Source organism: Labeo rohita, chromosome 16 (assembly GCF_022985175.1).
Source record: "Labeo rohita strain BAU-BD-2019 chromosome 16, IGBB_LRoh.1.0, whole genome shotgun sequence".
In the NCBI taxonomy this organism is placed as follows: Eukaryota; Metazoa; Chordata; class Actinopteri; order Cypriniformes; family Cyprinidae; genus Labeo; species Labeo rohita.
The window spans coordinates 27,320,679-27,464,857 of record NC_066884.1 but is presented as its reverse complement, the minus strand read 5'-3'; the positions used below and the strand labels follow the sequence as shown (position 1 = coordinate 27,464,857).

Here is a 144,179-nt window from a genome sequence, read left to right as displayed (position 1 = left end):
TCTGGGAGTTGTAGTTTTCTCACTCACCTGTTGCTGTTGCTGATACTGCAGGAGCTGTTGCTGCTGGTATTGCTGGATCTGATGCAGGTGCTGGATCTGCTGTAACTGGTTCTGATACTGCTGCTGTTGCTGTTGGGACAGGAAGTGAGCTGCTGCATTTGGGTCATATCCTCCCTCGTTCCCGACAGCCATGACATATGAACCGGTGGCAGGAGACGCCACACCTGACTGTTCATTACTAATTGGCTCCCAAGCATCAGAGGAAGAAAGGCAGTAAAGACCCTGGGAGACGTAATTGTGAGGCCACACCTCTGCAGAGGAATGGTGCACTATCTGGTCTGCAAGAGACGGAGGAATAGAAAGAAAATATTACAAATGAAAACTTAAAGGGTAACGTTCGGTATATTGTATCCTAGTTTTAAATCTTAGATCATTTTTCACACAGCCTGAGTTGTCGTCTGGTGATTATTACATTGCTACTTACCAAATAAATATAAAATGGACATGAATTATTGATCTGAGTAGAAATTCTTTTATTACGCCAGAAGAAAGAAAACTCATAGTGACGAGAGAAATGAAAGTAGCACAGCTACAGTATGAATGAAATACATTACCAATACTATCAAAATCAAGTTTTCTAGAGAGCCGTGTAATAATCATTATTGATCAGAGCCTTAAGAACTTCAAAGTAAAAATAAAATATTCATCAGCAATAAAATAAAGGATTCTATAGTACACCATAGCTGTAAACTAAATTCTATTATTTTACATGTTTCATTATTTGAATGCTTTTAGATTCACTTTTATGTTCTAGTCAAAGCTTTTAAAAACACTTTTATGATGCTTTGATTGGACACAATGTGCATATGTTAATATATTTGAGCCCACGTCCATAACAAAGCCTTTTCCATTATTTTCTCTTTGAGCCAAATTCTGTGACTTTTCAGCCTCATCTGCATGCAACAGCAAGATATTTTCTAAATTATATCCGATTATAAAACAATGTTGAATAATAAGAACTGCACACTCTATTTCTGTGGGTGAAATCTCTTGCCTCAGCATACCCCATGGCCATCATTGTGAAATTAAAATGAGTGTTCACTCATTTCAGCCCTCCGGCAGGGCAGAAATGAGATTCTTTATTTACTGAGGAAATGGTTTTGTAATGTGGCATAGCAACACTCCCTCGTACACAGACTGCCCACTGAGTTTATTCTTCTCTTGGCCTTTTTCTCTCTATAGAGCTTCTATGGCGGAATCCTAACTGGAATGAAACCCCATACATGACTGATTTGTGCTCTACAGCAAACAACTTGACTCACAAATGATTATAATACAGGTGACTCAAGAGAAATCATGCAATACTATAAAACTAATAAGTGTAAATACAATTAGCAGAAACACTTAGGGTAACAAAAAGTTTTTTTTTTCTTTGAAACTTCTTTTCTTTGAAACTTATCAGTAATTTTTACTATAATATAATGTACTGTTCAACGGTTTGAGGATTAGTAAGATCTTTAATGTTTTTTAAAGTCTTTTATGCTCATCAAGGTTCCATTTATTTAATTAAACAGACAGAAAAAAGTGATATTATAAAATATTACTGCAATTTAAAAATATTTTAATATATTAATAATTAATAATAAATTAATAATTTAATTTAAAATAAAATTTAAAACTTATTTCTATGATGCAAACTGAATTTCAGCTTCATTACTCCAGTCTTCAGTGTCACATGATCCTTCAGAAATCATTCTATTATGCTGATTTATTATCAATGTTGGAAACATATTTTTTTGGAACCTGTGATAATTTTTTCTGGATTCTTTGATGTACAAAAATAAAGAAAAGAAAGAAAGATAAAAATTTACTGACCCCAAACTTTAAACAATAATGTATATTGTTACAAAAGATTTCTATTTTAAATAAATGATGTTCTTTTTAATGTTTTATTCATCAAATAATCTTGAAAAAAAGTATCACAGGTTTAAAAAAATAAATAAATAAATTAAGCAGCACAACTGTTTCCAACATTGATAATAAATCAGAATGATTTCTGAAAGATCATGTGACACTGAAGATTGGAGTAATTATGCTGAAAATTCAGCTTTGCAAACACAGGAATAAATTACATTTTAAAATATATAATAAAATATACAACAGTTATTTTAAATTGTAACAATATTTCAAAATATCACTTTTTTTTTACTCTATTTTTGACCAAATAAATGCTTTTCTTACCCATTCCATTCCAAATCATCGAACAATTTTGATTTAAAATTTTTAACAATATAATATAATATAATATAATATAATATAATATAATATAATAAACGTTTTATTCAGCAAAGAGGCATTAATTTGATCAAAAGTTACAGAAAAGACCTACATTATTATAAAAAATCTATTTCAAATAAATTGTGTTCTTTTGAACTTTCTATTTATCAAAAATAATAATAATAAATAAATAAATAAATAAATAATGTGTTATGGTTTCCATTGTAACACTGATAATAACCAGTAATCAGCATTACAATGAAGGATGTGACACTGAACACTGAAGTAAAATTTACTTCAAAACTAGAGTAAAAATGATTAAAATAGATTTTATTTTATTTTTTTATTTTAATATATAAAATATAAGAAAATAATGCATATATTAAAAAATACTAAAATAGAAAACATGTTATATTAAATTACAATATGTCACAAAATTCTGTTATTAATGCAAACAAAACCCTTGGTGAACAATATTTACAAAAATACTAAAGACCAAAAACCTTTGAAGTATACTATACTATACTATACTATACTATACTATAGTATAATATAATATAATATAATATAATATAATATAATATAATATATATCTGTTAATTCATTTTTGTACATTAGGTTCTTGAGCAGAGCATATTTTACTCTTTATCTGGTGCTGGAAATCAGGTTACATTCTTACGTTCTTTGATTTGTGGCACACATGTTCCAGATGTTGATGAGAAAGCACCATCTGGATTTACAAATACCTTTTGTTCCAAACTTCCGAGCCTGCGAAACTAGTTGGAGTTTTATTACACCTCTGCCTATAGTATATGACATAATTATCACATTATCTGTCTGTTACATGTTGTCATTCGGCATGCAGATGGCTTTGGTTGTTCTGAGCTCTCATGTGAGTCTGTAAGGCTGTACTGAACTGTTCAGTGGATTAGTTCTCGTTCTCCTGAGAGTCACGGGTCCCTGACCTCTAGTTATTCATTTATTCAAAACCCAATGTGCACTGCATTTCAAATCAGCTGCAATATAGCAATCCCACCCTCTCTCCAGGGGGCCTTCAATAAAAAGCTTACTTCTTAGAAAAACCTCTTCGCGTAGGACTAAATAAAAGGAAAACAAAAGAAAATGTCTAATTTTTCAGTCGTTACGGAATTAGTCATGGGTTTCTTCACATATTCTTTGAGCTGAGATGGAAAGATGAGCTAAGTTGTTGAGAGAAAGTGTTTAATTGTGGTTTATGACAGCACGTTGCCTGAATAATTGCAGCACTCATCAGAGTTCACACTGTGACATGGAAGTTGTGTTGCTAAATTGATTTTATTCCAGAGTTTTCAGCCTAAAGCGCAGTAGGAAGGGACACAGTAATTCTGTGAACCTGCAAGTGCATGCTGGGAAATGTAGTCAGTACCTCGGCTGGTGATGCTTTCCTGGTTGGCCTCGCTCAGGTGGGCTACGCTCCCCTGATTAGATCCAACACTTGTGCTCTCGCCATCCATTGAGCTCCAGGCCAGCAGCGTTGCCTCAGAGATTGCAAACTGCTGAAGCACACCTGACAAAATTCAGAATTAGATTGTTTATTGTTGGGCATAAAAATACATAAGTTTTATAGTAAGAATAAGTAAGTCTTAACACAGGACAGTTGTATTTATGAATACATATTGTGTATTGATACTTGCTTGTATTCTGTAGATATTATTGCTATTCAGCTACTGAAAGGAAACAGCTTGATTGACAGACAATCTGACCAATCATAATGCAGAATCCGGCATTTTGTTCGACGAACAAATCAGACAGGAGAGTAGATTAACTTTGGTGGAAATTGTTTGTACTGACCTCTTTCCGCAGTTGAAATAAAAAACGTTCATTCATGTTTTTTTTTGTGCTTTAAGTTAAGATGGTTCCTGTGTCGACTGATCTAATAATAAGGCAATACAGTGATCTGTCACAACACATTAAAGAGCTACAAAATGGTATTTATTGTTTGAATTTCTTAAAAAAAGACAACATTTTAAAGCTGAGACATAGCAGAATGAACCTGCTTCGTCTTGTCTGTCTGTCAGTGTGTTGTCAGTTTTCTCTTTGCTTTACAATGTATTTTTCACTGCATTAGAACATGATGTGTAATGTGAGAGTGGCACTGTTTGTCAGATATAGCAACAGTAACTAAGCAGGGCGGGTTTTTGCGAAGGGTCAGTTATGGCAGTCGTTCCCAAACTTTTTCTGCTAGGCCCCCCTTTTGCAATAAAAAAAATTCAATCAAAACGATGAAATTCATATTTTGTGTTAAATTCTTTACATATGTGGCAAGTAGCCGTACACAGTAAAAATAGATGGGTTATTTTTTTAACCCAATAGATGGGTTACACATATTGGGTCACTGTGTTGGGTTATTTTCTAAAACGTTGGGTTATTTTTTTAAACATCGTTGGGTTGTTTTTAATAATAACCCAGCGTTGGGTTTAATTGGTTCCCGCCGCGACAGTTCAAATTTTAACGGTCGACGGTGTCTGACGACAGAAGAAGCTGCTGCTGCATCAGTGTGAGGTGAGTAATAGTGTTTTAATAACTCTTATAACATTATACTTATAAGAAGAACGTGAAATGCACTTCAAAATTGAACTTTTGTTGTTGTATGTTTGTTTTTTTTAACAAACTTGTAGTTTCCTTTAGTCAGTGTATTTTAACGTAACTGCGGAGAATGAGCTCGATTGTAAACGAATAACTTTAACGTTAACTTAGCTGTCCCAGTTAGGTCGCTAGCAGTAATAAAGTAAATAAAAATTAGCAGAAAGTTGTAAAACTATTTAGAGATGTATTACAGTAACCTAAAGTTAATAATGTATGGTGAAATGTATATAAGACCACTTATGTTACTGAAATCACCGTCTACTATTACTACAGGTTTAATATTATTTTACAGCTGATGAGGGGATCTAGACATACGGTTTCTTACTACTTGTTTGGTCGCAATAATGGTTATCACATTTAACTTTATATGGGAAATGGCTAATGCTAAATGACACATTGGTGTTGAGAACCGCGCCGCACGGACCTTTCAACTTCGGTCCAGTATGTAACGTTATCTCAGCGGCAGCTCAGAGAGATGCGCTCAAATTCAGTGAATTCTCTGTTAGAAAAGTCTAAAAATAATCAGATTTTCCCAAAAGAAAGACGTGATGGGAGAAACGAAGCTTTTCAAAGTTTCGAATCAATTAAACGAATCGCTTCGCAAAATGATTCACTGCTTCTAATCGTTCGTGACACAACGGCGACGCCTGCTGCTCAAAACAGGGCAAGCGTCAGTTGTTTGGAAAGCGAGCACTAATTGTAATAACACTAAATGTGTATTTATGGTTTATTTACATTGAATATTGTTATGCATATATTAAAATCGCCTCTAATTACAGCCATTTCTCATATAAAGCTATGACAGATGCATGTTTTTAAATGTGTACTAAATGTGTTTTTACTTATTTTTAGACATTGGGTGAAGGGACAACTACAACAGTGGAATCTCATACATTAAACATCCACATGCCAATTAACTGAAATATTTCAAGGTAAGTAAACCATTTATATTAGTGATCCATATACATTACCAGTCAAAAGTTTTTGGACAGCAAGATTTTTAATGTTTTTAAAGAATTCCCTTCTCTCTAAGCCTACATTTATTTGATCCAGCATTTCAGGATCCAAAACAGCATTTAAAATAACTGCTTTCTATTTGAATATATTTTAAAATGTAATTGTCCAGTCTCTTCAAAGCTTTTAAAATAGAAAGCAGTTATTTAAAATAGTAAAAATATTTCACAATATTACTGCTTTTACTGTATTTTGGCTCAAATAAATACAGGCTTAGTGAGTAGAAAAGAATTCTTTAAAAATCTTACTGTTCAAAAACTTCTGATTAGTAGTGTAGGTTTTCCAACAATTATGAAAAATTTTCTAGTTTATCTGTAAAATGTTTCTTCTTCTGCTTCATCTTATCACAGAGGAAGGAGTCAATGAAGGAAGTTTTATGCAACCGGATGACACCAGCATTGCTGCACTAACTCTAAGAACTCCTCCCAAGTTTTGAGCATTTTCAACGGTGAAGCAGTGGAACAGAAGACCTTACTACAAGCAGTGGATCTGTGTTTCAAACATTTCTACATGTATGACATCAACTACCCAAAGCCCCCTGCACTCATTTGCAGCTTTAATATTCCAGGAGTTCCTTCAACACGTTACCTCTTCCTTAGAAACTTTGTATTTATTGATCAGTAAAAACTTTTTATGTTGCTGATTATCAGCAAGTCCAGCAGCCAGCAGATTTACTTAGTTTTATTTTTATTATTGTTATTATTATTATTATTATGATTATTATTACTTGTGTTTATGATTTTTTATTTTTGTTTTATTGATAAAGGTTTGTATGTTATGTTTGTTTTATTTTTGCACATTTGTATGTGTTGATATAAATAAATATGAATTGATACACATTTATGACCCTGGACAACAAAACCAGTCATAAGTATTATGGGTACATTTGCAGAAATAGCCAAAATTGCATTGCATGGGTCAAAATTATCAAATTTTCTTTCATGCCAAAAATCATTAGAACATTAAGTAAAGATCATGTTCCATGAAGATATCTCCTACCATAAGTATATCGAAACTGAATGTATTGCTAATGTATTGCTATGTATTGCTAATAACTTTGCAATTTTCTCAATATTTAGATTTTTTTGCACCCTCAGATTCCAGATTTTCAAATAGTTGTTCTATCCTATCAAACCACATATTAATAGAAAGCTTATTTATTGAGCTTTCAGATGATGTTTACATTTATAAAATACAAAAAAACTTGACCCTTATGACGATTTTGTGGACCAGAGTCACATTTGTTGGTTTTGAATTCAGTGTACATCTTGAAAATATGTCAGTTGTATGTGCATATTTGTGTGTTTTGAATGTATTATATTTTCACATTCTTGTACACTTATTTTGTAAACATTTGCAGTATGACTGTTTTACATTTAAAAATATATTTGTAAAAAAATTATTTGCATATTTAAATAAACAAAATATTTATTTGAAAACAAAGTAGTGTTATAGTGTATTTTTATTAATAAATAAATAAATAAATAAATAAAAACTGATATAAATGAATCTAAATAATTAACTCAACTGTTGGGTTACTTTTAACCCAACTGGATTTTAACCCAATTCATTGGGTTAAAATAACCCATAGATGGGAAGGTGCTATACCAACCCATAGTTGGGTTACTAGTTGGGTTATTTTTAACCCAACATTTTTTAGTGAGTATAATAAGCACGATAATTTCACAGTGGGGTCTTGTATCACCCTGAAAACGTTTACTGAAATGAAAATTCTTGGCCGAAACTGAAACTGCTTTGTAATAATTATTTATTTTATTAAATAATATAGTCATTTTGTAAGACTTTTTAATTTAACTCAATAATTTTAATGATACTGAATAAAAAAAAATCACAAGCTAATAAAATAACCATGTTTATTGAAAGTAACAATAAAACTGGACAGAAAATATATGAATATTAAATCTCAATATATTATTTTTATTAAGTTCTATGAAACAGAATCAGATATAACTTTTTTTCGACTAATTATCAAAATAATGTATATGTTACAGCACAGTATGCGACGCTACTGCAAACAGAAATAAGTATAGACATTTTCTGTCGCCACGTTATTCACTGTATTCACCCAAATAAATTCAATTTGTCTTATATTTTTGTCCATGGGTGTTTTCGGTTAATAATAAATGTTCATCTTTTGATTATTGCTGTTGCCTCTGTAATTCTGAGTGTGAAGTTTCAGCCCATTTTAAGCCAACAATATAATAATTTTTAAACAATAGTTCACTTAAATAAAGCAACCCAGCATGTTGGGTAAAAAAAAAAAAAAAATCCAGCATGTGTTCTGTCCAATATTTACCTAGAACTGGGTTGCCAAATAACCCAAGCTGGGTTGTTTTTAACCCAGCTTTTTTAGAGTGTACATATTTTTTTTTTATTTTAACAGTTTAGATCCTTAACTAATTAATTCCTTGATACTTTTTCCCAGTTTAAATTAGAGTCTGTAACAGATCAATTCAAGGACACATAAAAAAAAAAAACATCATAAATAAATAAATAAATCTTGACGTCCACTGGTTGTTCTCACTCCTGAACTTTAATCACTGTCACCTGACTGTGGAAATATTATAAAGAAGCCTCGTCATCTCAGAGATGGTGTCATGAATAAGAAATGGTGGCAAACAACCCAGACACATTCCCAGCATTCTCGTACTCATAAATAAGGTATGATGATGCATTCAGCCTGATTTACTGCTTTCAGCAGCAGATGGGAGCAGGTGAACTTAATATGGATAGTGCTGTCTCTCACACCTGATGCTCTACCAAATAACAACAGACTGCCTAGCTCAACACAGTTCAGCAAGACTTGTGTCATTCCAAAACCCAGATGTTCTTTCTTTTGTTGAACACACAAGAATGTTGGTAACCAAACAGTTTTGCTTCCCATTGCCTTCCATTGTATAGACAAAATATACAATGAAAGTCAGTGTTTGGAATGACATGAGGTGAGTAAAGGATGACAGAATTTTCATTTTTGTATGAATTATAATTTTACGTTTAATACACAAATTATAAACGCAACACTTTTGTTTTTGCTCCCATTTTACATGAGCTGAACTCAAAGATCTAAGACTTTTTCTATGTACACAAAAGGCCTATTTCTCTCAAATATTGTTCACAAATCTGTCTAAATCTGTGTTAGTGAGCAGTTCTCCTTTGCAGAGATACTTCATCCACCTCACAGGTGTGGCATATCAAGATGCTGATTAGACAGCATGATTATTGCACAGGTGTGCCTTAGGCTGGTCACAATAAAAGGCCACTCTGAAATGTTCAGTTTTATCACACAGCACAATGCCACAGATGTTGCAAGTTTTGAGGGAGCGTGCAGTTGGCATGCTGACTGCAGGAATGTCCACCAGAGCTGTTGCCCATGAATTGAATGTTTATTTCTCTACCATAAGCCGTCTGCAAAGGCGTTTCAGAGAATTTGGCAGTACATCCAACCGGCCTCACAACCACAGACCACGTGTAACCACACCAGCCCAGGACCTCCACATCCAGCATCTTCACCTCCAAGATCGTCTGAGACCGGTTTTCAATTGTTCAAAAATCTGTCTAAATCTGTGTTAGTGAGCACTTCTCCTTTGCTGAGATAATCCATCCACCTCACAGTTTTCACTGCACAGGGCAGATGGCAGACAGCGTGTATGGCGTCGTGTGGGTGAGTGGTTTGCTGATGTCATCGTTGTGGATCGAGTGGCCCATGGTGGCAGTGGGGTTATGGTATGGGCAGGCATATGTTATGGACAACAAACACAGGTGCATTTTATTGATGGCATTTTGAATGCACAGAGATACCGTGACGAGATCCTGAGGCCCATTGTTGTGCCATTCATCCAGGACCATCACCTCATGTTGCAGCATGATAATGCACGGCCCCATGTTGCAAGGATCTGTACACAATTCCTGGATGCTGAAAACATCCCAGTTCTTGCATGGCCAGCATACTCACCGGACATGTCACCCATTGAGCATGTTTGGGATGCTCTGGATCAGCGTATACAACAGCTCACTCCAGTTCCTGCCAATATCCAGCAACTTCGCACAGCCATTGAAGAGGAGTGGACCAACATTCCACAGGCCACAATCAACAACCTGATCAACTCTATGCGAAGGAGATGTGTTGCACTGCGTGAGGCAAATGGTGGTCAGAACAGATACTAACAGGTTTTCGGACCCCCTGACCCCACCGGACCCCACCGGACCCCACCGGACCCCACCGGACCCCACCAATACAGTAAAACTGCACATTTATGAGTGGCCTTTTATTGTGGCCAGCCTAAGGCACACCTGTGCAATAATCATGCTGTCTAATCAACATCTTGATATGCCACACCTGTTGATGTGGATGAATTATCTCGGCAAATGAGCGCTCACTAACACAGATTTAGACAGATTTTTGAACAATTTTTGAGAGAAATAGGCTTTTTGTGTACATAGAAAAAGTCTTAGGTCTTTGAGTTCAGCTCATGAAAAATAGGGGCAAAAACAAAAGTGTTGCGTTTATAATTTTGGTCAGTGTATATTTAACTATAATGCCAGTTTAGATGATACAGTTTTAAAAAAGAACATCCCCATTCAGCCCTGAGTAATTTATCTACAAGTAAAAATGTCTGATAACTGGGACATTGAATCTACAACAATTTATATGTTGTGCATCTTCAGCACTTTCTAAGCACAAGATTTGTAGATGTGTTGGTCTTTCTATCTATCAAACGCTCTGTCTCTCACCTGCAGCGAAGCGAGCCTCCTTCTCTCCGTCACTGAGGTCGCTGTATGCGTCATTCTCCAGCTTGCGCTCTTGTTGGAGGTGCAGACTGGAGGTGCGTCCTGCTCCTCTGCCCCCCACGCCCACCGTCTGCATGCCCCAGCTCTGCCACTCAATCATGTGGGCCACACGCCCCTGGGCCATCGCTGTCGGCTTAGTCACCTTGTCCTTCATAGAACGAGTCACTCCTGGAGTGGACGGACAGACAGAGGGCGGATGATGGGATAAGAGGACGTTTTTTAGATTGTGGAGAGAAAGAGGGGGAAAGAAGAGAGAAGAAAATTAAGTAGCTTTACAGTATGAGGTCACCTGCTCAAAGACTATATGGGGTATATGAGTGGATGTAACATGGAAATTGGGAATAGGAATAGCGTGCTCAGAAGTTGCACTACAGATCCATTATCCATTAGCCTATCTGCTCGACTAAGTTACTAAGTGCCTGTCTTTATCTTTTTTTTATCTGTGGTGATTGTTTTAGTTTCACTGATTATTATTGTTAACTAAAAGTACATATGTGACCCCAGACCACAAAACCAGTCATATTTGTAGCAATAGTCAACAATACATTGTATGTGTCAAAATGATTGTTTTTTCTTTTATGCTAAAAGTCATTAGAATATTAAATAAAAATCATGTTCCGTGAAGACATTTTGTAAATTTCCTACCGTAAATATAGCAAAACCTAATTTTTGATTAGTAATATGCATTGCTAAGAACTTCATGCTAAGACTTTAAAGTCAAATTTCTTAATATTTAGATTTTTTGCACCCTCAGATAGCAGATTTTCAAATAGTTGTATCTCAGCCAAATATTGTCCTATTCTAACAAACATACATCAATGGAAAACTTATTTATTTAACTTTCAGACGATGTATAAATCTCAGTTTTGAAAAACTGACACTTATGACTGGTTTTGTGGTCCAGGTAACATATATTTTGATAGTTATGAATTACTTTATTGTTTTATGTAATGTAGCAAAAAGTAACAAATTACGCTACATCTTTATAGGAAATAATTTGAGAAAGTAGCTCACTTTATTTTAATCTATGAACACTCCTAGTTAAAAGAAGTACTTAAAATTATTACAATTTCTTGAGTTGGATGTGCATCAGGGAACCTATTTAAAAAAAAAAAAAAAAAAACTTTCAGTACTAATAATTATGAAAACCTGTTTTCGCCAATGAATAAAAAATATAAAAATAAAAAAAGTTAACAGCTCTTATCTCACAATTCTGACTTTTTTTCTTGTAATTGCTAAGTTTACACATCGCATTTTTTTCTCAGAAATGCATGATACAAACTGAATTGTTTTTATACATTTCTTTTTATTTTGCAATTCTGACTTTATTTCTTTCAGTTATGAGTTTATATCATGTACTTTCAATAAAAGTCAGAATTGCGAGATATAAATGTACAATTCTGACTTTTCTTGAAAGTGCATGAATTAATATCACATAATTCTGAGAAAAAAAAAGTCTGAATTGTGAGTTTTTATCATGCAATTTTGACTTGATTCCTCTCAATTATGAGTTTATATCATGCAATTTCAAGAAGAGTCAGAATTGTAAGTTTATATCTCGCAATTCTGACTTTATAACTCGCAATTGTAAGTTTATATCATGCAATTCTGAGAAAAAAGTCTGAATTGTGAGTTTTTATCTTGCAATTCTGACTTTAACCTCTTTTTTATGTTTTTTTACATTTTTTTTTTTTATTTTTATGTTTCTTTTTTACATCTTTTTTTCAGTGGTGGAAACGGGCTTCCGCAAATATTTACATTAACGTATGTTTTTTTTTTTTTTTGAGAGAGAGAGAGTGAATGCATAATTTACATGACTTTACTAGTCTTGTGATTTACTGGAAAAAGATTAAGCATAAGAATTTAATAATATTAAAACAAATAATAAAAAAAAAATGTTATCACAGTGTCTACCCAATAAAATATTTCAGAGCTTGGTGTTAGAGTGTAGAATTCCAGGTCTAGAATTCTCACTTTTAAAATGAGGTATGTAAAGATTCTAATAAAATCTTGTCTGTTAAAATGATAAAAGGCATTTTTAATTATCCTTTGATGTTTTTACAGCCAACACAACCTCTCCGTGTGCTGTGTTATAATGTTTCTGTTGGTGATAAAAATGTGTAGAATTTAGTCTGAGGTAAGGAAATGAAAATGACTTCCATAATGAGATGCAGATGGTTATGGTCTGGAAAAATAAATAATCACGTTTTAGTGACAAGGGGTGGGAATTTGTCTTGCTGGAATGACTTCTTTCCACACTAATGAAGATCTACAAACAATAATAGCCTACACTTTCTTCTGCATTTTCTTTTATTAGTTTCAGCTTATTCAATAAAGCTGCATCTGTGATATACTAAAGCCAGGCTGTAACGATCTGTTTGAATACCAGTGAATTCTGTGTGGAGCCTTGAAGATACTGAGAAAAAAAAATCAATTGCTCTTTGCCTTATGAACACAATCTATATATACATATTTTTCACCAGTGCATTAGTGCAAGCATACAGAGATAATTCAAAAGTCTCTTAAGCTCTTAGGTAATGCCTAATGAAATGATGCACATGAATTATTAAAGTTGAAGAAAGCATCTTTCAGAGAAGGAAATACACTGCACTGCACACAACAGTACTACAAAAACACAGATACAGGAGTCTGAGAAACGACAGTACTGTATTACGAGACAACACACTGACTGATCTCCGCACTTCACAAGCACTTTACATACAAAAAACCTGCCTCTCCCATCAACCACCGCTTAGGATAAAATGAAAAGCCGTATGACAATGCATTGTGGGAAGCATATCGCTTTCTTTTCAGGGATCTACTCTTACTTGGATCTTGGAAATCACCAATGGCACGAGCCATTGGAGAGTGTTGTAAATGGAAACGGGTGGTGAAAAGGGAAACCCACAAGGGTCCATGTTGGCTCCATCTCCTCCAGCTCAGTCTGGAGTCAACATGGGGTCAGTTTACCATTTCACAGGACAGACACACACCTGACACACCTGTCAGAGAGGACTTAGCCAGAGCGCCGATTCCATAGGCGTTGGAGTTCCTCTTCTTCAGCCGAGGGAGGATTGAGGTTGTGTCCTCCATGGACAACTGAAATGAAGGAAGGCATTCAAGAGAGAAAAATGGGAAAGATGAAGAAATAGATGGTTGTGATGGAGCAGGAGGCGGCCCAGAGCAGAGATGAAATGCAAAATTTTGGCATGGTATTTTAATGGAAAGAAAAGAGGTGATGAGAGAAGTTAGGTAGAAAGTTAGCAAAAGTGGTTTCTAGAGGTTGTGAAACTACATTTCCCAACAGCCTGCTTTTTCATTTCTGTTCACTTGCATGATGGGAAGTGTAGTTTTTGGTCATTTACATCCGCAACTACTACGTCTAGCTACTACGGCACACCAAAAGAGAGACGGATCAAACGAAGGAATGGTGTGTGAGATAGAAGACAGCTACTGTGATTCAGAGAAAAATAACGAAAGGAAAGGAATGGAGGAATGATATTCACAACACTTACATTGATTCCATCCCATGAAAAGTCTGTTCGGCCATGCTGAGAGAAAGAGGAAGGAGGGATGGGGAAAGAAAGGGATGGGGATAGAAAGAGTTGGAGAAAGAGGAGAAAAGAGCAAGAGAGACAACCACAGAGAAAGGAGGAGAGAGAGGGGGATTGTGACAGAACAAGGCATTTAAAAACACGTGAAGTTGAAGAAGAAATTGAGAGAAATAAAAAAGAACAGAGAGGAAATCAAATTTATTGGCCAGACTTAGAGAGGTGGAATAAAAGAAGTAGTTCAGCCAAAAAAATGAAATTCAGTCATTATTTGCTTATCTTCAGGTTAATCCAAACCTTTCTTGGCACTTTGAAATACAACATGACAAATAGTGGTTGCTGTTTTCCATGCAGTAACAATGAATTTGAACTAAAGCTTTTAAGCCCCAGGAACGTGTCTTAAAAGTGGTCCGTACGAGTTGTCTAAAATGCCTTGACAGCTGTGTATAAGGAGCAAACCGAAATGTGTTCACTGATACACTTCCTCTCCAGTGAGCTGTTAAACCACTGTGATCAGATCAGTGAGTCAGTGAGCTGAATCCAGATAACTGGATCAGTCTAATACTTATGACTCATTTAGAATAGATTTGAGTCTATGATTCAAAGATCAGAATCAAAAAAAGACCCCGATTTGTTCAAAAACAATTCGACAGTTAGATTTCTGCTCATGAGGGCTGCATTTATTTGATTAAAAACACAGAAAAAATAGTAGTATTGTGAAATATTATTGCAGCTTGAAACAGTGTTTTTCTATTTTAATATTCTTTAAAAAAGAATTTACTCCTGTGATGCAAAGCTGAATTTTCAGTATCATTACTCGAGTCTTTAGTGTCACATGATCCTTTCGAAATGTATTATCAATGTTGGAAACAGCTGTGCTGCTTAATTTTTATTTATTTATTTTTTATTTTTTGGAACATGTGATTCCTTTTTTTTTTCAGAATTCTTTGATGAATAAAATGTTAAAAAGAACAGCATTTATTTTAAATATTTTGAATCTTTGGGTCAGTAATTTTTTTCTTTCTTTCTTTAAAAGAAAATATTATTTTCATATTTTAAGATGTGTTAAACTGATCAAAAGTGATAGTAAACTGATCAAAAGTGAAAGTATTGTTAGAAAAAAAATCTATTTTGAATAAATGCTGTTCTTATAAACGTTTTATTCATCGAAGAATCCTGAAAAAAGTATCACAGGTTGAGCAAAAATATTAAGCAGCACAACTCTTTCCAATAGTGATAATAAATCAGCATATTAGACTGATTTCTGAAGTATCATATGACACTGAAGACTGGAAAATGGTTAATAAAAATTAAGCTTTTCATCACAGACAAAAATTCTATTTTAAAGTATATTAAAATAGAAAATCTTAAAATTTTAAATTGCAACAGTATTTCATGATGTTACTTTTTCAGTATTTTTAATCAAATAAATGGAAATTTGATGAGCATAAAGAGACTTAACATTAAAATCTTTCTGATCTCAAACTTTGGAATGGCATCGTATATATAGTGCACAAGTCAAGTGGGTGACTTTCATGATAAAAATGATAAATAAACATTTTATGATAAAGATGATACAACTTCCTTTACATCCTTGAAAGCTTCACTGAATGTTCATTGTCAAAGAATGGAAAAGAGCGAACAGACTATTATTAAAAAGTCTTACTTTGTGTTACACCAAATAAAAAAAAGTTATTGTGGTTATTGGAATATGAGAGTAAAAACGTGATTAGTCAATGCCAGGGTGTTTCTATCCAGTTGCTAAAGTATTCTTGTTTTAGCACATTGCTGTAGCATTAGTAACATGTCCTAGGTGGTTACTTAGTTACTTAGATTTATCATCTGCCAGGTGAAAATCACACGTCTGATTGCTTAGAAAATAATAAAGAAAGTAATAACATCTCTCCTCAACAAGCCGCAGGATTTGATACAGTACTCTTTATCATTCATGCCTGTAGCAGAAACGTGCGAGATGAGTTACATGCCAAGGTTTAGGTGTTTATTCAAATCCCCAACGGTGAGTATGAGCAATAGTACAAGTGAAGTTTGCTTTGGCAGGCAGACAGGAGCATTCTAGAAAAAATAAAAAAGATTCTACATGAAAAACTATAGCCTCATACCCACTGAATAGACCAACGGACACATAAAAGCCAAAGCAAAGCTTATGCTAAAAGCAAGACTATTTCTACACAGCCATCAAAAAGAAACTGTGTGTACTGTGTTTTATAATACAGTAAAACAACACAGACACTGTGACAAAGAAAGCAAATACTTTGAGTCTAAAGCAGTCCATGTTGAAGACACAATAGGTGAAGGGAATGAATGCTGTAATAGACTCTCGACTACAGTCATCTTACTATTTTTTACCAGTGAAGGTAAAGAGATACAGTACACTAGCTAGGAAGGTTCATAGACAGAGATCAGTCCCAGAGAGCTGTGTTTACTTGCTATTTGATGTTTTGTATATAGGCCTAGCAGAAAAGCCTGTGGATGTCACAACATTTGTAGCATCTGGGGGTGTAATGTGCTCAGTTCTGTCATAGTATTTGTATATTAAACCAAACACTAAGTAATATTAAGTCTAAACAATGTTAAGATAATTTGGAAACCTCCTGTAAAGCACAAACCTCAAACACAAAATCTGAATGAGCACTGTTTACTTTCTTGATACGTTCATGTTCCTGCACGAGTAATCAGTACATGTTGCTCGAAAGGAAATTACTGTCCTCATAATCTTTCTTAAAAACGAAATAGCTTTCAGTGTGCCAGACTTTCTTAAAGGAGAACTCCACTTCCAGAACAAAAATTTACAAATAATTTACTCACCCCCCTTGTCATCCAAGATGTTCATGTCTTTCTGTCTTCAGTCGTAAAGAAATTATGGTTTTTGAGGAAAACATTTCATTTCATTTTTCTCCATATAATGGACTTCAATTGTGCCCCCGATTTTGAACTTCCAAAATGTAGTTTAAATGCAGCTTCAAAAGGCTCTAAACGATCCCAGCCGAGGAAGAAGGGTCTTATCTAGCGAAACAATCTGTCATTTTTTAAAAAAAAATAATAATAATTTGTATACTTTTTAAGCACAAAAGCTTGTGTAGCACAGGTATGGGGATGCGCGTTCTTGAATGATTTGTTCATTTTGAACGGATCTTTAATGTGACTCGGGAAGAACGAGTCGTCTCGGGGAGTGATTCGTTCGGTCACACATGCACAACATCCTATTAGGTTCTGCACTGGAATTAGTTCACCTGTTTCGAGTCTTTGGGTTTTTCGAGTTTTTCAATCTGTGTGCTCTTGCTCAAAAAGGTGGAGAATGGCGAAAAACTCCATCTTATTTTCTCCTACAACTTCAGAATCGTCCGACATCATTGTAGCTTTTTGTTTGTAAACAGCGTTTGACTTACTTGCACTTTGTTAGTCTTTGCGAATTCACTTTGTGGGTCTGTAGTTCCGCGTGACCTTTCGTGACCTTTCAAACGCGTATCTCAGAGCCTGTGCTACACAAGCTTTTGTGCTTAAAAAGTATACAAATTTTTATTTTTCGAAAAAAATGACTGATTGTTTCACTAGATAAGACCCTTCTTCCTCGACTGGGATCGTTTAGAGCCCTCTGAAGCTGCATTTAAATTACATTTTGGAAATTCAAAATCGGGGGCACAATTTAAGTCCGTTATATGAAGAAAAATCCTGAAATGTTTTGCTCAAAAACCGTAATTTCTTTAGGACTAAAGACAAAAAGACATGACCATCTTGGATGACAAGGGGGTGAGTAAATTATTTGTAAATTGTTGTTCTGGAAGTGGACTTCTCCTTTAAGGTTATTTTTGTAGGTTACATTGATGTGCCAGCAGGTGGCGACCTTGATCATCTTTACAAATGAATCATTTGAATCATTCACTCCGACTCCTTTAAGAACATTGATTCATTCAGGAACGAACCACCAACTGTGTCTTAATTAGAGACGCTCGACGATTCGGGTCGACGGAGCGAAAGTAGACAAGGTAACCGCCAATATCCTGTATAAAATATATTTATGTAACTATAATCGTATGAAAATCTTGTTTAATTCAGAAATACGTCACATATGGATCTAAACTCGTTTTCGAATCACGTTGTTTAGCCTGCCTCACATTGTGTCACACTGAAAATCACTTGTTTTTCATCATTTTTTATATTCAGTTAGGTACAGAGTCAGAAAAGGGTGACAGATGAAAGAACAGTGTGTATTTACTTATTGAAAAGAATGTAAGTATCTCATGAAAAGACCTTTTGAATTTCATATATTTTGATAATGGAATCAGCTTTAAAAGCTTAAAACAGAGAGAGAGATGGAACAAATCTCATACACATGCTTGGATGTGCTTACACATTCATATTTACCAACAATATATATGAAGACATAAGAAGAAATAAAAGCAAGCAAAGTGATGTGTCAGTGGTGATACTGAGCATCCATTGAGCAAAATCATCATCTCTTCCTTAAGCACAGACCCAGAATCAGTCTCCAGTATCACAGTACAGCTGAAAGCAAATAATATAAATTGCTTTCTGGGTCAGTTCTTAAGAGTGTGAGGTGCTGGAACACAAACTTAACCAAAAGTAAATGCTAACGACTATAACAGCAAACTACAAGCACTAAACTACATGCTGTTAACTAGGCTAATATGCTAGCAATGTCTTTCTGCGGTCAAGGAGGAGAGCTGGCTCACTTCCCTAACTGAGATAATCTCTTCCTGTATTGGACACCTTGGCCTCCATCTTGGAGCAGGATGCTTTTATCCCCCTAAACAGGAATTTGTGGTGTGTAGTGTCATAGCGTGTCAGCACAGTTGAGAGATTTGGCTAATTTAGTATATTTATGGTGGTGTATTAGGCAGCTTCCTTACCTGTTCCCCATCCTTCTGCACGGGAACTCCATCTGCTGCTGTAGAGAGGAGATAAAAAGAGTAAATTATAGCAGGGTGCTTTGAGACTCAAATAGAAATGTATTATTAGGGCATGTGTTTTGTGATTTGAAGAGTAGGTCGCTATGAAATAAAAATATACAGGGAAAAAGATCAGGGAGCAATTTCTTACAAGGAAAAACTATTTTTGATGTTTTACTATTACATTAATGCAGTCTACAGTACATCTACTGCCTAAACGTTTAGTTGTCACCATTATGGTAATCAGTGTTGGCAGAAAACTTGGACCTTGTTCACTTGCAATTATTTTTCTCTTAGCCAGTATAATACTGTTACTGAACATAATTTGTTGCACTGTGTCACAGGGAGAAACTAAACTGTAGTAGAATAGTACATATAGTGATAGTACAGAAATGACATAATCTTTTATAAACAGTTACCACAGGAGGGCTGTTTGAAGTTTAATTGTGGAGATATCGCTGGTGAGCTTTTAGTATGAGTTGTCGTTGACATAATTCAATATGTGCTTGTCTCAAAAACAAAACCATTCAAGTGTACATACAAACAGGCGGTACAGTGAAACCCATTAAATTGAAGACAGATAAAAAGCACAAAAACTGATCTTCCAAACGGAAAAGTGACTGTTTAACCATTAATGTTACTACATATTTAGCTTAGAAAATAACGCATAAAATAAGCTTATGTAAGAAAAACAAAATCAAAAACAGAGAGCTCTCATTAAGACAGAAAGCAAACAGAGTAACAACAAAAACAGACACAACTTCAGAAATTATTTCACATTAGACAAAGGCAAAGCTAAATTTTAAAGCTAACTTTTATTATAATGGGCAGTAGGGCCCTATGAAATCAGTTTTATTTTTTTTTTTACAAATTCTGTTTTTTCCGTTTTAGTTTTTCTGGATTCCGTTTTTTCCCATTTTAGTTTTTCTCAACTCCTTTTTAATGGTTAAATAAAATTTTATCAATCAAAGACCATGTCTAATTAATTAAAATCATGAAACAATTTCACATCACTTTAATAAAGGTTTAACAAAAATGACATGTTTAGGGCCCTATGAAATGTTTTAGTTTTTCTCTCCATATGTTTTATTGTTATAGTGTTTTAGCATGTCTAATTATTTGAATGCATGCTTGATTTATTCAAATTCATTCTTAAAATAGCCTTATGAAAGGTTTTTATACCCTCAGAAATTCTGTGCTGTGTATTTAAAATGTTCTGGTTATCAAATGAAGGCATAAAACATTAATTTCATTTATCTTTTAATTACTGAAGATTAAGCAAACTTTTTCAGCAAACAAAGGGGAATTTACTATTAAAATTGGGAATTTACGATTTATTTTGACAGGTTGCCGTGTCTACCTTGACATTTCTGTGTGTATATGATGTAACGTTAGTTTTCCTACAATGGAACGGTCAAAGGCTCATGAAGTGACTCTCAGCAGATATTGTTCATGTATTTATGTCCTCATTTAGTGAGACGACAGATGCTGAAATCACAGCGAGCGTCACGCGCACTTCAGTGTGTGTAGTAAACAAAACCGCTCGTCTGCTCCATTCATTAAAACAGAGACACGCAGAACATGCAGGATTCACATTTAAATAGTATTTTTGTGGCCTAATATTTACAGATACTAGTCCATATTGCAGTTTGATTTAAGTGTAATTACCTACTTTTGATAATTGATTAAAACATTGACAAATTCCATGACATTCCATGTTAATCAGTAAATTCAGTTTTTATGACTAGATTCCGTGATTCTGTCCGTGTTTTCCGCATCGCGGATATCATAGGGCCCTAGGGCAGTTCTAAGATTTTTTTTTAAAACATAAGTTTTTTAATGATTGATCACGTTCTGTGATATATGTTAATAAATAATACATTACATTGTCAAGTATAATATTAAATGGTTACAATTATCCACAGGCTTTGATATTACTTTGTAAAAAGACTAAACAAATATTCTTTTTGTATATTGATTCTACATTAATTTTTGATTGATTGATTGATTGATTGATTAATTCAACAGTTCTTACTGGTTCTCGAATCTGACTGGCTTGGAGAGGAGTGTGATATTCTAGTGATAACAGAGCTCTAACCGTTTCACCGTCTGTATCACTCCGCTTGCGGTATTTCTCATGGAGTGAATCTCATGGTGGACGCCCAAATTTACTATGTTTTTATAAATAATACTGTTTTTATGTCACAGACATAAGAATTTAGTTGTAAGATTTTTTTATGTGAGAATGCACGTTTAGACTTCAAATATGCGGTTTGTTAACAAAATTTGCTTCAGTGTTTTCGGAGGTGTGAGCTCCAGGGCGTCAGCGACAACAAGAGACTGTTATTATGAGCGAGTCAGCAGTGAAGACTTTTATACTGAAAGAGACTGAAACAGGGTTGTAAACAAGGAAGTTATTTTTACTTTCAACAACACCTTGTAAGACAGAGGAACAGATGAAAGGATAGTACGGCAAAGATATCGCTTTCCTCAGCAGACGTTCAAACTAGTGTTTTATTGTGAATGTGAGATTGAGCTGAAGAATGAATGCTGGATCAGATGCAGGTAATCACACTCGCTTAGTCCATCTCTCTCTCATAATACTCTACATAACACAGAGAGCTTTTAATACAGTAATACAGTAGTGCGATATGGCTGTATATCAGCACGCTGTGATTACCTATATACAGCCATATCATACTGCTACTTGTGTGATATTGGTCATATATAGATCAACATATTAAACTTATTATAAATAATTTGTATATATAATAATTTCCTGCTACTGTTCACTGTGAAGTTGCATTATGTTATTAACTAGAGAGAAACAATGAGAGCAAATGGTTAGGGCAGTCAACAACAGAAAATGACTGTGCATTGAAAGGCGTAATTGAATCAGATCCCAACACCTTTCACCTGCCTACATACATGCTGTTCTCTCATTATAATCACAGCTTGACCTACTGATAAAACACTTCAACAATAGAGAAAGAGAGAGAGTCAGAGTACATGTGGAGGTGGCAATGCAGAGTTAACCAGGAATCCAAGTAAACAATGCAGAGAGTAAGAAACTCATTTTTCTTTCCCCAACCACTGCAGCGTAACATTGTTATAGAGTTCATTAGTTCTCATGCGCTGACCCACTTCATAAGTGCCCTAATAACATAATTAAATAATTACGCAGTCCATCACCTAAAAAATGATGAGCCAAAACAGATACAGTGGAAAACAGGTCACCTGTATTTGGGCCTCTCATAGAATGATTAACGAATTCTATTCTTTTATTTATTTATTTTGCTCCTTCCTTACACAGACTAATCCTGATTCCACGAAAACTTAATTACAGAAGGCCCTGTGCTAATTAAGCCTAAACACAGCTCTGGTCTCAGGGTGATTTCTTACATTATTAAATGAGGAATATTCTTTCATAATCAGCCATGACATGGCTGGGGTCTGTAACCTTACACTCTGCTAATTATGTTGGGATATTTAGAAAGGTTTTTGGTGTTGGTGACCTTTCCTTTGCTTTTCAAAGATGGTGTAATGCTTGTAAATTCACTTGTTGCACTATATTGTAATGAATTAAATAATGTGGATAAGTAGGTGAGATTGAAAATAGCTGTTAAACTCAAATCAGTGCATATTAAATCATTAAAAAAATTGAGATCCATGTCTTTTAGGCCTTGTAAGACTACTGGCTTTAAAAAAGTGATGAGCCATTCAATATTTGTCAATATGGGTGCCGTCAGAATGAGGGTTCAAACAAATAATAAACACGACTCCACACGGGGCTAGTCCATCCATTAAAGTCTGATGACATGAAAAGGTGTTTGTAAGAAACAAATTCATCAATATGACATTTTTAACTTTTGAACCACTGAAATCATCTTGTCTGAATCCGGAGAGAAATATGCACAGATCAAGCACCGTTTAAAACAGAAAACAGTCCAAAAACATTCTTAACAAATATCTCAGTGGATTTTGATGTGAGAAGACAACAGGGGATGAACTTTTTTACTGGATGAAGTGTTATTATGAATCATGGACTGGTATCTAGACCAGAATTGGTGGCTTAAAGTTAAACCATTTCTTACAAACATGCAACTTTTCACAAGACATTCATTGATTGAATGGAATTGTGACATTTACTTTTGATGCTTTTATCAGAACTTTCATTCTCACAAGCAAGTGATGTAATGCTAAATTTCTTCAAATCTGTTCCGATGAAGAAACAAACTCATCTACATCTTGGATGGCCTGAGGGTGAATACGTTTTCAGCAGTTCTATGTTTTTGTTTAATTTGTGTGTGAAGGTCTCATGCGTTCATGGAATAATTATTGCAACCTAGAATATGCCTGATGTGTGTGTTATACAATGAGGATGCAGAAATAGAAAGCAGTGTAGTTAGATATTTGAGAGGGAAACTCTAGTTGATCTCTCTGTCTGGATGACAGAGTGGCTCTGTGGTCTCTGGAGTGATGGCTAACGTTGTGACACACTGACCTACTGATACACTAACACCAGCCATTTTATTCTGTCCCTTTGGAGATTACTCACTGTCTTTGTCAAGATCAGGAGCCAGACATTATGCAGATACAGCTGTGTCTGTCTGACCTGATTAAAGCCATGTTTTAAATGAAAAATTGGTGGATATTAAGCATATACACGTTTGTATTTACTATGTGGATATGCAGACTTTACAGTGGGATTTTGGAGGTGTGGGTCTAAAACCTGGTAGTGATTCTGGTGACCTAGGCAAGATATGATGTGACATGACATTTATTTTTTTAACTGGAATAAAACTGAGCTGCAAAATGTGGTGGCACACACATCTAAAAGAGGAGTATGGAGGATCTGTGCACACACAATGCTGAAAGTAATGTACTTTGAATGTTTTCCTTTTTTTTTTTTTTTTTTTTGTGAGAAGCACAATCACTAAATTATGGAAGTTTCCACCACTGAATAAAAAATAACAAAAGGTAATTGTGATTTTTTATTTAAAAAAAAGTCAGAATTGTGAAATATAATTCTTTGTGAGATATAAACTCACAATTCTGACATTTATTCTCAGAATTGCGAGACATAAACTCAGAATTGAGAAAAATAAAGTCAGAATTGCGAGATATTAAGTCTTTGTGAGATATAAACTCACAATTGCAAGAATTAAAGCCAGAATTGTTAAAACTGAAAAAATTTTCTCACAGACTTTTTTCTTGCAAGTGCAAGTTTGTATCTAGCAAACTTTTTTTTTCTTGCAATTCTGTCTTTTTTTCCTCAGAATTGTGGGATATAAACGCAATTGTGAGTTATAAAGTCCAATTTTGAGGAGGGAAAAGACTAATTGCTAATATCTCACAATTCTGACTTAAATCGCAATTGTGTGTTAAGTCAGAATTGCGAGTTTATATCTCGCAGTTTTAACTTTATAACTCCCATTTTGCATGTTTATATTATGTAATTCTAACCTTGTTTCTCAAAATTGTGAGTTTATGTCATGCAATTCTGATATACATATATTTAAATAAGCCACAATTGTGAGAGATAAAGTCACGTTGTGAGAAATAGTTACTAGAGCAAAAGTTCCAATAATGAGATACAAATTCACGATTGAGAGATATAAAATCATGCCAAGTTTGTTGCATTTCCTAGACACAAAGCCATAATTATGATCGATAAAGTCACAATTATTAAAAATACTAATAAAATTGTATGATGTAATTAGGGCTGTAGCTATCGATTATTTAAGTAATCGAGTATTCTACAGATTATTTCATCGATTAATCGAGTAAACGGATAAGACGTTTTTCTTTATTAAAAGAATAGCAATGCTAAATATACAAGAGAAAATAAGATAGGTCTCTTAAAATAAATAACTAATTTGTTTTCTTTTTAGGAAAATTATCATTTTTATTGCTGAAAATGCATACATTAACCATGAAAACTAAACCCATTTAATGCATTTATTTGCCAAATTACATTCAAAGTGTGAATGTAAAATATCACATATATATATATATATATAGAATACAATTTCACATTACTTTAGAAAAAGGTAAACATTACAACCTAAAACGAAGGCATAAATCAAGAAATGGAGGCATTTAGAGGAAGGCCTATTTACACACTATTTAATTCAGCTCAGAGGGACATGAATGCATTTAACTTGCAGTTACAAATGCATAAATAATATTTAGTTATTTTAAACAAAACATTGAATACTGATATATGTATGTATTTTTTTAAATGAAGATACTTTAACTGTGAAATCAAAACCGCGAGTAGCTGTCAGCACGTCACTGTTAGGTAAGTGAGTCATTGCGATTGAACTGAATCATTTAATAGGTGATTCATTCAAGAACGAAACACCGTCATGTTGCTGAAAGACGCAAAACAGTGCTGTGTCTGTGTTTGGAATGGTTTTCTGTTAGCGAAATAGAGCAAAAACAGGCAATATGTTGTCTAAAACTTAATAGTATTAAGAGACTTAAAACTTAAGTCTCTTAATACTAACTTCTTGTTTATTGATGAACTGTTGGATAAAATCAGTATCACATTTGTGATCATGCTGAGGCACTCTTCGTTTGATACTGACTAACTGTCTAACTTTATGTGTGTCACAGAGAGACAATGAGACAATCAACATAAATAGCACTTAGTCTTTCACAAATCATAGCTAACTTAGATACATCATAACTAACCACCATTAATTTACGGTCTATGTCCAGCCTTTATCGGTTTATGCGTTAGTAATATTGGTCCGTGGGGAAACACAGTGTTCCATATGTAGTTACAGTAAATGGACTTAACAAAGTCATATAATTTGCCTCGATGATTTTTTGTATCGGAGTTACTCGAGGAATCGTTTCAGCCCTAAATGTAATGTAACATTGCAAGATAAACAGTCGCAATAATGAATGGCAAATTCACAGTTGAGAGATATTAAGTCACATATTTTGCAATTCCTAGAATCAAAGTTGATATCAAAATATACTCACATTTGGATATACAAAGTCACAGTTACGATAAATAAAATATCAATTACAAAAAATAATGACAAAATTGTGAGATATAAAATCTAAACGCTATAAAAAGATATAAAAATATGAAGTTGATATAAAGATTAAAAAGATATAAAGTCGCAATAATGAAGAACAAATTCACAGTTGTGAAAAAGTAAGGTTGTGACACATAAAAGTGCAATTTCTAATAACAAAGTTGCAAAAATGTAACAAAATATTAAGTCATCTTGTCAAATAAATAACACACTGAGAGATATGACGTCACAATTACGATAAATAAAGTCCCCATTTAATTTAAAATGTAACTTATGTGCAAAATTGGAATATCGCATAAAACATTCGCAAATTATGTTTGGGAATGCAGTCGTTTAAGACAGTTGTGGGAGGAAATTATACAGAACCACTTTGATGACAGACTTTGCTTGGGCATTTCAGAATGACCATAACAACATTTCAGATGCTGTGCAACAAGATCGATCTGCTGGTTAGTCAGGTTATGCCATCCTATAGCTCAAAATAACATGACTTTCTTGATTTGCATGGTACAGTTTATTCGGCAACTGCGTTTCCATCTTCCATTATTCACATTAACGCTTTTTCACACAAGTCAAAAACTACCTCAAGCGGGTGTAAATTTTGTGTGTGTGTGTAATTTGGCATTTCCATCAGTCGTTTCTGATGCGATACTTCAAAATGCACATAAAAACAGGTTGATGGAAACACAGCTGTTGTGAGATATATAGTCTCTGACATAGAGTGGGGAGGTGGAATGTGTGTGCTGGATGAAAGAGAAAGACTAGCATATGAGAAATTCAATGAATTGACAATGAAATTGATTTTTTTCTTTTTAGAATCTTTTTAGAATTTAACCCCTGATGATATGCCATTAATTGATCTAACTCTAATGCTATTTGGGAGCAAACATACTAAACAAACTCCTGCTGACCGTATATGACTAATTCGATAATGATTGGCAATTATTATTAAATGTCTTTAATGTTGAAGAAATGATAATAAGGTACTGCAGCATCTAATGGTCTCCATTCACTAAGCATTCTCGAAAACAGCAGCCAATTCAATTAAAGCTGTGAATGTTGCACTCATCAGCCCATCCAGCTGGCAAATGCTCTTAATGACCTTGAAAGGAACTCAGCTAACCTACACTGAACCAGGCTCATGATCATCAGTTTTTGTTCCATTGTTTTGGAACCTGGATTTATGACAAAAAATAACTAAATTCCCATGGTACATACAGTCTGGATGACTGTTTATTATTCACCAAATCCACAGAAATAAGCATTAATATTAAATACGAGCTTGTTTGCTCTGCAGGGCTGTCTGTAGTAGCTCTTTCTTCTCCTCTTCAGCACTTAATCCCCATTCATCTCTTCCTCATTACACAGCGACTGTGATTTTCTGGTTCCTCCTTCACTTTTGACCTTTGACCTTTCACCTGTCCACAGAATTAATCACCTCTTCCAGATAAAACATATTTCCTTGACGTAAATCTTAAGGTGCCTAAGGCAGCGTGTGCCCTAGATAACAATACAAGCATACGTATACACACATAGTAACACACCTTTGGGATTCATTTAGCCAGGATTAACACTTCATATACTTTATATACACATCTCTCTCACACACACTGTCTGTTTAATGGCTTCAAAGCTCAGCTAACTGGATAAAGACTAAACAAAAGTAAATGCAAACCGCAGTGAGCATTGCGAACTGGGATTTGAGTTGCTCACAATAATATCAGCCATATTCCAAGAATTTGTAGTGGATTTATATTGCCTTTGCGATCACGCAAGAAACGTTGTTTTGTTTTTGTGGCGTTCAGGTTGAGGTTTTGTAAATCTGCTTCCGTGTTAGATTTTTTTAATCATGCCAAACAGAGTTGGAACTTCCAGCTTACTGAGCAATTTTCAGGTTTCCTGGCACAAAATGTATTTGAGTAAGCCGCTTTACTGAATGTCGGCTCTGGATGTAGAATCCTGAAATAGGATAACAAAGGTACAAATTATACAATCACATGTACTGTAGAGAAACATGTCTTCACTCTCTTTTGTGTGTATGGCCAATATAAACAGCTGAAATCATTCAATCTCTTCGGTCAAATGTCATCTTATTCCATTAAATCATGGAAATGAGCCCTCCAAAGCTAGACACTTATTCAGCTAGCCATAATCATTTTTCATTTTCTAATCAAAACTGAATGGTGTTTGCTGAGGCATTCTGAAGGGATGTGGTGTGTGGTTGCTTGGCCATTCTGAGTATAGGATATAGGATATTTTTTCTACATTTCATAATTAACTAGGGAAAAAGTTTTCTTGATTATGAAAGTAAAAGTAAGCTACCCTTCTGCTATATTGCACTTAAAACTGGAAAGCAAATTAATTTGCTCAGCACAAACAATCCAGGATGAGTTAGTTGTTGAATGAGTTAAAGGGAACCCCGGGTATTAAGACTTGTATGGCTTAAAATAACATAAACAAGATTTATGTTATTTTAAAAATGCATATTGTTTTATACATATTTTATACTGTGGGGCGCCATTATTTTTACCACAACACAAGTCGCGGATATAAAAGACGATGGATGTAAATGTAGGCTAAAACCAAATGCCATCCCACTGATTTTTCACGTTTAAACGCCCCTGGATATGGAGTGAAATCCACACTGAGAAACTCCTTCAGTGGCTGCGGCGTCATAACACGTGTCGGCATGTTTACATCCTGCCAAGATGGCATCTAGCGTTTCTTGTCTCTGCCATTTGTAAGCTCTTTTAGTAGCTGTGTATGGTCTACTAAAAGCCTCAAAGGCATCAGGGCTAAATTGGAGAGAGCAAAGAGGTTTAGGAAGTTTTATTTATCCACACACTCTTCAAAATAAAGGTGCTTTAAAAGGTTCTTCATAACACTGACATAGAAGAACCATTTTTGGTTCCACAAAGAACCATTCAGTCAAAGGTTTTTTACAGAACCATCTCTTTCTTACCTCTTTATAATCTTAAGAACCTTCTTTCGCCACAAAGAACCTCTTGTGAATCAGAAAGGTTCCTCAGATGTTAAAGGTTCTTTATGGAACCATTTAAACAAAAAAGATTCTTCTGTGGCATCGTGAAGCACCTTTATTTTTAAGAGTTCCCATTATTTTCTCCTCTTCTTATCGGAAAGGAAAGCAGTGAAGACTTACATCACTTCTCTTGTTGCCCTTCGACTGAAAATTCCAACCAAAAGCCACACAAGGTGGCACTGTATCCGTATTTAGTTTTCCAAGTTGTGTTGCAGTAAAAATAGCAACAGTGCCAGTAGCTCACTGAGTGCAACCGTTTTACGTCATCAAAATAATGGTGTCCCCCATAGTCCAAAATATGCATAAAATGATTTGGATTTCTTAAATAACATAAATCTTTCATGGATTTTCCACTACATATTTCAATAAGAGACATCATTTATGTTATATTAAGCTATACAAGTCTTAATACCAGTGGTTCCCTTTAATACTTTTACACCATTTATAACTAAAAACAAACTTTTTGTGCATTTTCGCTGTTCATTTGCATGATAACAGCCTGAGAATAGGTTTTGAAAATTATACGATTATTGTCTCTGTGTAAATTACAAAAACACCAGTTTGTGGAAACTGTGATGTTACGTGTATGTGTATTAGTTGTTCAGACTATAGAGTTTCTCTACAAAGTGACATCACCATTTTTAGTTGTTTCTCCAGGATCTGTGTGAACGAAGATTGCTTTGACAACTTTATCATTTACACTCGCATTTCATTCCTGTTTTAGTATGTTGTCATGTAAATGACTACCCTTGGAGACTGGCACCCTTGGCAACTTCTGTCTAAAGATATGCTTTCAATAAAGCTGCTGTGTGTGGTCAGCTCAAATGGACAAATGGTCTTGTCAGCAAACATTTCACTTGCAATTAAAAGGATTTGATAGAAACATAAGCGGATTGAATCCCTCACACAATATGCCTTCTCCAGGCATTGTTCTTATTACAGAATAACTTAAGAATTACATCAGCCTCCCTACAGGTTCTTAAAGCTAATAGGAGAAAAAACTAATGAATGTCGTTTCATTTCAGCCATTGCAAGACCGAGGCAAGGGCCGTGAGGCTTAGCTGATCTAAACTACCCAGAGGAATTGTTTTTTTTCTGGCATGGACGTACAATCTTTGAAGATTAGGTATTATAAGCGTTACATGGCTGTCTTTTGACAATCAGCTGATATCAGTAGATTCTGGTTTCATAAGCATGAACAGACAAATGTGTTTTAAAAAAAACTTAAAGTAAACCTATTATGCCCCTTTATACAAGATGTAATATAAGTCTCAGGTGTCCCCGGAATGTGTCTATGAAGTTTCAGCTCAAAATACTCCACAGATCATTTATTATACTATTTTGCAAATGCCCATTTTGATTGAAATCAGAAACACGCTGTTTTTTCACACGGCATGTGAGTACTAAACTAAGTTCTCTTTCATGTCTAATTGTGCTTAAGCTGTCAAATACACACAAGTTTATGCTAAAAACACACAGGAGTTACAAAAACAGTCAGTTATGTCTGTGAAGGTAAACAGCTGGGAAAGAAATCGCATGTTTATATTAAATCTGTGTGGCAGCAGCGTAATATACAGAAAATAAATCAATAAATCCACTGTTCGTTTGTCTCCTCTGACGCTGGGACTCTAAATAGTGCTCTGTGCTTGTCTGTGCAGCCAACGACACAACAGTTAGCATTCTTTGCTTGAACTTTTGGCATAGCGTTAGAACTGGTACACCGTTGTCGCTTGCGAAAACAAAATGGCAGTGACGTGAGTGAAAATGTGCAGATTAAGGGGCGGTAATATTATAATAAGATCCAAAAATATAATAAGATAATCACTCTCTTTAGCTTCTTTTTAAAATAAATGGCCCCGAGTTATAAAAAATTAAAATAAATGAAAAATAGTAAAGATGCTTTACTTTCCCACAACAGTTTAAAATACTATACTACAGCTTTAAAATGTGTATTCTTTTGTATTAAGCTGAAAGGTTAGTCTGTGATGTTTACTTTTACAAGTAAGGACAATAAAAGCATTCAAACCAACAATATGCAAATACTTTGACAAGTCCTGTTAGATAATGCAGTACACATAGTAAGGTTAATGAATAATAGATAAAATAGAAAAAGAATACAGAATACATGATAGTGTTAGGGTGTAATTTTTTATGATATATAAAAAGGAAACACGCAGATAGAACAGAAATAGAATAGAGAGTGCAAGTGTTAAAGGGTCAAGTTTTTTTATATATAATAAAAGAAAACAAGTAGATGAATAGAAATAGAATAGAGCATGCTAGTGCTAAATGGTCAAGTTTTTTATATATAATAAAAGAAAACAAGTAGTTGCAGAATAGAAACAGAATAAGGGGTGCAAGTAGGGCTGGGAGTCGATTCCAAAAAGAATCTATTCCAAGGCGTTGGGAATCGAGAGTCGATTCCAAAGTTTGGAATCAATCCCATCAAGGGGAATCGACTCTCTATAGCCGTTTTCAGTTCAACAAAGCTTATCTATAGGCGCCTCTCAAATGAAAGCCTGCATCATACAAAAGCTGCATATCTCGGCTGTTGTCATCAAACATTGCTGAACATTGATTCACGAAAATAAACTGAATGAAAAGAGTCGGAACTGAGCACGTCTGAGTTTGAGGATGCAGCATTGCTCGCTAATAGTGATTCACGAGTTCGCCTGCCCATCCAGTCACAATGGGCAATGGTAAACAAACTTGGCTTGTTGTCCCTAATGGAGGCTCGAATCCGAGGCTCGGCTTGAGCACAGAGTTCGGACCCCCCCAATGCGATATTACCTAGAGGAAGAATAACAGAAACAATGGAGGAGGAGAAGGGGAGGTGGAGAGATGCCGGAAGAACGGAGGCTGGGACGGTGCAATGAGAGCTGCTTATATAGGCTTGTAATGATGATTGACAGGACTGAATGATTAGGCTCCTCCCGAACCTAAGTTTAGAACTTCATTTAGAAGACTGATTGGGGGTTCTTTCGGATAGATTCTAATGAACCAGTTCAAAAGTTTTTTTACGGTGAAACGGCGTTGTATTGTCCACAGTTTTGAGTGCGGCACGACAGAATAGATCATGACGTGATCTAGGGTCTTGATTCTATTTCCATCTTAAATAAAATGCTATTTTTAACCTTTCGATTACTCAATGATAATTCTGAAAGAAAACGCCGAGAGCACAGATCAGTAGCCGAGAGCACATCTGATTTGACAGAAAAACCACCAGCTCTTATATCAGTGTTGTTGTTCTGGTTATTTTGTTTCAGTGTACAGTTTGTTAATTTTGCGCAAAGCATACCACAAAAGTACACATCATTCAGCCAAAATTTTCGGAATCGAACAGCCCTAGGTGCAAGTGTTAGTGGGTCACTTTTCTAATAAAAAGAAATCAAGTATGAATAGACAAAGAATACAGAGTGCTAGTGTTGGGTCAAGTGTAGATGGAAGAGATGCATCTTTAGCTGTTTCTTGAAGATGTGTTTGGATCAAGTTGGCCAGGTCATTCCACCAGCAACAAGGTAAAAGTCTGTGAAAGCGATTTTGTGCCTCTTTGGGATGGCACTATAATGCGCTGTTCACTTGCAGAGCTCAAACTGGAGGGCACACAAGTCTGAAGTAGTGAATTTAGCTAAAGCCAATAATTGTTTTGTAGGCAAATATCAATTCCTTGAATTTTATGCAAGCGCCTATTGGTAGCCAGTGTAAATTGATGAACAGAAGTGTGACATGGGCTCTTTTCGGTTTGTTAAAGACTACTTTTGCAGGATGTTTACATCCTCTGATGCTCTTCACACAGTGAAAGATGAAGCTTCATGCACACTTGCATTTTCCACTCTTCTGCATTAGAAAGGAAGTGAATGAAGCACGAAGTCTAATGTGACTGCATTTTTCGACTACATACTGGATCATTTTCTTTCACAGTAGCCAGACCATAAACGTATCAATTAAAATGGTAATATGCTTTCTATATTCTCCTTTTACAAACCTCCACTGGGGTTCCCAGTATTATCAACAACAGCACTGCTTGAGGACTCACTGCTAATGATATCCAATCTAAAACAATCCCCCGCTGTATCATTACCGCAACAAATTCCCACTCATGCATTAACTGACTTCCAAAACACATTCTTTTCCCATTTCTTTCTTTCTTTTGGTGCAGTTTAATCCTCGCCTATAAGTTCAATTTATCAAACACGTCAACCCAAACACAATGAGCGGCGTTCTGCTTCTCTGTGCAGCCTGTGAAGCTGTTGCAGTTGCTGCATATGGAGCAATAACAGGCGAGCACATGATCTTGTACGATGAGGCGACTCGTTTTCCCCAGCGCTTCTCTTTTCTCTGATACCTCCCCTGCGGCCAAGCAACGGCGCAGCTCTGCTAGTAACGACGCAAAGCTGATGAGGAGAGGAAGGATGGGAGAGAAAGAAGCGCGGCCGCGCGGAACGAAGAACCCGCATCAGCCACATCGCGTCTGCCGCAGCTGTAGTTATTATGACAGCCACCGCTAAGAAAGCCTCTGTCCGTCTCTGTCTATCTGTTAAAGAAAGATTGAGAGGAATTCTTCAACTCGGTGACTGTCAGCTCGTTTCAACACTGAAGTGTGTGTTTCACACGCGGCGGTTCCAGCTGCTCGTGGCCGCTGTATGCGGTGCTCGTAAACGGGCATGCCAGTGGTGATGTTGATTATCAGCTTCCGTGTAATTAATGCCCGTCCGTATGTCTGCAGCAGACTGTATTTCTGCAGCATACTAGCCCAACGATTAATCTACTTCTATAAACAACATATTGCGGTCATTCACGCGATGTATGTGACTGCAGAAGAGCACTGCAGCTCTGAATGACGTGCAGCTTCTTTCTTTGAGGAGCTTAGGCTTTGTATCGCCTCAGTACTGAAGATCACGGTTTGAGTCAAACTTCGTTTGCAAGGGCGTTGTTATTCAACGCTGACAACAATAGAAAAGATAGGAGAGGTTTGTGTGTCTATGAGAGAGAGAGAGCTTAGTAATCATCTATCATTAAGTGGGTGTCCCTCAGTAACATAATATCACAGATGCCATACAGTTGTACCAAATGGAGGCGAGAAATGCGTTGCTGCTTACTGCTGCCTATTATTGTGCTCAAAGTGCTTGAGTTTGTTCAAACAAGCATTAAATATTTTTATGCTATTGTTTAGGTAAACATTTAAAAATAAATCTTAAATCTCAATTCTAAAACCATATAAATGATACTAAATATGTTCATGTTAAACAATAGCATACTAGCTAAATAACATATAAAAATACTGAACAATTAAATAAACCTACAGCAGAGAGGATATTCAATAAGCAATTTAAAGGGGTCATAAACAGTGCTTACAAAAACCTGTCCACTCAAAAAAAAAAAAAAAAAAAAAAAAAAAAACACCCAAAAATTCTTAGAATAATGTGATAGAATGTTATTACCATGTCAGTCAAGGTTGATAAAAGACATTTTAACTCCTTAAAACAAAATGATGGTGACAAAATAATATAAATATAGACAAATTTCCCAGGTAAATCAGAGCAAATACATTAAACAGGATTACCAAATTTGATTAAAATAGCCTATGCAAGTAGATGCTGTCAAAACGGCAACAAAAAATTAACCAAAATCCTAGAAAAAACATGCATCAAATGTCACCAGTCAGAATAAGCCAATTTAAATGCAAAAATTGCTCAGAAAAAGCAACATAATTAGCAGGTATATATTTAGGTATACATTCAAAATTTGTTTTGTTATCACGCCAAAATCCCGTCACTCATAAATCATCATGTCTGTCTGCTGATCAGTGATTGGCTACTAGTCAACTTTGCAGTGTGAATGTGTTTGGGAACACTGTGATGACTGATGACTGTAAAACTCTCGGACATATTTTTAAGGTTATATGCTGCGAGTCCAGCGTTAGTTGCTCATCGTCACAGTTGTAAACACGACAGCTTTCTTCTTTTGTGAGGGGTTCTGGCACCACGCCATTTTTTTTCCATGCAGAACGTCTCCCGGAAACCCTGTTTAATTAACCAATCAGTGACAACTTTAAAACTCCTGAGGTGTTTTCACTTTTTTGTGCTGTATGGATCAGACGTTCAGCCAGCAGTCTGAGGTGTGATGCCTGAGGCTGAGACAACCAAAACGACAGCTTTTGGGTTAAAAACAGGACAGAAAATAGCCCATTACTTCTAAATTACTTCTAAACCTTGATAACATTATACATGGACCTCAGAGAACAGTACAAAAATGCAAAGACAGTTCATGACCCCCTTAAGTTAAACCCCAATTCCAGCTCTGCATAATATAGTATATATTAGGGGTGTAACGACACACAGATGTCACGGTTCGATACGGTTTCGGTACAACAGAAAAAAAAACAAACAAATTTACTATGCTAGGTTTATTTTAATTCATTTTAAACAGACAGTAGTACAAATTACATTTTTTTCCACCTACATGTGAAAATACTAAATATTATCAAATTATATTATTAAATTAATGTCATATATAAGCTATAAAATCTGCAGTACATATATACATACAAGGAATAAATACTTGAAATATATTTCATTTAGTTAACTGATAGACAAGGGGAAAAAACTGTGACACGTAACGTAGCCTATATTTGCTGAGTTTCAGTTGAGTTTTGTGACAGAAAGGAAACTCAAATGGCAGAAAGCGACATTCTATTTGTTTTTTGTTTAAGAGAATTTTGCTGGTATGAGGAAAGTTGAAGTAATGGGAGTATTATGTCCCAATACAGAGTATTCAGTTTGCCAACAACACCTGGTTGACATGCTGCATCTGCTGAGAAGTAGTGCAGTGCCGGTGGATATTTTGCTTCCCCATGAGGCCACTGGAGCTATGGAGCCGTCATATATCAAAAAGCTGAAAAATAAAATGAGAACTGTGAGCCAAGTGGCTGGCTTCAAAAGTAGGTGCTGTAGGTATTAAGAAAGTTGTTTTTTGAAGTTACACTGTTGTTTGTTTACAGATGACATGAAATGAAAATCACCCTATTACTGTCTCTGTAGATCTAAACTGTGAATGTCATTGCGTGAGCTTCATTGCATCTTTAGCAATACCAAAGCAAATGTTTAAAAGCATACTTAATTACGATGTAATTTCTTGTCTTGTCAATTTCTAAAGTCAGTGCATACTCTGAAAGTCTGGAAATTCAGACACTGTTATTCAGTGATGTGTCTGTGTTTATTCTTGCAAGCTGGTGAGACGACCAGAAATAAATAACCATTTTTAACCGTAGGTCCAGAACCCAGTAGGGGGCCACTTTCAAGGATTATGATATTATGTATTTATTATGCAGGATTACGTTAAATTATTAAAAGGAATATACTATTATTAGGGTACAATGGGGCTAAAGGCGCCTTTGATATTATTTTTCTCTAAACTACTAGATGGCACAAAAATGTGGTGTAGCACTTTCCAAAACATTCGCTTTTCATGATGCATGTGCACATTTGTTTGATCTTTGACGCGAACGTGGGCAGCAGAGCAAAGTTGATTCTGTGCTTATTGATCTAATATTTGATGTTTTTTTTAAATGTTGTAGATTTAAGCAGCAAATGAGAATCGTTAAAAATGAATGCATATATTTTGAGATAAATGTTTTCTTAATGATTTTCAGTTTTGTTTAAAATAATTAAAGCAACCATTTTTAAATAACGAAAGAATATGTAAAAGTATGGTATTTTGGGTAAAAAGCACCCATGCTTTTGAGGCTAAAAGGCACAGTAATTAACATGATAATTAATAGATGGCTGACTTTTCCATTTGTTGACATGACATTGTTAGCTTCAGATGGTAAATATCATATATTATGTTGTGTGTCCATCTTAGAGATCATCACCATGTTTAGAATGAAATCATCATATTTAAAAACATGATATTAATCATATCAAATAATAAAATATAATTTGTTGTTACTGCTGTAAATCTACATTCAGTTACTATTTGATCTCCTTCAGTGCTTTCAGAATATTTATTTTTTAAAATGATTTTGTTTCTTTAATATATATATATATATATATATATATATATATATATATATTATATTATATTATATGAACAGATTTTAATAATATATTTAATAAACACAATTTAATTATTTTATTTTTCAAAATAAGCAGAAAGCAGTGCAAACTTTGCTAAAGTTGTTGTTTTGAACAAGTATTAACTTAGACATTATTTAAAAAAAACATTATTTTAGCTAAAGTATTTATATCAATTGTGTTTTCCTTTTGCCCCATGCTGATGAGCCTTTTACCCTGTGTGTGGGTTAAAAAGCCACCTTTGCCACCTTATAAGGTTTTAAAATAAAATAAACAACTTGTATCATTTATTGTCACACAAAATTTGTTGCTCCATAAATGTTCAATACAAATACAAATATGAAAAAAAAAAAATCTTCCCAGTTTATGTTTACAATAAATAAATAAAAACAAGCAGCTTTGGCATAATTATAGCTGAAATATTGATGGATGAAACACAAACCATATGCAAAAATTCATTTGAGTTAAAAATAGATTTATAATGTTATAGTTCATTTAGATATGTTATTTCATGTATACAATAATAATTTTATTACTACATTTAAAACATGTTATAATTATATAAATTATATAATTATATAAAACATAATTATAGTCCAAAATAAAATACATAAAATAAAATTTCCCCTATTGTTTCCCAGACTATGTTTATTTAAAAAAAAAAAAAAAAATGAAGTCATATTATAGCAGAAATACTGGTGGAAATATCTGTTAAATTCTTGTTTGGCTTACACTGACAGAACTGAAGTAAATTTAGATATGATGTTATTTCAGGTAGCATTTGTAGAAGTCTAAATCTATAAATTGTTATACATAAAATGAATAGAACTTAAATATGTGTTCTCTCATAGAGATCAGTGGCCTAGAAAAAGCAATTTCATTCTACATAAGGACGGTTGGTTGCTTCTCATAGTGATAGGAATGTTGAAATCATATGACTAGTGTAATACTAGCCTGCTCACTTTATTTCAGCAACCATCTGTCAGACACTTCCAACTGTGAATTTCCCGACCGTGATTTTCCCCCCAAACCAGTTAAGCGCATAACCTACCCAACAGCTGGTTTTATTGGTCAACTAAATCAAGCAGTCACCTGTCAAGAAAAGGTCAGATTTCATGGATTCAGTTCAGAATAAATTACGAATGGATCCGAAGCCTGACAAACAGTAATGCTATTTATCTGGATGTGCAACCAAGGTTGAGGTTAGCGTGTATTTGTTTCAGCATTGTGAATGACATAACCAATGAAATATTTAAAACTGGCAAAAATGTAGAAAAAACAAATCGTGCATTTACTGAAAATGAACCCTATTTTTTCAAAGTGTGCTCCTGATCTTACTCAGATCGATTCATCAGTACATATTGTTTCCAAACAAATATTCCACCCAATATATATTTTAGTTGAAAATTAGCAGAAGCTAACTGAGATTACAAGCTTTCAGAATTTCATGGTACTTTCTGGCCATGTAAATATCAACAAAGCATTTTTTTTCTCATTTTGAGCCTCAGAATTAAATTGAGGTGGCTTTGTTCAGCCATAAAAGCCTGATGCATATGATAACTGAACAAAAACACATATACAAAATTTGTATGTATAGATTTTTGTCTAAAGGTTCAATAAACTGTACTTACAAATAGAGTTCATATGTCAGGCTTTACAGGGTTAATACAAAACCTGCTTTACACACACAAACGCAAACCCTGTCAGGAGTCAACACACTCCCTGAGGAACAATACCACTCTTGCTGGGAGTTTAGTCCTGGGAATAATCACACTCTGCATGTTAAGTATGACATTACTACATGACCAGTAATTTAACGCCATGCCTGAGTCACACTTGTTCACTCACTTACTATAGTGGACATTTTCATACAAAGCATATTCCCCATCGGGGTTTTGAATGTGTGCGTGTTATTTGCTTTATTATTTGCTGAGTCAGGCAGCTGGAGACACGGCAGCAAGGGGATCATTATGAAGCTCTCGCTGCGGACTCATGCCAAAGCCCACGGCATGCTGCACTGAGTTCAGAAACTGCTGAGCGTTCCTGCCAGATGCACAACAGTCCTCGCTCATCCATACATTAAAGTCTCAGGTATCTAATGTGGTAAAAACCTATTAGTGCAGTTGTCTGTTGTTAAACTGGTATTATATAAAGGTATACATTGATTTAATACAGCTAATTGTTTCCATGCTTTCTTTATAGTGTAATGCAAGTCAACATGACACCAAAATTGTCTTTATTATTTTTTTTTTTTTATTATGATGTTGAAACATGTTCTACTGAAACAACATCCTTTTCCACTTCTTTAACCCCAAAAATAAAATTCTGTCATTGTTTACTAACTCTAATGTTGTTCTGAACCTTTATGTCTAACATACTTCTGCTGACATACTTTTTACTGTTTGCCCATAGAATAAAGATCAATGGGCCACAGTTTGTTTATAATATCTTATTTGGTGTTCCACAGAAGAAAGAAACTCATACCGGTGTGGAATGACAAGAAGGTGATGACAGAATTTTTATTTTTGCCTGAATTATCCATTTAACCTATAGGTAAAGTGCTTTATCAAAACCTCATTTTGACTCTGAATTGATTCTGAATCAATTCCCAATAATTAAAACCAAGTCCCACCCATTACTTCTGGCTATATCTTGTTGAACTCCACATTACTGAATTAAAATAGGTTGCAAATGAGATTTCATGTTCATATGTGCAGTAGTGATGGGTTGTTTTTGAACGATTCATTTTGAATGAATCTTTAATGTGACTCGGGATGAACGAGTCGTCTCGGGGAGTGATTCGTTCAGTCGTGCATGCGTAACATCCTATTAGGTTCTGTACTGGAATTAGTTCACCTGTTTCGAGTCTTTTTTGGGTTTTTGGAGTCGTTCGTTCATCTTATGGGGCTGTCACGTGATGAACGAACGACTCAAACACTTGTCAGATAAGATGTGAGGTGAGCTAATCATAGACTAAAGACCCAGGTAAACAATAAATTAATCTTTTCTGTTTCTTATAGCATTATAGTTTTGTCTTGTTTGTAGTGTGATCAACGTTTGTGTAAGCAGTAGATGTATTAGGGAGGTAACATGTAACATTTTAATTATATTTTGCTAAAATTAACGAAATGACTCGAAAAAAGATTTGTTCATTTTGCTGAACTCATAGATCCGAGTCGGTAAAATGATTTGAACTTCACTAATGTACTACTACTAAATGTTAGCCTCACTATCACTGTGATATCATCTGTGGTTGAAACATAAAATTGCAAGTTACATCCAAAGTTGTGTATTTATGTATGTCACTGTTTTTGCATGGATGAGTTTGATGATGATAATAGACGGATCCGTCAAACTACAGAGAATAGGCTAAGAAGAAACTCCAAAAATTGTCAAGTCACAATTACCTTTTTTGTATTGTTTATGCAGTGGCGAAAATGGGCTTCCAAACGATTCTCCACAATTCTGAACTAAGTAAAATACCAAATACCAATACCTGGCAAAATATTAATTGCTGCTCATTTAAAAACGAAATAATTTCTTTTGTCTAGAACTGCCAATTAATCGTTAAAAGATCGCGATCGATTCAAAAACGATGTTTTGATAAAGTCATAGCGGAACATTCAAATCTGTGTTCATACTGCTGCTGACACAGACAAAGCATATCATGTTTAGGTATGAAACAGCTTCACAAACAGTCTTTTCATCCATTTATAGCTCTGATAGAAACACTGATGTCTACGGTAGCGATAAAAAATACAGCAAATCATTTCTGAAAGTAAGTGGCTCTTCAAATTGGCGCTTCATATAAAGTTTGTTGATTAAAACATTGCATGTATTTGTTAGTTTGTTCAAAAATGCTGATTCATTCAGTAATTAAACAAGTGAAGTATTCCTGAGTGAGTCATTGAATCATTCAAACAAATTTTCTGAATCGACTGCAGCAATTAATATTTTGTCAGGTATTGTTATTTGGTATTTTGCTTAGTTCAGAATTGTGGAGAATCGTTTGGAATCCCGTTTTTGCCACTGCATAAACAATAAAAAAAGGTAATTGTGATTTTTTTTATCTTACATTTTTGACTTTTTCCCTCAGAATTGTGGGATATAAAGTCACAATCTGATTTTCTGTTCTCAGAATTGCGTGATATAAAGTCAGAATTGCAAGTTTGTGTCTCGCAACTCTGACTTTTTTTGAGGTGGGAAGAAGACAGTTGTCAGAATTGGGAGTTTATATCTATCTATATCTATAATAACTCGCAATAAAGTGAGAATTGCGAGAAATAAACTCACAATCCTGAAAAAAAAAGTCTTTGATTTGTGACTGACGGTGAGTTTCATTTCTCAGAATTGTGAGGTTATATCACAATTGCAAGTTTATATGTCACAATTGCGAGAAAAAGTCAGAATTATGAGATAAAATATCGCAATTACCTTTTTATGTTTTATTCAGTGGTTTCTCTGTGATTCTCACTTTATCCAGAATTGTGAAAATTGTCCTTATAGTTAAAGGGAAAATTCTGTCACCATTTACTTTTGACCATAATTGACTTTTTTCCTGTATAATGGAATATTATGGAAGTCAGTGGCTACCATCAACTGTTTGGTTACCCACATTTTTCAAAATATTTTCTTTTGTGTTCAACAGAAGAAAGAAGCTCCTGTAGTTTGGAACAAGTGAGGGGTGAGTAAATTATGACAATTTTTCAGTTTTTGGGTGAGCTATCATATACTTAACAATGGAATTTTTAACACTTTGCAGTAAGGTGTCATTTGTTAACATTAGTTAATGTATTAACTAACATGAATGAACAATGAACAATTCATTTATTATGCTAGTTTTTAATCTTTGTTAATGTTAGTTAATAAAAATACAGTCATTCATTGCTTGTTCATGTCAGTTCACAGTGCATTAACTAATGTTAACAAACACAACTTTTGATTTTAATAATGCATTAAATGCTGAAATTGCTATTAACTAAGATTAATCAATGCTATAGAAGTATTGTTCATTCTTAGTTGATTAACTAACTGATTCAGTTAGCTAATGTTGACTAATGAACCTTATTGTAAAGTGTTACCGAATTTGTATTAATTTTCCCCTTTAAATCCTGCAAAACGAGAAGAATTCCCATGCCTTTGATTAAGGGGGGAAAAAATTAAATATCTTTGATTCACGTGTAGTATGCAATGCGGTTTCACTATGTAATGCGATCTCACTTTTTGGCACTAACCTAAATGGCTTTTGACTAAAAGATTTTGGGTATCAGAGCGAGTTATTTCACAGAGGGATGAATGTGTTTTTCAGCCTGATTCGGTTGTTTTATAAAGCGTCTCTCCAGTGTGATTCCAGCCTCACGGGCTGACATCTGGGTCACAACTGAGGATGTGCAGAATTATTTAGCAGATATTTGGAGAAAGTATAAGCAAACATACTTATTTGATGCCAAAACACTTTAAAGGAGAACAAACCAGACATACCTTTAGACATAACAATAAACTAGAGCCAGAGATGATGCAGAAAATAATGCAAAAAACCCATCAAACAAGCTTTCAAAGTAATGAAAAGTTATTGCTCTCTATTATAAGGATAATTACATGTTTGAAAGGCTGCTGTGCTATTAAATGAATCAGATGAAATCAATAAGCTCCGAGGACAATGTTTTTTTTTAGCACATGACTCATAAATGCATGAAAACCTAATTTATTGGTACTATGATGAATAGTGGATGTTGTTTTTAAACCTTTGTGGTGAGATTGTGATAATGGATGCAAAAAAAAGAAAAAAAAGAATTGCATTTCTTTTCAAGGCAGTTCATAAGCCCACACATTTCTGCACCAAATCTGTTATTGCAACAACACAGCGAAGCGTTATTTGCATTATCGCAGTGCTAAGCTGTATTTGCTTGTTTGTTTTGAAACATCTACTACAGTGATCTCAGCAGGATGGCTGTGTGTCCAGGCTTTGTGACGTCCACTGGCTTCATATCACATGGCTTCGCTTTCACTGATCGATATTGGGCTACAGAGCTGGACAGAGAAAGTGGTAAACATCCAGAATCTTACACACACTCAGATGCAGATGAGGATGTCTCATATAATATTTTACTCAATAATAGTATATGAAGAACCACACATTCTGTTGACTTTGTTGTCCGATTTTACTGTGTTGTCACTAAAGTCAATCTATCTATCTATCTGTCTATCTATCTATCTATCTATCTATATCTAGTACCAGATTTGCATGCAGTTTTACAGTGTTGCCAATTCTGTGGTTTTCCCATGGAATTGGGCTCCTTTAAACCTATTCCCATGAGTTGTTTTTCTTGTCCATGTTTTTTTGCCTCTGGAATGCGAATTGTACCAGGGAAACCCCCGTTAAAAAACACTCTTTACTTACTTTGTCTTTGTCTATTGTTTTTAATTTACTTCTTTGTTTTTATTTTTGATATCTGAAATAAAAACATAAAAATAACTAACTTGTTTAAAAGTTATGTTTCAGAATTTGGTAATTAAAAAACAAATAAGCTTTCTTTTTTTCATGTATCATGTATGACTTCTAACATGTATGACTCTACATCCAGTTTAATAAATTTTAATATGTGACCCTGGACCACAAAACCAGTCATAAAGGTAATTGTTTTAAAATAGATATTTCTACATCATCTGATGTATGGTTTGTTAGGATAGGATAGGAATATTTGGCCGAGATCTGAAGAATCTGAGGGTGCAGAAAAATCAAAATTTTGAGAAAATCGCAACCAAGTTGCCCAAATGAAATTCTTAGCAATGCATATTTCTAATCCAAAATAAAGTTTTGATATATTTACGGTAGCAAATGTATTAAATTTCTTCATGGAACATGATCTTGACTTAATATCCTAAACTAAACTAAACTAAACTAAACTAAAATAAAATAAAATAAAATAAAATAAAAAATAAGTTTAATTATTTTTTCTCAAAAATCCTATTGAGACTATCTTTTATTAAGAAATACAGGGTTTTATTTTGATTAAACAATTTTTGAAACCTTGTGGTTTTGAAGTACACTGTAGTATTAAATCATAAAAAAAAAAAAAAAAAACCTTTTTTTTTTCAACTAAATATTTTATTTCTTGACCTGTATGTCATGTGTCTGTAAGCCACCATCAGAGAACCCTGAATCATATAAACGTGTCGTTAAATTATTGAAATATAAACATAAAATCTCAGGATTGTTGTACTGGTGCTCTATTGGTTAGGGCCCTGTTTACACCAGTGCGTTTTCATTTGAAAACAGTGTTTTAAAATGAAAGAGATCCTCGTCTACACTGACATTTTCACTGCATTTCAGAAACGATCTCTGTCTACAATAGACAACCGAAAACACATGTCACATGACCATTCAGGCTGCATATGTCATCAAGGATGTTTTAATTTTATGAGACGTAACCATAATAAAATTGACTGTTATGATGTTATTGTTTACGTGTTCGTCAAGGATACGCAGAGTGAATGTGGGTCCATTTACACTGAAACGAACCCCAGAATTTCAAACTAAAACAAGGTCTGCAGCGTTTTCAAAACGTAGCCTAAGACAGAACGCATGGGTCTAATATACCGGTGCACATCCATTTTTGTCCCTACTGTTTTCATTCAAGACATAACCGACTGTTTAAGTGAGCACTTGCCAGGAGAGACATTGACTTTGTGTGCAATTTCTAAAAGGTTTTTATAATTTGTTGTTTGATTCTGTACGATACAGAGTGAAATGAAATTGCAAAGTCTCCCCTACAGCATATATTCAAACAAACACACAAATAAAACAGATGACATATCAGATGACCCACCAGAAGTATACACACACAGTTATGTTTGTGGAACTGGCATTTTAATCTCGTAGTACCGAACCACATATTGAAATGAGGTTCACAGTATGTCATAAGTAGTTCGGCTGAATTGATTCCGGCGCTTGATTATGTACCTCAAAACAGAATGTGTACCGATCCCGCACAGCGTGTTGACCTCCATTTTAGTGCTGCGCTGTGTTATAAACACTATTTATCAAAACCCTCCTCCCTTTTCCTCCCTCCTCTCTTCCGTTCCTCCCCCTGCCTCTCTCTCTCTCTCTCTCTCTCGCTCTCTTTCCTCCTCTCCGTGTGGATGTGAGGCAGGTGGCCCAGCAAGAGAAGTTTGACACAGTTTCTACGTCTGATGTTTAGTGTACTGTAGTGCTGACGTTGAACGTGTGCGTGACTGTTCTGGGCCAAAGTCAGCTTGTTCTGCACCACTTCTCATGATACAATGCATCTGAAACTTAAACTACAGCATGTCCAAATACAGGAAAGTGGGTAGAATAGTGTTTCCCAACCATAACTTCATCAATAAGACTCAGGTAGCTATTCATCATCACCTAATAAGAAACATGTTACTTTTGATTTTACTGAATATTATTCATCACTATCATTAATAATTAATATGTAACCCTGGACCACAAAACCAGTAATAAGGGTCTGCTTTTTGAAACTGAATAAATAAGCTTTCCATTGATGTATGGTTTGTTAGAATAAGACAGTATTTGGACAAAATACAACTATTTGAAAATCTGGAATCTGAGGGTGCATAAAAATCTAAATATTGAGAAAACTGCCTTTAAAGTTGTCCAAATAAAGCTCTTAGCGATGCATATTACTAATCAGAAATTAAGTTTTGATATATTTACGGTAAGAAACTAACAAAATATCTTAATGGAACATGATTGTTACTTACTATCCTACTGATTTTTGGCATAAAAGAAAAAACAATAATTTTGACCCAAACTATTTATTTTTGGCTATTGCTACAAATATACCCGTGCTACGTAAGACTGGTTTTGTGGTCCATATAATAAAATATTATTCATATGATATAATATTCTTAAGTATTACAAATTAAATATTATACAATATTATTAATATTCAGTTCATTACTTAAAAAACAGTAATAAGTATCCTCCAAAACTGTACATATTACATTATTTTGTAATTTTTTCTCGAAATATAACCTGTAATAGATAGATAGATAGATAGATAGATAGATAGATAGATAGATAGATAGATAGATTAGTGCTATAAAATTGATTAATCACGATTAATCGCATCCAAAATAAATTTTGTGTTTACATAATATATGTGTGTGTGCTGTGTATATTATATGTATGTATAAATAGACAAACGTACATGTATGTTTTTAATAAATATTTACATCTACAGTATATATGTATTAATAGTAGTGCTGGGCAGTGATTAATCGTGATTAATCGCATCCAAAATAAACGTTTTTGTGTACATAATATATATGTGTGTACTGTGTATGTTTATTGTATATATATAAATACACACACATGCATGTATACATTTGTTATATTTATATATTATATATAAAATATACATGTAAATTTATGTAAATATTTTCAAAATATGTACTGTATGTGTGTGTCTTTATATATACATAATAAATATACACAATACACACATATTATGTAAACAGAATTTTTATTTTGGAAACGATTAATCGCGATTAATCACTAATTCATATTTATGTATGATTTATATTGTATATATGTAAATATAAATAAATATTACATTTAGTTGTTAAATATGTACATGTGTGTGTATATATATATACGCACATATGTTATGTAAACACAAAGTTTTATTTTTTGGATGCGATTAATCACGATTAATCGATTTGACAGCACTAAGACAGACAGACAGATAGATAGATAGATAGATAGATAGATAGATAGATAGATAGATAGATAGACAGACACTAAAATGATGTATATTTCCAAATGGATTTCTTGGACAACAAAATACGATGGCTAATGTTGAACCATTTTCCAATGGAATATAGAATAGACCAATAGAATATAGAATCTGATACCACAAACCTTTTAGGAAAAGACACCAAATCAATGCTGTTAAAGATCTGGTTTTAAAGTATATTTATTGCAGACTGTAGTAAAAGTGGAAAGTAAATGATTCTGTTGATATCAAATCTACATTTACCAAACAATCTCCTCAGAAATGGCCTATAGCATTTTTAAGTATTTTATTTTTGTGTAAATCAGACTACATTTGACTTGAAGGTGCATTTAAAAGGAAAACTCATCCCAAAATGAAATCTGTCATTATTTACTCACTCCCATGCCACTCTAAAGCTGACTTTCTTTCTTTTACAGAACACAAAAGAAGATAATTCGACGAATGCTGGCAACCAAACACTTTCACTGGATGGACGAAACAAAACACTGAGGCATTTCTCAAAATCCTTCCTTGATGGTAAGTAAGTGCTAACAGAATTTTAATTTCTGAGTAAACTCTTTCATTAACGTACCACTGATCCAGCTAGGACTGATAATTTGTACTTATTCGTCAAGTGTTGGATTCAGGATGGTCCCAACCTGATTCCCTCCTCTCCCTCACACACATTTCCCTCAGTTCTCCTGCATGTATCACCCCTCCCTCCATCCATCCCTCTCTCCATCTCCCTCTCACTGCAATGAAATTCAGCATGTTTGCTATCTCTCCCTCTCACTTTCCAGCCCATTTCAACGTGCAACACGATACCACAAGAGCATCCGACAACAGAAATTTTCGCCCTTCGTAATCGCCGTAAACAAGCTCTATCACTGCATTTCATCGCTCCATCATCTCTGCCTCCCACACACAGACACCATGCAGTAGCATAAATCAAGAGATGTGGGTTGGAATCCACACACACACACACACACTCAAACGCACACACACGCGTGCCCGCACACGCCAGCGAACGCACAATGTGACAGCTCAGACGTTTAACTCAGCGTTTCCCTCCACCAGCCAAATTCGTTTCACACATCCCAAACGTGCAGCGAAAATCGCCAGCCACACACCAGCAACCCCCTTCCCGGCGCTGTAATTACCCCTCGCACTTAATACACCTGCTCACGTGCACCCTGCCGGAAAGTAGAAGAAAAGAAGAGGGTCTTACTGAGGGTTCGAGAGCCGATACATCCCATGGTTTATTCACAAAGGCCCTGGATACAAGCAAGGAAGCGCTAGCCTTTCACCATACATTCTCTCCTCCTCTCTCTCCTTTCTCTTTTCTGGCTGCTGATTCTCTCCACTCATGCTGCTCCCTCCCTCCCTCTCTTTCTCTCTCTCTCCCTCTCTCATTCTCTCTCTCTCTCTCTCTCTGTGCAGTCAGGGTGTCTTACCTCTTAGCCTACGAGTCAATGTGTCAGAAATGAGCACTTATTATGACACTGATGTAGCTATAATCACAAATTATAGGTGTAATAATCATCTTATCCACTTATAATAGGGTTGAAAATGCGTAAGCACTTTATTTAGGTGCGTCTGTAGTAGAAAACAGTTCAAAGTCATAATCTGCATTGAACTGTAAATGCAAAAAGTAGATTTTTCTTTCTGTTTTTGAGTGTATTTGTGTGTGTGTATGTGCCATACAGGTTTTCATTGTTATTGCCGCAACTGTGCGCTGCTGCGCGGATGGGATTCTCTCGCCCCGTATCACTAGAGGGCTCAAACAGCTCCCACAATGCAGTACAGATGTCTCTCTCTCTCTCTCTTTTTGCCCTGACCACTGAACCCAACTCGCACAAACACTCATTACCGCAGTACTGGAAAATCATGCGATATCGCCACAGGATATTCCTGCGAGGCTCTCAAAACTTGAAAGCGCTCTCTCTCTCTCTCCTGTCATTCTGTTCATTCTGGTCCCTCCCTCTGTCTTGGTGGCAAAAACACACACAGGAGGAGTGGCTTTGTTATCTGGAGATCACTGCCGCCCACTCTATCTCCATCAGTCTGCTTTTTTCTTTCCTTCTTTCCATCCTGACCTGCATATTCGTTTAATTACCATGAGGTGATGTCTTTATCTTTGCTTTTCCCTCTTTCTCATGTATTATACATGCACGGGGCTGTTTCTCTGTGTATTTGTCATAAGCTCAGTGATGCAGAATGAGTATAAAAGAGGGAGGGTCAATCCGTTTTTTCTTGAGTTCAGCCAGAGAGAGATGGAGGGGCTTGGGAATTTCAGAATTGTTCAGTGATGAGTATGTTAGTCTTCAAAAAGAAAGAGAATGAGAGTGAAAGTAGAAGAGAGTAAGAGAAAGGGGGCAAAGGAGAAAGAAAGGTGGGGGAGGGAGGCACAAGAGGAAATTTGGGCAGAGAGAGAGATGGAGAAAGGGGGATGGTTAATTCTGTATGTACACAAAAAGACGGCTAGACGCAGCAGTCCAGCTGTAATCTACCCAATCCTGGAGAGCCGTACTGTGCCCTGGCTATTTATAGATTATCATCTCTTCTACTATGCCTGTGTGTGTGTGTGCTCTAATGTGATGTGGTGTTGCTTTGTAAATTGGTCGCTCTATTGTATGAGCCAATGAATTTGTCCTGATCAAATTAATTAGAATTTTCTATTTGATCTTCGGACAATAATATATGTTAATTGCTAGACTGTGAAAGCAGGATCTATTCAACCTCTGTGTTTGTGTGTGCGTATGTGTGTATATGTGTGTGTGTGAGTCAGATGTCCCTGCAAGCACATAAAAACAGGTTAAAAATATTAAATTAAATCTTGATGAAAATCTTAAAACAAAACAAATCCTAATGAAAATATAGTAACATTTTACAGTAAGATATAAGTCTTTAACAATATTTATCATGAGCTAACGTTAAACATATTTACAGCATGTGTTAATTTAGGTTAGTGTTAATTAATAAAACAATATATACAAACAATAAAACAATAATTATATGATAAATATAATTAACAAATATTAAAAAAATATATTAGTACAAAAAGTATGTCCATGTCCAAAATATGGACTAACCCAACAGTTGGATTAAATTTTTCAATACAATTTTTAATTCCATATTTCCATATTTGACCCAACATTGGGTTAAAACAATCCAGTTTATTGCACTTTTTTTTTTTATCACAATACAATAATATTAAGGTAACAGTTTACAATAAGGTTCATTAGTTAACATTAGTTAACATGAACTAAGGATGAACAATACTTCTACAGCATTTATTAAACTTAGTTAAAGTTAATTTCAGCATTTACTAATGCATTATAAAATCACAAGTTGTGTTTGTTAACATTAGTTAATGCAGTGTAATTTAACATGAACAAGCAATGAACGACTATTTTATTAACTAACAAACAAAGATTAATAAATATTGTAATAAATGTATTGTTTATTGTTTGTACATGTTAGTTAATTAGTTAAAATGTAGTATATTTGGAAATTAAGAATAATAAATGCTGTAAATGTATTGTTAATTGGTAGCTAACTAATGTTAACAAACAGAATCTTATTGTAAAGTGTTAAAAATGTAAGCAGCTAAGTAGACAACATCGACATCTTAGTATAAAAACAAGCCAATTTGTTTCACATAGTGAACTCAACTTGAAGATTACATTTGTTTTCTTTTACAAGTTATTTAACTAATGGTCTTTTTTATTTTAACTCGACAGTCTGACTTAAAACAATAGCACATGTTACATTATTAATTCAAGAAAACAAGGATAGTAAAAAAAACCATCCCCATATTTTAAAATGTATATGAGTTTCTGCAAGTATTATATTATATTATAACTATAGTTTCAGGGTAGAAGACAGTATATACACTCTAAAAAATGCTGGGCTATTTTTTTCACCCAAATGCTGGGTTCAGCCTGTTGGGTCATTTTATTGGGTTGTTTATTGTTTATTAGATTGTTTTTAATATTTTTACCCGGGTGCTGGGTTATTTTTTTAAACCCAAATGCTGGGTTCAGCTTGCTGGGTAATTTCATTGGGTCATTTTTAATGTTTTTACCCAGGTGATGGGTAGTTTTTCTGTAACTAAGTTGCTGGGTTATTTTTTAATACCCAACTGCTGGGTTAAGCCTGTCTCTGACAAAACTTCCTAGCTGCTGAGTTACAGTCAGAGCGTGGACTCTTTGAGTCCTCTACAGGAAAGAGTGGTTCTCAGCACCACCGATTTGGTGTTTCAGCGAAACAAAGGTTTGTATACATCTTATTTCATTTATAACATCTTTACTGTGCTGTAAATTGTATATTTTACACAATGCAACATAAGGTCGAGATGTCAGTCAGCAGCAGTCACTTTGTATGATGGAAACACCTTTTGCCTTGCATAAAATAAATACATTTTATTTGTTATAGTACTGAGTTTAATTTAATTGTGTACAACAATTTACACCACAGAAAATACTTTATAAGTGAAATAAAATGTATACAAACATTTGTTTTGCTGAAGAAGTGCAACAAATCGGCAGTGCTGAGAACCGCTCTCTTCTGTAGAGGACTCAAAAAGCCCACGCTCTGACTCAGCAGCTGGGATGTTTTGTCAGAGACAGGCTTATCCCACGAGTTGGGTATTAAAAAATAACCCAGCAATTTAGTTACAGAAAAACTACCCATCATCTGCATCACCAGCAGCTGGGTTGTTTCGTCTGAGACAGGCTCAACCCAACGGTTGGTTGGAAAAAAAAAAAAAAAAACAGCGTTAAAAATGACCCAGCAGCTTAGTTACAGAAAAACTACCGATCACCTGCATCACCAGCAGCTGGGTTGTTTCGGCGGAGACAGGCTCAACCCAACAGCTGGGTGGTAAAAAATAACCCAGCATTAAAAATGACCCAGCAGCTTAGTTACAGAAAAAAAATAAAATAAAAATAACCCAAAAATAACCCAATAAAATAACCCAACGGGCTGAACCCAGCATTTGGGTTAAAAAATAACCCAACGTTTTTTAGAGTGTACATTATGGGGACCAAATGTCCTCACAAGGATAGTAATACCAGTAAATTTTGACCTTGTGGGGACATTTTTTCCCCTTGAGGAAACAAGGGGAATGAATTATACAGAATGAAGAGTTTTAAAAATCTAGAATTGCAGAAAGTTTTGTGTGAGTTGTAGGTTTATGGGTAAGGGGGTAGAAAATAGAGTTTGTACACTAAAAAAACATTATGTCTACTGAATGTCCCCACACAAAATAAAAACCAGTACGTGTGTGATTTGCACATATGCTCACAAATATCTAATGTCATGTTTGTATCTGTATTAAAGGATCATTGTGATAAAGAGACAGCTGGAGAAATGGATTTCATGTCCGATATGCTGTCTTTCGCTTTCTCTCTCTCTTTTCTCTCTCTCTCTGTTTCACACACAGACACACACACACAGAGACATTCTCGCTTTAATTTTTCCCTCCCATTTTGTTATCTCCTAGTGTTTCTTCCTTCCAAATTTCCTAGTGCCCCTCATACAGAACAAACATATGTCAACACTCACACACACACACACACACAGTCTCTCAGTGTGCTATGATTAATGTCTGTTCTCTGTCAGAGCATTGAAAAGGAAGGAGCAGGGCAAAGAGAGGGAGACCCATTCTGTGTATAATCTCACATTAACATGGCAACCCAACGGATGCCAGGATCAAGATCACCTCCACATGGGGCCATCCCACCCAAGGATGAGCTTACCCAACCCTGGGCCATTTCTAACGCTGAGCATAAGCAGTTTTAATTCAAATGTATGTAGGACCATAAGTCAACATGGTTGTACTTGCATTTTTTGTCTTGCTAAAAATGCTTGTGTTGATATCCTTAAAACCAGTCCTAGTCAGTGATGGGACCCAGCAGGTACATGTGCTATTACATGCTGCTACATGGCGAAATATATTAATCGAAGTTACAAGGACAAATCTTTGTACCGTGTTATTGCTATGAAAGTATGTGCTTTCAACTTACTTGCAACAGGGCTCTTTGTAATTTCCTGTGCACAAAGTGTGGTCTGTATAAAAATAGTTTTCTGTGGATGAACATGACTGGCTTGCACAAAGTCTAGACCTGACACCCACTGAACACCTTTGGAATGAATTTTAACGCCGACTGTGAGGCAAGCCACATAGCTCAACAACAGAGTCTGACCTCTCAGATGCTCTTATGTCTAAATGGGAACAAGTCTCCACATCCCCATGTTCCAACATCTTGTAGAAAACCTTCCCAGAGGAGTGTAAAGCTGTTTTAGCAGCGAAAGGGATGGATTAATGCTTTTCGCCACACTTTTGAAATTAAATGTTCAACAAGACAAAAGAGCATCAATGAGGTCAGACATTAAAGTTGGCTGTTTCAAATTCATTCCGTCGTTTTTCAGTAAAGGTCCAGGTCTGGGGTTACTTACAGGCCAGTCACGTTTATCCACATCAGACATAGTAAACCATTTGTTTTATCATCCCAGTTGCACAGTGGGATTGCCATTTTGGAGCAGAAAAGGCCCACCTCAAACTGTTGGAATAAAGTACACAGTTCTATAAAATGTAAATGTTTTCACTAAAGTTATTAGAATTGCCTAACCCATTAATTAGAAAAGGGTGTCCATATTAAATTTGACCATATTGTGTTGATTTGGGGTATCTTGGAGACAAGTAGTATCTAAGTCACATAAATCTGTGCACGGAGTACCCCAGGGTTCAGTCTAAGGACCTCTTCTCTTCTCAATATACACAGTATTACTGGGACTTATTTTTCAGGTACATATTTTTTCCTTCAACTGGTATAACAATGACACACAGCTCTGCTTCTCCTTTCAGGCTGACAACTCCACAGTTGCAGCATCTCAGACTGCCTGGTAGATGATTTGGCCTAAATTATCGAAAAATATGTCTAACTCAATTTGGCAAAGACAGAGTTCTCTACTCTTATCAGTCAATTCAGCAATGTAATGCAGTTTCACCATTCAACTAGACTCATGTACAATAATGCCACCCAGGACAACTGAACTTTACAGAGCGCACTACAAAGATGACCAGGTTATGCAGATATTGCCATTCCTATTCAGAGCATGCTATAGAGCACCTTGTCCAGGGTCTTGTTATCTCTAGATGGGGTTACTGCAGTGCTCTTCTTACTAGCCTTCCTTCATGCACAATCAAACTTCTGCAAATGATGCAGAACGCAGTGGCACATTTGGTCTTCGATGAGCCAAAGAGATTGCATGGTACACCCCTCTTTGTCTTGCTCCGCTGGCTGCTGGTTGCCTCTCATATCAGGTTCAAGACACTGATGCTCGGATATCTTTCACTAAGTATTACTTTAATCTCTACTCTAGTCTGTACATCTCTGACTAATCTTGAAATTTGTATAGAAGCACTTCTCATATTACTGGCTCTTTAGAATGAATCACTTATGTTCTCTTCCAAGTCACTCTGGATAAAAGCTTCTGCCAATGACTAAATCGAAATAGAAATGGAAGAGTTGGTGTACGTGCAAAGTTTGTGCCCCAAGCTTCCACTGACAAAGTTACAAACTCCTCAAAAAACAATCACAAAATTCAGTTATGCATTTCTCAAGTCTTGCATCATGCATCATAGTCCTCACTTATTTGTTTTTAGGGGTTCAAGCATGTAGCGCTGAAACCCTATTGTAATTATATTTACCCTATTGTAAACCCTATTGTTGATCAGCATTCTCCACATAAAAATGATTGTGCAGACCAAACCATAAATCGTAGAGACTTGAAACTTGAAGGGATAGTAGTACTCAGACTGTGTACAATGTTACCAAACCTCACCCCAATTGGCCTGACAGTGGCGCTACAGTGATCAAAAGCACGGAATCACTCATAACTCCTAAACCGTTAGTCGCAAGCCTTATATCATTGAAATCCTTGCCTCATGACATACAAAAGACATGACTTGGATTAGATCATCATCCTGTTGTATTTTGGATTTTTTGAAAAGCCTACTTTTGTGAACTAGTACTAGGTTTTTCCCTGATAGGAACCAAACTAGTGCAGAAAGATTCCCTGGAGAGTTAACATCAATAATAAGGGCTGCCGGTAATAGTCAACGAGAAGAGGCTTGGTCGACCAAAATTATGTTAGTCCCAGAAAAAAAACCATTTAAATCCGACGGAAAAATTATTAACGGCTAGTCTGTGTTGAGCGCTTATTAGGCTATGTGGGCTTTTTATTATGATATATATGGTTTATTAATAAATGTGTGGTTAATAGTCGACTTGTGCTTAAAATGAAAAATCTTTAGTCAAAGGCAGCCGTAATAATTATCAAAAAATAATTTTACCAACAATTTTACCAAAATGCCTTAAACTCTACAAGAGCTCAATCTGAGGTCACGGTAAAAAAAACTGTAGAATTTGGCAACTTGGTGGCGCTTTAACAGGGAAAAACATAAAAAAGAACTATAACTATGACTTGAAAATTGGTATGTTTTGTCTTTGTCCAAAGTCCCACAAGTGTCTTTGAGGACATTCGTGTATCTCAAAATGGACACCATCGGCAGGTTAACTGAGACTGATCGAAAGAAACTTGGTGGGCACGTTTGACTGATGGGCATAGATGTCTGTAACTCTTTAGAAAGAAATTTCCCACTAGTTGATGCTAGCAAGTTATATGCCTCTATAATCATATTGTGTTTCATACATCCACACAATATTCATATAATTTGAGAGATCTTCTCATACTGAGCAACTTTGCCTCAATACCACTGCTGTCAATCAAATCGTTCATGAATTATTTTCTAAATTATGTAAAAAAAAAACTACTAGGTTTTTTGCTCAACCTCAATATAAGCACTGCAGCACAATTCTCTGGACTCTCTAGTTCAATAATTATCAAAAAAATGTTGAACTTTACCCTCTGGTATATATAGCGATCCAGATCCATAATGGGGTCATTTAGAAAAGGAACATGTCCAAATATGCCTATAAATTCCAAATGAAAACTCAAAACTTCACAAAACTAAGTGAGCACATGCGACAGATTGATTGAGATCGGACCATAGGTGGTGCTAAAATTGTTGAAAAGCTTTAAAAGTCATTGCAGATAGCCTTATGGGCAGCACGCTGACATATCACGTTGTTTGCACTATGGCCGTCCCGAGTTCTCGCTTAAGGACCTTCCCCGATCCCACCCCCTCTCTCTTTCCTACTTCACCTCCTGTCACTATATTTTGGTTGTTTGTTTGTTTTAGGACTTCTTGTGTATATTGGTTCAATTCATTGACTGTTGATTGGACGGAAGCAAGCTTGCAGTTGATTAGTACATGCATGAATAGTTCACAATAAGATCTATAACATGCATTTGCAAAGTGTGAATTTTTTTAGTTCATGCTGATGTTAAAGTAGAAGTCCACTTCCAGAACAAGAATTGACAGATAATGTACTCACCCCCTTGTCATCCAAGATGTTCATGTCTTTCTTTCTTCAGCTGTAAAGTAATTTTTTCTCCATATAGTGGACTTCTATGGTGCCCTGATTTTGAATTTCCAAAACGCAGTTTAAATGCAGCTTTAAACGATCCCAAATGTGATTGCAAATGATCCCAACCGAGGAAGAAGGGTCTTATCTAGCGAAATGATCGGTTATTTTAATAAAAATAATACAATTTAAATATTTTTTAATCTCAAACGCTCGTCTTGTCTTGCTCTCTGTGTATTGTGGTTCAAGACAGTTAGGGTATGTCAAAAAAACTCCAATCGTATTTTCTCCCTCAACTTCAAAAATCATTTCAAAATCATCCTACATCGCTGTAGAAGTTCCGACCCAGTCTTTGCAAAGTGAACATGCAAAGAAGATCAAACATCCTTAACAAAAAAGTTAAAACAGCGATATAAGACGATTTTGAAGTTGAGGGAGAACATGAGATGGAAGTTTTTCGACATACCCTAACTGTCATGAACCGGAAAAAAACAGTTCAGGCATAGCGAGACAAAACGAGCGTTTGACATTAAAAAGTATATAAATTGTATTACTATGAAAATAACCGATCGTTTTGCTAGATAAGACCCTTCTTCCTCAGTTGGGATCGTTTACAACCGCATTTGGGATCGTTTGAAGCCGCATTTAAACTGCATTTTGGAAGTTCAAAATTGGGGCACCATAGAAGTCCACTATATGGAGAAAAAATTACGGCTGAAGAAAGAAAGACATGAACATCTTGGATGACAAGGGGGTGAGTACGTTATCTGTCGATTTTTTGTTCTGGAAGTGGACTTCTCCTTTAATGATCCCACTGACATTCATTATTGAGTCATAAATGAAAAATAGAGCCAGGACGATACTTTCAAATGTGGCGTTCACCTTGTTCAGTTGACAACATTCAAAAGCCTGAGATCGAGAACAAACAGCATGTTTGAGTATTCCCAGCTCTTGCATATGACAAGCATTTGTATAACAAACTGAATGTCCCTTAATTAGGCCAGGATGTCGAATACACACCGGGGTGGTCATTACCTCAGTGCGGAGTGTTGCTGCCCTGTGAATGATCTTCCTGTGAACTCTGTTGTGCTTGAGCCTTCAAATAAATGTGGTTGGATAATGAGACTGAGATAATTAGGACGGCCGTCGTCCCTCTCACATGTACACACACCTTAGCGGTAATAACACAGGACTCTGAACCGTATAACCTCAGTTTTTTTCCTCGCACACGTGCACACAAAGGCTATTGGAAAGGAGCTTCTGGATCGATATGCGTTTGTTATTTTGTTGTCTTTTTGAAGTCTCTCTCTGACAGAGCTCATTCAATTCTACTTTGAGCAAAGGCTGGTTTGATACGCACTCTAGGGCACTGATTTATATCTTCAGAGGTGGGCTCACTGATCCTCACACACAAGCACACAGCTGTGGATTACATACCCTCTTGAAGCACGAGCTGCGTGCCTGATTTAGACAGCTGTGATTAGTATGATGTATATGTCATTTATCAAACTCATGCACATGTAAACATACATGCGCACAAGCACGCAAAGCAAATCCACACATGCTGATAGATTTGAAACAGGGTCTTGGAGATCCTATGTATGAAGTTCAACTCATTATTAAACCCGATGGTGAGGACGTATTCGAAGGTAGTTTTTTTGAAACCTCTTTTAAATTGGTGTCTCTGTGTCACTAACTTGGAATGCTCAAGGAGCTCCCACCCCTCCTTTATAATTTAGATGTTCCCTCTCTTGAAGTTAACCTACATTCCCTTCCTTCTTGTCTAGACTCCTGTCTATCTGTTCATCATCATCTCTTCCATGTATCTGTCCGAACTGCTCCGTGTATAAGGCTTGTCAACTGTCCAAACTCTAAACGTTGTTTTCCATCAAGCGCTATCTGCGGCGTATCTGTTTTATCTAAACACCAACCAACCCCATGGCAAAATCACTTTGCATCTTTCTTTTCTGTTTCTTATGTCCTGGTGAAAAAAACTGAACTTTAAGCAGAGACTGTGTGCTGGCATCTGGTGGACAGTGATGGTAATGCAACCATGTTTAACCATGATTTAAAGCAGCAGTGGTTTAGCTCAAGGCTGTCTATTATACTGTAGAGAGCTCTCAGTACCTGTTATCCATCAGCTGGATCTTAAAGGCCATTTGACTGATGACACTGGAAGTGAAGGCAAATGATGTCCTGATGCTTACTGGCTGGTTACAACACAAGAACACACAGTCTCAAGCTAAAAAAAAAAAAAAAAGAAAAATAAATAAAGAAAAAAGATTTTTAAAAATATTATTTTATTGTCATTTCAAATGTACAAATTACATGTGACAGGCAAAATAAATAAATTAAATAATAAAAAAAGGTATTCTGCTGACATACACAGCTACGTTTGATTGGCCATAAATGGAAAAACAAGCTCTCTGCCAGAATGTTGTAGTTATTACCAGCAGGCTAAAATGAGTCTTCTGAATTTAATCTTTTCTTTTCTTTTCTCTGAGGAAATTTGAGTGCTGCCACAATGGTAGATGTTAAGGTGTTTTATAGTTCTATATATATATATATATATATATATGAAGAGTTCAGGAGTTCAGGCCTCTAAATCCATCTGACATATTTCTTTAAAATTAACATTTCTTTTTGGCTACTTTGAAAAGGTTTCTATGTAAGTACTGGTACTTCTGATTGGGCTGAGGCTGGAATTTAGCCTTAGAGTTTTAAGTAAAAGTATTTGATGGACGTATACTATGTGTCAGGAGCATTCACTCAGTATCATTATCTCATTTTTGACCGAGATGGCTTTTAGCTGGTTTTGCATCTGAACTCTTCATATATATATATATATATATATATATATATATATATATATAGATAGATAGATATATACTGTATATATGTGTGTGTGTGTGTGTGTGTGTGTGATGCGATCTGGGAAACGTCGCCCTGGGACGTTTTCAGCAAATTCGAAAAATAGGTCGAATGTAATTTTTTTTGGTCAGAATTAGGTTTTCATTAAATTATTAATCTATAACATCTTGTCTGTCATCTCTGAAAATATCTCGGTGAAATTCACTTGTGTAGTGCAGAAAAATAGCGATTTATTGCTGCAAGCAGAAATGACCGTGACCTTTCGCTTAAATGTTAAAGGGGTCGTCGGATGCCCGTTTTACATTTACATTTTAAGTTTTATGGTCTTAATGAAAAGTCTATAATATACTTTGGTTAAAAATTCTCAATGGTTGTATAAAACAACACCCTTTTTACCTTGCCAAAATCATCTCTGGCAAAATCATCTCATTCTTGTCAAGGCTACTTTAAATGCAAATAAGCTCTGCTCGCCCCGCCCCTCTCTTCTCTCTGTGGAAAGACAAGCTTGTTTACTTTAGCCGCATTTAGCTGCTAAACTTGCTAATTAGCACTTTATTAGGAAAGGTGATCGCAAAGATTCATAAAAAAAGGCTTATACTCACTTTTGCTGTAAGTGAAGCTGGATCACGAATGAGTCGCGCGAACATAGACGTATTTATGTAGAGGCGCATTCCCTTCACAAACAAACATAATCCACTGCATCTCCAGCAGCTTAGATGTCGGGAGTAAATGACGACCACTATGTTCATTATTACATCCAGCAACACAACACCTCAATCGCTCAATCGGAGATATTCTTGTCTAACTTACATCCCTGCTCTGGCATCAAAACAAAGAGGACGGACTGTTACAGCTGATCTGAGGTAAGACGCTCATGTCAATCAACTATCATGGGAGCGGCCTCTGTGGGTGTGACACCACAACAACAGGCATCTGAGAATGGCTCGATTTGAAAAAGGGGATATTATTTTTACAGATTTGTTATGAGCCTAAGTCATTTTGTTTGTTGTTTGCATTCTGCTCCCTTGTGTTCTCTCTGTGTATGTGCATGTTTGTGTTTCAGGTGGGCGGTTCCCTGAGATCATTCGCTGGAGGCTGCGATTGGTTCTCCTCCTCACATTACCCAGATATAAGGACTGCCCCAAACACTCAACTTCTGCCATGCTTGTGCCATCATGTGTGACCTTGTAGTGCCTTACTTTGCGTTTTGCCATCGTTGTTTGTTTAAGTCTTTTGAGTGTCTTGCCAGAGAGATCATGTATTTTCTTGAGATTGTGAGTGCTTGGGTTTTGTGTTAGTAATTGTTTTTCGAATCTGTGATATCCTGTTATCTTGGTCCTTGTCTGCTAACTACGAATTTGGATTCTGATTTTTGAATTGTCACCTATAGACTTGTATATACATCTTTTGTAAATACCTTGTAAATAAGTCCTGAGTAATTACAGGGAGTAGGGGGTTTGACGCCATTTTATTTTGAAACACCTTTTTTCATTGTTTTTTGTTTAGGGAGTCAGGTAAGCTGAAACAGTATTTTTCTTCTTTTTTTTTTTTTTTTTTTTTTTTTTTTGATGTAGGAAGTGTACAGTGCTCAGAAACAGAATTTCTTTGTTAGTTATTTTGGCCTTGTCTGCCCCTGAATCTAAACCCTTATTTATAAATAAAATTCTTGTTATTCATTATCTCTCTGGTATTGAGACTCTTCCTTTTCCTGTTACGGCTGACCCCTAGACGGTCGTAACAAGATTGATTAAAAACCACTGCATGGATTTTTATCATTATAGGGTAGATTTGTACATACACTGCCAACACACATTAATGTTCAAACAACATGTAAAAGTGAACTTAGCATCCGATGACCCCTTTAAGAACGTGCTGCTGAGGTGCTTTCCCTTAACACCACAAAAAACAGTTAACCTATCAAAATAAACCATGTATTTTATGCACAGTGCTCGAACAACTGCATTATTTGTGCTACCTAAACATAAAATGGGTGATCAAAAGTTTGGAGAATATGCCCATGATAAACAACGTTAGTCTGTTTGTGTAATGATGCAGAATAGCGCTCCTAACATGACAGACAGCTCTCGTTAAACCCGTAAAGTGAAAATGAAAGCCGTCTCACTTTAAAGCCATTTTCCTATCTAATATCATATATATATATATTTAACGGTCAAAAGTTTTTTAACAGTAGGATTTTTAATGTTTTTAAAGAAGTCTCTTCTGCTCACCAAGCCTGCATTTATTTGATCAAAATTACAGCAAAAACAGTGATTTTTTTGGAAATATTTTTACTATTTTAAACAACTCTTTTCTATCTGAATATAGTTTAAAATGTAATTTATTCCTGTGATTTCAAAGCTGAATTTTTAGCATCATGCCATCTCATATAATTATAATTTATATAAATAATTTTGTTTCTTTGAATGTTTTTTTATTAGTAATGTACATTAGGGTGTTTTGTGTTCCATTTCCTTTTATTTATTCCATCTACATCTACATGAGTATTGACCATGCTTTATGAACAGGTAACTTACCATGAATGTCACATTTTATTACCACTTGTATTATTGTGATGGTTTTAAGATAAATAACAGATTTTAAGCAGACGGTACGTCACTTAATGGCATATATGTCTGTAAGTCATAAAATATACAGACGTCAACTTGCCATCCTGTAATACCTGAAACATTTCCACTGTAAATTTTACAATGAATTGCTGGCAACCACAGCTGCCTTTCACCATCATTTTAACAGTGTATTTTTTACACCATACATTAGAAAAGTAACTGCATGCTTCTTCTCAACAAGCTGCAGAATTTGAGATCTCTTTCATAATGCAAAAATATGGGTTGCAGCAAAGTTAATACTGATGATTAGGGGATTGGAAAACCCCTAAATGTGAACAATAGCAACAGTGAAGCTTGCCATGGCATGCACAACTAAAGTGTACATTTTGGTTGGTTGCAAATTTAAATTTTGTATGAGAAGTCAGTATGTTTGTTATGTACATGATTATGTGATTATGCACATTTCTGTGAAAGAACACAAAAAGCATTGTTCTTCTAAATGCAGAGTCTCTCTTTCTAAGAGAAAAGCCAGTTCAAGGAGGAGAAAGAGTAATATGACTCTTCTGTTTCCAGTAAATTAGGCTGACTATGTCACCGAATGTGCATGCTAAAGTTTTGCTGTGGACTACAGTACATGCACACTATGACTCATAGCGAGGGAGGGAAGAGGGATTGTTCCATGCTAAGTCTTGGCTGAGCTCCAGGCTCCGCTTTGATGCCAGAGGGTCTCCTTCTGTGCAAACTCACCTTCACACTGAGGGATCCAAGGGCTTGTAGAAAGCGCTCAGCACGTTTACCTCTCCCAACCTTATAACTGACAGACATTACGCATGTTGTCTTTGTGTTTCTTAAGACTCTGTCTTTTTTCAAAGGACTTAAACTGTTATTTTACTGTCGTCAACTAAAGCGGATGTTTACTGGGATGTGTATTCGTGTTGCAGCATTAAAACAAGTACTGGGTTTAATGATGGCTTTTTCCATAGTAACAAAATCCTGTTGTTGTTTTGGAGCGCTGATATTGAATGACGGCCATAATGTTCCCCCGATAGTTCCTTCAGCGTCTATGCTAAAGGGAGTCTGCGATGGAGAGTCGCGCAGTCTAAATGAACGGCAGATATTTTCCAGGACACTGTGTGAAAAAAAAGAAAAAACATAATGCACCTGAATCATTAATAGGCCTCAAGAGAATAAAGAGTGTTAGAGAGAAAGAGACTAAAAGAGAGAGAGAAAGAGGGAGTTTAAAATGAACAGATGTGCAGGATGGGTGGAACTACCTTCCTGCAGGATGGTCAAAGAACAGCCACATCCTTATATGAGCATTATTCTCTAATACACCTTGAACATACTAAGCAAATTCCCTGGTAAAAGGGTCTATATTACTGGTCACCAGCATATGTTGTGTTTTGAACAAGATGCTACAGTGTTCTGGGCCCGTATTTACAAAACATTTTATGAGAGACAACCTTTTACTAAGGAATAGAGAGAAGTCTTAAAGGGGTCATCGGATGCCCATTTTCCACAAGTTGATGTGATTCTTTAGGGTCTTAATGAAAAGTCTATAACATGCTTTGGTTAAAATTTCTCAACGATATTGTAAATAACACCTTTTTTACCTTGCCAAAATCAGCTCTGCAAAAATCATCCTGTTCTGGTCGAGGTTGCTTTAAATGTTAATGAGCTTTGCTCGCCCCGCCCCTCTCTTCTCTTTGTGGAGTTACGAGCCTGTTTACTTTAGCGGCGTTTAGCACAAAGAATCGCTCGATCAGAGATATTCTTGTCTAACTTACATTCCTGCTCCGGCATTGAAACAATGGAGGTCGGACTGTTACAGCTGATGTAAGGCGGGTCTGAAGTAAGACGTTCATGTCAATCACACTTTAAAAAATAAAAAACACAATTTGTTGAATCACCTTAAAATAATTTGTTACCCTGCTGCCTTAAAATTTTAAGTTCAGTCAACTAAAATACGTTTAGTCAACTTGAAATGTTAAGTTGTACTAAGTAACAACTTAGATATTTGTGTTTGCTAAACTTAACAGATGGGTAAGTAACCCAGCTGCCTTAAAATTTTGTTGATTCAACTCAAATATCTAAGTTGTCACTCAGCATAATTTAACATTTCAAGTTGAATAAACTTTTTTGAGTTGACTGAACTTAAGATTTTAAGGCAGCCAGGTTACAAATTATTTTAAGTTGACTCAACAAATAGTTTTTCAGGTGAGCAGCCTCTGACGGTGTGATGCCATCTGAAAATGGCTCGATTTGAAAAAGGGGATATTATTTTTACAGATTAATTAAAAACCACTGCATGGATTTTTATCATTATAGGGTAGATTTGTACATACACTGCCAACACACATTAATGTTCAAACAACATGTAAAAGTGAACTTTGTATCCGATGACCCCTTTAATACAAACAAATTAGTTTAAACTTATATTAAATGCAATTAGTTTAAGTATGTCTTTATATGTAATCCCGTAATTACCAAAATATTTGTAATTACACCTTTGCAATGATTAAGTTTCAAATTAGTGTATGTAAAACCTAATAACTTTAAATGTACTATTGAATAACACACTACAGTTAAAATTATAATGAAGGTCTTTACATGCACTTTAGTACGTTAGTCAACACGTCAAAATAAGTGTACTTGTCAAAAGATTATTAAAACATAATTTGAAATGTACTTTTAAAATTAAAAGTTAATTTTAATCACTCATGAAAATAGGCTTTTATTTCTTAATGTTATTTAATGTTAATTATCTGCATATACAGTTGTACTTTGTAAGTACAGCATGTACTTCTAAGACATTGCAAGTGCACATTCAGTACAATTAAGTATGCACGACTTAGACAGCTTCTTTATGGTGGTTTTTGTGTCTTTAGGACCTCGACGACCTCTGTTCCCCTTTTACTTTCACTGAATGGAATAGAGCAGCTCATACATTGTGCTTAACGTCTTCTTTTGTGTTGTGTAAAAGAAAGTCAGTCATAGGGGTTGGGACTGTCATTAGGTTATATAAATAAAGATTAAACATTCATGATTTTAATTCAACTATTTCTTTAATGCCTTTCGAGTGACCCTGTTTGCTTCGAATTAAACTGGAACCGGCTGTGGAAAATAGTATGTGCAGCAAAATAGAGGTTGACCGCGACTATTAAAACGAACTCGACTTTAGAAGTGTTGTTTTTGAGCGAGACTCCAGATTTTGTGTCAGTTTGATCGTCTCGCTGAGCACGGCGTGTTCTCGTCTCTCTCCTTCTGCGCCTTGCCAACCATTCCATGTGTCTGTATCTAATAAACCCCCAACCTCCTTTATCTCTCCTTCTTTCCCTCTGTCTCTCTGGCTCTCTTTCTCAATCACTTACTCACCCACTCTGCCCTTACAAGGAAAGGCAGGCAGAGTTGATGTCATAGAATGAAGAATGTTTAAAGAATCCAAAGGGGGTGAGACTAAAGGAGAGAGAGAGAGGGAGAGAGAGAGAGAGAGAGAGAGAGAGAGAGAGGTGTTTGGCTTGTAATATGCATGACCTGTGTGAACGACAAACGAGAGAGAACTTGTTTGGACGGAGGGATGGTGTCATTCCTTTAAGAGACATGTAGGGGGAGGGACCAACAGCTGTGCTTCTAAAAGAAACAGGAGTCGAGACTGCAGAAAAAAGTTATCTTCGAAAACACACAGTTTTAGGCCTGCAGAAAGAGATACAAAAAGAGAAGGAGACAAGCAAACAGGTAAGTCCATGCTGTTTTCAGTACAACAAGACTGCTGTAGCTTGTTTGGCCTTTTGATTTAATCACTGTCTAATGACTGACAGGTGAGGTAACCAATGAGCTGAATAAAAAATAGATGAATAAAAAAGCAAGTTATATATTCAATTAAACTTAAGGGGGTTTAATCGATATGTGACCCTGGACCACAAAACCAGTCTTAAGTCGCTGGGGTGTATTTGTAGCAATAGCCAAAAATATATTGTATGGGTCAAAATGATTGATTTTTATTTTATGCCAAAAATCATTAGGAAATTAGGTAAAGATCATGTTCCATTAAGATATTTAGTAAAATACCTATTGTAAATATATCAAAACTTAATTGTTGATTAGTAATATGCATGGCTAAGTGCTTTATTTGGAAAACTTTAAAGGTGATTTTCTCAATATTTAGATTTTTTTGCACTCTCAGATTCCATATATTGACATAGTTGTATCTCGGTCAGATATTGTTCTATTCTAACAAACCATACATCAATGGAAAGCTTATTTATTCAGCCTTCAGATGATGTCTAAATCTCAATTTCGAAAAATTGACCCTTATGACTGGTTTTGTGGTCCAGGGTCATATGTGACCCTGGACCACAAAACCAGTCATAAGGGTCAAATTTTTAAATTAAGATTAATAAATAACATGAATAAATAAGCTTTCCATTGACATATGGTATGTTAGGATAGGACAGTACTTGGCCAAGATACAACTATTTGAAAAACTGGAACCTGAGGGTGCAAAAAATCAAAATTTTGAGAAAACTGCCTTTATGGTTGTTCAAATGAAGTTCTTAGCAATGCATATCACTAATCAAAAATTAGGAGGAAATTTACAAAATATATTCATGAAATACGATAATTTTGACCCACACAGTGTGTTTTTTGCTATTGCTGCGAATATACCCATGCTTAAAACTGGTTTTGTGGTCCAGGGTCACATATTTTCCAAGTAATTCAGAAGTTCAAGGCATTTTTTTTCAGATACTTTAAGGATTATCTAATTTTATCTAATTTTCAAATCAATTTTAAATGCCACAAAATCTAGATCTACTTGTGCAAAAAAAAACTTTTATTTTTAAATTTTATATGTAACCAATGAACCATGCAGCTGGTCCTAAAATAATTTTTGTGGATGTATAAAGTTGTAAACACATTTTAAAAACTTATTTATAATTGTACACATTTTAACAGTAAAAATACGTTTTGATCTTAGTGTTAAACAGTATATCTAATATTTTATTAAACAAACTTTTTAAATGAAATACTTCACCTGTAAAATGTGCTTTTGCTATTTTTTTCTATTAGGTATGCTATTTTATGACCCATTATAACTGAGAAGGTACAGTACATGTAATATATCGGTCATTTAAAGAAGGTTTAAAAAGTGTTTAAAACGCCTAAAACTTTAAAAGCTGAAGAAAAAAAAAAATATTGTGCATATTTCTTAACAACGGTTTAATCATCACTGGCCACCGATTTTGTCCCACCTCCACCGGTCAGGAGAATGCGGAAGCGTGAACCGGAAGTGTGTCAAGAGTCGGTACATTAGGAAAAAAGTTCATGTGGGCAGATCAGATTCGCTGATGATCATCCCCACGAGAGCTGCTTAGAAATAACAGAATAATGACTAACGCCAACACCGCGCCATAAAGAGATAAAAATAAGGCAAGATACGCGTAAAGGCCGGATATTTATTCTTAAAAACGGTAGGGATTAGACGCGGTGTCTGCATTAGATAGACCAGTACTGTTTTTGGCATAACTGCACCTTTCCAGAGGAAAACGAACAGTAAGTGCCTTTATTTCACGCTTTATACAATATGTAGCCTAATTTGCAATGACAGCGATTTGTCACAGATGACTGCGATCTGTATTTGCATCAAAACCACAAACCTTGTGTTCATTCATAGTGGTTTGTAGTAAAATATAGGTGTGAAATATGATTGTATGATATGGTACGTGTTGTTCGTATGGTTTTTGACTCGAAACATGTCATAGTCGCTTTGTGAACTCTTCTGTCATCAGTGAAGAATGTTTTTTTTTTAATGATATAACCATGGATGTATGTAAGTGAGGGGTGGGGCGCGTGCATATGTTAACTAAATATAATCTTACTCATAAATGCGTCCACCTAAAGAGTCCTGGTTGGAGTTTGTCTTTGAGTTGTATTATATTCAGTAGGAGCTTTATCTCTCTTGTTCCTGGGTTTCCAGTCAGATATCCATATAAGGTGAAAGCGGCTTGTTTTAGCTCGTACTGTTCTTGTCTGATAAGCGAACATCAGGAACAAGCTACACAAAGTTTTCCGCGTCTGAAGAGCGAGGTCGCAATTACATGTTATGTTAATTCAGTATTTAAGGCCAGAATGGTAATGAATGAACGGGGACTTCTCTGGGTGGAGTCCCTAAAGATGACAATGGGGTTTACTGGCCTTTGAGCGACAGTGTGATTTAGGATTTTCCAGTTCAATAAGAATATGTGCTGAATGCGGCCATCAGACTGGAATGCGAGATAATAATCAGCGCAGGTTATAATGACATGGTGCTTCCAAAAATTGCTGGTCGTATTCTTAAAAATAGTTTCTCGCTCTCATTAGTTGTCCATTAAAAAATACCAGTATTCAGTGTAACAGTTTGTATGTTATGATGATAAGGGCTGCAACGCTTGTATTAAGAATTTAGCTTTAAAGGGAACCCTGAATATCAAGACTTAAATGTATAGTAGAAACCCACTGAAAGATTTACACTATTTAAAAAAAATTGTTTTATACATACTTTGGACTATGGGGCACCATTATGATGTTAAATGGTTGCACTCCCTGAGCTACTGGACTTCCTGTTATTATTTTTACCACAATACAACTATACTGATACAAAAGACTACACACAACTATACTGATACGAAAGACTATACACAACTATACTGATACTGAAAGAGCTTACAGGTGGCGATGAACATGTGTAGGCTTAAACCAAATGCCAAAATTGACTGAGTGATTTTCCCTACAAACACCCCCGGATATCGAGTAATATCTGCTCTGAGAAGCTCCTTCAGTGGCCGTGGTGTCATGACAAGCATTGGCATGTTTACATCCTGCCAGGATGCCATCTAGCATTTCTTGTCTCCGCTGTTTGTAAACTCTTTCAGTAACAGTGGTCTACTAAAAGCCTCAAAGACAACAGGGCCGATGTGGACAGAACAAAGACGCAGGTCTTAAGGAAGTTTTATTCATCCGCAGGCATCTTTTTCGCTTCTCTTGTTGCCCTTTGACTGAAAATTACAGCTAAATCCCACACAATGTGGTGTTGAATCAGTATTTTATTTCCTGAGATGCGTCATGAAAAAATAGCAACAGCTAGCGCCATGTAGCTCACGGAGTGCAGCCATTTCGCGACATCGAAATAATAGCCAATAGTCAAAAATATGTGTAATATAAAACAATGTGGATTCTTTAAATAATGGATTTTCTGTAATATTAAGCCATGCAAGTCTTAACACCCAGGGTTCCCTTTAAAACAGATAGTTCTCTCTGATTGGATGAGCAGCAGCCAATACAGGCACACCATGATAAAGTTGATAGAAAAGGAACTGAATACAAAAATGAAAATTTGATTAAAATTTACTTACGTTTAGGTCCAGCTATAGTCGAGCATGTTTATTCACCAGAACAGATTTGGAGAAATTTAACATTACATTGCATGCTCACAAGTGGATCCTCTGCAGTGAATGGGTGCCGTCAGAATAAGAGTTCAAACAGTTGATAAAAACATCACAGTAATCCACACAACTTCACTTGATCAGTTTTCCCTTGTGAGCTTGCAACAAACTGATCATTAACACTGATTTTAACTTCAAACCATTGCTTCTGAAAATATGTGTTCTCTGTTCATAATTTTTCTCCAGTAAAAACATCATCTTGTCTGAATCAGGAGAGAAATATGCATAAGATCAAGTACTATTTACAAGCGAAAAACATTCAAAACAATTATGTCTGTGGATTTGGATGAAACACAGCTAACAGAGATATCGGTTTCAAAACAAGCGTCTTTGTGTTGATCGATGTGGTGAATGTGCAAAACCAACTTGGGCCCATTGCGAATTGTGCACTGGGAAATCTTTCGCCCTCACATCATGTGAATTCTTATTAAAATGACCTTTAAATTTGAAAAAAGTTACATGTGACTGGACCTTGAATATTAATTGTTAATATATTTGCTTATTGTACTACTAATTAGTCTTTGTTTATATTGGTTTCACTGAAGTTTTCTTTTACATACCAGTCCTTGGAGTACCTAGAAAGTTATGTCTTGTGTCTTGTTTAACAACACTGAATAAAACATTTTCATATCAAGAATACGTTTTATGTGCCACGGAAAACAAGAGTGTGATTGACTCTCTTTATGATATAATGACCCCGTTACATGGCCCCATGACGTCATTATGCGATCCTTGTATGCGAGCCAAGCATAATCCAGACTGATTGTGGGTGTGCCGTATGCTTTTCGCCACAGTCTCCCACAACAATAGAATCCCGCTGCTTCTGGAGTTGTCACTGTACCAAATTCCAACCAAGTGTCTTTGTACATGTCTGATCTGGATTCCAGAAAGGAAATTAGTCTAATATTAGTCATTGTAGACGGGCATTCTCATATGAGTCATTATTCATGTTCAGTATGTCATAGCTGACATATCTTTCGAAACAGACCGTAAGTTGCAGTGTCATACAGTGTGGTAAATTAACAACTCACTGTTTGTCACTGCATAAGGTAAAAAGAGCTGTTTCTCTTCTCAAAACCTATAACTGATCAGGATCAGTGTGGTATTCAAAACGCACGTCTTTAATATAGTTGTGAAAAACTCTTATCTATGTTCCGTGTTAGTCGCAGCTACTCTGCAACTCGTTGGAGCTGAGATGAAATCATCTGTAGGGGAAGCCAGAAAACTGCAATGCAGAAAAGCACTGTCAGTTCCCAGCCACAGGAAGCTAGAGAGGAACGATGACACGTTTGTTTTGGTCTACGGTTGATGTGTTAGGCTACTTATTTACATTTATGCATACAGCTGACAGTTTTATCCAAAGCGACTTATGAAGACTAGCATTCACAGCAAAACATTACTCACTGCAATTTCAACATGTCCCGTTATTTATTTCTCATGTCTCCAGTGTGGCGAACAGAACGTTGAAGAATTTGCATGCCTCATGCAGTGATCCTCTAACTCCCAAGTTTCCCTCTGATGGTAATATTTGCAGGCCACAGTATCCATCAAGGCTGCATAAGGAGGCCTCATGGAGCCAGATCAGCTGCGTCGTCTCTTTTCCTCAAAAAAAGCCAGTCTCCCTATATCACATAGTCATTCTGATCAAGTGATGAAATGCAGACACATACGTAAGGCCATTGGAATCTTTATATTGCAGCTGTTTCTCTTTCCGTGGCACACACACACTGTGAGAAGGTGCTAGTTCAATCAGATCTAATCCTTTACTGGAACTCCATACTGGTGGGTAATGGAAGTCTAAGCGTGTTTTTCATGGATAGTGTTTTGAATGGTTTAAACTGCATTGCGGTACAGTTAGACTGTTGTTTTGCACAAGATGAATCTCCTCTCACTAATGTATTGTCGTCTTCTCATTATCAGGGAGTCTATTGGTGTAGCCAAACCATTACTGTACCCATGGAGACAAAACACAGCAGTCAAAACTGGCAGCTGGTGACCTCAACAAGTTGAGAACATCCTGTGTTACTCTTAGTTAGAACTAAGGCTGGATGATGTATTGAATTGCAATATAGTCAGCAGTTTTGCTGGTGAGATAGAATAAGGCATCCCCATAAACATTGGAATGTTTTTTAGAGGATTAGTTCACTTCCAAAATAAAAATTTCCTGATAATTTACTCACCCCCATGTCATCCAAGATGTTCATGTCTTTCTTTCTTCAGTCAAAAAGAAATTAAGGTTTTTGAGGAGAACATTCCAGGATTTTTCTCCATATAGTGGACTTCAGTGGGGATCAGTGGGTTGAATGTCCAAACTGCAGTTTCAATGCAGCTTCAAAGGGATCTACACGATCCCAGCCAAGGAAACGATTGGTCATTTTCTAAAAAAAAGTACAAATTTATTTACTTTTTAACCACAAATGCTCATCTTGCACTAGCTTGACTTCACGCATTGCGTAGTCATTTTGGAAAGGTCACGTGTGACGTAGGTGGAAGTACAGACGCGTGTTTACAAAGCAAACGTGCAAAGAAAGTCAAACGCCCTTTACAGAAAAAGGTAAATTAATGATGTTGGACAATTTTGAAGTTGGAGAAAATGAGATTGAGTTTTTTGCCCTACCCTACCTTTTTGAACCGGAGTACAAAAAGGTAGGTAGGTGACCTTTCCAACAAGATTACGTAATGCGTGAAATCGTAGACATGCATCACAGAGCTAGTGCAAGATGAACATTTGTGGTTAAAAAGTATTGTTTAAAAAATGACTGACTGTTTCGCTCAATAAGACCCTTATTCCTTGGTTAGGATTGTGTAGAGCCCTTTGAAGCTGTGTTTAGGACCTTCAACCCATTGGTTCCCATTGAAGTTCACTACCTGGGAATGTTTTTCTCAAAAATCTTAATTTCTTTTCGACTGAAGAAAGAAAGACGTGAACATCTTGGATGATATGGGGGTGAGTAAATTATCAGGACATTTTTATTCTAGAAGTGACCTAATCCTTTAATGTGCTTTTTATTTGATCATCAGATTTCTTTAAAATATGTCATCAAGTCCCATTTACCAAGAACGGTAAGTATATAGATAACTATAATGATAATTTTATTAGCATCCATACCAGCGTACTGACATTGTTTATTATAAGCAAGTGCTTCAGTTATTGCCTGCCACTTTAAATGCTCAAGCTCTTTAAATTTGGATTGGCTGACAGTGTTTTTTATCATATCTCATTATTGTTATATTTCTATCATGACAATTCTCTGAAAATTTTAGCATGGTAATGTATATGACAGTGTTAATGTATTTGGTCTTGGCGGACTAGATGTGGTACGTTGCTGAATTGCTGTTGTCGTAGATTATTGCTGCTTCTGCTAAGCAAGTACAGGAACTTGTTACTGCCAATACATACGCTGATACGGTGCTGTGAGTATTTAAGACATACTGCTGCCGCACAAGTATCATATGTAATAACCCTTAGCAGATCTATATAGGTGGAGCTGGGGAAGTGGAGGGTTCAAAGGAAATCTGAAAGCACACTGCGAAATGCTCTAATGATTGCTAACCAGCCACTTAAATGTAAAGCTGCAAACTCATTGGCTGCATATGTAACATGAACCAATCAGCATGTGCCACGTATCTAGAGTTTCATGACATGTTAACATTGTATTTTTATATGGAATGAAAATTAAATTAAATATTGTTCTTTGTTAATTTAATGAACAACAGTGTGGAAATGCATTTTTCGGTTTAAGTCTGATATGTTTTATGTTTCGACCATCCCTAATTTAAATTTAAGGAAACCGCTGGCCAGAATTAATTATTCCCCTCACACATATTGATTGTCATGAATGATGGATAGGTGGTTGTACCGGCGCCAAAACAAACAGGAGGTCTGGCCAACTAGTGGGTCTCCTGTTCTCTATGGTGCGCTTAGCTGAAGGGAACTAAGAATTTAGGATGTGGTCATCCTTTCCATTTTGCGGCAGAGGACACTCTTAAAAGCAAGTCATTGCTGTTTGTTTTGAGCACCACTGTCATGTTTGCTCTGCTGAAGATCGCTTACTGGAAACAGCTCACTGGAACATTTTATTTGAGTTCTTTGTAAGTACCCACAAGCTTGTATTGATCTGAAGATGGAGGCCATGATGAGAATAAATAATCTTTTGGACCTCAGGGTTTACGGGTTGTTTTCTGTCCTCTGTGAATACTTCATCAGAGCATGCACCTCTGCATTATTAAACTCCACATCTGAACCGGAGGAGAAAAAGGTGAAGAATTTGCACTTTGCATGTGAGTGCCTCTCACTGCACACTCAGCCCGGAGACTAAAAATAGTGGTAAACCCCTCTCTTAGCCTCTTTTTTTTTTTTTTTTTGGCTTTAAAAGTGTGCTTCCACTTATGGTTATGCAGAATCTGTTAAGAGCTTCTCATATTTGGAGATGGTTTGGTGAACCACATCAAGAGATTTTTAACTGTTACAAGAGTGTTTTAAATCAGACTTGAAGGTAGAGCAGAAGGGAAGACATTTTGGGAATATTTGTGTAAACTGGAGCTCTTCTTCTCAGGCCAGAACATGAAATCGGCTGGAGTTAGTGGTTGTGGTTTTGTGTGGGATTGCTAAATGATTCATAATTACTCCCCTTGATGAAAATCATTTGCCAATGTAGATTTGTATGGCTGTCGATGGAACTGCTTTGCGATTATTTACACATATGTGAAAGAAATTGAGTTGGACATGGCCCGAACAAGTCAGGGTAAGGAGTAACTTGCAGTTAATTGGTGTTTGTTTGGCACAACATGAAGTGTGAAGAGTTGTTAATGGTTGCTATAGTGCAGCTTGGCTTAGTAATATACCACTCAGTTGGTGTGTGATCTCAGTTGTATATACATCAGCTATTTTACAGTGATTTTGATTGGGGCTCATCCAATCCGAATTTACATCCAATCCAAACAAAGTCTGCCTGACTAATCGAAATAAAACCAAAATCATTAAATATGTCACTGTTACAGTAAATGCTGCTCCACAAACACAAAGTTTGGAACCTTTGACATGCATTTTGGAACGCAACACTTGTAATGAGAAGCACCTATCAACAAAAGAGAAGATTTAAAGGAATAGTCCACCCAATGATGAAAATTCTGTCATTAATTACTGGTCCTCATTTTGTTCCAAACTTGTAAGACCTTTGTTCATCTTCAGAACACAAATTCAGATATTTTTGATGAAATCCAAGAGCTTTCTGACCCTGCATAGACAGCAATGCAACTAGCATGTTCAACGCCCAGAAAGGTAGTAAGGACATCATTAAAATAGTCCATGTGACATCAGTGGTTCAACCTTAATTTTATGAAGCTAAAAGAATGCTTTTTGTGTGAAATATTATGTTTTTTAACATTTATGACTGTTATAGCACCAGCCGTTAAAACTTTGCATGCTTGTTAAGAATCACCTGTCGCATGTGCTGACCAGGTTTTGTGAAGTTTTGAGTTTTCCTTTAGGCTTTGTAGGGTTTTTGGGTAAATTTGGACACACCCCTTTTCTAAACGACCATGTTATGGCTTCCCAAAGGGTAAATTTCGACATTTTTTTGATAATTATTTACCAAGAGAGTCCAAAGAATTGTACTCCAGTAGTTTTTTTCAGATTGGGCAAAAAACCTGGGACTCGTTCGCAAAAGTCATTTTTTTTTTTCATTTAACAAACAATTTGATTGATAGCAGTGGTTCTAAAGACAAAGTTGTTCAGAATGAGTTTTATCATGATACGGATATCGCATACTTGTGCAAAAAAACACACAATGTATAATAGTTCATGCCCTTGAAAAATGCGATATCGCCCCACCAGTGGCCGATTTCTTTCAAATTTCTCAGACCTTTGGGGCTGTGAGTCAAACAGGCCCAACAAGTTTCATTCCAATTGTCCATTAATCTTGTCTAATAGGTGCTCAAACTTCATTGGCCAATGGCAGCCATGTTTCTTTGAGATTCGCAAATGTCCTTACACTTGTGGCACTTCGGACCAAGACCGTGCACAGCGATTTTCATGTTGATAGGACAAATAGTTGTGCAAGTATAGCCATTTTATGTTGTTCTTTTTCTCTTATAGCTCCACCAAGTGGCCAAGCTCTGCATTTTTTCCCCTGTGACCTCAGATTGAGCTCTTACATAAGTGTTCCGGGTTTGGTGGCTTTATCTCATTCTGTTCAGGAGTTAAAAGGATTTTACTAACTGTGGTCCCGCCACTTTCAAACGTTATTCACTCTCCCGAGAATCTTTCTGCACTGGTTTGGTTCCGATCGGGCGAAAAACCTAGGACTGGTTCGCAAAAGTAGGTTTTTCAAAAAATCCAAAATACCCAAAAATTTCACTGACGAAAAATGAGTTTTGTCTGGTGTGAGCCAAGGATTCCAACAACATAAGACACTTGAGCCTGCGACTGGCGGTTTAGGAGTTATGAGCGATTTCGTACTTTCGATCGCTGTAGCGCCCTCGTCAGGCCAATTGAGGTGAGCCTTGGCCACGTAGGCGGTGTGAGTACTACCTTTCCTCCAAGTTTCAAGTCTTTACAACTTATGGTTTGGTCTGCACTATCCAGTCAGTTTTACGTGGCGATTGCTGAGCCATTCTAACAATTGCAATAGGGTAATTGACAATAGACTCCAATAAACGATTTCTTCTCTTCCGTGTCAGTCTTTGCAGCGTGTTCACGAAAGTACCACGACCGATGCGTGTGGTGCTGCTGATGCAGAAGCTGGCGTTTCTCTTGCACATGTACTAGAGAGCACATTTGAGGTGAGGAGGAGTCAGTTCTTTTTGAAATGCCGAACTGAAACAGTGAGAATGAGGGTGTGCTGCCGTGCATGTTTCTTTTCTGCCTAACCTAGAATAACATGATTTGGCAGATCATAACATGGCAATCAGGATAGAATAACAGAAAATGTGGCTCCAGTTAGTAAAAGCTAGAAACACAAGTCATGAAATGCTTGTACACATCATCTGCCTCGGAAGGCAACAGTGGGTTGAAGTAGAGAGATAATTGACTAGGACAGGACAGGCTGCATCTGATGTCTTTAAAGTGTTTGCCATCATCCGTAATTCATACTTTCAAAGCAGGAGTCTTTGATATGGTTCACTGGCTGTATTACGAGAACTATAGAGGGAAAAAAGTAATGACTTAGTCATGGGGTCAAATGAAACTTGGCTCAGCGGCAGGAGGAGGAGGAGGAGGAGGAGGAGAATGAGGTAATGCCGTCGTTTTTAATGGCAAACATGCTTGAGGTAAATATTTGCACATAGCTCATGCCATGAGAGCACTTCTGCAGTATATCACATCCACATGTCTCAAGCACTTTAACTGTTTCTAGTTGAGGCTCAGTTGACCGTACCCTGAGGCCTCATAATGGGAAAGTCATGGTATGACTTCAGCCCCGATAACCTCGGTTTGGAGAGCTTGCTTGTGTGCGCACAATCAAAACAGAAATTATATCCACCAACAAGAGAACATTGTATCTTTGTACTGTGACCATCTGTGTTATTCTGTATCCTGTAAGTACATCATTGTAAGGGGTACAATTATGACCACTATTTTCCTTGATCTTTTGACATAAAAAAACATCTTGTACTATGAAAATGTATTGTAGCTCTCAGAAACTTAATGCATTTAATTCCTATACGAACATCTTTTGAAACTAAAGGCTGGAATACACTACACGAAGAATCTCTTTTTATATCATGTTTACTCTTGCATCTAGTTCGTCATTTGATGACTTTTGATGATGTTTAAGTGCTGTAATCGGGTCCCTGGTGCATCTAGCAACCCAGAAAACTTAAAAAAGGACAACCCAAATCTTTGTTTTCTTTGCAAGCATGTGAAAAAATGAGCCACTCAGATTTTGCTCCCCTAGTGATGTAGGAAAGGGTTCTTATTATAATATTGCCGCCCCTTAATCTGCATGTTTCCACCCATGGCGTTGCCATTTTGTTTTACCTTCACAGACATAACTGACCATGTTTTAATAACTTATGTGTTTTTTTTTTTAATCATAAACTTGTGTGTATTTGCGCAATAAGACATGAAAGAGAAATTCGTTTAGTACTTACATGCCATGTGACAGCCGCTTTCTGTGCGTGTGCTTCAGATGTGTGTGCTCAGAAAACCGTATTTCAGAAGTTTAAAGGAGAAGTCCACTTCCAGAACAACAATTTACTCACCCCCTTGTCATCCAAGATGTTCATGTCTTTCTGTCTTCAGTCGTAAAGAAATTATGGTTTTTAAGGAAAACATTTCAGGATTTTTCTTCGTATAATGGACTTCAATTGTGCCTGTTTCTGAACTTCCAAAATGTAGTTTAAATGCAGCTTCAAAAGGCTCTAAACGATCCCGGCCGAGGAAGAAGGGTCGTATCTAGCAAAATGATCTGTCATTTCTTTCGAAAAATAAAAATTTGCATACTTTTTAAGCACAAAAGCTGGTGTAGCACAGGCTCTGGGATGCGCGTTCTTGAATGATTTGTTCATTTTGAACGGATCTTTAACGTGACTCGGGAAGAACGAGTCGTCTTAGGGAGTGATTTGTTCAGTTGTGCATGCGCAACATCCTATTAGGTTCTGTACTGGAATTAGTTCACCTGTTTGAAGTCTTTGGGTTTTTCGAGTCGTTTGTTCATCTTATGGGGCTGTCACGTGATGAATGAGTGACTCAAACCCGAAAACTTGTCAGATAAGAGGTGAGGTGAGCTAATCACAGACTAAAGACCCAGGTAAACAATGAATTAATCTTTTCTGTTTCTTATAGCATTACAATTTTGTCTTGTTTGTAGTGTGATCAACGTTTGTGTAAGCGGTAGATGTGTTAGGGAAGTAACACGTAACATTTTAATTATATTTTGTTAAAATGAATGAAATGACTCAAAAAAAGATTTGTTCATTTTGCTGAACGAGACTCAAAGGCCCGAGTCGGTAAAATGATCTAAACATCCCATCGCTACTATGAATCACATCTAAGTTCATCGTCTGTGTACTCCGGCTCAAAAAGGTAGAGAACGGCGGAAAACTTCATCTTTTTTTTCTCCTACATCTTCAGAATCATCCGACATCGTTGTAGTTTTTAGTTTGTAAACAGCGTTTGACTTACTTGCACTTTGTTAGTCTTTGCACGTTTGCTTTGTAAACACTGGGTCTGTAGTTCCACGTGACCTTTCAACGTGATTCAATAGTACGTAGTGTCATTAACGCGCATCCCAGAGCCTGTGCTACACATGCTTTTGTGCTTAAAAAAAAAATGGCAGATCGTTTCGCTAGATAAGACCCTTCTTCATTGGCTCTCAGCCTTTTGAAGCCGCATTTAAAATAAATTTTGGAAGTTTAGAATCGGGGGCACAATTGAAGACTATTATACGAAGAAAAATCCTGAAATGCTTTCCTCAAAAACCATAATTTCTTTACGACTGAAGACAGAAAAACATGAACATCTTGGATGACAAGGGGGTGAGTAAATTATCTGTAACTTTTTGTTCTGGAAGTGCAGTTCTACTTTAAACTTGTATGGTTTTAAAACGCATGATTTCAGTGCAATAGATGTGAAAATCAAAACCAAACAGATGTTTTTTGGCAGAGTATCTGAGTTACGAGCTGTAAAGGCACAGCCCTATTCTGTAAAAGGGGGCGGGGAGCAGCAGCTCATTTGCATTTAAAGAGACATGCATGAAAATTGGAATGAATTTCTGCTTCCACTGAAAATAGGCATTTTCAAAATGATATACTAAATGATCTGTGGGGGGTATTTTGAGCTGAACTTTTATAGACATATTCTGGGGATACCTGAGAGGTCTTGTAAAAAAGGGGTATAATAGGTTCCCTTTTAAAAACTGAATTGTTAAAAGTGGAATTCTGAGAGTGAGACGTTTCTCTGGTTATGAAACCAAGCTAAACAAAGTGCGGATATGAAACAAGTCAACATAAAAATAGATAACATAAAAGTATCTGAGACTTACATAACGAGAAGTGAAATGCCTGGCATCTAATACATGAAAATCACTTATCCAGAATTTTAGTAAAGGATTTCCTTGTTAAACCTCACCCATGTTATGCAAAATGATTAAGTACACAACTTTTTTATAACTTCCTTCTGGTTGGACTTTGAGCTGTTTGTAACTTGTTCATGTTGGTTTAAGTTTAGAAAAAAACTCTAGTTATGACAAAACAGGGAACAGCATTGTTCACCATGATGTATTTACTTCTCTGCAATTAGTGTGAATTCAGATGCTCACCACACCTTCAGCATCACTTGATACACATTTACCAGACACATTAATGTATAATGTTAAGAATATTAAAGAGGAATTGCCCACATGTTCAGGGTGTTTTAAAGGAACATGTTCAAATTTAACCCAGATGGTTGACTAACCTACATCCAGGTGGGCGGCTCTCTTGAGAACCGATTCTGCATGAAAACTGTTTCAGGCACCAAAGCTACAGACCACTTACGAAAAGATTTTCCATATGCTGTACTGCCAAACTATGTGACCAAGATCCTTCCCGGTAGTCTTGAATTACTTTTTTTTGTTTGCCTTGCAAAATTTTGGATGTTAACTGTGCAGAAGAAGTAGTCTGAACTGTAACACCTCATTGACTACATATTGTTGTCATTTTCAGATCAAGATGGCTGACTCTAGCACCGGGAAGCCTATTGTGGTGACGTCCTCCGTCTCCCTCAAAGTTACCGCTCCTTCTTTCTACAACCAACCTAAGAAGTTTGCATCTGTCGCTCCTCCACGCCCAAAAGCACAGATGGCCCCATCACAGCCCATGCCATTTGTAAGCACCGGCGTAATTGGACGAGTTGGAGAGATGCCCCCACCCCCTTCATCTCTTTGTGAGGGTAAGGCAATGAAAGGTGTCATTAAAGATCTAAAAAAAAAAAAAATCTCACACATGTGCCAAGTTCTTAAAAATGTACTCTACATGTTTTATGTGAATTTGGAATACTTTTAAACCGTTTTCAAAAATAGTCAACTGATATGTGTTTTTCAGGGCTGAAACCAATTATTACAGCTTAAGTAGATCAACAACCGATATTTTGAACCGATGCATATGGTGTAAAAATGAAAATTAGTGTCAAAATTAATAATAACAAGAGATCTGATTAAAACTTTTTTCAAATGCTTTTAAATTATTTTATCACCAAATCGGTTTTGAAAATGACCGTTACCGATAACCATAGAAATACTTAATATCATATCGGCACTGATAATCGGTCATCCCCTAATTTTAGCAACCTTAAAGTGTTATGTAGGGTAACCTTCGAATAAAAAGTAATATTTTATATATTAACATATTATATTAACATTTTTAATAATCCTTGAATACATGAGTGTACACATCTTATTCTTTTTTTTAATTATATATATATATATTTTTTTACACAAATATCATGTATGAATTCAAGTTTTCAGGGAGTTGCACCACATTTGATTCTACTAACTAAACTAACCTTGCCTAAAGGTTAAATTATTTGACATTTTAAGAAAAAATATTGATCTTGACTCACAGTCATGCATGTCTGCAGAAGTCCTCTCTCTGATATCATTTCCTGTTTAGTGTTTTTCATGCATGATTGTTGCACCACATGACAGCGATTACAAATGTTAATAGGCTTTGAAGCAACTGTGTTAAAACGTTTAAAACGTTTTTAATTTAATAAAAAATTAAATGTACCTAAAGAAATAATGGTAACACTTTACAATAAAGTTCACTAGTTAACATTAGTTAATTACATTAGCTAAGAATGAACAACACCTTTACAGCATTTATTAATTTTAATGTTAATTGAAGCATTTACTAACGCGTTATTAAAATCACAAGTTGTGTTTGTTAACATTAGTTAATGCACTGTGAACTAACACAAACAAATAATGAACGACTGTATTTATTTTTATTAACAAATGAATACATGGAATAATAAATGTTCATTGTTTGTTCATGTTCGTTAATACAATAACTAATGTTAACAAATGACACCTTATTGTTTTACTGAAATAAAACAATTTTCTTCATTTTGGTATCAATTATAAGTTGTTGATCATTTATTATATATTCAATGTGAGGTGCTTTTAAGAAACCTCACCCTACGTGTTTTTCAGACTTAGGCTTTGTTTATTTTTGCAGTTACTATAACAGATTGCACAATTGTTGTAATTCTCTCCTCACCAGAATTACAACATGAGCGCTTGGCAACAGAATGCATTTTCAGACATGACTGTTAAAGTGTTCACGTTTGAGCCAAGTGTTGAAAGCTTATAAAAAGCTAAGTATGACTTGAAGGATTAAAATAGCATTTTTCCATCTTTACTTATGTCTGGCATGTTCATTATCTGTATTGTCCCTCAAATACCAGTCATAATGATCTGTGTGAGAGAAGCAACGATGTATGCTAATGTACGTGCAGTATGTAAAAAAGCTATGCTATCATGCTTTGTGTAGAGCTGAATGAACAATGCAGATAGGGATTGTTTTGTTATTGTGAATTGGTGCGAGTGTAATGAAATTCACTGCCTCCGTTTATTAGACTTCCCGCCCCCACCTCCTCCTCCACTGGACGATGCAGAGCTTCCAGCCCCTCCTCCAGAATGCCATATCACACCCCCTGCATCCGATGCCCCTCCTCCTGCATTCCCAGCCCCGCCCCCAGTCGCAGAAGACCTGAACCTCCCTGCACCTCCTGAGGAATTAACCTCTGTACCTTCTGCCTCCTTCCCCCCACCCCCACCACCACCTCCTCCTCCCCCTGAGACCGGTGCAGGTGTCAACTCTCAGGTATGTTTCCCAATATTTGATTTGATTTCAATTTGATTTTAATCTTTTTTTCTTGCCCGTATGTCATTCTCAATATTTATGACTTTCTTATTTCTTTTCCTTGCACTGTACTGACCACAGTTTCATCCCTTTTCGTAACTCCATTTTTTGATGAATCAAAATTATTTTTTTACTGGAATATTGAAATTATTTTTGGTAATTGAGTAATCTGTCAATTATTCTGATGATTAATCGAGTAATTGGATAATTGTAATTCTTTGGTAGTAATAAAAATAGACATAAGTGAACAATAGCCTTTAAAATGACTTAAAATGTATATATATTAGCAATGAGGCAATAATTAGTTCAAATAAAGTATCTAAAGCAAGTAATCGTATGGTTTTATTGAACAAAACTGTTAAAATACAGAATTTATTCTAAAAAAATCTAAGAATCCATTATAACAAATGACTGCAGAGTGCGCCAACGGCCAGACGATTGTTTTACACTTTACTACGCAATCTAATTTGTGTTTCATATTCTACAATCTTTAATATTTGGCCATTTCTTTATGATGGAAAAGCTACAGCCACTGTAATTTCTTAAATATATGAACATCAAAATGTATTAACTCAGAGTGAGGGTTTAAACTTTTATTTTGAAATTGTGACGAACAGTTAGCATATTGAGAAAAATATTGATGTATTCTCCTGTGTTTGTGTAGGTTTATAAATGATTTACCTTACAAATCTGATGAAATAACACACATTGCGTTCCCAGATGAACATTATAATAAACCCAAACTCACAACAACATGCAGAGAGGGAGTTTGAGATGCTCCACACATGTAAAAATTGTTAGCAGCATTTACTGTGAACAGAGCCGCTCTTAGATGTACGTAATCTACACGCATGTAAATAATTAAAGTGCATAAATTAAACCTGCATTGCATATATTTATTTAATTGAATCATATGCTTTATGATTTTTAAATAGGTTAAAATGTGGAATGTGCCACTTCCGGTTTGCTGATTATTCGACATGGGCAAAATGCAATTGAGGATTAGTTAAACATCACTGTATCAGTCAATAATTTCAGCCAACTAAAATAATTTTGTTTACTGAAATTTTGGTGCGTCACTAATTCTCATTATGGCCTAATATGTCAAAGCGTAGTGCTTTTTAGTCTTATGTAATTCTAATGACTCTCTTTGTGTATATAAAGAAGAATTGCGCAGTTTGTTGCAGTAAACTCTGCTATCCTGTGAGACGTAGTTATGCATGCTGCCTGCTGACATGTCCATATAAGCCCTGGCTCTATTTATGGATGTGTTATTGTGGTGAGTGCGATGTAATTGGGCTACATCATCACTCTCACAGGGCCTTGTTCAATCAAACAGAGCTGCTGTTGCTACTGAAAGCAGTGAAGCTATAGCTCAAATCCACTGCGTAAAAAAAAAATTGTGAAACATTTTCTTTATATAGGTTTTTAGGGATGCACTAAACTTACTGACTGGTTGCCTAAATGAGTGATTGACTTGTAGTTTACCCAGAAATAAAAATGTGCAGAAAATGTACTTGCCTTCAAACCATCTTAAAGGAACACTCCTCTTTTTTTGAAAATAGGCTCATTGTCCAACTCCCCTAGAGTTAAACATTTGAGTTTTACCGTTTTCGAATCCATTTAGCCGATCTCCGGGTCTGGCGGTAGCACTTTTAGCATAGCTTAGCATAGATCATTCTGATTAGACAGATAGCATCTCGCTCAAAAATGACCATATATATATATATATATTTCCTATTTAAAACTTGACTTTTCTGTAGTTGCATCGTGTACTAAGACGGACTGAAAATGAAAAGTTGCGATTTTCCAGGCTGATATGGCTAGGAACTATACTCTCATTTCAGCATAATAATCAAGGAACTTTGCTGCCGTACCATGGGTGCAGCAGGCGCAATGATATTACACAGCGCCTGAAAGTGACCGGAACTAAATTTGTGTAGATGCAGAGTTGACGGCTGCATAATATCATTGCGCATGCTGCACCCATGGTACGGCAGCAAAGTTCCTTGATTACTACGCCGAAATGAGAGTATACAGTAGTCAACATTTGAAGTGGATCAAAACCTTTCATCGAAGTTGTCCTAAAACCAAAACAATACACTGTTCATGTCTTAGGACAACTTTGATGGGCTTTTTTGATCCACTTCAAATGTTGACTACTGTAGTTCCTAGCCATATCAGCCTAGAAAATCGCCACTTTTCCTTTTTCTGTCCGTTTTTGTACACTATATAAATACAGAAGAGTCAAGTTTTAAATGGGGAAAAATATCAAAACTCTTTGGTCATTTTTAAGCGAGATACTAATGGTCCAGTTGGATTCAATGATCTATGCTAAGCTATGCTTAAAGTGCCACCACCCTACCTGGAGATCGGCTGAATGGATTCAAAAATGGTAAAACTGTTTAACTCTGGGGGAGTTGGAAAATGAGCCTATTTTCAAAAAAAGTGGAGTGTTTCATTAAATGTAGATGAGTTTGTTTTTTCATCAGAACAGATTTTGACCGATTCAGTATCACATGCTCATCAGTGGATCCTCTGCAGTGGATGGGTGCCGTCAGAATTCAAACACTGATTAAAAAAAAAAAAAAAAATCACAATAATCCACAAGACAGCAGTTGATCAGTTAATGTCTTATTAAATAAAAAGCTGCATGTTTATAAGGGGGAAAAAATCCAACAAGGCGTTTTAATTTTAAACCATTGCTTCTGGCCAAAATTCCAGTCCATAATAAAATGATGAAGTCCATCCCCTTTTGTCCTCTCACATAAAAATCCACCAACATACTTTTTTTTTTTTAACTGTTTTTGACTGCTTTAGCTTATAAACAGTGCTTGTGCATATTTCACTGCTGATTCAGACAAGACAACTTCTATATTATGGATAGGGGACTCGTATTTCTAATGGGAAACGACAGTTTAAAGTTGATATCTTGATGAATTTACTACAAACATGCAGCTTTGCACTTGAGAACTTGATCATATATGCAGTAATTCATGAAATGGATGCAATAAACAAACTAGTCTAACTAGTTGGTTGTTGGTCAAGTAGCTGACCATAGTGCCTGATCCCAAACGTTTTCTAAATTTTAAGGCTTATAATCAATCTTTCATTTCCGCTGTCGAGCAGTGCAGTCATTTGTCATAGAAAGTGCATGTTTCTTCTTCGAACGTTGTGGTGATTGTATAGTGCTGTGGTTTTCTGAGAGCAAGACTGTAATTTGTTTGCGTCTTTCTCAGCTCTTTCAAATTTCTTAAGGCGTCATCCCTCTCATTTTGGATTCACATGCATATTCTGCCCTTTTATTTTCACATATAATTTGATCGAATGACTTTAACTATGCATTAATTATAATCTAGGATCTCATCCTTATTTATATCTGTTCCTCACACTTTTAATGCTCTCTGGATTGTTTTTTAGCTCTGACCCTGTCATTTTCTGTTTCACATATTCCTTGTTTATTGCCTTGTACTCTATCCCACCCTTTTATTGCCTCACATTTTATATACTCTTGTTCTCCCTTTGACACTGTGTCTGGTTTCATGGCTGATTCACCTTTTCTTGTCAGTCTCCTCTCCTAAACCACGTCTTCTTTGACCTCTCCTGCACCCCACACTCATCTCGTTTTTTTTTTTTTTTTTTTTCGAAATTCTTTCCTACAATGTCTCTTGTTTTGTTCTCCATAGAGGCTGGTTGAGAAACAGACCAGTTTTGACAGGCAGTTGGGCTCTTTGACTGATATGTTATCAGAAATGGAGACAAGTGGACCTTTTAACCCAAAGGTAAACGTAGAACCTTTAACCTCTGACCTTCTGCTATCTCTCTTTCATTTTTAAACCCTAATGGGATGGTTTACCCCAAAAAATACAGTTAAAATAAACAGATTCATACTTCGATTCTACAATCCAATTATAGTATTTTGATAAATTGAGAAATGAAACTTAAACTTAACCATAACTAGATAATAGAGGAACAATTATTTCTCAAAATGGTAAACTTGTGAAACTGATGCCACAATTTCAAGATTTTGTAAGCCTTTTAAGTTCCTTTTTCCTGTCAGCTGTGTGACGTATTTCTGTTTGTGTTTGTTTGCTCAGTTGCCTAGCCAGTTTTCATCAGCACCAGCGCCAAAGCCGGTGGCAGCACCACCACCGACCGCTCCTAAGCCTGCCCTTTCCTTTCTGCCCCCTCCTGAGCTGCAGGATCGTCCTCCCCCTGCCCCTTGGGCTGAGGAGCTACGTGCCCGAACACGACCGGCCAATCAGAACGCAACATCTGCCCCCGTACCTGTACAGTCATTTTCTAAAGGCCCAGCTATTGCTCCAAAAACCAACTTCCCACCCAGTCAACTGAATTCAAATTTTGGTTCCAAAACAGTTAGTCCCGCACCTTCCGGAGGCGCAAGAGCGTTTAACCACGCTGTTAAAACCCCTGTCCAAAGCTCTTTCCCACCACCTCCACCTGCTGCCCCTCCTGCCCCTGTTCCTCCACCAGTGAATATTCCTGCCCCTGCACCTACATTCAATCACTCCGAAACATCTCCCATTGGTAGTCAGCAACGCTTTGCTCCGCCTTCTCCTGCAGCACCTAAGACGTCACCCGTCTCATCGCTCAAAAGACCAGCAGGAAACACTGCTTCACCAAAGGTGGGTCTGGTTTAAATTGTAATGCAATGCAGTTATACAGTAAATAAAGATAATGTAAGGTAAGATAACAAAGAAACAAAAATTCAAAGAACTGTGGAAAAATAAAGATATTTCCTGAAGAAAGTACCTGTATTCTCAAAGTGGTAAAAAAGTAGGTTTATGGTTTTGGTAAGGTTAACTTTTAGGCTTTAGTTTGGTGAACTAAATGCTGTTTTAGAGTGGTCCTAAATTTTGGTGTTATATGTCAGAAACAAGATGTGATGCAGACCATCTTTGCAGTGTAAAAGCAGCAATAAATGATTGAAGAGATGCATGAAGTAAAAGGCAATAAATTTAACATGTAAATATGCATTAAATTGATTTAAAAGTTACAAATGTTACAAAAGAAAAAAACATACCAGTAGTAATAAGAAATGCTTCTTGAGTACCAAATCAACATGTTAGAATGATTTCCTAATGATCATGTGACACTGAAGACTTTGGAAGCCGTTTCTGCCACTAAATAAAAAAAACAAAAGACAATTTTTCGGAGAATTGCATGATACAAACTCACAGTTCTGACTTTTTTTCTCAAACTGCGAGTTATAAATTCAGAATTGTGAATTTTTCTCAGAATTGCATGTTTATATCTTGCAATGCTGAAAATTCTGAAAAGTCAGAATTGTGAGATATAAACTTGGAATTATGAGAACATCAGGTTTTTTCACCTTAAAGTTAGACTTTATAGTTCGCAGTTGTGAGTTTATATCTCATTAAATCTCATTAAATCTTTTTTTCATTGAGTTATTTAAAAACGAGTTTTTATCTTGCAATTCTGACTATTTTTCGATTTTTATATCACACAATTCAGAAAAAAAAATGTCAAAATTGTCGAATCGTGAAATTGTGACTTTTATGAGAATTGTGATAGGGTTTTTTTTTCTCAGAATTGTGAGATATAATCTGAGAATTGTGATTTTTGTCTCACCATTGTTTTTCTTTTTTTTTTTTTTTTTTTTTTTTTTTTTTTTTTTTTTTTTTTAGTTTATATCACAAATTCTGACTTTATATCACACAGTTGCGAGTTTGTCACAATTCTGAGAAAAAAACCTCAGAGTTACATATTGTGAGATATGTAAAAAGTGCAATTCTGTCTAGCAATTGTAAATTTCTATCTGACTTTATATCTCACAATTTCGATTTTCTTCTGACTTTAAGTCCCGCAACTGCAAATTTATATCTCACTATTCTGTGAAAAAGTCAAAATTGTGAGGAAAAAAATCAGTGTTGCGTGATATAAACTCACAAATTTTTTTCTGGTCAACTAGTAGTCGTTCATTTTAAGCATTAGTCGACTATTAGTCGCATGTTTATTAATAAACCATATAAATCATAATAATGAGCCTTTAATTCCCTACATAGCCTAATAAATGTTTCATACAGATTACATAATCTGAGAATATTTGTTTTTTGAATATTTGAATTGGTTAATTTAAAAGTAGACAGTTCACTTAATATAGATATATTTTCATGCCTGTAAGGCAGGTATACACAGAGTTTCGCATTCAAGTTCGCAGACAGTGAGACGGCAGATTGGAAAAATGTATTACTTTTATCTATATGAGCAAAAATGATGGCGTGACCGCAAGTGACTGCACCGGCGCCTCCATCTGTCATGCAGTAAGCGTGCTACTGTTCAGCCTCCACACTCTGCACAGACACTTCAATAGCGCACATTTTTTTTGGTTAACACTAGATTGAGCGGTCATATAAAGTTGCTACTACTCACATATTTCAGATGATAAACCATATCTGAGGTCGATGAATCATAGGCGACCGTTTGGACGTCTTGTATTACCACATAAACCAGCTGCTAATGATCTGTCACGGACTGTGTGACCTCGGCACTTCCTGTGGATTTTTTTTTTTGTGACTAATAAAATTTTGGTCGACAAAGCCTCTTCTCATCGACTAACGGTTAATCAACTATTAGGGGGCAACCCTAGTTTTCATAGAAGTTTTTACTGTGTTTTCTGAACAAATGCAGACTTGGTGAGCATGAAAGACTAATGGATTTAAAAATCCATTAGTTTTACTCTACTTAAAAGATCTAAAGTTTGCAGATGTAAAACTGAAATTATGTATTAAAAACAATGTTTGAATTGAAACATATGCTGTTGTATTTTAGGTGTCAGGTTCAGGTTCAGGTCCTGGTGGAGCTCCTCTCACTATGAGGGAAGTAGAAGAGCTGGAGAAGATGACTAAAGACTTTATTAAAGACATGGACAAGCATCCTCCTGTCATCACCTCTCCGCCTACAGGTACACAAACACACCATCAACTCTCCTCCTACACACAGTCTCACATCCACCTTATGCACACATCCACACCCCTAAAGGAGAAGTCCACTTCCAGATCAGCAATTCACAAATGATTTACTCACCCCCTTGTCATCCAGTGTTCATGTCTTTCTGTATTCGAAGAAATTATGGTTTTTGAGGAAAGCGTTTAAGGATTTTTCTCCATATAATGGACTTCATTGGTGCCCCGATTTTGAACTTCCAAAATGTAGTTTGAATGCAGCTTCAAAGGGCTCTAAACGATCGCAGCCGAGGAAGAAGGGTCTTATCTAGTGAAACGATTGGTCTTTTTTTTTTTTTTTTGGAAAATAATTTTTTTTTTTAATACTTTTTAAGCACAAAAGCTTGTGTAGCACAGGCTCTGGGATGCACGTTTATGACGCTACGTACTATTGAATCAGGTCGAAAGGTCACACCAAACGTAGGCAGAACTACTGACCCAGTGTTTACAAAGCGAACACGCAAAGGCTTAGAAAGTGCAAGTACGAAAAGGTACAACGATGTCCTCCTCTCAAGTTGTAGGAGAAAATAAGATGGAGTTTTTCCCCATACTCAGTACACAGACGATGAACTTACACGTGATTAGTAGTAGTGATGGGAAGTTCGGATCATTTTACCGACTCAGACCTTTGAGTCTCATTCAGCAACAAATCTTTTTCCGAGTTATTCCGTTTATTTTAGCAAAATATAATTAAACATGTTACATGTTACTTCCCTAACACATCTACTGCTTACACAAACACTGATCACACTACAAACAAGACAAAACTATAATGCTGTAAGAAACAGAAAATGTATTGTTTACCTGGGTCTTTAGTCTATGATTAGCTCACTTCACCTCTTATCTGACAAGTTTTCGGGTTTGAGTCATTCGTTCATCCCGTGACAGCCCCATAAGATGAATGAACGACTCGAAAAACCGAAGACTCGAAACCAGTGAATTCCAGTATAGAACCTAATAGGAGATCTCCCTGAGATGACTCGTTCTTCCAGAGTCAGATTAAAGATTCGTTCAAAATGAAAGAATCATTCAAGAATGACCCATCAGTAATTTGTAGCATTGTGAACGCGCATCCCAGAGCCTGTGCTACACGAGCTTTTGTGTTTAAAAAGTATTAAAAAAAAAAAGTGACCGATCGTTTCGCTAGATAAGACCCTTTTTCTTTGGCTGGGATTGTTTAGAGCCTTTTGAAGCTTCATTTAAACTACATTTTGGAAGTTTAAAATCGGGGCACCATTTAAGTCTATTATATGGAGAAAAATCCTGAAATGCTTTCCTCAAAAACCATAATTTCTTTACGACTGAAGACATGAAACCACATCTTGGATGACAAGGGGGTGAGTAAATCATTTGTAAATTGTTGTTCTGGAAGTGGACATCTCCTTTAAGATTACATTTATTCTAATTTCAGTGATTTCCTAGTTTTGACGTTAATTTAAGCCTCATTCATAGACGCCCATATGGCTGTTGTTTAACGCACAGCAGACAAGCTGTGATAAACATTGACTGTGCGATGCTGCCAGACTTCTCTTGCTCTTTCTCTGTCTTCCTTTCTCTTTATCAGTCTGTGTAGGTGTTTAGCTTGATGTAGCTTCTCTATCTCAGTTTATTGCTCTATTATCAGTGTCTAAACAGCACACCGCTTCACCTCTCCCATGTCTGGATTTCTCTGGAAGAGTGTTGTAATGATCTCACTCTGTCTTTGTCAGTATTGATGTTTTTTTTCTTAGTAGCTTAGGTGTGCATGCACGTAAAAGCTAAAAATACTTTATGATCAGTTTTTGATTTTATCAACCTACTTCCACATACAACTGGAATAAACAGTTTATTGGTGTTTTTATAGAGTTCGTAGGGTTTTTTTTAAGTCTGATATATTGTTGTTCATAGATTGAGTTCTTTTTTTGCCAGGGTTTGTTGTTATAACCCTTTGCTAAGCCCCACCCCTACCCCAACTCTAGGTAGGTAGGATTAGTCAGGAATGTTTTAAGGCGGAGCTTAGGGTCAATTAGCGAGGCTGTGCTGTTGAACTGAGACCTCTGAAGCACAAGTGACCTCTCCAGTCATCCAATTATCACCCTAGAGACTAATCTGTTTACTGCTCCATAATTAACCATTCTTTACTTCCTAACTCACTCCTTGTCCACAATCTCTAATTTTCGTTCTTAATACAAACATATTTTTGCAGGTGTGCGGTAAATGTGGAGAGGCTCTGTCTAGATCTCAGCCAGCAGTAAGAGCGATGGATAAGCTCTTCCACTCCCATTGTTTCTGCTGCATGTCCTGTCGGCGCCCCCTACAGGGCATGCAGTTCTACGACCGTGACGGAACGCCTCAGTGTGAGGACTGCTACATGGTGAGACCAACCCGTTTAGACATGTCAAATTACATATTTGTGGTTTACATTTTTTTTGGAGTCAGAAATTATAGATATGCACTGTTATCCATATGACATACTTTGATAACATGTGGGAACTTGTTCAGAACACTATATTTTCAGACCAGTTTACCAGTTTTGTTCCTTAAAGCATAGCATTGTTTTTCTTACTGTGTGACTTGTGTGTTTCCAGAATTCTCTGTCTGTGTGTTCCCGCTGCGGGGAGAAGATCACGGATCGTGTCCTGAAGGCGGTGGGCCAGTGTTTCCATGCCGGCTGTTTCCTCTGCACTACCTGCGGCTGCACCCTGGAGGGCGCTCCATTCATCACCGATGACAACAACAACCCCTACTGTGTGAAAGATTACCATCGGTGAGCCATCACCAAATCACAGACCAGTCACAGCTCTGTTATACTGGAGCAGTTTGACCAACTATGCTGTTCAAACAGTCATTAATGCTAATAACAATTCAGTGAGATTTTATATGGGTTATTCTTCAACTATTGAACCTATAAAATGAAACTTACTTAAAACACAAGTTTCAAAATTAGTTGATTTAATTTGGGGTTAATATTGTGCTGGAAATGACTGTTTTTGGAATAGACATTTCTTAGTTTTATGTATCCTAAAAACACACAATTAAATAGACTTTATTCTTTTTGTGTGATTGGCTTGCATATTGATTGTAAATGATGCACAGCATTTTTCTGTTCACAAGTGATATCACATCACATTTACACATCTTGTATTTTATCTCAGACATTCTTTTTTTTTTTAAGCTAGTACGCTGCTTTTGGGTGCACTTAATTAGCGGAAAAGTGTTTATTGTGGTGGAAAGTTCTTAATTTCATGCTTTTTGTGTAATGGGGTTAACATGGAAGCCTGTTTCCACCAATGATTAAAAAATAAAAAGGTACTTGTGACTTCGGTCATAATTCTAATACAAACTCTCAATTCTGCCCTTTTTTTTTCTCAGAATTCGCAATTTTCACTTTTTTGCCCCTCAGAATTGTGATATATAAACCTGAAGTTCTGACTTTTTTTTTCCAGAATTGTGAGTTTATATCTTACAGTTCTGACTTCTGACTTTTTTGTGAGGAAAGTCAGAATTGTCAGATATAAATTTGCAGTTCTGCGAAAATCTTTTTTTTCTTTATTTAGTTTATATCCGACAATTCTGACTTTGTCAGAATTGTGAGATAAAAAGTCACAATTACCTGTTTTTATTTTCTATTCAGTGGCACAAACGGTTTTCCATAAGTTACAGCTTAGATCTGAAATGATGCACAAAATTTTTTTCAAAAGTAATATTCTGTCTTCATATATCGCAACTTTATTTCAATAGACAAGTGCACTACTTGGTATTCTTACTTTTAGGATTTTATTTAGGATCTAAGTAAAATCACCAAGCATGCATTTATTTGAGCCAAAGTACAGCAAAAACAGTACGACTTTGAAATATTTTTTACTATTTAAAAGAACTCTTTTCTATTTGAATATTTTAAATGTTATTTATTCCTGTGATTTCAAAGCTGATTTTTTTTAACATCATTACTCCAGTTACATGATCCTTCAGTAATCATTCTAATATTCTGATTTGCTGCTCAAAAAACATTTGTTATTATGTTGACAACAGCTGAGTAGAAATTTTTCAGGTTGCTTTGATGAATAGAAATCTTTTGTAACATATATAAATGTTTTTATCATCACTTTTGATCAATTTAAAGCATCCTTGCTAAACAAAAATATTAATTCCTATCATTTCGTTTCCTATGTATATGTATATGTGTGTGTATGTATGTGTGTGTATATATATATATATATATATATATATATATACACATACATAACACTTAAAATATTAAAATAGAAAACAGTTATTTTAAATAGTACAAATATTTCAGAATCATACTGTTTTTGCTGTACTTTGGCTCAAATAAATGCATGCTTGATGATTTTACTGTTTTGATCAAATAAATACAGGCTTGGTGAGCAGAAGTGACTTCTTTTTAAAAAAAAAAAAAAAAAAACCATTACAAATCTTACTGTTCAGAAACTTTTGACTGGTAGTGTATAAAAAGTTAATATAAGTCATTTTTACACAGTTGAAAGTCTGACTATGATAAGAGTAATACAATAAAATCTATAAATAATTCATTTTAAAATGGAAAAGAAAATGGAAAAATAAAACTAAGTGAGCACAAAAATATTTTTAAATAGAATTTACAATAGAATAGAAATAAATGGGAAAAGGTGGGATATAAAAATGCCTGAAAATGAATAAACACCCATAAAAAAAGTTATACAATATTAAAAATGTTTTATTTATCTTAGCTTTTCTCCTTCTTGTGCTTCTTTCAGCCGTTTCTCTCCACTTTGCGTAAGCTGCAATGAGCCGATTGTTCCCGACCCTGGAAGTGAAGAGACAGTCAGGGTTGTTGCCTTAGAGAAGAACTTTCACCTGAAGTGCTACCGCTGTGAGGTACGAAGACGCTTCTGTTAGTGACGTTACCTATTTGTTCCAGCCACGTTAAACATTTTTAAATAAAAAAAAAAAATGTTTACTTTCTTTCATTGCAGGATTGTGGCCGTCCCCTTTCCATAGAGGCAGACGCTGATGGCTGCTATCCACTGGATGGCAAAATTCTGTGCATGAAGTGCCATACCCAACGTGCCAAGCAGGCCAAACATTGATCGGTGGAACTTAAACCAAACCTAAACCAAATGTAAAACACACAGTTGGCTCAGCGTTGAAAATGTATTTGCCGTATGTGTTCATGAGTGTTGTACTTCTCCGTTTCATTTTCTCATTTTCCTCATGTTTCACCTTTTCTCGACAAAGCTCTGCTGCTTTTTCAGAATGGCCTTATTCAAAGCTCGGCCAATAGCTTGCCCTCTTCGCCCTGGCTTTTTTTCTGATAGGGCTTGATGTGTGTGAGCATGTTAGTGCCTCCATGTTGAATGTTACATACGACACAGTTTTTACCCCTAGATTGATACGAGACGTGATTTTTAGGACTGTTTCTTTGGCTTGAATTTTTACTGTAGTGGCTGACTTGGTGCAGAGGTAATGTACTGCACTGCCGTCTCTGTTCAGCGAGCTGTACGACTCCCAGCATGCCTTTAAAAAACTCCGAACATCCATAAATTGTAACATAGCTGACTGAGGCGAGACTTATAAAGTCTGTATATCCACAGCCGTCCATGCACTTTCAATAAGGCTTTCCGAAACATACCTTGTAGTTGATGAGAAGGGCTCTGAGTGAAATAGTCAATAAGCAAAAACAAAGACGGGGAAAGGCACAACGTGATTTGTGTATTTGTATGACATGCATGCTTCATTTATAGAATACTCTGTTTACCTGTACAAGAACAAATATTTTAAAAAGCACATTTGTTTTGTCCTAAAACGTACTGAACAAAATATGTGATGATACAGTTGAGTATGTTTGCATTGATTATCGTAGCAAGTATCAGTTCAGTCAGTTTTCATTCCACATATTGTCATTAAGGTATTTAGCGATTGCACAACTGTAGGTCGATATGACAATTTAAAAAGTATTTCCAAAGAAATCAGTCACTGAGCCTAGTTGTTATAAGTCTATGATAACATAGCTAAAGCTTTTTAGTAACATCTGGATTATGGGTCATATTATCTACACAGAAACTTCAGAATATTTAACTAGAGGCTTTTGGTTATATAAAGCAGAGTTCATTCAACATCACAAAACTGTACAGTTCATTTTTATCATTTAAAAACAACAGTGTTACTGTAGACAAACTAACATGATTTAGAACAAATTGAACTGAAGTATTTAATTTTTAACAGTCAACCATTCCCTGTGAGAGTTTTCCAACATTGCCATTTTAGCTTTTTTTTTTTTTTTGTTTCGTGTTTTGTTTTTGATAGCAACTACTGTCTCACTAACACCACTTATTTTGGCTGTAAAGTAGCGCTGATATTATTTTGAGAATTACATCTGCTTTTACATACAGTAGCTCTGAAACTTGTTTTATTTGTCTATGCACCTCAATGTATGTTTCCCTTCCTGGCATTGTGAATTGGCCAAGAAATTGATGTAATCGCATAAAAAGATGGCTTCCATCATAAAAGTGTTACATGACCAAAACCAACACATTATGCATGATTTGCTGTTATTACAGTGTTTTTATACATCATGTTTCACGGTTGCCTCATTTTCATGCTGGTTTCACAATACTGCTGAATTCAGTAAGCCGTTATTCACCATTTGAACAGTTTAGCCTCCATGTATTTACCATTTAGCTGTACTTTGTCTTTTTTTTGTAAACTGAACATCTAAATTTCTCTCTTAATATGTGAATGTGTGTATGTTTACGGTCGAAAGCCAATGCCAACGTGTTATTTTTGCTATCATTGTTTTCCTTCCACATTTGTACTGTATTCTGAACTAATAAAAGCATAAAATTGACAAGCTGAGGCTTTTTTTTTAATCTGTTAGACTTGACTTGAGTGTTTCAGTCTTTTCCCCAGTCTTTTTTCAGTTTCGTTTTCTTCTTAAAGTAATGTGTATTTTTGAAGGTCAGCAGATGTTTACGTTTTTGTCATGTGACGGCTTCCAAACATGTTCGTTCCCACGCAATGTGTGACGTGCTCTTTTGTGGTTTTGCTCCTCTCACACCCCCTCAATTCTTATCAGCCCGCACCAGCCTCACATACACCACTGATAGTCAAGAGTGCCAACGTCTCTGTATGTAAAAATGTCACATTAAAGGGGTTTAGAAATTAATATTAACTATGCCACTTCCTACATTGAGGAACTTAATTAGGACACTTGCAGGTTTTTCCCCATTTAGTGTTTGTTTTCTGAAGTTTAACTTGGATGACTTGATCCAGTTTATTGATTTTGAAGCTAAATCAATTTCTGGCTCTTGTAAGTTTAAGAAATGGTGAGATTCAGGAAATACATCCAGAAATGCCCCATTTGTGTATGTGTAAAAGAGAGGGGTCTTGTGGGAAGCCAAGTCATTACGTGTTTATCAGTCAGTGTAAGAGTGAACAGAGAGTGTGACGAGGGAAGATAGTAGTTGGATGACTTGTGGTTGACGGAGGAGAGATAGAAAGAGGAACAGTGTGACGAAATAGAAAGCTTTGCTAGAACACCACTATGTAGGAAGAATCCCACAGCAAACAGCTACAAAAGAAGCCAGAAGAGGAACAGGATGGATGAAAACCCAGCTGTTCATCAGGTGAGGCTTTCAAGATAAACCCAGTTCATCATTTTTGGTCTTGTGCCAGTTTTATTAATAGGACAGTGGTAGTAACAGGAAATGACAGAAGAAGGTGGGATGGGATCAGGAAACACCACCGGCCAGATTCGAACTCAGGTTACCTATATAAGCACCACCAAGAACATTTAACAATGCTGTTTTTGCCTAAATAGTAAATTTCTTAAAAGTTTTCTAGCATGTAATGTATGAGTTGAATGTCCACTAGTCATCAGCACTGTGCCCTTAACCAAGGCACTTTTTAGGTTACTGTAAAAAAGGGAAGTTCACAATGCTGTTCAATTTGTTTCAGTTGTACAGTTTGTTAATTTTGTGCAAAGCTTAGAGTAGCTAAACATTGTTCAGCTGAACTGTGCACATTTATTTTATAGACTTTATGTTTTGTTCCATTCATGCAATAAATGCATGTCCACTGCTGAGCTGAACTAATTTCATGCACAATGCAGACAAAATTTAACAATTTAACAATAATTTATACAATTTAAAATCAATCCGAGCTACAGAAATGTATTGTAATTTTTACAAATAAAGCTTCATATTATGAGAAGGCTACTTTCTACGACCTTTATGTTCTGCAGTCTTGGCAAAAATTAGATTCCTCCAATCTAAAAAACAAGAATCGAAAAAGAACCGAAAACAACAATTCTTGGAATCGAATGCCATCGATTCCAGAACCAGGAATCGGAATCGGACTCGATTCCAAAAATTTCAGAACCGACCAGCCTTAGTGCCATCATCAACTGTACTAAACAAGCTGAGAGAACTTACATTTTAATATTGCTGTAATATTGTTGTCAAGCTCATCTTGTTGCTTGGCCTATTGTTTTGTACATTTTAAGTTTTTCTTTTCTTTAGAAATGTTTAAGGCAATAGCCGATGCCCTCGTGAACATCGATTGCTGTCCTTTCCTTTCGCACTAAATGTCCTGTCAGGTTTCCATCAACCGTGTAAGTGATACCCTTACGGAAATTAACCATGGTTTTATTGTAGTAAAAGTGTAGTAACCATGGTTTGTTGGCATATTGACTACCATTTGTATAACCACAATTTTGCTTCAAATACCACAGTTAAACAATTAGCAAAACCAAGGTTTTTTTTTTTGTTTTGTTTTGGTTTTTTTTGGCTTAATTTGAAGTAAAACCATGGTTCATTTTCATAAGGGTAAAAAAAAGAAGGAAGAAAGACTATACAGAAAAGATGATATCAAATCAAAATGCCATGTGCCTGTGTTTATTGATGAAAAGTTGTATAAATAGGGAAACATATATTTTCTCTCAAAACATGAAAGACATCGAAGCAAATTTCAATATTGTTGTTTATTGAAACATTTGTGTTTCATCATTTTTATTGTACTTTAGTGAACATTCCTTGAACTCGCTGTCATTGTGGTTGGATGTTTGACTGCCAATGTAATTTCAATCCGTCGTAAAGTCTATGAGTTATGCATTTCTGCTTTTCCCACTTGTGCTTTTCAATTGACTTTTCTGTACAAAACGTCCATCTCAATAAAACATAAAGAGTGAGTGAGTCATTTGCTAACCTTATATCCCCACAGGAAATGGTCACAACGCCAGAGGAACAGCCTCGACCAAATCCAGTGGGCTGCAACAAGTACCGCAGGCTCCTATTGGTTGTTATTTCTATCGCTCTCTTCGCAGCTGTGTTAGGTTTGGGGGTCTATTCCCACCTGCAAAAGACTGCAGACCCCTGGACATCAAAATGGAAATCAGGTACACACTTAGGAACTTGGTTTTACTCTGGTACAGTTTTTATATTGGTAATAGTAATCCTAATTTCTCCCTCTTGTTCCAGCTGCTCCTCCTTGCCTTTCTCCCGCCTGTCTTAGAGCATCAGAGCATTTTTCTGTCTCCATGGATCCCTTTTCTCGGCCCTGTGACTACTTCCTGTTTGCATGTGGGACCGAGGGATCTTCCACCAACAAGGGGAGACACAGAGTAAAGGGGCTCTCCAATGAAGACAGTGGAGAACTGGACAAAAAAAGAGAAGTGAGGACAGGAGGACTTGTGAGGATGAGAAAAGAGAGAGATGTTCAAGAAAACAGCGATGGACGGCTAGTCAAATTTCCAGACAGAAAGACTGCTTTACTGAAAACTATCAAGGAAATATTAGGTTAGTGAAATTCCACTGTGTATATTTTGTACATGAAAAAGAACAAATGACATGGTTTCATAGTGTCTTCAGTTTCCATATCTGCTTCTGTCTGTCTATCAATCTATCTTCCTGAGGCTAAACTGGTTTGCTGGTCTTCTAGTCAGTCAGACTGGTCTGTTGGTTGGTTTTAAAGGGGTTTAGGGCACTTTTTTCCTGTCAGGCTGGGACAAAAAAGTTGCATTGTAATGTAAGTAGCGACAGAACTTTTCTTCCAGACTTTGACAAAAATCTGAGTGAAAGAGATTATAGAAAAAGAAAAAAGGGTGGATGGATTTGGTTTTATTTGTTGGATGTTGATTGGATGGAGGAAGATCTGAATGCGAGCTAGCAGCTGATTGCCAGAAAGGGGTAGAGTTTAAGCGGACTAAATGATTGGAGAATTTCGGTATGTCGCCAGAGGGAAATCTGTTATTTCCCTGGAAGATCAATTGATGACATTTTGATTAAAAATTACAATAATGCAATTACAATAATGAAATATAGCTGCAAGCAGTGATTATTGGGGTTCAAGCACTTTAAGGCTTTTAAGCAAATATGAAAAAAGACATCAGGTATTATTTAGCAAGCCTGTAATCACCTAAATCAATGATTTTCAAAATAATGGCCACTCCAGGTAATTTACTATAGAAATAAGGTGATTTTAAATGTTTATGACTTTTATAGCCCCATGTATGGGTATTGGAGGTCACAAAAGTTTTTTAAATAATGTCAAACACCAATGGTCCTAGAGGCAAAGTTGTTGAGAATGTAGAGATCTATCATATGATGTGCAGATATAGTGTTTGTGTGAATAGCCCTTAGTGTTAGCTTACCAAAGGGTAAATTTAAACATTTTTTTTTTTGATAATTATTGACCTAGAGAGTCCAGAGAATTTTACTGCAGTGTTTTTTTCCAGATTGAGCGAAAAACTTGGTTCAGCAGTGGTTCTTAGAGGCAGAGTTGTTCAGAATGAGGACATCGATCGTACGATGGGAAGATCTAGTGTATGCATAAATCTACAAACATTTTCTGCAATTTGAGGTCATTTACCATATGTTTTTGAAGTCTTTTTATTTAGAATCACCTGTCACATGTGCTCACTTAGATTCGTGAAGTTTTGAGTTTTCATTTAGGCTTCATAGGCTATTGGATATATTTGAACAGGCCCTTTTTCTAAACTACCCCATTATAGCTTCCCAAAGGGTAAATTTCAATATCTGTTAGATAATTATTGACCTAGAGAGTCTACAGAATTGTATTGGGAATGTTTTTTTTTTTTTCCAGCAAAAACCGAGGACAAAGGTAGTTTTTTTTTTATATGTATATATTTTTTATCCTCGATCATTTAACAGCAGTGGTTCTTAGAGGCAAAGTTGTTTAGAATGAGGAGGTCTATCATATGTTCTTTTTAAATACGCAGATGTCCTTACAGAAACTTGTGGCACTTTGGACCAAGACTGTGCATACCAATTTTCATGTTGGTTGGACAAATGGTTGCATAGTTATAGCCATTATTATGTTTTTTTCCTATAGCACCACCAACTTGAGCTCTTAGATAAAGTTCTGAGTTTGCCGAAGATATCTCATTCCGTTCAAAAGTTATAGCCATTTTAGTAAAAGCAGCCCTGCACCTTTCGAACGTTTTGGAGTCCTTTTGCAATGGCGAGTTGAAGAATTGTCCTAGAGGTAAAGTTGTTCAGAAAGTGGAGATCTATCACATGATATGAAGATCTAGTGTTTGTGTGAATATATGAACAATTTAAGGTCATTCACCATTGAAATCTTGTGTTTTTGAAGCCTTTTTAACTGTTATAGCGCCTCCATGAAACTTTGCATGCTTGTTAAGAATGATCTGACACATAGTCTCACCGAGTTTTGTAAAGTTTTGAGTTTTCGTTCAAGATTTATAGGCTTTTGGGTATATTATATTAACTAAATAACCCCATTATAGCTACCCAAAGGTCAATTCATTTTCATCAATTTTTTTGATAATAAATGATCTAGAGAGTCCAGAGAATTGTGCAGCAGAGGTTTGACTGAGACTGAGTGGAAAACCTAGGACTGGTTTGCCAAAGTAGACTTTTCAAAAAATCCAAAATACCCGAAAAATTTGCCACACTTACAATGAATCTGTCGCTCCCGATGCGTTTTGTCCAGTGTAAGCCAAGGATTCCAACGATATAAGACATGAGTCTGCGATCTGTGAGCAATTTTGTACTTTTGATCGCTGTAGCAACCCCATCAGGCCAATTGGTGCGAGCCTTGGTAATGTTGTTGGCGTTGTGAGTACTACCATCCCTCCAAGTTTCAAGTCTTTACAACTTCTGGTTTGGTCTGCCTGATCAGTTTTACGTGAAGATTGCAGATCCTTGGCCATTCTAACAATTACAATAGGGTTTCAGCGCTACATGCTTGAACCCCTAAAAATAAAAAAGAAACATGCTTGGATGGCTAATTCACAATAAGATTAATAAGAAGCATTTAAAAAATGCATATAGGATGAATGTCTGGTGCACCAACTTAAGCCAACTACAGACCAGATAAAACCACCAAACCAGCTGTGGTGTGTTTGAGTTATCTTGATCTAGTTTTTTTTGTTGATCTATATATCACTCAATTTATGTATCGGTCTATGTCTTTTGGTCTTTCTCTCTGTCCAAGACGTGACGTTTTTAGACATTTTTAATTATCAGGTGTGACTTTGTCGACAAATTTGTCTTAACAAACTTACTTTTTTAGTTAATACTTGGTTTTGCCTCTGATGAACCACAAACCTATTCAGTAGTCATTATTCAGTAGTCATTTATGGTGATTAATTGTATAAAACAATCTTGAATTGCCTTTGACATTCAATCTGTGTGATCCCTATGTAACCAGAGGCTCCCGAGGAGGGTGTTTCTACCAGTGCAGCAGAACAGAAAGCAAAGAAATACTTCAAGACCTGCATGGATGCAGAATCCCCAAAGAAAGAGGGTTCAAAACCCTTCCTCACATTACTCCGGCAGGTACATACACTCTTTAGGATATAAGAAACTGTAAAAGCACCTGCATTGCATCATGTATTTTGCTCCAGTGTTTCTGATCTTTTGATTCACTCTCTCTCTCTCTGCCTTGGTGTGTGTAGTTAGGTGGCTGGGCAGTATCAAATGGATGGAATCAGACAGATTTTAACACAACCCTCGGCCTGCTGATGGGCCAGTACTCTACATTTCCTTTCTTCAGTGTGTATGTAGGATCAGACCCTGGTGAAGAGGAAATGGGTTCCAGTCAACACTACATACAGGTGATTACTGATGAAGGTAGAATATAAGCAATTAGTAGCTTGATTTACAGTTTTCTCAATACTTATATCAATTTTTCAGAACTGCGTTTTGAAAAAAAGGTGACTTGTATTGAGAAATGGGTCCTAACAATTATAAAATGCTTTGAATACCCAATAAAATAGTTAATGGTTGCAGTTTTCTGTTTTTATGTATTTCATTGATTTGATTACAATTTGATTATGTTTATTTTAAATGGAAGTTTATTTCTGCTACAGAACAAAAAATACAATTTTACAACTGATTTTTTTTTAAGTCAATATCTCACATAAAAAACATGGCCAAAAATATCAGCACCCTTGCAATTCTGTCAGAAAATGCAACACTTCTCTAATGTTTTGGTATTCACATGCTTATTGTTTTGTTTGTCACAAAAAACAGAGAGGAAAAGTCAAACTTGATAAAATTTCACACAGAACTCAAAAATGGATTGGACAAAATTATTGGCACCTTGTCAAAATTGTAAGAAATAATTGCTTTTTAAGCATGTGATGCTCCTGTAATTTGTGTTTAGACAAACCTGTGGCAAGTAACAGGTGTGGGCAAATATAGTAATCACACTTGCAACCAGTTAAAATGGAGAAAAGTTGACTCAACCTTTGTGTTGTGTGTCACACTGAGCATGGAGAAAAGAAGTATAAAGAATTGTCTGTGGATTTGAGAGAAAAAATTGTGGAAAATCATGGACAATCTCAAGGCTACAAGTCCATCTCCAGAGATCTTAATGTTCCTGTGTCAACTGTGTGCAATAAAACACAATCAAGAGGTTTATAGCCCATGGCACTGTAGCTAACCTCCCTGGACATGGACGGAAGAGCAACATTAATGGAAAATTACAACAAAGGATTGTTCGAATGGTGGATAAAAAACCCCGATTAACTTTCAAACAAATTCAAGCTGCTCTGCAGACACAGGGTACAACAGTGTCAGCTCGCACTATCTGTCGCCATCTGAGTGAAATGGGACGCTATGGTAGGAGACCCAGGAGGACACCACTGCATAAAACAGCAAGACTGGATTTTGCCAAAACTTATGTGACAAAACCACAGTGCTTCTGTGAGAACTCACTGTGGACAGATGAGACAAAAGCAGAGCTTTCTGGTAAAGGACATCATGGCACTGTTTAGAGAAAAAGAAAAGATAAAGAACACAGTCCCTACAGTCAAACATGGTGGAGGTTCAAAGATGTTTTGAGGTCGCTTTGCTGCTTCTGGCACTGGATGCCTTGACTGTGTGAACGGTATCATGAAATCTGATGATCACCAAAGAATTTTGGGGCGCAACGTAGTGGCCAGTGTTAGAAAGCTGCGTTTCCACCAGAGGTCATGGGTCTTCAGGCAGGACAATGACCCGAAACACACTTCAAAAAAGGTTACAAACAAAGCGCTGGAGAGTGCTGAAATGGCCAGCAATGAGTCCACATCTGAATCCCATAGAACACCTGTGGAGAGATCTCAAAACAGCAGTTGGGAGAAGACATCCTTCAAATCTGAATGATCTGGAGCAGTTTGCAAAAGAAGAGAGGTCCAAAATTCCAGTAGAGAGGTGTAAGAAACGCATTCATGGTTACAGGAAGTGATTGATTTCAGTTATTTTTTCCAAAGGGGGTGCTACCAAAAATTAAGTTAAGGGTGCCAGTAATTTTGTCCACTGCATTTTTGGGGTTCTGTGTGAAATTGTATCAGATTTGACATTTCTTCTCTGTTTTTTTGTGTTTATTAAAAAAAAATAAACATGTGAGTACCAAAACATTTGCAACTGCAACAATTTTTTGAGAGAAGGGTTGCATTTTCTGACAGAATTGCAATGGCGCCGATATTTTTTGGCCATAATTGTATGTCATTCTGAGTTTATACCTCGCTATTCTGAAGTCTTTTTACTCAGGATTGTGAGAGAAAAAGTCTGAAACGTTAGATAAAAAGTTATTTTTTTCCATGGAGGAGCTAGTTTTGATACCTTTGCATCCTTCAGACATTTTATTGAGCTGTGATTTGTATTACGGCCCTGTATACATGAATCTTCAATATTTTGAGCCTTTTTTTTATTGTTTTTTATACTCTATATGCTGGTTAAAATGTCCATGTACATTTCCTTAGATTGATGAGCCTCATTTCCAATTCCCTATTGACTGGAATAGCAAGACACAGAAATCCAAAGCTAGTACTCAGGTAGGTATTTTCTGTTTGCTTATCATCAGATTTCATACTTGCTCATAATGGGTTCTATGATATTTTGGTAACTTCTCTTTTATTGTCTCTGTTCCTCATTCTCAGTATTTGCGTCCATTCTACATGTCATGTGGTCAGTACTTGGATCTCTTGGGTGTTCCCTCCAGTGAAACCACTCAGCACTGCGGTCTTTACATGTCTCTGTCCACAACTCTGGCTCTGGCCACGGCCCCTCTCCGCTACCGCCTCAGTCAGAATTTACTCTACTACAGAATTACCATCCAAGATCTACAGGTCTGTGTGTAAATCTGATTCCCTCTATGACATATACAAATGGGTCAATTACAAATACAATTGTCCACGATAAAAAAAGACAATCTTTAGTTGAAAACATTTAGAATGCGCCACATCCTTAGAAATTTGACAGAAACCTTTATCCTTTTTCAAAAAAAAAGTTTCAGTTTAATTATATAATATATTACTATTATAGTATGTATTAATATTCTGAATTATGTTTTATCTAATATTTTCAGTTTCCATTGTAATTTGAATTTATGGTTTAATATTTTTTTAATGTGCTGTTGTTATTTTAAGGCTTGTATGGCTTGAATTATTTTTTATGGCTTTTAATTTTTATTTTAGTTTATTAACAATAACAACATTAGAACACACGATTTTGTGGGTCGCACCACTTGAATTTAGTGGACTATTTCAAATATTTATAAATAGTGAAGTTTTGATATAATATTTTTTCAAAGAAATAAATGTTTAAGTTTTTATTTAAGAATTCCATTCTTTTAATTGATTGACTGATTGATTTATTGATTAACTGATTGATTGATTGATTGATTATTTTTAACATATATTTTAATACAGTTATAGATCTGGACAAAAAAAAAAGATAATTTACACAAATAATGTACAGTATCTGAAATGTAGGGCCCTATGAAATCAGATTTTTTTTCCCCCAAATTCTTTTTTATTTTTTTACAAATTCCATTTTTTCTGTTTTAATTTTCTTCTATTTATTATTTTTTTTTTCTACACACTGATGGTTAAATAAAACATATATATATGAATTAAGTTAAGTTTAACCATTTTTATTTTTCCCAAATGTTTTATTTTTTTCTCAAATTCAGTTTTATTTTTACCTAATTTCTGTGTTTTCCAATAATTTTCTGGATTCCATTTTAATGGTTTCATTACATTTTAATAATCAAATGCATCTCTAATGAATTGATTTTATTTAACAATTAATTAATTATTATTATTATTATTATTATTATTAATATATTTTTTCAGAAATACTGTGTTGTGCATATATATATATATATATATATATATATATATATGGTAAATATTTCTTAAAAATAATGTTTTAATAATTTTGTTAGTAGTAGTCGTAGTACTATCATTACATTAAATAATATATTTCTGTCATAGTTTCTTTAAGTTAAACTTGATATGATACTATCATCATATATGATATGATGGTAGTTTTCTCAAAAAAAAAAAAAAAACTATAAAATGCTCATGGAGGGACTCTCAGAGCATGTCTAGAGATCATGTTTATGTGTTCATGTACTCTCATATATTGATGCAGAAAAGGCTAAAATCACTTCGAGCATCACAAGCGCTTCAGTGTGTGTGTAGTAAACAAAACCACAAGTTTGCACCAGGCAGAACATGCTGGATTCATATTTAAATAGTATTTTTGTGGCTTAATATTCACAGATACTAGTCTATAACGTGTTTTGATTTAAATATACTGACCTACTTTTGATTTATTCATAAAAATTTGGCAAATTCCATGACATTCATGACATACAGTAAATTCCATTTTTATGACTGGATTCCGTGATTCTGCTGCATTTACCGTATCGCGGAAATCATAGGGCCCTAGAAATGTATGCTAATGGAATTATTTTTATTGTTTCTCACAGACTCTGGCTCCAGCCATTGATTGGCTTGCCTGCCTACAAGCCACATTTCAGCCTCTTCCTATCAGCCAATCAGATCTTGTTTTAGTCCACAATCTCCCGTACATTACCCACATGTCCGAGACAATCAGTAAATGGCAAGTCCAGCATGAGGTGATGGGCACGTAAGTCACTTTTTGTCATATTATCTAAAGAAAATGTGATAGATCTTGATTATTAACACCTATGTTTGTTTCTCCCTAAATATCTGCAGCGGTCCACTTCATACATACATGATCTTTAGTCTTTTGCACACACTCATTCCTGCACTGGACTCGAGGTTCTATCAAACATTGAGAAACTTTTCCATTGCGACTGGAGATACACAGGAGGTGGGTCTGCATTGAGTAAATTATCCATAATGCCTATTTGTGTAAATTGAAGCAGTGCATATTGAATTATACAGTATATTTTACTCATGTCTTTTGACTTTAGGAGATACCACGTTGGTTGCGATGTGTACAGCAGACGGAGAGAGGGTTTGACACCTTACTCAGTCATGCAATTAGAGAAAGGCATGCACAGAAAGAGGTACATTTTGGTTGGACCTCATGAAGAATTAAAAGGTGCATGAACATGAATTTCATACAGTAATAACACAAGACATGTGACTGATTTGATTGATTTTGTCTCTCTGCCAGGCTGAGGAGTTGATTGATGATGTTTATTCATCCCTCAAGAAGAAACTAACAGAATTGAACTGGAGAGATAACAGATCGTCAGGTTTTATTTTGAATAAGGTATGTTTTGAATCATACACACAACTATTTCCACTTGAAACTGTGTATGGATTTTGTTCTGATAATCTTGTATATTTTTCAGACAAAATCTCTTAATCCAAGACTCTCCACTAAAACAAATAACCTCAGTCATACAGAACTCAACCATCTTTATGCAGAGGTAAATAAAAAAAAAAATGAAATTCATTTAATGAATGATGTCAGTGTCGTGAATGAAACATTTTCATTAATTAATTTGTTTCTTTATTGGCTGTGTTTTTCTCTGTCTCTGCACTAGGTGGTTTTGAGTGAGGAGGATTTTTTCTCCAACTACCTGCAGATGCTGCTGCTGGAACAGAAGAGCAGGAGCCGACTGCTCTCACACGGCACACAGACTGATGGGTCAGTGCTTTCACATGTGCAATGGCTTATAGGGTTTTTGCGAGTTTATATCTCGCAATTACAACTTTATATCTCACAATTCAAACTTTATAACTTGCAATTGTGCGTTAATTCCATAGTAAGCGTTTATATACTTTATAGCTCACAATTGTGAGTTTTTATCTTGCAATTCCGACTTTATAACTTGCAATTGTGCATATATTCCATAGCGAGTGTTTATATACTTGATAACTCACAATTGTGCAATTTTATCTTGCAATTCTGATTTTATAACTCACAATTGTGTTTATATCTCACAATTCCTACTTTAAAACTTGCAATTGTGAGTTTTTATCTCGCAATTGTGACTTTATAACTTGCAGTTGTGAGTTTATATCTCGCAATTCGGACTTTATAACTCGCAATTGTGTTTTTATCTCGCAATTCCGACTTTATAACTTGCAATTGTGCGTTTATTCCATAGTGAGCATTTATGTACTTTGTAACTTGTAATTGTGAGTCTTTCTCGCAATTCCGACTTTATAACTCACAATTTTGAGTTTTTTATCTTGCAATTTCAATTTCATAACTCGCAATTGTGTTTATATCTCACAATTCCTACTTTAGAACTCACAATTGTGAGTTTTTATCTCGCAGTTTTGACTTTATAACTTGCAGTTGTGAGTTTATATCTCGCAATTCCGACTATATAACTATATATATAACTGTTTATATCTTGCAATTTTGACTTTATAACTCACAACTGTTTATATCTCGCGATTCTGACTTTATAACTCACAATTGTTTATATCTTACAATTTCGACTTTATAACTTGCAACTGTGCGTTTATTCCATAGTGAGCATTTATATACTTGATAACTCACAATTGTGAGTTTTTATCTTGAAATTCTGACTTTGTAACTCGAAATTGTGTTTATAGCTCGCAATTGTACGTTTTTATCTCGCAACTGTGAGTTTTTATCTTGCAATTCTGACCTTATATCTTGCAATTGTGTTTTTATTCCATAGTGAGCATTTATATATGCTAAATTTAATTTTTTGGTAAGCCTTTTTTCTTTTGGGTTATCACTTTTCTGATAATAAAGTTGCATACATGGATGACTAGTTCACAATAAGATCAATAACATGAATTTGGAAAATAAATAGGGTGAAATTACATTTAATGCCAACTTGAAGTCATCATCCATTTTACATTTCTGTCTTCCCTCACCTCTAGTTTGTCCATCACTCCATCCATCTCTGGTAACGACATCATCATCCCTGTTGGAATGTTTGTGTCGCCCTTCTTCCATTCCTCATATCCCAGGTATCTAGTGACAACATAAAGCAGAATATTGTCAGTGGAAACACTATTACATTCCAGCATATATTTTGCACCACGTTTAGTAAAATAGTGGTGTTTTGTAATGATACTGCGATTGAATTCTAATGAACAACATCTGATATTTTGACAGTTTTTATGCCTCATTTTTTGAATACACTCTTCTACTATGTGCTGAAGATGTAAGATGCTTAAATAGGCATGTATGAAAAAATGTTTACATCAATATTCTATAGGGCACTGAATTATGGCACATTGGGATCTCTAATTGCGAAAGATCTTCTCCACCTTCTGCTGCCTGAGAGTAAGTCAGAATCAACCTCAATCTGAATCTGCATGTCTGAGTGTTTGAGTTGTTTTTTTAATCACCTTCTATGTTTCTTATCACCAGTCTACACACAGGCCAACAATCCAGAGTCAGAGAGCATGTGCATTTGGTCTCATTATCTGAGTGTGACCAAGGGTCCAGGACGGGTCAGCACACCCTCTCTTTCCCCTTCTAAACAGCAGGAGGTTTGGGTGCAGTACTCTGCTCTACAAGTCGCACTGGATGTAAGTTACTTACTCTTGTCTATGGTAGGGGTCGACCGATATATGTTTGTCAGGGCCGATACTGATTATTACAGATCAAGTAGACCGATAACTGATATTCTGAACCAATATATATGTCTGTTGTAAAATTAATGTTAAAATTAAGAATAACAAGGGCTCTGGCAACTTTCCTTAAATGCTTTTAAATTACTTTATTGGCAAAACGGTTTTGAAAATGACTGATACCGATAAAAATGCTTAATATCATTGCCGATAATCGGCCAAGGTTGCGTTTCCCAAAAGCATCGTTAGCCAACTATGGTCGCAAGTTCCGTCGTTACCAACATAGTTCAACAATTCGGTGTTTCCCGAAACCATAGTTCAAACGAACAGTCGCAAACAGCGCCACAAACTTACACGGTTGGAACTACAGCTCTTGACCTGTGGGTAGAAGCATAGTTTCTTGTTAGTAAGCATATGGGCTCAGTAAATTATGCTCTTGGGCACAATAAGCAAGCTAACATGCAGTACAGTCTATATCTTTCACTCACATATAAATGCATTTTAATCTATGTATTTTTAAGCTTGCTCTGCAAGCGACGTTTTTGAATAGTGCATGCGCATAAATGCCTACAGGAACCCCGGAGTATGACATAAGAGGGAGCCCGCGATGAATCAAACATCAAATAAAGCGAAATGACAATGAAACAGTCATGACTAGCTAGTTCGTTTCCAAAACAGTGCATCGTACTATAGAGGTTAATCAGCGAGTTACGTCGTTGTATGGGAAACGCACCCCTGGTTGACCCCTAGTCCAGGGGCTTTCAGTCTTTCGATTTACACTTTTCTTTCCATCTAAACTTTTTAACAACCCCCAAAAACATTTTCTTAACACAGTTTGAAATCCCCTGCTTAATCTACAACAGTACTCTTCATTGTTATTTACACTCTTAAAAATTAAGGTGCTTCATGATGCCATAGAAGAACCTTTTCTGTCTAAATGGTTCCATGAAGAACCTTTAACATCTGAAGAACCTTTCTGTCTCACAAAAGGTTCTTTGTTCAGATTATAAAAAGGTAAGAAATAGATGGTTCTTTAAGAACCTTTGACTAAATGGTTCTTTGTGGAACCAAAAATGGTTCTTCTATGGCATCGCTGTGAAGAACCTTTTAAAGCACCTTTATTTTTAAGAGTGTACCCAACATTTATCTATTTCAACATTTTATGTTCTATACTTGTTTCTTTACAGGCTTATAAGATGAGTTTCATGAGGTATCCAGCAGACTCATCTTTATCAGGCCTCTCTTATATTCACCTGTTCCTCTCCTCCTTTACTAAGGTAAAGAAAACATGCAAAAGAGAAATACATAAGGACTCAAGCATGTATGCTAATCAAAATGCTCAAATGTTACAGGTAACGTGTGACGCTGACTCCTACCATGAGTTCATGCCCTTTGAACCTTCCTTCCTGGTGACAGTCCTGTGTTCGAACTCAGGCTTCTGCCCCAAACCGCTGACCTGTGTGAATAAATCTCAGAGTTATCCTCGTGAGATGTGCCAGAGCCGAATGCTGCATTGAATCTGGGAGGAACTATTTTCCGCTGAGACCTTTTGGAGTTGGTTTGGGACTGTTGAACCATTGGAGCTGCTCACTGTTTAGTAAAAAAGGAGGAGGTCATTCCAGAGATCATAAAGCTTATTATATTCACTTGTTAAGTAATGGGTTTAGAAATGTCACATATACGTATTTTAAGTAATACTATCACATTTGAGAAATCATGTACAGTATGATGAACAGTTAAATCCTGCTTGGTGGATATGTTCTCTCTTACAGCACTTTGAAAATTTACCATGCTTTTACTATAGTATTGAATTTGGAAGGAGGAGATCTCAAGGGAGGAAATACCACACATTTATTTACAATAGCCATAGCAGTATTTTTTTTTCCTACTTTTTTTTACAAAGTTACACTGGTTTACATGTGGTTCCTATAAATACCACAGTTAAACTGGTTACTATACAAGATTTATGGTAAATTTTACCAAGGAAGGAGAGCATTTCACAGAGTAAAACTGATTCCAGTTGTAATTCATTAATGATGGATAATTGTGATTTTAATTTCTCTATTGTAAATACAGTTTGAGGTCTGAAGTCTGAATGTATCATAAATGTCACTCTTATTTTTGAAATGTATTATATTTGGATGAAACATAAAAAAGTATTTTTTGCATGTGTGCTTTCTGGTCTGTAGTCGTGAAACTTCACACACACACACACACACGCATATACAGGGGTTGGACAATGAAACTGAAACACTGGCCAATATAGTGTTGGAGGTTTCATGGCTATATTTATGCAGCCTGGTGGCCAGTCTTTACTGATCGCACATTCCACCAATAAGAGCAGAGTGTGAAGGTTGACTATGTGCACCCAATAGCTCAAACATTGTACCCTGAAGGTGGTGCCGTGTATTAGGATGATAATGCACCAATACACACAGCAAGACTGGTGACAAGAGTGATTTGATGAACATGAAAGTAAAGTTAAACATCTCCCATGGCCTGCACAGTCACCAGATCTGAATATTATTGAGCCACTTTGGGGTGTTTTGGAGGAGCGAGTCAGGAAATGTTTTCATACACCAACATCACATAGTGACCTGGCCACTGTTCTGCGAAAGGAATGGCTCAAAATCCTTCTGGCTACTGTGCAGGACTTGTATTTGTCATTCCCAAGATGAAATAATGCTGTATTGGCTGCAAAAGGAGGCCAAACGGCATACTAATTGTGGTCTAAACCCAGGTGTTTCAGTTTCACTGTCCAACCCCTGTATATATATATATATATATATATATATATATATATATAAAACATATTATTTAATGTTTTATTGCAAAACATTAATCAGGCCGAAATTCAGTAATTAACTACATGAAATTAAATAATATATAAATAATAAATAATAAAATATATTATCATAATCTCAAAAGCAAAAAAAAAAAAAATAAATAAATAAATAAATAAAAAATAAAAAGATTACATAAACAGCAAAATACATATATTGAATAAATAATTAATTTTGACTCAGAAATATTCTAATAATTTAGAAATGTCTTTCTCATGATAATTATTTCAGTTTCTAAGAGAAAACTGTGACCCTGGACCACAAACCAGTCATAAGTCACATGGGTGTATTGCAGTGGCGGCTACTGGTCTGTCAAATAGGGGAAGCTCATTTTCGGCCTACATCATAAAATTGTCTATTTATTTATTCACAAGAATGTGCCTTATTGTCATAAGTAAGTCACAATGCAAACAATCGTAAAAAAAAAGCTTTAGTTTTATTATGCAAAATATGATGTATTTTTTCTTTTAGTCAGATGCTACTATAGAGTATAAATATTTTGCAATTTAAATAGAGTTATTATGGAGATTTATTTATTTATTTATTTATAAAGTATTTTAATAGAAATATAAGGTTTCATTATGTTATGTTAAAATTTTTCAAGATTACTATATATATATATATATATATATATATATATTAATTTATAGTCATCCTCCATGTTAATATTTAATGTAGTAATCTATATATATATATTGATTACTACATTAAATATTAACATGAATGAATGAATGAACGATCTAAAAAAAATATTAAACTCTGTAAAAGTGAAACAAGGAATGTGGTGTATAATTGTGTGAAATGTATGATGAAAATCAAGCAATTTCGCCAAGCAAATATAAAGAAATAGGTTGCAGCAGTTTTTATTTCGACTGAACTTGAGAAATCCGCGATGGGACTGAGCGCGAATAGCTTCAGCGATTCCTTATAGTACAAAATCGCTGTCAGTCAAAAGGAGATGCAATCTTTCGACAGACCCTCCAATCATCACGCAGAAGCTCGGAGTCCAGGCCAGCCCACTCCTCATTTGCTCCTCATTCACCCCCAGAGACGCTGAGCGTCCGTGGGCGGGACATAATCGCAGCGTTTATCCAATGACCGTCTAGTTTCAAAGCACTGAAAAAAAACGTTCAAAGCAGCCGCATTGAAGTCAATGGACGCTGGGCTTCAACGGGGAAATGCACTGTGACGCTACGGGAATGTATGAGAAGAAAATCAAGTCAGCCGACCTGCTATATCTAACTGATTCTGAACGAACTCGTCTTTGAGATGAACGTTTTCTAACGCATTTTTAGTCAATAAAATGTTAATACAATAGTACATAATTTGACCATTAATTTTGTGACATTATAGGGGAAGCTGAGCTTCCCTTGCAGTCTTAAAGAAATCGCCACTGGTGTATTGGTAGCAATAGCCTAAAATACATTATCAATACAAAATTATCGATTTTTCTTTTATGCTAAAAATCATCAGGATATTAAGATCATGTTCCATGAAGACATTTTTGTAAATGTCCTACCATAAATATATAAAAACTTAATGTTTAATTAGTAATATGTATTGCTACGAATTGCTAAGGATGCAATGCTAACTTTAAAGGCGATGTACCCTCAGATTCCAGATTTTCAAATAGTTGTATCTCGGCCAAATATTGTCCTATCCCTATCCTAAGCTTTCAAAGGAAAGCTTTTTTATTCAGCTTTTAGATGATGTAAAAATCTCAATTAAAGAAAAAAAAATGTGTGTATATAAATTATAAATTATTGTTTTCATAATAACATTTCACGTATTTCAGAACCAAACATTCTACACTCTAATTACGTGAAACAATAACGGCTCAATTCAACACCAGAAAACACATATTCCACAATACAACGTCAAAAAAGTATTTCAGATAAGACCGTATTGCCGTCATCAGCGAGCGCCATTCTGAACAAGCGTGTTGTTGTGACGCACATTTGAAGCGTCGTAGTTGTGTGTCAACATGGCTGCACATGCTGGAAACAAGCGTGGTCTGGAGCATTTAGATGAATATGAACCAAAACTGGCAAAACATCAAAAAAGTAAAAGCTTGCATGATCTTATGGCAGAAAAGCGTCTTGTTGTTGTTTTAGAAGGAGCGACGCTGGAAACAGTAAAGGTAAGGAACAGCTAAGCTATTTAGTGGTTCACTTGATAATAAACGTGGAACACAAAACTAATATATATATATATATATATATATATATATATATATATACACATACTCAAATTTGCACATAACATACCTGTACATAAAAAATTGTCTATTTTGTATATTGTTTTTGTACATTATTTTGTCTGTTTGTATTATTCTTTTTATTACCTGTGTCTTGTCTTGTCACTGTCATTCTGTTGCACTGTGGAGCTTCTGTCAGTAAAACAAAGTCCTGGTATGTGTAAACATACCTGGCAAAAAAGCTCATTCTGATTCTTGGAGATTGAAATTGATTTGTGTGTTATTCACTTTGCCACTAGCGTTAACAATAATATTTCTACTAACCATATGCCTCAGGATATAAATGTAAACGTGTCTCTGTACAGGTTGGAAAGGCATTTGAGTTGTTGAACTGTGATCAACATAAAGGTATGATCATAAAAAGCGGAAGAGACCCTGGAACGATTCGCCCTGATATCACACATCAGGTAAAGCTTTTTAACTTTTACCAGTCATCTGGGTTAAAGGGTTAATGTTAGTTCACACAAAAATGAAATTCTGTCATTAGTTACTCACCCACTTGTTATTCCAAAACCCGTAGGATCTTTGTTTATGTCCAGAACACAAGTTAAAATATTTTTGATGAGATCCGAGAGTATTCTGACCCTGCGTAGACAGCAACGCAACTGACACATTCAAGGCCTAGAAAGGTTGTTAAAATAGTCCATGTGACATCTGTGGATTAACCGTAATGTTTTGAAGCTACAAGAATACTAAAACGCCAGCTTGTGCATCAGCAACACCACATGTATGTGTCATGGTTCTCTCGTGAATGTGTGCTGAAGACTGACATGGAAGAGAATAAATTGTTGAATTAAGTCGTTGTTACCGTTGAACCATTGCTGTCACATGGACTATTTTAACAATGTCTTTACGACCTTTCTGGGCCTTGAGCGTGGTAGTTGTGTTGCTGTCTATGCAGGGTCAGAAAGCTCTTGGCCAGCTAAAATCATGTGGTTTTAGTTTTTAAAACTCTGAGATTTTTTTTGTCCCACATCTGTCCTCTGAATATCCTGTCTGCTTGCCCACAGTGCCTGTTGATGTTACTGGACAGTCCTTTGAACAGAGCTGGACTGCTTCAAGTGTACATTCACACAGCGAGGAATGTTTTGATCGAGATCAACCCACAGACAAGAATTCCTCGCACTTTTGCACGATTTTGTGGACTAATGGGTAAATTCCCTGCGTTTGCACATTGAGTGTAATCAACAGTCAATTTTGCAATGCAAAAAATGCTGTAGTATCTCAGATTCAGAGTACGTTTATCTTACTACTATTTGTCATCCTATAGTCCAGCTCCTGCACAAGATGAGTGTGAGAGCAGCAGATGGTCCTCACCGTTTGTTAAGGCTGATTAAAAATCCAGTGTCAGACCACCTGCCAGCTGGATGCCCTCGATATTCCACATCGTTCAAAGCAGGAGATGCTGTGTGTCCCAGAACAATTGTCCCTAAAGATGGACCTGCCACTGTTGTCATCGGAGCATTTGCACATGGAGCAGTGAGTCTGTTTTTACTTCACGTCATAGCCAAATGAAATGTTTTCTCATTTCATAAACGCAAATCGTCATCGCTTTTGAAGTAAATCACTGATCTGTTTCTCCATCTTGCCGTAGGTGAATGTCGATTACACAGAGAAGACGCTGTCCATTAGTAACTATCCTCTGTCTGCAGCTCTAACCTGTGCCAAGATGTGTTCAGCGTTTGAGGAGGTCTGGGGAGTGTTATGACATAATCAAACTGTTATGAACTGTCATGTTTCTGCCGGATTGAGGAACAGAGCTTTGTATTGCGTTGTGTGTGTGTATACGGTCCATTCCTTTGAGCAAAAATTGTGTTAGATGACATCGCAAAAGAGGGTAATATTTCATCTATTGTAACACAATTTTAACTCTCACTGAAACAAACATATATACCCTTTCAAGTGTGGGGTACTACACCTCAATTTCACTTTCATATAGGTTCATACATTTAATAATAAACCCATATTTGCATTTAAAACTACTTCTGATATGTGAAACAACATTTTCTACAATAAACAACAGCATGCAAGAGCATGCCACTTTATCAGCAGATTTTTTTTCCAGAAGCATTTTTCCATGTTTAAGCCATAAACAAAATCAGCCTGCTATATGGTGAATCAGAACATTACATTACTATTAAGGAAAACAAATAATTAATTAAAAATCAGACAAAATGACAAATGTTACAAGACTGTACTTAACAGGAATTCAGCTGTTAAAGATAGTTCTTTAAAAACTAAATTGAAGTGATGCAAACTGATGCAAAAGCATTAACAACCCTAAGTTCACAACAGGTCTGTCATAAGGTTTATAAGTAATCAGGGATAGATCAGGGATTGACTTTTTCACTCACCAGCCAATCTGGTTACTAAATATTTAAGTTACCGGCCATTCATAACTCCTACTAGCTAAAAAAACAAAACAATAAATGAACAGCTTGAGTCTGTCTACACTGGACATGACAAAGCGACCACTGCAGATCATTTTATCTTAGTAGGGGTGTGTGATATTGACAAAAAAAATCTCTATCTAATATTTTCGGGAATTTTATCAATAAAGATAATTAGACGATATTTTGCTGAGTGTGTTATTGTGCTGATATCTTAAGGACTACCGTGGACAGCTAACTCCTTAAGTTTTTGATATTCTTCATATTCTGTGTGGTCAGTTCACAGCAGTGATAAAAATGAGTCTTTTCCAATAAGTTTAAATTGATTTTTACCTTTTATGGGCATTTTTACCTTTATAAAGCCATTTTTTTGTAAAAGTGTGCATTATATTTTGAGTCAAATTCTTACATTTAATCAGTCAATTATAATAATAATACATCTAGGCTGTTACTAAACAAATTAAATTAGTATAAAAAATGATACTGAGAGGGACATGGAATGCTTTAACTTGCAGTTACAAATGCATAAATAATGTTTTGATAAATTTGGAATTACTAATGAAAAGATACTTTAAATGTAAAATTAACTGCCAGTAAGTGGCATCAAGTCACTGGTAACTGAGTCACTGCGATTGAACCGAATCATTTAAACAGTTGATTCACTCAGGAACGAAACACTGTCAGGTTGCTCAGAGAAACAAAACGGTCTAAAATGTAAGTCTCTTGATATCAACTTAATTGTTTAGTGAACTGTTGTCTAAAATCAATATCACATTTGTAACCATGCTGATTTTTTAAGAAAAAAACGTTACTAATCTAATCTCTATGCTGGCTGTATTCACGACGCAGTAGTGGTTGAATACCATTTATTTGTTAATATCTGACTGCTGAATGCTACCAGTATATAGGACTTTCATCTATTGTATCGCTTTCTAGTGTGGGTAAACGTAACACTGCAGATCTTGTCATCATAATGTTGTTTCTTTATAAAAATGAGCCTAAAGTATTAATGTTTTAAGTACAGAAATGACTACATAAAAACTGTATGTTCAGTCGAATGTAAAACTGTATTCTCCTATCTCCATATATGATCATGGAGCTCAACTAGAGTGACCATCAGCTTCTTGTTTACCACTCTAACCAAAGCCCTTCTCCATCAATTGCTCAGTTTGGCCAGGAGGCCAGATCTAGGAAGAGTCCTAGTTGTTCCAAGCTTCTTCCATTATGGATTATGGAGGCTACATGCTTCTGTGAACCTTCAGTGCAGCAGAATGTTTTTCTAAACCCTTCGCCAGATGTGTGGCTTGATGCAAGCCTGTTTCTGAGCTCTACAGGCACTTTTTTTTTGACCTCAGGGCTTCGTTTTTGCTCTGATATGCATTTTCAGCTGTTAGACCGTTTTTGAGAGGTGTGTACATTTCCAGATTGTACTCATTCAAATGAATTTGCCACAGGTTAACTCAAAGTGTAGTAACATCTACAAGCAATACGAATGCTAAATTAAGCTAAATTTTAACTGTCCCATATAAGGGTATGAATAGTTATGCAATGGAATCATTGAAGTTTTTTTACTTTTAATAAATTTGCAAAAATGGTAAAAACTAGTTTTTTGCTTTGCTTTTATGGTGCATGGAGTGCAGACTGATGTGGAAAAAAAGTAATTTAAAGCAGTTCAACATAAGAGCAACATAAAACGTGAAAAAAAAAATGAATGAAATGAAAAAAGTGCCACTGTATTTTGCAAGCCACTGTATGTAATTTTTTTGACTGTAAAGCATAAAAATGCCATAACATGTTTGCCGAAATTGCAGAAGTTTTCTTAAAAATAATGCTACAACCAGTTATTTCAACTTTGAAATGTGTGTTCCGTATGGAAGCCCGTTTCTGCCACTGAATAAAAAATAAAAAAGGTAATTGCGACTTTTTAATCTCACAATTCAGATTTTTCTCACAAATGCGAGTTTACATCTTGCAGTTCTGACTTGTTTTTTCAGAATTGTTAAATATAAACTCGCATTTGCCAGTTATAAAGTCATATGAACTCACAATTGAGAGAAATAAAGTCAGAATTGTGAGATATAAACAGAATTGCAAGTTTATATCTTACAATTGCAACTTTTAAAATTTATCTTATATCAAGTTTATATCTTGCAATTCGGAGATCACAAGTCTTTTTTCCCTCTCAAAATGGGACTTTATAACTTTTAATAAGAAAAAAAGAATTGTGAGATACATACGTGTAACTGTGAGATTGTAAGTCAGAATTCCAAGATACAAACTTGCAATTGCAAGAAAAATTTTAACTTTATAATTCTGACTTTATAACTCGCAGTTGTGAGTTTATATCTCACAATTCTGAGAAAAAAAAATCTGAATTGCAAGTTTGTATCACACAAGATGGCAAAATGCAAGATAATAAGGTGGATTATCTTTTTTTTATTCAGTGGCGGAAACAGGCTTTCATATAGTTCCGTGTCAGAATGCCTGTTTTTCTTTTGATCTGTGTGATTCTGACCACTGCCAGTTTAGCCAACAATATTTCGACACTACAGATTGCCAGTTGGCAGCGTATTTCAGCCATGGATACCAACAAACAAACAGTGCCAGAAATGGCAGATTTTACCTGACCTGAAAAGCTTCAGCATCCATTTGAAAAGCAATGTGACCAGAGACATATTAAAATGCAAATAAATCAACTCATCAACATACATTTTAAGGCCGGTCATCTTCTAATGTCAGTTGCGCTTGTTCCTGTTGCGCATCCTCAATCTTGCAACCCACATGAGCGTCGAGTCTGAGGAGGAGGTTTGAATTTTAACTGCAGTACAATCGCTAGCTGCCAATATTACATACTGTCAATATAACATTAATATGACAAATCAGTCTCCCTTTTCTCAGCTGGTTTTATTCAGCATTACTCTAGAGTGTTATTTTAAAATTCTTTTAAATTTCTCTTCACTTTTTCAGATGTTCTGGTTTATCACAGTTGTCTTATGGTTGTACTGTAGCTTTAATATTCTCCATTCTCAATATGAATCAAGACGGCTTCAAAAACAGTTCACAGTTTGGGTGTTCAGACTCTCTGCACCCTTTAGCTTCCTTTATCATCAAATGTGCTTTTAGATATTACTTTAGAGTTTTTCTTTTACCCTATCCTGTCTATGCTTGATGCTGGTTTCCCCTGCTGGGTTTGTTTTCTTTTCTGTTTTGTCTTGTTCTTTCACCACACTTGACAACTTTACTAACAGGTCTCAAGCTTTCTTGGTTTTTGCAGAGTTCATTTGAACAGTTGCGTTCCTGCTGCAGGTCTTGGCAAGATGGGACGCATTTGTGATATTTCAATTATATTTTCAATTATACAGTGAGCTGAAATCTAATATAATATAAAAGTAATGGAAATGTCTATATTTACTTTTCCCTAGTTATTAAATTTTTTTATTCCGGTGATTTGAGTTTAACTTGAATGATTCAGTAGCGAACCACTCCTAATTTTAATAACTTTTAACATAACTTAGAGAGATAGAGAGATAGATAGAGAGATAGATAGAGAGATAGAGAGATAGATAGAGAGACAGATAGAGAGACAGATAGAAAGATAGAGAGATAGAGATAGATAGAGATAGAGAGATAGATAGATAGAGAGATAGAGATAGATAGATAGAGAGAGAGCTAGAGAGATAGAGATAGAGAGACAGATAGATAGAGAGATAGAGATAGATAAAGAGACAGATAGATAGATAGAGATAGAGAGATAGAAAGATAGAGAGATAGATAGAGAGATAGATAGATAGATAGAGAGATAGACAGATAGAGATAGATGATAGAGACCGATAGATAGAGAGATAGATAGATAGAGAGAGAGATAGATAGACAGAGAGAGAGAGAGAGAGATAGATAGATAGAAAGATAGAGAGATAGATAGAAAGATAGAGAGATAGATAGATAGAAAGATATAGAGATAGATAGAGAGATAGAGATAGATAGAGACAGACAGATAGATAGAGAGACAGAGAGATAGATAGAGAGAGAAAGAGAGATAGATAGACAGAGAGACAGATATATAGATGGATAGACAGATATATAGATGGATAGATAGAAAGATAGATAGATAGAGAGAGAGAGAGATAGACAGACAGACAGACAGATAGAGAGATAGAGATAGATAGATAGAGAGAGAGATAGACAGACAGACAGACAGATAGAGAGATAGAGATAGATAGATAGAGAGACACATAGATAGATAGATAGATAGAGAGACACATAGATAGATAGAGAGATAGAGATAGAAAGAGAGACACATAGATAGATAGATAGAGAGAGAGAGAGAGACACATAGATAGATAGAGAGATAGAGATAGAAAGAGAGACACATAGATAGAGAGATAGATAGATAGAGAGACACATAGATAGATAGAGAGACAGATAGATAGAGATAGATAGATAGAGAGACACATAGATAGAGAGATAGAGAGAGAGATAGACAGAGAGAGAGACAGATAGATAGATAGATAGATAGATAGATAGATAGATAGATAGAGAGAAAGAGAGAGACGTGTTTAAAAAATACATTGGACTTCTTCAATGTAAACAAAATATAAAACCACTTTCATTAAGCAGAAAACTTATATTTACACGATGCAGTATGTACAATATCAGAAAGCAAACAGTCTTTCAAGAGCCATCTTCCCCTTCTTGAGTAGCCGCCTGTTCAGAACAGCTGGTGGCGTTCATGGTCTCCTCAGCAGAGTTCTCCAAAAGCGTGGCTCCCGCGTCAGTCTCATCCACATCATCCACTGATTCGTCGCTCATTTCTGGATCCTCGCAGTCTTTAGATTCGTCCAGGACAGATTTTTCTGTATCTATCGGATCCAGGTAGTGACAAACTGCGCTCTTCCTGCCGAACGATTCTTCCTCGTGGAGAGCCAGGACCTCTATTTTGTTAGAAACGGGCTCGTCCTCTTTCCTCTCCGACAGGAACGTGCGCTGAAGCATTAGTTTCTTCACTGTGTGACATTTGTATTTAAGAGCTGGATTAGAACCTGCGCCGTCCTCTTCAAAGATCACACAGGTTCCGATGGCATCCTCGTATTCCCCGGCGAACAGATACCGACCCACCTGCATCATTGGCTGCTCGCTGTCAATGTCCACTATCTTGCACGTGCCCCGCCGACTGGAGATTAAATCAGAGCTGATCATTCCAGACAGTTCCGCCACGACCAGCTGCTCCTCTTCTTCCCATTCGTCCTCCATGGCTGTGGCTGAAGAGGCAGATGTGCTCATTTAACTTTTTGAAATGTCATGCAACTCATGTGCTCATGAAGCCCTCCGACAACTTCAAGTAGCGAATTGCTTTCGCAGAATGAGCGCGACGGAAGTAGTAAACGGAGGTTTGATTCATTTACGCGAATCGGTTCTTTTGAACAGTTCGGTATAAAGAACCTTTAAAAACGATTCAGTAGTACTTTATAGTATCTATCTATCTATCTATCTATCAGTCAAAAGTTTTCGAACAGTAAGATTTTTAATGTTTTTTTTGAAGAAGTCTCTTCTGCTCACCAAGCCTGCATTTATTTGATACGAAGTACAGCAAACCAGTACAATTTATACAGTACCAATATTTTTACTATTTAAAATAACCGTTTTTTAAATATATTTTAAAATGTAAGTTATTCCTGTGATTTCAAAGCTGATTTTTTAGCAGTCACATGATCCTTCAGAAATCATTCTAATATTCTGATTTGCTGTTCAAAAACATTTATTATTATTATTATTATTATTATTATTATTATTAAGTTGAAAACAGCTGAGTGGATTTTTTTTTAATGTTCCTTTGATGAATAGAAAGTTCAGTGGAACAGAAATATTTTGTAACATTATAAATGTCTTTATCGTCGCTTTTGATCATTTAAAGCATTCTTGCTAAATAAAAGTATTTATCAAGGATGTAAAAATTCTAATAGAAAACAGTTATTTTAAATAGTAATTTTTTTTTTAACATTTAATATTTTGCTGTACTCTGGATCAAATAAATGCAGGCTTGGCGAGCAGAAGAAATTCCTTAAAAAAACATTAAAAATAATAAAATAAAATATAATATATATAATATATAATATAAAATAATATTGTAATTTAATCTTTTGTATGTTTGTTGCAACCATAATTCTGATTGGACATTAAAAACCTTAATATAATTTCCATTTACATCAGTTAATGATTTAATTTAACGTTGGCCAGAAACGTTTTTCTTTCTTTCTTTCTTTCTTTCTTTCTTTCTTTCTTTTTTTATTTATTTATTTATTTTTGGTTATTAAAGTAACCGCTTATTCATTTAAACCTCGGTTCACCTGAGGGGGAAAAAAAGATCCGACTCCAAAGAACGAATCGTTCACTAATCGGGCATCGCTAGCAACTTCCGGAAAACCAACGTGTGCTGAAGTCACATGTGCGCTAGTTCACGGCAGCATGAGAAACGCATGTACTCAGACAACTGTAGTAAATTAAAGGTAAAATTTCTCTGAGTGTGCTAGAGAAGATCGGGATAAGCACAAGAGCGTGTTTTTGTTAAATAGTAAGTATCCAGTGGGTTTATCTGCTGTTTTTGTGTGTGTTTTAATTGGTTCACAGTAAGCGAGTCTCGTAGTTTGCGGCGTGCTAGTAAATGCTGTGTAAATAGATTTTTAATGTGTTCTATCTAAGCATGGTATTACATTACTGCAGTAATATAAACATAATGGGTTTGCATTTAAGTGGCCTTATGAACATGTTAGCAGCATTAACGTTACCTGTGTTAAAACACTTGAAGCAGCTTCACGCTCCGATCTGCCAACTATGCAAATAAAAGTTGTATTTGTCACGTTTACAAGCTAGAAATCTGTTTTAATACAAGAACCGCTTTGAATTGTATACATGTGTATGTTTACATGAGAATGTAATCATACAGTTTGAAAGCCACATGGGGCATCATGCCCTGGCAGTCTACACACTAGGTTTCTGTTTTTCTGAACGTATAATTATTGTATTTTCTATTTTGGTCAAATATCAGCTTGTCAGTTGTTTCCTTGTATTGTTACAGTAGAGCAACTTTGTAGGAATCAAGCATGGGGAGGAAGTTGGATTCCACCACTAAGGTGAAAAGAGGACCAGGACGTAAGGCCAGAAAACAGAAGGGAGCAGAAACAGAGCTGGCCAAGTTTTTGGTTAATGGTAAAGCACACATTATCTAGGGGATTTATTTATTGGGCTATATCTTATTGATTCACTTATTCATTATTTATATATATTTTTGTGTAATAGACACTACGAGTCAAATGTTTTTAAACCGGAAGATTTTTAATGTTTTAATGTTAAAGAATTGCTCACCAAGCATGCATTTATTTGATCCATAATACAGCAAAAGCAGTAATATTGTGAAATATTTTTATATTTACAATAACTGCCTTCTATTTTAATATATTTTAAAATGTGATATTTTTTTTCTGTGATCAAAGCTAAATTTTCAGCATCATTACTCCAGTCTTCAGTGTCACATGATCCTTCAGAAATCATTCTGATATGCTGATTTATTATTATTATTATTATTATTATCAATATTTAAATTTCTTTTCAGGATTTTTGATGAATAGAATGATCCAAGGATCAGCGTTTATCTGAAATAAAAAGCTTTTGTAACATTATACACTAACATTTTTTTGGAGAAAGAAAGGATAGAAAATACTTTTATTTAACTAGGATGCTTTAAATTGCTCTGAAGTCATGACAAAGAGATTTATAATGTTACAAAAGATTTCTATTTCAGATAAATGCTGTTCCTCTGAACTTTATTTTCTTCAAAGAAACCTGAAGAAATTCTAATCGGCTCTTTTCAACATAATAAATGTTTTTTGAGCAGCAAATCCGAGTATTAGAATGATTTCTGAACGATCATGTGACTGAAATAATGATGTTAAAATTCAGCTTTGAAATCATAGGAATAAACAAAAATATATTCAATAGATTTTTTTTTTTTTTTTTTGAAAAAGTGAAAAATTAAAAAAATAAAAATGTTTTTTTTTTTTTTTTTTTTTTGCTGTACTTTGGATCAAATAAATGCAGGCTTGGTGAGCAGAAGAGACTTCTTCAAAAAAAAAAAATATATATATATATATATATATTAACAATCTTACTGTTCAAAAACTTTTGACTGGTATTGTATATAAAATGGTTATAACAATGGTTATCTTGTATTTGCAGATGATGAGCCAAAAAAACTTTCAAGCCGAGCGAAAAAACGGTACATTTCTTTTAAATGAATACATATGAATAACTACATGTAGTTATTTGTGTTGTCATAGTCTTGTATCTCTGTGGTAATTATTGTCTCTTTTTTTTCCCTCAAATAATTTCAACAGAGCTATAAAAAGAGCTCAAGTGTCCAAAGTACCCAAACAAGAGGAAAAGCCTAAAAAGGGTATTTAAACATTTAAAAATTAAATTATAGTGGAATTACAGTGTTTGAACAACCATGAATTTGCAAATCAATTGTTTTCTATTGCAGGATTCTCAGATGAGAATAATAAATGGCTAAAACCAGCACAAAGGAAGCGAAAGATTGAACAATCTGAGGAAGAAGAAGACAGTGACAGCCAATGGGAAGAAGATGATGATGATGATGAAGAGGGCCTTGTTCAACAGCAAATGGAGGAAGAGGATGATGATGATGAAGATATGGTTGATGACTATGGTGCTGAAGAACAAGACAGTGATGGAGAAGAGGTAATAAAACAACAACCAACGAAAGAAACATTTGAACTGAGAAAATCTTGATTTTGGCTAAATGTTGTGTACTAGCATACTACTTTCACAGTATGTTGTGTGCATACTATGCACCACATATAAAGCTTCTTCATTAAGCACCCAGATGTCTACCCAGATGTGAAGTTAGGAGCATGTATCCCACAATGCAGTGTTTTTGACTTTCCATTTCCCTGTGAGACTGGTTTTAAAATGTAAAACAATCCCATTTATGCACTTCATAAATCATGCACATTGTGACTATGTTTCTCATTACGGACTGTTATACACAGTTTAAAAAAATTATGTTTCACATCATTCTTTGCCCTGTCAGCTTCTGCCAATTGAGAAAGCTGCAAGAAAACAGAAAAAACAAACAAGCTTGAAACCAGAGAGTGATGAGGAGGAAGATGATGACGACGATGATGAGGATGATGATGAAAAGGGTGATTTAGATGAAGATGATGATGAGGAGGAGGAGGAAGATGATACTGTACAGGCAAATATTGACGAGACTGAACAATTTAAACTCCCTGGTGCAGCTGATAGAGCAAAGGAGGGTGAGTCCAGCTTTATTATGCCAGCGAACTACTGATTTGACAGCCTAATAAGGTTTATTTGATCTATGATTGTCTTCTAACCCTCCGTCTCTCACATATATAGGTCTTTTACCGATGGACCTACAGACCATCCATCAGAGGATCAAAGATAATGTGGATGTGCTGTCTCACTTCTCTGAGAAGAGAGAAGAGGGCAAGGAGAGGTCGGAGTATATCTCTCTGCTGTGCTCTGACCTCTGCACCTACTACAGCTACAACGAGTTCCTCATTAGTAAACTCATGGACCTTTTCCCGCTCTCTGAGGTTTGTTTTTGTATCTGCTAATAAGGAGTAATTTGCATGACAGTTTTAAATTGCTGAAGTATAGAGGCTTCCTGTTTTAGTACCACCCATCTGCTTCCTCACAAGGTGTGTGGCTATGCTAACAGGATAGAGGAACTGTCTGTCAAGATCTGAAGGGGTGGATGGCCATACCCCCTCCACCTCTATATGAATTGGCAGTACATTTATATTAGAAAACAACTGTCTTTGTAAAATGTTGGAAATTGCTTTTTTTTTTATGTGTTGATTGATATACAAATATAATTTTCATTTTCAGCTGGTTGATTTTCTGGAGGCCAATGAAATTCAAAGGCCAGTCACCATCAGAACCAACACCCTGAAAACCAGGAGGAGAGACTTGGCTCAGGTCTGAAAAGATTTTTTTTCTTTTTTACCAAAACGCTTGTTTATTTATTAGGGGTCAAGCTCGTAGCACTGAAACCCAATTGTAATTGTTAGAATGGTCACGGATCAACGATCTCCATATAAAACTGATCTTGCAGACCAAACCGTAAGTCGTAGAGACTTGAAACTTGGGGATGATAGTACTCACACCACCGACAACGTCACCAAAGCTTGCCCCAGTCGGCCTGACAGGGGCACTTCAGCGATCAAAAATATGAAATCATTCATAACTCCTAAACTGTCAGTCGCAGGCTCAAGTGTCTTATTCTTTGGAATCCTTAACTCATACTGGACAAAACGCACGCATCAGATTACATTTTGAGCCAGGTATTTTGGATTTTTTGGATCTGGAGAGCAAATAAGTTTAACTGTCATCTCACCATTGCACAGGGATGCCAAAACTTTCGAAAGGGGAAATATAACTCCTGGGGGGCCTATAACTCCTGAACAGAATGAGATATATTTTCGAAACTCTCAACACTTATATAAGAGCTCAATCTGAGGTTGCAGAGGTTGACAAAAATTGCAGAACTTGGCCTCTCGGTGGTGCTGTAGGAGGGGAAAAAAACATAAAATGGCTATACCTACACACAATTTGTCCTATCAACATGAAAATGGCTGTGCACGGCCTTGGTCCAAAGTGCCACAAATTTCTATAAGGACATTTGCGTATCTCAACAAAACATGGCTGCAATTGGCCGATGAAGTTTGAGCACCGATTAGACAAGGTTAACGGAGGCTGATCCGAACAAAACTCTGTGGGCCTGTTTGACTCATGGCCCCAAAGGTCTGTGAGAAATTTTAAAGAAATCGGCCACTGAGGGGCGACGTCGCATTTTTCAAGGGCGTAAACGATTGTACTTTGCCTGATTTTTGGCACATAGATGCTAGGGCTGTGCAAAAAATCGGATGCGACTATCATGTGCAATTCGTCAGTAATCCCGGTTCTGTAATTAGTTGTAAATCTCAATCACGTGCTGTCAGATGGAACTGCATACACTACACCTGCATGCACAACCCTAATACACACAGTATTTTTATCATATGATGGAGCTCCTTGTTCCAGAGAACTTTGCATCTAGAATCACTACTGTCATGATTGAGAAGATGTCAGAAACCTACTTTTGTAAACTAGTCCTAGGTTTTTCACTCAATCTGGAAAAAACCTCTGCAGTCAAATTCTTTGGACTCTCTAGGTCAGTAATTATCAAAACCATGTTGAAATTTACCCTTTGGGAAGCTATAACGGGGTTGTTTAGAAAAGGGGCCTGTCTAAATTTACTTAAAATCATATAAAGCCTAAAGCAAAACTCAAAACTTCACAAAAACCTGGTGCGCACATGAGACAGGTGATTATAAGCATGTAAAGTTTTGAGGAGATCTGACCACAGCTCGCACTATAACAGTCATAAACATTACAAAACATATTATTTCTATAGTAAATGACCTGTATTCGCAAAAAAAGTCTTTGCTACGTAATGTCTTTTTTCATGTGCTTAAATGCTTTAAAGCACTTGAACCCTGGTAACTGTTGCTTGCAGCTGTTTCATTTTATATTAGAGCCATATTTGCATCTGCTTTGCATTTTCTTTTACATTTATTAATTTTGCAGACACTTTTATCCAAAGCGACATACAGTTGAGGAATACAACTAGTGATTTACGATAAAGGATAGAAGAATTAATCCTCCCAGTTAGCAGATATTTATTTTAAACAACAGAAACAGAAACTGGTATGGTTTTGTGATTAAATGGTGCTAAATATTGCTTCCAAAACAGGCTCTGATTAACAGAGGAGTGAATCTGGATCCATTGGGGAAATGGACCAAAGTGGGGCTGGTTATCTACGACTCTTCTGTACCCATAGGTTGGTTCCAGTGTAATTTCAAAATAACATATTTTTCATTCTTCATCTTTGATAACTGCAAGCATTAATTGTATTTCTCTCTCTCTCTCTTTTTTTTTTTTTTTTTTTTTTTTTTTTATACAGGAGCAACTCCAGAATATTTGGCAGGCCAGTACATGTTGCAAGGTGCATCATCGTTTCTGCCTGTAATGGCGCTTTCGCCCCAGGAGGGGGAGTCCGTGCTAGACATGAGTGCCGCTCCAGGAGGCAAGACCACATATATGGGTGAGCATATGCTTCTCCGTGGCAGTCGCACCAACTGCTGTTACTGTACAGTCATTAATCTCCATTGAGCCTTTTTATTTTTTATTGGCACAGTTGACATCAAAGAATTAAAGTCAAACATTTCTGCAATGTTATATTAAAATGTTTTGAGAGTCTGTAAAGCAAAAATGTGTCATTTGTGTGATGCAGCTCAGCTAATGAGGAACACAGGCATGATTGTGGCTAACGACGCAAGTGCAGACAGACTGAAGAGTGTGGTGGGAAACATCCATCGTCTCGGTGTCACAAACGCTGTCATCTGCAACTATGACGGCAGACAGTTCCCAAAGGTCCGCACCACCTTTTTTCCTGTTCTGTCCTGTTTTTTTTTCCACTTTTAGTTAACCATGTTTTTTCAATAACATTGTGGGGTTTTTTTTTGTTTTTGGTACACTTCTGTACAATTAAAGGGATATTACCCCATGATTTACTCACCCTCAAGCCATCCCTATGGCCGGGACACGCCAAGCCGACTTCAAAAAATTTAGCGGAGACCCTAGCCGATGGTGTTGTTGCCTCGCGTCGGCAGCGTCTTGACAAAAAACTGCACTTGAACACACCAAACAGACTGCAAACTTACATGTGCATTCTGCGCCTGCGTGAGAAGATTATTAGCTTCTATATCAGCAGCTGTCAGTTGTATATATTTGTCATTCATAATCATTCAAGTCATAGATGCTTCCTGTTTTAGTACCACCCATCTGATTCCTCACAAGGTGTGTGGCTATGCTAACAGGATAGAGGAACTGTCTGTCAAGATCTGAAGGGATGGATGGCCATACCTCCTCCACCTCTATATGAATTGGCAGTACATGTGTGAGAATAACATTAGCTGTCTGTATCAATAGCAATCAAAAGTATATATTCATCATTCAAAATTAGAAACCAAAAAAGGATATACGAGATATATGCAGATACACAAAACATAAACGTCCCGATGTTGACCGATGGCTAACCGTTGGCTTGATGTGTCCTGACCTTTGGTGTATATGACTTTCTTCTTTCAGACGAATACATTTAGAGTTATATTTAAAAATGTTCTGGCTCTTCCAAGGTTTATAATGGCAGTGAATGGGTGTTGATATTTTAAAGTCCAATAAAATGCATCCATCCATAAAAAAAAAAAATAAGTGCTCAACGTGGCTCCTGTGGGGTTAATAAAGGCCTTCTGAAGCGAATCGATGCGTTTGTGTAGGAAAAGTATAAACTACTTTTTATGATGGGTAGATGCACTTCATTGGACACCCATTTACTTCCATTATAAAGCTTGGAAGAGCCAGGACGTTTTTTTAATATAACTCTGATCATATTCACCTGAAAGAAGAAAGTCATACACGCCTATGATGGCTTGAGGGTGAGTGGGGCAATTTTCATTTTTGAATGAACTATCTCCTAATATGGTTAGTTATTATGTGTGTCTAATCAATTTTTATATTGAATGGTAGGTGATGGGAGGTTTCGATAGAGTGCTTTTAGATGCTCCTTGTTCGGGTACAGGAGTTATCTCCAAAGATCCAGGAGTAAAAACCGGCAAGGTAAAATTCTTTTCTCTTTGTGGAATTTGATATTAAAGGTTTTTAAGACCAGCATTTTTGTTTCTTTTATGTATATTCTTCATTGAAACTTATAATATCTCTCTCTTTCTTTCAGGATGAGGCTGATATTCTTCGCTCAGCTCACCTGCAGAAGGAGCTCCTCCTGTCTGCTATTGACTCTGTCAATGCTGATTCTCCAACTGGCGGATACCTTGTTTACTGCACATGCTCCATTATGGTTGGTAGTACATACTTGGCACATTGTTAACTAAATCGTCATTTCAATAAACCTTATGATAAACTTAACTGCAGGTTTATGTATTAAATATTAGCTTTCATATATAAAGATCAATCAGCATATTAGAATACTTTCAGAAATCATTCTAAACATTTTTTCAGCATTATTGATGAATAGAATGTTCAAAAGAACAGCATTTGTTTGAAATAGAAATACTTTGTAACATTATAGTGTTTCTTTCAAAGCAAAATCAAACTGACTTCAAACATTTGAACCGAGTGTACGTCCATGTTACTTTTCAAGGTTCTCCAAATGACTCAAAATGTTAATATCTTGCATTTTACAAAAATATTTGTGTCTCAGAGGAGACTCTAAACCATTTAGGCTTGACAGGAGCAAATGGCCAATTCCTTAGAGGCCAGCGATCGTAATACTCGAGATATCATACCCTGAACGCGTCTTCTCACTTGAGACATTTTTTGGCCTGGAAGTAATGAATGCTTCAGGGGGCTGAAAGTGTTGGAAGTGTTAAAAGAAATATTTTACAGACCTTAGTTTTAGGTCATCAACAACAAATACACAATCTATGAACTAAATCTGAATTGCTGCAGAAAAAAACATTTCTTATTTTGCCAGATTTGACATGGACTGACCCAGATATTGCATTTTAAACCAATGCTGTAATGCAACATTTGTGACCTTGGACTGCAAAACCAGTCATAACGGCCAGTTTTTTAAAAAAAAAATTGACATTTAAACATCATCTGAAAGCTGAATAAATAAGCTTCCCATTGATGTGGTTTGTTACATGGTTTGTTAGGATAGGACAGTATTGGACAGAGATGCAACTATTTGAAAATCTGGAATCTGTGGGTGCACAAAATTAAAATATGGAGAAAATCAACTAAAGTTGTCCAAATTAAGTTCTTAGGAATGCATATTACTAATCAAAAATTAAGTTTGTATAGATTTACGGTAGGAAATGTGCAAAATATCTTTACGTAAAGGAGAAGTCCACTTCCAGAACAAAAATTTACAGATTATGTACTCACCCCCTTGTCATTCAAAATGTTTGTCTTTCTTTCTTCAGTCATAAAGAAATTGTTTCTTGAGGAAAACATTTCAGTATTTTTCTCCATATTATGGACTGATGTGGTGCCCCAAGATTGAACTTCCAAAATACAGTTTAAATGCAGCTTCAAACGATCCCAAATGCGGTTGTAAACAATCCCAGTTAAGGAAGAAGGGTCTTATCTAGGAAAATCTAAGGAATTTAAATACTTTTTCTCTCTAACGCTCGTCTTGTCTTGCTCTCCCTGAACTCGTGTATTCTGGTTCAAGAAAGTTAGGGTATGTTGAAAAACTCCAATCGTATTTTCTCCATCAACTTCAAAAATCTTTTCAAAATCCCCCTGATCCAGTCTTTGCAAAGTGAACATGCAAAGACAATCAAACACCCTTAACAAAAAAGGTAAAACAGCGATATAGGATGACTTTGAAGTTGAGGGAGAACATGAGATGGGAGTTTTTCGACATACCCTAACTGTCATGAACCAGAAAAAAACAGAATTCAGGCGGAGCAAGACAAGGCAAACGTTTGACATTAAAAAGTATATAAATTGTATTATTTTTATGAAAATAACCGATCGTTTTGCTAGATAAGACCCTTCTTCCTCGGCTGGGATCGTTTACAACCGCATTTGTGATCGTTTGAAGCCGCATTTAAACTGCGTTTTGAAAGTTCAAACTCGGGGCACCATTGAAGTCCACTATACGGAGAGAAATGCTGAAATGTTTTCCTCAAAAAACATAATTTCTTTACGACTGAAGAAAAAAGGCATGAACATCTTGGATGACAAGGGGTGAGTACATTATCTGTAAATTTTTGTTCTGATAGTGGACTTCTCCTTTAATATCCTAATGATTTTGGGCATTAAAGAAAAATCATTTTGACCCATACAGTGTGTTGTTGGCTGTTGTTACACGTATATCCATGCAACTTATGACTGGTTTTGTGGTCCAAGGTCACATTTAGAGAAAAAGTGGAAGAGCTGGATGGAGAATAATTGTATGAATCAGGATTTGAAACCCACTAAAATGTCTAGATGATTGCAAAAATATGTTCATTTTTTAAATGAATTTCTTATTTGTCTTCTCCATAGGTAGAGGAGAATGAGTGGGTGGTGGATTATGCTTTGAAGAAGAGAAATGTAAAGCTGGTCCCCACTGGACTCGACTTTGGCAAGGAGGGATTCACCAGGTAATGAGGTCTTATTTAAGATCCATCTGCAGTAATAAAGGCTGCATTTCTATAAATTGAATTAGTAAAGTGACTTTGCCAGAGAAAGTCTAAGAAATTATGAAGTGCACTTAAAAATATGATCCCTCTCGACAGATTCAAAGAAAGACGTTTTCATCCCACTCTCAAATTGTCTCGCCGATTCTACCCTCACTCCCACAACATGGATGGATTTTTTGTGGCCAAGCTGAAGAAGCTGTCTAACACCGTCCCCACCACACCAAAAGAAACAGGTGTGTAATTATCTCCCATTTGTGTCCCTGACATTTATTTTCAGATTTTAGTTTAATTCTTCAAACTTGTTCTTCAGAAAATGAAGCAGAATCTACAAACATGCAGACCGCAGCCTCGTCGGAGCAAATCCAAAAGCCAGAATCCAAGCGACAGAAGCCCGCTTCAACTCCAGAGAAAAGCAACATGGGCAAGAAGCAGAAATTAGAAAAGAAGAAATCTGATGGTCCCAAAAAGGCCAAAATTGCTAAGTTGGATGGTGAAGCATCCAAAAAGAGTGAGAAACCTAAAAAGCAGAAGGTTAAGGAACTGAATGGAGATTCAACAAAAGAAGTAGGCAAGGAGAAGAAAAAGGGGAGCCAGTCTGAGAAGAAAAACAAAAATAAAACAAAGAAGCTGGTAAATAAGAACAAAAAAAGAATGGGGAAAAACAGGTTTAGGAAGTTAAAAAGTATGCTTGGGAAAGCAAAGTAGACAGTGAAATTCAGTCACGTGTTAGTGAATTGACTTGGACCTGTATGCTCAAGACTGGGATCTGTCATTGGTTTGACAAGACAGGAAGTTAAACCAATCCCAGCTTGCTGTTAAAGACTCAAAGATCATTCTTTAGAAACGTACACAATGATTTTGTGTATCTGTCTTGCTTCTCAAGACTTTTGTCCACCTTGTTGCTATCGCTTTACCGTGAGGATTTCTTCAGCCTTGTGGTACAATTGTTATAAATGTATATTTCATTGTGTTTTTATGGATTTGTTTAACTGAAATACTGCAAAGGACTGAGTATGTGATGTGTTTTCCTGTAAGACTGAGGATTTTCCTTATATCTATTAAAAAGAAAGTTTCAAAAAAAAGGTTTGCTGTCTTAAAAGGTGAAGTCTGAAACCTTGAAGTACTTTAGTTATTGCCTTCCCTGGAAAGAGACAGACTGAAATGATATTTCACGGCTTGTCTTAACCTGACCTTTCCTTTCAGCCTTTCAGGAAGTCACCTCAGAAATCATATCAAAAACTATTGAGGTAGAAGTGAAATCCTCCTTTGAGCCTGAGTGCATCACGACTGCTATTCAGCAGAACCTATTGACTTCACTTTTCACATCGTTTGGCTCCCGCCATAGAACATTTATCAGTACGCGAAAAGTTTTCTTCGGGTTCAAATGGCTAAAACGCTCGGCAGATGAACTTCAGCTGTGCGCGATCTTTCTTCCCACCCTTCTGGCCCGGTGCCTGTGTAACCATGGAAACGTACTCATCGCATTGTGCGTCGCGAAGCCCCGAGCTAGTACCCTCTGAACTGCCATGCTTACATGGAATCCTTCTGTCTCCACAAAAGATGGCCCAAAACGCCATAATTATCGCCGCTTGTTCCTCCCAAAGCTGTTAATTCTGTTGAAATGTAGCGCATGTGTAGGCAAAGCGTTTATTTTAATCGCATTGCAATGATTACATGCAAGAAGATAATTTAAGGTTGTGCCTGAAGGGTAAACGAGGCAATTCAGCAGGCAGGCCTGTGGGGAAAGCGCTTTAGATCAGACTAGTTTGACACCCCACTGATTAAGTGGTATTGTAGAAGGGTAATTATCATGATCACCTGCACATATGATTGCAGGGGTAGAAATGTCCAGTCTGTCTTCACTAAGAACTACTTCCCTCTTTTTGGATGGAATATTTCAATAATCAAATTACTTTTCTCAAGCAACTAGTAAAGTAACACATTACTTTATCAAATAAGTAATGCAAGTTACTTTGTTTTCCTGTTTATTGACTGACACCTCTCTCCCCATGTTAAAGGGGTCATGACATGGATTTTTTATTATTATTATTTTAAAAAAATGATGTGTGTAAAGTATGTTCCTTGAGATTTACTTCAGGGCTGTCAGTCGACTAAAAGTTTTAATCCAATTAATTAATGATGTTTCGATTAATTAATTGCAAATTAATCACACATCAAATTTGTCTAAGAAATTACTCCCAAAAGATCATTTAAAGTCATTGTTGTGTAAAGCATTAAACAGATTACAAAAAGTAGCTTCAGCAAGAAATCATTTAATAAATTCTATTTTGAGTCAAATAAAATATATTTTATTACACAAACATTTAGGCTGCAATGGCCTAACGAAGATAAGAAAAAGAAGATAAGATAATTTGATAAACAGTATCAGTATTTTTTGTTCATACGATGCAAATCATGGTAACCAAACCAGCTTTGTTACCAACAGTCTTTAAAATACCTTCTTTCATGTTTCACATAAGAAGGGTTTGGAACGACATGAGGGTGAGTAAATGATGACAGAATTTAAATTCTTTTGGTGAATAATCCCTTTAATGGTTTTATTTTTATTCTTCTTAACTTTTTATTTATCTATTATAATTATTATTTTATTTTGTTTGTATTTTTTATGAAATGATACTTTAAATAAGAAACTAATTCTGCCAGCAGGTGGCGGTAAAGTAAATGGCTCTCTTTATGAATGGGCCTTTAAATCATTGGTTCTCGAGTTCGTTTAAACGCGGACTCATTTCTTTTGCACACAAACACACACACAAAACAACAAATAAATATGTGGGAAAAAAGCTAATTTTCAATCCTCATTCTGACCTGCTTTCTGAAACAACCTGTTCTCAAGGGTCCTTTAAGACTTGAGTCAGTAATCTGTCACTTTTATGATTGGCTAATATCATTGCATAGGAAACAGTATTAGTGCCCCAACTCCTCCCTAATGAGTGTTTTGACAACATAATCAAAATAAAACGGTCATTTCCGGACAAAGCATTATGAAATCATTTACTTACGGTTTGTGATGCAGCTGCAGTCAGGTCTAGTTCCGCTTTATCTTTCAACAAATGTTTCTTTGTGGACTCTCCATGACACTGCGCCTCATTTACATAACAAAACACTCCAAAACATTCCTCTGACAATACATAATAATAATAATAATAATAAACTATCCACAATCTGATATATGTACAAAAACGCAAATGAGCTGTTTAAAGCAAACATGTCAAAGCATTTACGGAAACGACAGCGCCCGGTTGATATCACCTTGCACCTCGGATCCAAACGAGCTTCATTAAATAAAAGTTTTGTTTATAATGAGGAGGTTTAAAACTATGAAACATGTGGGATGGTTTAATGGTACAAAGACCTCTGCCAGAGGATCAAGGCAAATTTGAGCCATTGTGTAAACAAGATGTGACTAAATTTGAACTTGCATTAATTTATCTCACTTGCACAAAAACAGATGCAGTATTTCTCAGCATGAATAAAAACAGTGAAATGCAAACTGGTAAAATAACACAAATAACCTTCACTTAATCCCCATTTTATTAACCAATGTCTTTGCTGCTGACCTTCATTGATTCAACCCAGATAGCACACATACATCTGCAAGATGTCTGTTAAAGATCACTTGATCTGGAAAGGATCTGCTGTGTACAAACATCTAACAGATGTCTGTAAGATGTCAGTTCTACATACATTCTAAATCATAAACATCTTAATGACATCTAATAGACGTCTATTTGACATCTGATAGGAAACGTCCTATTGGCGTATTGCAGATGAGCAAACACTCTAAAAAATACGTGTTCTAGATGTAAATGCAGACGTCAAATAGACGTCTCTGTGATGTGTGTGCGCTATCAGGGAACTCAACCATACTAATTACTAAAAGTCACTTTACATAAACTAACATTTGTGCTTCATTTTTTTTAAAGCTGAAATGTTCTACTGTACAAACGTGAATTTACTTTTCCTTCAGCCTGAGGCTTATTTATTTCACTTTTGGTGTGATAGGGCTTTTACATTTCCCAACAATATAACTTTTAATATTGAAAACAAACATGCAAGCCCTGGACAGATTTAAAAAGTAACACAGTATCTACACTGGACACGAGCGGCGTGATGCAACACGACACGCAGTGACAAAATACTATTGTGTTTTTACGACGTGTCATCAATCGGCCATATTGGCGGTACTGGACGCAAACAATGCCACTGAACTTAACGAAACTCACAGGTTTTATTAATTATTGCTGCTAAAATGGTCAATTATTGTCTTGTTTTGGGCTGTACTAATCGGTCTGTCCAGGAAAAACATTTGGAGTACTACAGACTGCCAAAAGTTATAACAAATCAAGGAGAAGAGTGTGAAAAACTGTCTGAGGGAACAAAAGGCGTTTGTGGTTGGCCAAACTTAGCCAGGATTTCCAGGCCAAGAATCCTGACAATATTTGTGTTTGTACTTATCATTTCCAGTCACGTAGATGAAATATTAGGCTAATATCTTAATTAATACTGCTTCTATCACCTGTTAACTTTAGTTTGTCAAAATATTGCACCCTTTCCTGCTTACGAAGTCTTTCTCTATACGATTTAGCAGCTTCCACACATTTTTTCTGTGGTTTAGACAACATAAGTTAGCAGAACAACATATTCAGTAGTACATTAACCGTGCAATCCATGCTGTTGTTTACATCCGAGTATTGCCAGTATGGCTGCGCATCTGGGTAACTGACCAAATCGTGATGTAAGTGCAAACCCTTAATAAAACCCATTATAATCAGTGATGCCGTCTGCACTGGATGCACACCTTACTTTTTTGCATGCCTTTTTGCTATAATATGCATAGTTTATTACTATCCCTGCTGAAAAAAACAAAACAAAAAACAGCTAAAACCAACCTAGGCTGGTTGACTGGTCTTAGCTGGTTTAAGATGGAAGTAGCTGGTTTTAACTGGTTGTTCCAGCTGGTTTCCCAGCATGACCAGCTAAGAAACTGGCCAAAACCCCTCTAAAACCAGCCTGCTGACCAGCAAAGACCAGCCAACCAGCTTAGGCTGGTTTTAGCTGTTTTTTTCAGCAGGGATAGTAAGTGAAAACCCGTATGTCAGGGGTGGTGAACGTCGGTCCTGGAGAGCCACAGCCCTGCATAGTTTTGCTTCAACCCTAATCAAACACACCTGAACAAGCTAATCAAGGTCTGAAGGGTTACTAGAAAAATACAGGCAGGTGAGTTTTTATTAGGGTTGGAGCTGAACTTTGCAGGGCTGCAGCTCTCCAGGTGTACGCCACCCCTGCTGTATGTGATGCTAGCACCCTAGCATATCAGCATGCTAACAACAACTCAAAAAATACTGTGGATAAATAAGTAAAGTAGATAAAAACAGCATATGAAACATATACTTAAATAACAGCATTTCCATGGCCTGGGGTGTTGTCTGTATGTAAATGTGCCATCCCATCCGCCCCTTTAATTTATGCTCTGCTACGTTTGCTATGTTCTCATTCCCTCAGTCTTTCTGTAGCGCATCTGAGCATGTTTATGTCTTGTCGTGACTGCACAATTTGACCGTATAGTTAATCCTCTCACAGCTGGGAAATGCGCCAGAGTCTTCATTATATCCTCCAGCTACCTATATCAGGAATGACTGCAGAAATGTGTAGGCCTTCGCTGAAGTCATACCTGGGAGATGCAGCTGTCAGAACCAACTAAATCTTACCACTCAGTTTCAGCCAAAGAATAATTCAACCAAAAATGAAAATTCTTACATTCTTTGCTCACTGTCTTTTCAAGAATTTTTATTTAATAGTATTTAATTATTTATGGCAGAATATCCCAGGATGGTCTTTAATGTTTAGTACGCGGTTCCTGCGTCACACACATGCGCCGTGACACTCTCGTGAATGCTTGAATAAGGTCATTATTTTTTCGTAGCTTCATAACATTATGGTTAAACCACAGATGTCACATGGACCGTTTTAGCGATGTCCTTACTACCTTTCTGGGCCTTGAACGTGTCAGTTGCATTGCTGTCTATGAGTCAGAAAGCTCTTGGATTTCATCTAAAATATCTTAATTTGTGTTACAAAGATGAACAAAGGTCTTATGGGTTTGGACCAACAAGAGAGTGAGTAATTAATGACAATTGTTATTTTTGAATGAAATATATCCCTTTTACTGGAGCTTGGCACTCCCTTTCCCATTCACTTTTCACTGTGTGGAACTGAACAGAAACATTCTGCAAAACATCTTTTGTGCTCTAATTGAATAAAGAGAATCATACGAAAGGATTATTTAATGCAAAATGCCATAAATGGTGTTCCCACAAAATGTTTGTTTATTTCCTGTAAAGCTTGATATGTACAGCACAGTTTGTTGAGCTGTTTTGCTCAGTTTTGTTCTGCACACACAGTGAAGTTCTGTCACAGCTGGGTCTGACAGAATCACTACCCATCTCAGGGCTTCACATCCTCTTTTTGTCTCTCTCTCAATCTCACTACAAACTTTCTGACCTCTAAAACCTTTATTTTGAAATTTAGTGCTCTTCTCAGGGTCTGTTGTCCTCTCACCCACCCACACGCCTACACAGACGAATCTGCCCACTCTTGTTTCTCACCACACATGCGTGCGTGCACACACACTGCTAGATTCTCTGCCTACAGAAGTGCGGAAAACACACACACTCGCACACATACCACCTTCGCCTCTTTTTCTCACTCAGAGGTGACACGCTGGTGGGCTCTAGCCGTATCCTACCATACCCTCGTTTTTCATCCTTGTCTCATCCCTCTCTTTTCGCCCACCCGTCCTCCCACACACCTTCTCTCTCGTTCTAGCATTCTCTCTCTGTCTCGCTTTGGCTGTTTCTCCGTGTCTCTTGAGTGACAGTCAGAGAGGACTGTAGAGGCCAATTACTCTTCTGCTGTTTTGGTGAGTGTGTTATATAAAATAAGAGTACCTTCTGCTGTCTGCAAGAGGCAGACATCTCTACTTCTGTGCGTGAGTCTGGATTCACGTCCTGCTATTTGAATAAACTTTTCATATCATTCTGCATAACTATAATAATTATGTGCATTGGTTTAAAATTCAAAGGTGTTACATGTTTTGAGATAAAATAATTCTTCTTTTCCTTCTAGAGTTTTTTTTTTAAAGTTGCAAGCCGCCCACATTTTTGGTCATTTTTACAAAACTTTCATTGCCCCCAGAATATTTTGTTATATGAATATCTGGACATGCAATATGTCAAAAGAGCCTCCACTTTTAAACAAAACAAACCTAGCTTCACGCATTCTTTTTTTTATCAACACTTGAATGCATGTAAGTTTCATTAAAAATTTAGAACAAAATGCTGACAAAATGCAAATTTAACTAATGTGCAAAATTGGAATATTGCATAAAGCATTTGCGATTAAGCACCATTTCAATGAAGTCATCACTTCCTGATAAACTGGCACTAAATTTTACTAAGAAATGTAGGAGAAGCCATTGAATACAATAATATTCATATATAATAAATAACTTGCGCCTCAGAGCGAGCAGACAAAACAATAAATGTGGCCATTGCTTTCAGGATAGTCATGTAAGTCAGTTCTGGAGGCAATTACACAGAAATACTTTAACGACAGACTTAGCTCAGGCATTTCAGAATGACCATAACAACATTGCCGTGCAACAAGTTCAGTTCGTTGGTTAGTCAGGTTATGCTGTCCCATCGCACAAAGTCACATGAATTTTTTGATGCACATGGAGGAATTTATTTAGCAAATGTGTTTCCATCTCCCATTATTCGCATTAACCCTTTTTTAGCACAAGTCAAAAACCACCTCAAGCAGGCGTAAAACCTTTTTATTTTATTTGGTGTTTTCATCACTCGTTTCTGATGGAATACTTCAAATGCACATAAAAAAGGGTAATGCAAACAGCTATAGATGGAGTAGATCGCTTTAATTAACTCCCAAAAGCTGGCGCATTCCTATACCACTTCCTGGCTCAACATTTCATTTGGTAACGTTGGGCAGTTTTACATTTAAATGCTGTTTAATGTTTGATGATTACATTATTTTACATATGCATCTGCTTACATATGCAATTGATTGTTTCTGCTTCTTCCCTGTTGAAAAAACCAGCATCCGCTGGAGCACCACTCTCTCATAAACGCGTGTATGATGGTTGGCAGAATCTAGCGATTACAGTTTAGAAAGTTTTAAATATTTATATTTTTCTTACGCAAATGCGTTGATTTGCTTCCAAAGGCATTTGTTAACCCTCTGGAGCCATATGGAGTACTTTTTATGATGGATGGATGCACTTTATTGGATCTCAACACCCATTCATTGCCATTATAAAGCTTGGAAGAGCCTTTTTTATATATAACTCCTACTGTATTTGTCTGAAAGAAGAAAATCATATACACATAGGATAGCTTGAGGGTGAGTAAATCATGGGGCAATTTTCATTTTGGGGTGAACTATGCTTTTGAAACATGACTGCCTGTAGTCAACAAACCCTATTTGGCGTTCATAGACTTGGGTCACCTGATAAAAATGGAAATAGAATAGATATTGTGATTCTTAAACACCAAAAGAATTACACCAAAGTACACCAACGCCTGTGTTGTTTCAGGCTGTGTAGCATCTGCAACTCTTGAAAACCTTGACAAATTTTCGTATTAAATGTGGTACTTTTTAATTTGACTGATGTCTGTAATTAGAGTAAATAGGCTCTGTAATGTAAATAAAGTAATTAGATCTTGTAAATGGCTCTGTCGCTAGGTTCCTGCTGGATTGGTTGCTAGTGGCAGCAGCTGGCTGGATAAACCTGCAATCCTTCACTGTGTGAGAAACTCAGACAGGGTACACAACCGTAAAAACACTGGCTTCAACCTGATCAAACACAAGAGTCCCTCTCTGGACGCTGATGCTTTTATGAAGCCAGGGATACCTCAGGGCTGTGTGCGGTTTTCTAGAAATGTTCTTGTCAGACTATTTTTGTGTTACATTGTGTTGTGTCTGTTTGTATGTGTATGCTGTGAGTTAGATCAAAAAATGAATCATGTATGTGCTGTGGAAAACTGATAAGATTGTGTTGTGTTGTAAAACTGCTTTCTGTATCAACACATATAAGGCTATCTTTGTGTATGAATTAAATCTGTGGTTCTCTTACAAGTGTTGTGTAATAGTCTCTATAGACTCCCTCCATCTGAGCCGCTCTGGTTAAATTTCATTTTCAAAGAAAATGTCTCAGAAAAATTCCTATATGTAAAGTTGTATATGTTTGTGCCAATCATTTTATGCTGACTGCCTCACAAATGAGGGTCAGTTCAATGCTGGATTTTTGCCAAGCTTGATTGTGAAAGAGGGATCAATACGCTTCATGCGTGAACGTCAGCTCCAGACAAAGTAACTTGAGTAACACAGCACTCTGTAGTCTAAAGCTACCATTATCTGTGCTGGTTTTCACTGATGCTGCCTTCACGTGCTACCAGAATGATCGTGAATAGGTATGAATGTGGTAGTTAAAAATTGCATGTGAAAGCAATGTGAAAGTTTGTGCTAGCACATGAATGCACCATGAGACCAGCTATGTTGTTATTTTTATTGAGCTGTGCTCCCCGTCTGTGTAATTCAAAATGCACATTTATTATGCACAGTACAATCAGAAGACTGACTATTAAACCGAGTACATTTTCTGAAAGTTTCTGACATTTTCAGTGCGTGAGATTGTCCTGTTTTTTGTTACCAGTATGCTGAAGCATGAGCTCTTGAAGATCCGCCCTCTTCTGAAAAAGGGGTGGGGAGCACCAGCTAATTTGCATTTAGAGACAAACACATAAACTGTGCATTTTGGCTTATACCCTAAAGGTGGCAATTTAATCTGTTGGGTATTTTGAGTTGAAGCTTTACATACACACTGAGATCAGAGATTTATTTTACATCTTGTGAAAAGGGGCATAATAGGTCACCTTTAATAGATTTAACTTATTTTAATCTTTGGGCACTTTTAGTTAGTGTAAATAAAAAGTGTAACTAAAATAATTATACTTAAAATAACTCCTTCTACAGTTGTTTGTAATATACTGGATAAGGTTAAGGATAAAAAAAATACAGTGCCTTATGAAAGTATTCATACCCCTTCATTTCACGTTATGTTGCAGCCTTATGTTAAACTACTTTAAATGACTTTTTTCTCACATCAATTTACACTCCATACACCATAATGACAAAGCACAAAACAGACAGTGACAACTGTCCAAATTTATTAAAAATAAAACACTGAAATAAGTACATTGCATAGTATTCATACCCTTAACTCAGTACTTAGTTGAAGCACCTTTACAGTCTCAAGTCTTTTTGGGTATGATGCAACACACTTTGCACATCTGAATTTGACAATTATCTGCTATTCTTCTCTTCATTTCTTTACCTCTCAAACTCTGTCAGCTTGGATGGGTCTGGCAGACATTTTCAAGTTTCTACAGAAATGTTTGATTGCATTCAAGCCCAGGATGTGGCTGGGCCACTCAAGGACATTCACAGAGTTGTCTATAAGCCACTCTTGCTGTGTGTTTAGGGTCATTGTCCTGTTGGAAGGTGAATCTTCTGCCCAGTCTGAGGTTCTGAATGCTCTCGACTGGGTTTTCATTAAGGCTCAATATTTTGGTGCATTGAGCTTTTCTTCTACTCTGACGAGTACCTCGGTCCCTGT

The 144,179-nt window shown here is 36.0% G+C and overlaps 6 protein-coding genes, 1 long non-coding RNA gene and 2 other non-coding genes across 10 annotated transcripts in view; 7 read left to right on the top strand and 2 right to left on the bottom strand.

Moving 5' to 3' along the window:
* The window catches only part of fam131bb (family with sequence similarity 131 member Bb), a 56,859-nt gene extending 8,394 nt beyond the window's left edge, over positions 1 to 48,465 (bottom strand). The window contains 6 exon segments of the mRNA XM_051132109.1: positions 28 to 338; positions 3,683 to 3,823; positions 10,669 to 10,893; positions 13,719 to 13,824; positions 19,166 to 19,203; positions 48,367 to 48,465. Of these exon segments, the coding sequence (XP_050988066.1) occupies positions 28 to 338; positions 3,683 to 3,823; positions 10,669 to 10,893; positions 13,719 to 13,824; positions 19,166 to 19,203; positions 48,367 to 48,394 (849 nt within the window). The 5' untranslated portion in view covers positions 48,395 to 48,465.
* On the top strand, positions 4,602 to 7,086 carry LOC127178925 (uncharacterized). The gene is made up of 3 exons (XR_007829455.1): positions 4,602 to 4,818; positions 5,755 to 5,834; positions 6,267 to 7,086. It is a non-coding gene; the product is annotated as an uncharacterized LOC127178925 (long non-coding RNA).
* A 17,101-nt stretch (positions 48,466 to 65,566) lies between the features above and the next one.
* On the top strand, positions 65,567 to 96,209 carry zyx (zyxin). 2 transcript variants are annotated; one of them, XM_051131400.1, is made up of 10 exons: positions 65,567 to 65,808; positions 80,196 to 80,421; positions 82,108 to 82,355; positions 86,081 to 86,176; positions 86,492 to 87,040; positions 89,208 to 89,340; positions 91,564 to 91,733; positions 91,948 to 92,126; positions 94,117 to 94,237; positions 94,336 to 96,209. In XM_051131400.1, the coding sequence occupies exons 2-10, from the start codon at positions 80,202 to 80,204 to the stop codon at positions 94,447 to 94,449; spliced, it is 1,830 nt and encodes a 609-aa protein (XP_050987357.1). In that variant the 5' UTR covers positions 65,567 to 65,808; positions 80,196 to 80,201; the 3' UTR covers positions 94,450 to 96,209. The 2 variants fall into 2 exon arrangements, with proteins under 2 accessions (XP_050987357.1, XP_050987355.1); XM_051131398.1 differs by lacking the exon at positions 65,567 to 65,808 and adding an exon at positions 67,370 to 67,623.
* A 596-nt stretch (positions 96,210 to 96,805) lies between these two features.
* On the top strand, positions 96,806 to 111,847 carry kel (Kell metallo-endopeptidase (Kell blood group)). Its single transcript, XM_051131590.1, has 18 exons — positions 96,806 to 96,984; positions 98,579 to 98,753; positions 98,836 to 99,153; positions 102,053 to 102,180; positions 102,300 to 102,458; positions 104,592 to 104,663; positions 104,769 to 104,957; positions 106,607 to 106,767; positions 106,857 to 106,974; positions 107,078 to 107,173; positions 107,284 to 107,382; positions 107,465 to 107,542; positions 107,660 to 107,763; positions 108,981 to 109,070; positions 109,322 to 109,389; positions 109,477 to 109,637; positions 110,867 to 110,956; positions 111,032 to 111,847. Exons 1-18 carry the CDS (start codon positions 96,958 to 96,960, stop codon positions 111,194 to 111,196), a joined length of 2,298 nt encoding a protein of 765 aa, XP_050987547.1. The 5' UTR covers positions 96,806 to 96,957; the 3' UTR covers positions 111,197 to 111,847.
* A 2,595-nt stretch (positions 111,848 to 114,442) lies between these two features.
* On the top strand, positions 114,443 to 119,074 carry emg1 (EMG1 N1-specific pseudouridine methyltransferase). The gene is made up of 5 exons (XM_051132506.1): positions 114,443 to 114,662; positions 115,085 to 115,186; positions 115,790 to 115,931; positions 116,050 to 116,258; positions 116,374 to 119,074. The coding sequence occupies exons 1-5, from the start codon at positions 114,507 to 114,509 to the stop codon at positions 116,485 to 116,487; spliced, it is 723 nt and encodes a 240-aa protein (XP_050988463.1). The 5' UTR covers positions 114,443 to 114,506; the 3' UTR covers positions 116,488 to 119,074.
* A 2,679-nt stretch (positions 119,075 to 121,753) lies between these two features.
* gtf3c6 (general transcription factor IIIC, polypeptide 6, alpha) lies at positions 121,754 to 122,537 on the bottom strand. Its single transcript, XM_051131715.1, has one exon. It carries the CDS (start codon positions 122,447 to 122,449, stop codon positions 121,841 to 121,843), a length of 609 nt encoding a protein of 202 aa, XP_050987672.1. The 5' UTR covers positions 122,450 to 122,537; the 3' UTR covers positions 121,754 to 121,840.
* A 1,042-nt stretch (positions 122,538 to 123,579) lies between these two features.
* On the top strand, positions 123,580 to 134,540 carry nop2 (NOP2 nucleolar protein homolog (yeast)). The gene is made up of 16 exons (XM_051132303.1): positions 123,580 to 123,737; positions 124,242 to 124,372; positions 125,399 to 125,438; positions 125,557 to 125,615; positions 125,703 to 125,920; positions 126,273 to 126,498; positions 126,602 to 126,801; positions 127,097 to 127,186; positions 129,003 to 129,090; positions 129,214 to 129,354; positions 129,544 to 129,683; positions 130,839 to 130,928; positions 131,044 to 131,166; positions 133,329 to 133,426; positions 133,562 to 133,698; positions 133,776 to 134,540. Exons 2-16 carry the CDS (start codon positions 124,267 to 124,269, stop codon positions 134,168 to 134,170), a joined length of 2,151 nt encoding a protein of 716 aa, XP_050988260.1. The 5' UTR covers positions 123,580 to 123,737; positions 124,242 to 124,266; the 3' UTR covers positions 134,171 to 134,540.
* LOC127179205 (small nucleolar RNA SNORA29) lies at positions 126,869 to 127,010 on the top strand. Its single transcript, XR_007829505.1, has one exon. It is a non-coding gene; the product is annotated as a small nucleolar RNA SNORA29 (small nucleolar RNA).
* LOC127179206 (small nucleolar RNA SNORA29) lies at positions 130,072 to 130,213 on the top strand. Its single transcript, XR_007829506.1, has one exon. It is a non-coding gene; the product is annotated as a small nucleolar RNA SNORA29 (small nucleolar RNA).
* Positions 134,541 to 144,179: the final 9,639 nt, after the last annotated feature.

Bases quoted from the DNA above. Each gene is read 5' to 3' on its own strand.
- kel (XM_051131590.1), top strand. From the start codon at position 96,958: ATGGATGAAAACCCAGCTGTTCATCAG. The intron at 102,459-104,591 runs GTGATTACTGAT...ACATTTCCTTAG, and splicing joins CCAGTCAACACTACATACAG to ATTGATGAGCCTCATTTCCA. The intron at 107,764-108,980 runs GTCAGTGCTTTC...CCTCACCTCTAG, and splicing joins CACGGCACACAGACTGATGG to TTTGTCCATCACTCCATCCA.
- gtf3c6 (XM_051131715.1), bottom strand. From the start codon at position 122,449: ATGAGCACATCTGCCTCTTCAGCCACAGCCATGGAGGACGAATGGGAA.
- emg1 (XM_051132506.1), top strand. From the start codon at position 114,507: ATGGCTGCACATGCTGGAAACAAGCGTGGTCTGGAGCATTTAGATGAA. The intron at 114,663-115,084 runs GTAAGGAACAGC...GTCTCTGTACAG, and splicing joins CGACGCTGGAAACAGTAAAG to GTTGGAAAGGCATTTGAGTT. The intron at 115,932-116,049 runs GTAAATTCCCTG...GTCATCCTATAG, and splicing joins ACGATTTTGTGGACTAATGG to TCCAGCTCCTGCACAAGATG.
- nop2 (XM_051132303.1), top strand. From the start codon at position 124,267: ATGGGGAGGAAGTTGGATTCCACCACTAAGGTGAAAAGAGGACCAGGA. The intron at 125,439-125,556 runs GTACATTTCTTT...TAATTTCAACAG, and splicing joins TCAAGCCGAGCGAAAAAACG to AGCTATAAAAAGAGCTCAAG. The intron at 129,091-129,213 runs GTTGGTTCCAGT...TTTTTTATACAG, and splicing joins CGACTCTTCTGTACCCATAG to GAGCAACTCCAGAATATTTG.
- zyx (XM_051131400.1), top strand. From the start codon at position 80,202: ATGGCTGACTCTAGCACCGGGAAGCCTATTGTGGTGACGTCCTCCGTC. The intron at 86,177-86,491 runs GTAAACGTAGAA...TTGTTTGCTCAG, and splicing joins GTGGACCTTTTAACCCAAAG to TTGCCTAGCCAGTTTTCATC. The intron at 94,238-94,335 runs GTACGAAGACGC...CTTTCATTGCAG, and splicing joins TGAAGTGCTACCGCTGTGAG to GATTGTGGCCGTCCCCTTTC.